The 144,179-nt window shown below is 37.8% G+C and overlaps 1 long non-coding RNA gene across 1 annotated transcript; it reads right to left on the bottom strand.

The window, feature by feature from the left end:
• Positions 1-98,409: 98,409 nt before the first annotated feature.
• Positions 98,410-143,537, bottom strand: LOC116439841. The gene is made up of 3 exons (XR_004238320.1): positions 143,444-143,537; positions 140,799-140,927; positions 98,410-99,066 (listed from the first exon to the last, which is right to left on the bottom strand). It is a non-coding gene; the product is annotated as an uncharacterized LOC116439841 (long non-coding RNA).
• Between the last annotated feature and the right edge of the window lie 642 nt (positions 143,538-144,179).

The raw sequence follows: 144,179 nt of genomic DNA, 5'->3' as shown, positions 1-144,179 counted from the left end.
AATACTGAATTTCTAAGATGACATTGGCTCAATTCAAAAAGGCAAAAAAAACCAGAAGGAAACAAGCTGGAATCCATCCATCAGAGCAGATTTTTGCTGGGGGAAAAAAAAAAGCAAGCTCTCAATTGCTGTCTTCCATGCCATCTAGCTTTTTGTTTGTTTGTTTGTTTGTTTGTTTTTTTGGTTTTTGGGGTTTTTTGGGGGGGCAGGAGTTGTTGTTTTGTTTCAGTTTTTTTATTTGGAGCATGAGAATCTATTAATTGTTGTAGTGTCTCATGGTCCATAACCATTTCCAATAACAGAAACCACATAACTGAAATCTCTGCTGTTGCTTGTGAAAGATTAATGTCAGTAAGCAAATGCTATACTTTTAAGTAGCTCAGCATCTTAACTGTTCACTAAGTGGAAAGCAGCATGACTGCTATAAATTAAGGATGAATAAACTTGTAAACACTGGCTTGGCAAATATACTAGGACATACTCATCTAGCAATTGTTCAGATTGGGGAATCTCTAAAATCCTTTGAAACTGGGGCATGGATTGGGAGAAGTCAGCAAAATCCCACCTCTTTTTGTGATTGAAGGTAAAAAATAGACAGTGCAACTGTGATGTCACCAGTTCAGTGGGAGGGGGTTTATGCCTTTAAACTAGAGACTGTTCATTTTTCAAGAAGGTTAGAAACTCCTCTGGGTGAGGTCATGAAGGAACTGCCTTCCATGCTCACAATGACAATTATAATCACTAAATTGTTGAGCAAAGAGTGTTTCAAATTTTTAGTCAAATTTGACGGAAGAAGAATCTCTGTTAGCATTTTGAAAGAAAAGTTGACAAAAGAGCTTAAAGAATATTGATGTTCAGAGGATAGAGGAACACGTTTGAAGTCCTTTACTTTCACATTCTGTGTCATTTTATAGTGATCATGCTGATTCCACCAACATGATTAATGTGAATAAATTTTAGAAGACTACTTTCATAATAGTAAAGTTTTATAGCCATTACACTACAGTTAATATTTTGAGTGACTGGTTCTTCTTAGAGATGCCTGAAACCTATCAAATTAGTTGTGACACACAACTGCCTACTCTGTAAACTTAGAGGTCACACTTCAAGTGCACAAACATAGCATCATAGAGTAATTTGGATTGGAAGGGGCCTGGGTGGGTTATCTGGCTCAAAACAGTTCAGATTGCTCAATTTGAGTGGAATTTGGAATATCTCCACATGTGGAGATTCCAGAACTGCTCTGGACAACTATTTCCAGAGTTTGATTGCCCTCATGCTGAACACTGTTTTCCTAATACAGAATCAAAACTTCCCTCGGTAAATTGTACTTGGGTCTTTCATCTATCACTGTGCACATCCCAAAAGAATCTGGCTACATATTGTACACCTCTTCCCATAAAGTGTTGAAGGCAGCAGTAAGATACCTTCTGTCTTCTGGAATAAACCCTGTCCTCACAGTCACTACCTCTACTCAATGAGTTTTGAGTCCCAATCATCTTGGTGGCCCTTCCACTGGACTTACTCCATCACATCAATGCTTTTGCTCTAGGATGCTGAAGGCATATGCAGAACAGACATATGGGAGAAGGTACCTATAGGGGCAGGCCTGTGCCTAAGTGTGAAATCCTAAGTAGCAAAAGATGACACATGACCTGATTAAGCACCACAAAAGCTAAATGTAATTAATTTCTGTGCTGGAAACTCATTTCTCCCCCAGCTGGTTCTTTTGATCATTTCCTGGGCTTTTAATGAGATTTTTTTTCCAGATTACATTCTGCACACCTTTTCACCAAGTCAGGCAAGTTCAACATCTCAAAAGTACAAGTTTCTCTTTTAACAATGTAGTCAATGCTGTGGTCCATAAATCTTCTGTATGAAAGTCAAGCACAAAATATTCAAATGAACTACATTTCATTTGTACACAGCACAAAGCATCCTTCATTCAACATAGTCTAATTACCTCTCATCCAGATATTCAAATTCTCTAATATAAAAAGTATGTCACTAGGAGAAAGGCCAAAGCCCTTTTCCTGTACAGGAGGTTATTGACTTTTTCTTAAAGATAAGATATCAACTGGGTGGTAAATTCCACTATCTAATAACCTGAATTGTTTCAGTGATGATACAGATTGCTTTCAGCTAAAGTAATAAAGACTATCAAAATAAACAAGTAAGAAACAGAACAAAACGGAAGTGCACAAGTGAAATATATCTCCAAGTAAAAATTCTGCTATTTCACTTATATTTTAGTTATCTTAAGGCCAATACCAAGGTTTTTCACTCAGATAATACTGCCATGGATTCAAATTCAAATTATTACTTAGATCTCTCTTCAATTCCTTTCAATACTCTCCGTTTGCCCATTCCTAGCGTTGGCACAAGTACTTCCACCAAATAAATCCTTTGGATAGAAAACCTTGTAGTAATGCAGCATACTCTTTAATATATGGGGTTCTACAGAAGTTAAGTGGATTATGGAGAAAATATTTTATAATTGATATAATCAGAAATCAGAAATGTGCTTTACCAATTACTCTTGCATTTTGTAATCATGCTTGTTGCAAGGCTTTTTTCCAAACCTGGAGGTCTGGCTACATGGTTTTCTCTCTGGCAGTTTAGAGAAATTCAGTAACTGTAATTATTTTCCTCAATAAACGTGTTTTAATACATTATTGCAGATTCTAGAAGCGTCTCACAAGATGCCTTGAAAAACAGTGCTGAAACAGCTATTATAGTATTAAACACTTATGAGTCAATAGTGATTGAGTCCAAATTAGTTTAACATAATAAAACTGCATCTGAAAAGAATCTTATCTGGTTCCTAAGGTATCTACAAATGTATCCAATTGTAAGATATGGTTATTACAGTAATGTACATGTCTCTGTGCAAAAATGTGCTGGGAATTGATGATGAGATAGTCTATCACCATTTCTTTCTTCTTATTTAATTTTAAAAGTGTCAACAATTTTTAAATTTCCCTTCTCTGTTGATTTGATCTTCAGCAAAAACTGAGATAGGGCTGAAGGTAAAAGGTACTTAAATGAGGAAAGCAAATGAATCTGCTGTGTCTGTTAAATTTCTTTCCTTGTTCTCAATTATTTAATCAAAATGTACAGTAAGCAAAGTCATGTATCTGGAGATAGGATTATCTGGCATAAAGTAAAAGAATGACAGGATTTGCAGACTTTGTAAATTAAATTGTGTGATTCATGGCTTTTCTAAGGGTCTGAATTACTTTCAGATGATGCAGCCACTTTATGCTTTCTAATCCTTCTTATGAAATAAATAATAAAAATATGCCGATGTAACTTTTTCTAACCATATATTCACACAAGTGCCTTTCAAAAACATGCACCAATCACTTTATTTCTTAATATTTTTATTGCAGGATTTTTAACAGATTTGGGGGTTGCTGGTTTTGGGTTTCATTTGTGGGTTTTTTCACTCAATCAGAAACTTCTGAATGGATTTTAAATTACTTCTCTTCTTCTGTGTGGTACTAGACCTTAAAGACTTGGAACAATCCTCAGCTATTCACACTAAGAGGTTTTCAGACACCAAAATAAATGTTATTAATGGAGTATTTATATGGTAAGTATGGTTTTACAGGAGCTGGAAGGAGGCACTGAAGTTAATATTTGTGATTTAATTAATTGAAATGTTATTTATTTATAGTAGATTAATGTATTTGCATTTGTTAGCTTTTGTTCTAATATATGAGAAATTAACCTTAACTGAGAGACAGTGAACAAATGGGCTTGGAGTATTTAACTGGAAGTATGTACTCATGGACATTTGTCAAGTATAAAGGAGTCAGGGAGGTTGTATGTGAGCAAAATACTGTCCTTTACCTTCAGTCTACATCTGTGAGTGCTATGAGACCAACAGCCAGGCTCTAAAAGACTGGTGCTCAAGTCACACAGTCACATCAGTCAGATCAGCTCAGAACAAGGATACTTTGCTATGTTTTCTTTTACCTATCATCAAAATGTCCTTCCAGCAGAGTAAAGCACTGTCAGGATGATCTGAGGTGAAGAAAAACAGAAATAGAGTGTTTGCATTCTAACTCTGAGAAAAGTAAATTGTTAGTAGCTGCAGGGAATGAAGTATTTTCTTTCCAAACAGCATATATTTTCTATTATACAAACACACAGTGGGAGTAGGGGGAGAAAAACACTAAAAGGGAAGACAGTGTCTATTACAAGGAAAGTAAGAAAAAGATAGCATATAAGTGCACGTGTTACATAGGATCAGAGTCACACTGTAAGAACTCAGAACTTCTTTTTTTCCTGTTCCTTTCATTCCCAGTTTTTCCATCCCAAGCCATCTGTACAGATCAGGGTCAGGTTCTGCAAACTCAGGATCAGATTCTTTCAAAATTTTTCATCAAACTCTATACAACTTGATCAGAGAGAGGGTTTTATGTAGGATTTATATGGACAGAAAGACAGTGAATGAACATATGACAATAATCCATTGATTCCTATTAAGAAGAATATTTTTTGTGCCTGGAAAAATGTTATGATTAATGTTTTTCTTGTAGTATGTTTCTGAGTTCAAATTCCAAACTCACTCAAGAACAAACTCCAGACTGCTTTATTGTATTGACTATATAAAGTAGGGTATAATTGCTGAAATCCCAGAAATAAATGAAGCATTATGAAAAATATAAAACCAATTATTGAAAAGAAGGGTTAACCTTCACCGAATGTAAAGCAAATATTATTCCCCTTTAAAGAAACAAACACAAGATCTTTTACATAAATAAATGTCTGCAATATATTTCAGGCCTGTTTGTGTATGGTGTGCTTCAATATACTTCAATATGCTACCTCAGTTACAGACATGCTGGTTTTATTTTTCTTTCTTTGACATTGCAATGAGATACTGACAAGAAGAAAATCATTTTTCCTATTTACTCAGTTCTAGCTGAGAAATAGACCCACTTAAGAAGGCAACTTGCTGTGACTGTGATGCATCATCAACTTACTGTAACCTTAGGCATGTTTCTAGTGTCCTCAAGCTCACCTTCCTTAAACTGAGTGTATGGGGATAGAATAAAAGGTCTTTAGGAGACCAGAGCTGCAGAAAATAGCTTCAAAGGATTAACACTTTTCATTTCTTTAGACAATGCCATAGATATGAAAATCCCACTGCTCTTTGTTCTGCATCTTTGAACAGAAGATAAAAGTATGAATTATTTTGCCTGACTTCTTATTTCAGTTTTAAACCACACTGTTAACATGTTTTTATTGTTTCTAAGTCATAAGATGTCAAGGATTCCTGTTTTCCTGAGGATCAGCAGACAAAGGTTAGTTTACTCTAAAATTTGGAATACTATTTCACTAAGGGTTTAAAACTAAATTAAGTGTATATATAGACTGTATAATGAGCAAAGAAAGCAAATAGCTTTGATGATAAAATTATTTGTTTACTCTAGGAAAGCCCTTTGTTTAGTCTTAGAAAAAAGCCAATTCTTTGGTTTTTTCAAACAGGTTTATCAAGTTTCACAAAAGGGTTTTCCTATGTTTATTTTAAAAATTTATTTTAAAGAAAGGTTTTCCTCTCTTCTATTCCTGTACAAATAAACCTAAAAGAAATAGAAAAACATTTAACTACCATGAGGTCATTTTGAGAGTTAACCTTAAAGAAAGAGACTAGGTATCCTATACGCCTTCTTTGTTACAGAGGATGGAGAAAAACATAAGAGACAGCAGTTAAGACCACTTCAGCTTCCATTCAAACCAACACTGTTTACAGGACCTTCTATCTCTATAATTTTAGCTTTCATATTTTTTTCTGTTTGTTGGCAATTAATAGGAGGCATTTACTAAAGAGGTTTCATTTCCCCGGAAATGGTAATAAAAGAGACTCCAACAGACCTTGAAAGAAGAAGATTTAAATGTTCTTTTTCAATCAAAATTTCATATGCAGCAAAAGTGGAATCAAGTACAGCTATGTAGAAAAGTAAGAAAATTGACATTTAGTCCCATGGATGTCCAGAAAAGAATTCATGGAACACTTATTACAACTTTCTCATTCTGGTAACTGTGGAAGGTTAGCAACAGAGCTTTAGAGAGTAAATGTGCGCCCATGACTTCAATATAAAATGCTACAATTAGACCTTAGCATCACAGTAAAATTACAGTGTTTCAGGAAGCAGGGGAGAACAGGCAATCTAGAGAGTTTTTGTGGATATACTCATTAGATTTATTTAATCTGACTCATCTAGGACTTCTGTTCATGTATGAGGGTGATCAGCATAAGGGGCCTTTACAGCAAAGGAAGGGAACTAAGGATCTTAAGATGATAAAAAATAGCTCCTACTTCCCCGATACCAATTCTTCTCCTAGGCACCAAACTAGACCTGAAAACTTTGCATTCCTTTCCCAATTTTGAAAAGCATAGCTTTTCAGCTTTCAGTCACAGTCTAACTATGTTTTCTTCTTGAACTAATAACTTAAACAACCATGATTAGTTTCTAAGATAGAAGACTGAAAATTTTATTTGAGGTCCATCCTCAGCCATTGCAGTGGTAACCTACACTAACCCTCTCTCAAGGTCTCCTCAGCTGGCACAGTCTGAAGAAAAAACACCTAAGATATCTGTAACAGTTAGCTCTCTACATAGCTGAGAACATACTGTACATATTTGTGTTTTATTCACCCTTTCATGCAAAAACACAACTAACATGGCATTTACTTAAATTGTATCACCTGAGAAAAACAAAAATAGAGTAACATGAAGAGATACACACAGCCTGTGTGTGAGGATCTCCTCAGTGTCAAAGCCCTTCCTGAAGACTAGTTAGACAAAATCCACTGCTCTTTATAGATGTCCAGCTTGTTTATGTATTTCCTTACCTGGACAAAGGAGTGTCCCCCTGGTCTCTGGGACTTCAGATCCCCGAAGGCCGGTCTGGTTAGTATTTTGGTAAAGACAGCATTCATAAACTCAGCCTTTTCCATGCCCTGGACCTGTGAAACCATATCCCCCGTCTCCTTGAGCAATGGACCCACATTTTCCACAGATTTTTTATTTTTCTTTTATGTCATCCATGTACTTACAGAAGTCCTCCTTGTTGCCTTTGGCATTCCTAGACAGAAGCTGTTCCATTTGGGCTGCAGCTTTCCTAACTTCAACACTGGATGCTCATTCAATGTTTTTGTACTTCTCCCAGGTTACACATCCTTTCTTCCACCCTCTATATGTTTCCATTTTGTGTTTGAATTTGGCCAGAAGTCATTTTTGCCTGATGTCTTATTCATTTTGAATGAACTCTCTTTACCTTGTAGGAGGTGATGTTTGAATATCAACCAGCTTTCTTGAGTCCCCACTTCATTCCAGGGCCTTATCACATGGCCCTGTATTCCAATGTATGAAAGGCATGCTTTCAGAAAGATTAAGCCTTTTCATTGCTTCAGAAAGCAGCTTCTATTCTTGTTCTATTTCTGTGCTTTACTCATGTATTAGTAAATATTTGACCAAGGGAAAATTATCACAGAAATGTTCTTCTATCTTCTGTGAAATAAAAGATTCTCTCTCTTTGCTGTGTTCTTCTGAGACATCATCTTTGACAGAGTTCAAATGCCACAGAATCTAGAATCTATTAGACTCAAGAGCATTGCCAAAACTGTATGTTGGACTACTGTAGCAGTCACCTGTGAAATAGAGTTGGGGAGCTGTCAAAAAGGAGAGCCGCTCGTAAAAGGCAATCTTATGTCTGTGAGATAAATCTAGAAGTCTGAAAAAAAATTGGGAATTACCAAAACCAAAATTCTCCTACAAATGTGTTGTAAAACACTTTATCAAGCTCAGGTGAGAAACAGTGAAAATACATTTAATCAGTGTAATTGACTACAAATTAAAGGAAAGGCTGCCAATGCGGAGCAAGCAGCTGCAGTGACACCATGAAAAGAAAGTGAAAAGATGCAGGTTAGTGCATGATTCATAAAAGTAATTTATAACTCCCATTTTTCATTAAAGAAAAACAACAGCATAAAAAAAATAGCCTGAACAAACCTTATAATAAATTCAGGTAAAAATGGCTGTGCCAAAAAATCCCCACCAGGTTTATTAAGCCCATTTTTAGAGGGTGTGGGGACGTAGGATTTTAATCATTGTGCTCTATGCTTTAATAAAATTAACAAATAAGACACATATTTACAGTATATCAGTAATTTTGAAAGTTAAAGGCTGTAAGCCATATCTGAATATTGTTAACATATCATAAATAGTCATAATAATACTAGGTTTTATCTTTCAAAATTAGATGGCAGAGGCAAATAATTTAGTAACATTTGTCAACACTGATTATCTAAATTTTAGTCACTTAAAATTTCCTCCTACCCAGAAGAGTTAGTATACCCTGCATCACAAATTGTAATCCAAATTCCCTGAAACTATCCAGAAGCTGTTATCTAAGATACCTTGTTGAACCCTAGGATTAGTTTTATATTACAGTTACATATTATTCTTCAGTATATAAACATAAAAGGTAAATACAAAACAGAAAAGAAAATACAAAAAGGAAAAGACAAGAGAAAAATTCTTCCTTCAACATAACAATTATGTTCTTTTCATTTTAAATTAAAATCACTGAGAAAACTAGCCATTCCCTGTGTCACATACATTACTAGAACCTACCTGATATAATACAATGTGAATCTTATTGTTTGGTCTCATTGTTGTTTGCTTCCACGTACACTTGAGATGGAAGATTAAATTTTAAAGAGGATTTCTTTATGTAAAATTGTATGCAATTCCTTAAATGCCTTTTGAGACACTGTCCTCTTAAGACACATGTGGGAGCCTAAGCTAACCACATACTAACCAGTATCTGGAAAGAGTTAAGGTCTCACCAGAGGCCAAAATATACATTGTGAGAAGGCTAACCCAAACTCAGTGTGAATTTAACTGAGAGCTTCCCTAAATGAAGCACTGAGGAGAAAGCCTCGCCTGAAATCTTGGCTCTTGTTTACCACAGCCAAAGAGTCTGTGTGACCTCTATTTGATCAGGGCTGAGAAAACACTGTCCCTTTTTCCACAGGATATTTTTTCACTTTGCCTTTTCCAGGTCTTCCCACACCATAGGACTGAGGTGATGGATCCTTGTGACTGTATGCTCTTACAAATAAGGAATACAAGCTTAGTCCTTTCTGCTGCCTTTAAGGAATCATAGAATGCTTTAGGTTGGAAGAGATGTTAAAGACAATCCAGTTTCAACCCCAAGCTCAAATCTTGTTTTCTGCTTTCCAGCAGAGAACCTAAATTACCAAACTGAAGCACAGTGTGTGCAAGGAGGTTCTCAAACTGCTATACCACAGCCTTGGCCATGAGCAGAAAGCAACTCAAGGCACAGTGGGCCATGAAGAAAACAGAAGGAAGAATTATCCCACCACTACCTTCTGAGTGAGGAGACTTCCCTACCTGGAAAATAAATTTTGAAGTGCATTCTGTTAAGAAATCTCAGTAGCACATATCATAGCATTCTGATACACAGAGATTATAGACACCACAGCTCAGTTAGGAGGTGTTTCTGCCACACTTCCAGCATGTCCTGAACAAAGAGGGCAGGGGACTTGCTGTAGAGTTTGGGCCGACAGCTTTGATTGGTATGTTGGGGTGGAAACTTGCAACATCCCTGCATGGAGACTGTCTGTCAAGCAAGCATTTTTTTCCTCCCTGGGGTTGCACTTTCCTGTGCAAAGGGCTACACAGACCTCTACTGTGAGGATAGCAAGAGCAGTGGTATCAGTCTGTCCAGCAACAGCTTCTTACCATAGTCTAGGAGAGCCTTTATCTTTCTGTATACTTGTTCCTTGAGAGGAAAACAGATGTTTCCCTGAAACTCTGAGTGACAGCACTGATTTTCTGGAAGACCTTTACGCATGATACTTCTTGGTTGTTTCTTCATTTTCAACTAGACAAGCAAAAATGTTTTGCTTCCTCTCATAGTAAAAATAAGTCAGAACTCTCCCTGATTATTTTTCATAGTAAAATATATTCCAGTTAATGTGAATACACTCAGATAGGGAGGGATAACATACTTGGACTTCTCACAAGATACCAATTTAATCTAATAGTAATGATTATTGCTTAATTGAGATAAGATTAGTGTAAATTCCACCCAATAGTGTTACAGTCAGCTGGTGGCAAAGGATTGCATGGTGCTCAATTAAGTGTTTAATCAAAACAGATTTCCTATATTATGTCAATTAATAAAAATTAAGTACAGCCTATTAATAATAAATGAAAAACCAGAAAAGTATAGCATTTATGGCACAAAGTATTCCAAAATACTGAATGAAGACTGTATCATTTGTAAGGCACAAGTTACCATCACAAATTATAGGAACACAGGTAAAATAAAAACAAGAATCTGCAAATATACACTGCAGTGATGAGAGTGTGAAGATGGCAATGCGCGAGAGTTTTGTTTATCAGATACGAGTGTCCTTCACACAACATGGGCTCTGCGAAGGAGCAAGCTTGACATAGAACTGAAGAATGATTTGGGTTACAAGGGACCCTTAAAGGCCATCTACTTCAACCCCTGTCTAGTGTAGAGGGACACCTTCCACTATATCAGACTGCTCAGAGCCCAATCCAACATGACCTTGAATCTTTCCAGGGATGCGGAAACTACTGCCTTTCTGGGAAACCCATTCCAGTGTTTCTCCACCTCCAACATAAAAAATTTCTTCTTTATATCTAGCCTGAATATACCCTTTTAGTTTCTGCCTCTTGTGCTATCAGACATACCCTGTTAGAAAGGTTCCTCTCCATCTTTCTTATAAGCCCCCTTTAAGTACTGAAAGGTCATAGTAAGGTCTCCCTGAAGTCTTCTGTTCTTCAGGCTGAAGAACTCCCACTGTCTCACCCTTTCCCAGAGGAGAGGAACAGACAGAAACTCCACAGCCTCACTGTGCATTCATAAGAGGTCAGAAGGAAGAGGAGGGTATAAGGTAACTCTTCTTGTAGATTTCACTGCTTTTAAAAATTGTCTCATGCATGAGCTACCCAGATGCAGGTGTACCCATATTTAGGGGAATGAAGACAAACCTATGTCCATTAATGCCTCTTTTTCTTGGGCACAGACCCTGACCGGAGTGCCATAGAACACATAAGAAGCAGTTTAGTACTTCAGAAAAAACAGTTCAGTTCCCTCCTGCCTTCAAAAGTGGAGATGCAGAGGGGAGGACAGAGATGAATGAATATATCGATGTATTCAGGAGAATGTGACTTGCTGCTTCTGCTACTTCAGTCATGACCAGCCTGACCTTACAGGATTTCAGTATAAGAAAATCACTGTCAACACAAACACAGCTCTTAGATTGCTCCGCTATTCAGCTTTTCTACAGAGCAATTTTATTTTTGCTGTGCCTAAAGACAATTTAGTCTAAGCAGTTGGCAAAACTGGAGAAGTTAAAAAACGGGATTTATTCCTCTTACACATCAGTGCAGGCTGGACTGAGGCTGTCTTCAAAGGTATTATGCACTTTTCCTTTGTGTGGTAATCTTGTTAGCTTTCAGAAAATGAGAATCGCACTGTACACTGCACCTTTCTGCAGCATAACACAGTTATATGACAGGACATAATCAGTAATTTCTGTGACGAGGACCTCTGATGCGAAACAATTGGCCCAAGTATCAAGTAGTTTTAACATTATGTTGTAACAAGTGTCTGCAAGGTATTCAAAACCAACATTTCAGCTAAAGCTGAAATCTTCATTTTTATCTCAGACCACTATCAATGCTGCTGCAGGTGTAAATTCATCCTGCTCTGTAGACATTTATACTAATTTCTTCATTGCAGTGAGTTTGCTCCATCAAAAGCTTTAATAACATACTTCTAGACTTTTCCCTCCTTTCTTTGTCTCTTTTTCCTTGAAGAGATCTCTTGTTATCAAATTGATGTAAAAACACTTGCCATCAAATTTTTCAAGGACCTACATATTACTTAAAATTCATCCTGACACAGAATCAGCTTATACTTCTGGATTTGGGACGGGTGGTGGGAGGGAAGAAAAGGAAAACAGAACTAAACAACCAAACAAAAAAATCCAAATGGGCCACCAATTAGTGAAATATAATGAGAAAAATTCAGGTTTCTGAAGATTCACCAAAAATGACTACGCCTAATATTCTGAATGCATTGATTTTCTGGATTTTGTTTTAGTTTTAGATTTAAACAGTGAACTCCACTGCAGCTAATACATAATAAATCAATGTCATCTACAATGACATATGTAGGCTGGCAAACAGGAATACAGCCTAGCCAGCTCTTTTACTCCTACCCTTTCTAGTAAAGCACTCTATGTAATTCTTTTGCAGCAGCGAGATGCATTTTTTATTTTCAGAGATTGTTAGCTCTTCAATTTGTGATTATTCTAACAAGATTGATTGATTGTAAGAAAATGTAAGCATTACTTTCTGAAGGAATCTTGTAAAACCCTTCCAGTGATGCAAAAAGCAGCTCTTGTTAATGGTTTTATTAGTCATCTCTGTCAAATCAAATACTTTCTGCTATGGAACAACAATGCCCTTTAAAGATGTAGAAATAATTTAATGCTTTCAGTTTTCATTACCGCAGGGAATTTTCCAATAGAATTAATTCAAAACTGATCTAAATGCATTTTACTAACTTGTTAGATTATGACCTCATTGATTTGCATAACAATGTTAAAGCTTGTTCTTCAGCCTTTTTCCAGGAAAAAAATCCCCAAACAAAACCAATCTCAACAACCTTTTATCCTTGACAAAAGTCATACCTGGAACTATGGAGAGATTATGATCCTATAGCAAGGGTTACATGTCAGAGTAAAATTCTATTAAAAACCCCTTCAGTGTAGACTGCTGAGGAGTGCTCATCATCATAGTTTCTGAGAAACGTGTTGTTAAATGATAAACATCTCCAGTGTATTTGTTCTCATACTCTTCTTGTGCTGAAGGATTGTATGCAGAGAAACACTTGTTTTAGGGCTCTTAAATCCTGTAAACCATACCTTGCTAATTGGTTGTTACAGACAGTGAAGCTAGAAAGGTGTTTTAAGTAGGAGGTGTGCAACATTGGCCCTCCTCACCATCATAAAATGGTTTGGATTGGAAGGGACCCTAAGAATCATCTAGTTCCAAGTCCCCTGCCACAGACAGGAACACCTTCCACTAGACCAGGTTTCACAAAGCCCCATCTAATCTGGCCTTGACCATGTACACAGACAAGGTGTCAAACATTTCTGCTGAACCCCAGGAATGAAACAGGGACATTTTGGTCTTCAGTCTAACACTCTCCCAGCTGATCTTGTTCAAGTCTTAAAATGCTTCTCATAATCCTGAGGTGGATGCTGAGTACAGTCCCCAGACATACAAGGAAAACTGCTTTGTATTAGAAAATTACAACTGCAATTAATCTTTTGAATAGAGCATTTCTTAATCCTTTAGTTACTTTTGTGCACTGCTTTGAGTTTCCAGCAAGTCTCCTGTTAAGGAAGGAGAACTGGATTTAGTCTGATGCGTAAGAGAGACAGGGAAGATAGGAAGATAGGAAGACTTTTCTGATATAATAGCCATTGCTGTTAAGGACGTGTACTGCAGTCCTTCCCAAATGCTAAGAGTTTCATGGCGAGATGTACTATATAGCTTGAAAGGTGACAAACCATGAATAACTGAGACTAGCTATGATAGGACAGAGACCTCTGGCTAACCAAAAATGACAGGAAGCATCACTCACAGATACTCACAGATCACTCACAGTTGCCATGTCAGTGGCAACTCTAGCTTTGCTTGCCTGTTAGAAAAGTTGACTGGTTGAGAATGTGCACCTTCCATGTAACAATGCTGCACCAGAAGTAAAAACTTCAGTTTTTTCTTAGCCCTACCAATAGAACTCTTGTGTTGCTCAGATGTGAGTTCTGAAAAACTGTTTTGTATCTTTGAGCTGCCTATTGCCTGTCTGCAGCGTAATAAATTAATGTAGCGCAGGGTAGGAAGAAATTGTCTGGTACTTGTGAGTCTAGATGCTAGTTACAGGCACTGGCAAACCAGGCAATTGAGTATGCTGGCTACTATGGGAGTAGTAGCTTTGTTTAGGATCTTTCCGGGCTCTCATGACTACTTTGGCTTTGAGAGAAATAATGGAAATCAGCTTAAGTACTGGTGCTGAACACATAAATCTATCATGCAACTTGACAGTCTGACTTTTGCTGCTTCTTCCTCTAGGGGAAGAGGCAACATGTACAACAGTGACTACTACCCTGGCCTGGAAAGGGTAATGTGGACGGTAAATATGACTGGAAAGAGAACTGACCTTGATGGGATATGAAGAAAAGGGTTCAAAAGTCTAAGACTAGGTTTCTTCTCACTTTAGGGAAGGTTTGAATGATTTTGGTTGTTATTTTTCTGGATCTCTGTCATCTCTCCCAAAGACAATAGTATTATATCATAAGCAGCAGTATTAGAGGACCCAGAAGGATAAGAGTCTTCAATTGACTCTACCTATTTGGTGGATGTTACTTAGCAGTCTCATTAATATGATCTTCATCCTCTACTGTGCTGCATGCAATACATTTACTTCAGAATTTGCAAATTGATTAAGTGCTCTTGTAGCTCATTTGGCATGGTCAGTGTCAGCTCATGTACAATGCATCCCAAGCAAGTTTTTTTATTGAATGGTTCTGACAAGAGCTTTGCTCCTGGTGGGCTGTTAAAATTTAAAGAGAAGTGCATAGTGGAATAAGCAAACCTAAGTGTCACCCATTGCAGCTGATGACCAAACTTCAAAATAAATTCACCTTTCTGTCTACATTTTTCATCTCTGCATCCACTATCACTCTCTCAATTTTCATCCTTATTTTTCTTGCAAAAAGAAACACAAGGCTTTTGCAACACAGTTTCTTGATATCACCTCCATTTGTACCCAACCAGCTGGATTTACAGAATACATTTGAACAAACTAAGACTGTATACTTAAGCAGCCTCCAATGAATTTCTAGTTTACAAATTGGGATGATAAATTAAGAGCTTATCTCTTGTCCTCCAATATCCAGGATAAGGTTAGTTAAATGTTTAAATTGCACTGTGATTACCTCAAAGCATTTTTTTTGTTTACTTTTGAAGCGTTTATGGAATGAAATAGCCTCAGTCGTTTTATGGTTTGGTTTAGTTCTAGCTTTTTTCCCAGACAAAAGAGAGAGACTTGGTTTTGTGGTTTCTTTCTTTTTTGTTTTTGTTCTTTTCTCTTAGTACCTTCAAGAGAAGGAAATGGCAGCTGTACCTGCTCCCAGGCTCCACTTCTGATTTGCAAGCACAGCTAGGTTTCTTGCTTATGTCATAGCCCTCAGCAGACCAACAAAGGCTCATCACCAAGGATCCTCTCCTAGGCTAGTTCTCTTTCTTTTGCCAGGAGAATACAAGTGGTAAGTAAGTCTGTTGTTAGGACTTGCCTTCCACAACACAGGTAATCCAAATTTTCTACAGAGACGTGATTTAGAGCAGTGTTCACAATATATGTTATGTAAGGCCCCTGATTGCCTTGGTAACTTACCCATAAATTTTCTCCAGTTTTTCCACATCCCTCTTCAAATGGAGACTGGGGCATCTAAAACCAGACACAATCTGCAGTCTCACTAGTGCCAATTACAGAGGCATGATACCTTTGCTAGCTGCTCTACACAGTGCAGTCCTTTTGAAACGAGCATGATGTTGGTTCACATTTGACAGACATCCACCATACTCCCCAGTAATTTTCAAGCTCCTATCTGGGAACCCTCTCCTAGCCTCCATTAGTGTGTAAGGTTCTTACACCTGAAAGGCAGATCTCTGCTCTTTTCCTCTTTTCCTTTTGGAATTTGTGAGGTTGGTTGAATCTTCAAGCTTATCAGTCTCACTCTGAACAGAAGCTCTACCAATCCTTGTGTCAGTCACTCTCCCTATCTTAGTCTGATCCACAAATTCACCACGGATGCATGTTGTGTCCTCATCCAGAAGTGTGGATGAAGATGCTGAAAAGTACAGGTCCCAGTAAGATAGTCTGTTATCGGACATCTGGATCTTATATCCTTAATAAATACCCTTTAATCCCAGGGGTCTATCCAAATTCTACTCCAACAGACTATACTTCCTTAGCTTCCAAAAGAGAAAACTGTGGGATGTAGTGTTGAAAAACATTATTAATATTTCACAGAATATTGTGTAGCAGCCTCTCCAGCCACAGACTATTCAAGTCTACATTTGGTTCAGCACAAATTCTTGGACTATGGAGAGACCAGTATATAGTGTTATAAACCAACAGCTGGACAAAAAATTAGGTATCACTCAATTCTTCCCAAGAATCTGGGAATCATCTTCTGAAACCAATCACTAAACAACAGTTTACTAAAAAAGTTTCCACTATGGTGAGAGCATCCATGCAGGCACTGCAGTTTCATAGAATTGCAGAATAGTTGAGCCTGGAGGGCACCTCTGGAGTTCAGAAATTCAGCCTTCCTGCTCAAAGAAAGGAGGGTTGTCAAGCATTAGAACAAACTGCTCACAGAAGTGGTAGAGTCACCATTCCTGGAAGTGTTCAAGAAATGACTGGACATGACACTTAAGTCTATGGTTTTATTTGGTCAAAGGTTGAACTTGATGATCTTGGAGGTCTTTTCCAACTTTAATGATTTTATGATTCTGTGAAATTGCTCATGGCTTTGTCTGGCTGGGTTTTGAGTACTTGAAAGGATGGAGACTGCACTTCGTCAGTATTCAAACACCTCCAGAGTTTTAAAAAATTGGGAGTTTTGGGGTATTTTTATGTTTAAATGTAATTTCCTGTATTTTAACTTGTGCCAGTTGCCTACTGTGTTTTCACTGGGCACTGGTGAGAAGAGCCTACCTCCATTTACTTTAGACCCCACTTCAGCAGACATTTATACACATTGATATGACCCTCCTCAGCCTTCTCTTCTCTGAGATGAACAGTCCAGTCTCCCTGTCAGCATCTCCTCTTAGGACAGATGCTCCAAAACTTGGTTTTCCAACGAAGCTTTACTCCAGTAATTCCAAGTCTCTCCTGTACTGGTGATCCCAGAACTGGACCCAGCACTCCAGATTTGTCTCATCAGTACTGAACAGAGAGGAAGGATCCAATCCCTCGACATGTTGTAACACTCTTCTTAATGCAGCCAGGAAGCTGTTGGACTTACCACGAGATCATATTGCTGTGTCATGGTCAATTTTCTGTCCATCAAGGCCTTCAGCTCCTTTTCTGCCAGGAGAAGAAAAGGGAGTTAAAGCCTCTAATTTGTCAAGATAAAAAGACAGCAATGTTTTCAGAAAGTGCTTTCTTTCGAATCTTTTCTTTTTGAGCGATAACATGTCATATCAAACGCTTGATTACCTTCAATTACATAGGCCACACTGACAGTGTGTATTTCCTCTGTTTACTCCTAAACTCTTTCCAAGTCATCTGAAAACCTCTTTTCAACAGCAGACTTCTTCCCCTGCCACTCTTACAAGGAAAAGCACTGGTTTTCTTTTGCTGTGTCTGCAAAATACATCTGCCTGTTCCCATCTGCAGTGTCCTACAGTGGCAGTGCTACATAAAGGAGCATCAATATTGCTTCCTTCCCTCACTCACTTTTAGGAAAAAAACCTCCTTTCCCCTAGGAAACTGTGTCCACTTCCCTCTGGCCTCAGCAAGGCACTAAGCTGTGAAGTAGCTGCAGTCCAACAGAAGCACTATGAAGCCTTTACACTGATGCAGGCCTGCTTTGCTGAGCCTCCAAAGTACAGTTCCTTTCAAGATAATACATGCTGTTGGGGAACTCATTTCAAGGAGCTTGACATCTCCTCAGAGGATACGGACCTCGTGCCTACATATGTTCATAGCTGCAGCCTCAGGGCAAATAAAGTACCAAGAGATCCCAGCATCTATGGAAAATATGTCATTTCAGATCATGCCCTGAAACCTGTAGAAGAGACCACAATGTCCATCTATAGAACTCCAAGCCTCTTCATGGACAGCCTCAGTGTGCAGGCAAAATGAAATCTGCATCTGCTTGGAGACAGAGTGCTATGCACAGTTGGCTAAAATTGATTTACTCTCCACAGCCCAAAGATAAATTTTTAGTTTTCATGGGGATGCTTGCATTGGATTATTTTTCTTGCAAGCTCAAATCTTGTCCCAGGATGACTTCATGGAAAATAGCTCTGGCCAGAAAACTATGTACTGGCACAGAAGTTTCTCCAAGTCTAGAAAAAAAACAGGACTCTAAGGCCATCTTAAGTACTGGCAGTAAGCTTGTGTTTGTTTAACACAGCCTGGTTTTTAGTGGGTGGGAGGAGGTGCTCGAAGCTTCTACTATGTCCAGCACAGAGCCAATCACTGAAGGCTCTGACAATGGATGGGCAGGCTACCAGCCCAGTTAGAGAGCTGGTAATGCCTTTGTGGTGACATATTGAAGAAAGGAAAAACCGTGGGAAGCTTTCTTTCTTCCTGTGCTCCGAGGGGTGGCGAGGGGGCTGCTGAGCCCTTCCCAGTGCAGTGTCTGGGGCCCTGCCGCTGTGGGGGGCCATCCCGGCACCACGAGCAGCCACGTGGCCAAGACCATGCAGCCAGGACCAGTGCCGGGAGTGCCCATGCGGCTGGGGCAACGCGGTCACTGCCATCTCAGCAGGGCTCACAACGAACTTTATTTGCTTAGCCACTTTTAACCAGCCATGCTGCCGACAGAAGGGCAGGGGCAGCAGCAACTTTTCCTTTTTGGCGCCCCACATGAGGAGAGGTGCTGAATGGAGCTGGCAGCTGGTGCAGTCCATGTGGTGCCAGCAGGGACCGCGTGGCCAGCAGCGAGGGGCATGACAAGCAATTCCCCGAAGCAGAGCTCCAATGGGATCAAACTTTCAGCGCTGTAGGACTCTATAGAAACTTTTCAATTGATAGAACTTCAGACCAAACAAAACCAAAGGACACCGATTTTCTCCCAAGTCAGAGACAAGGGAAAATGAGGACACATGAGAAGAACCAACATGGCAACACCGAGTGAAAAGGAGAGAGAGGAAGTGCTCTGGGCATTGGAGCTGAGATTCTTCTGCAAGCCATGGTGAGGACTACAATACAACAAATTGTTTCCCTGTAATTCATAAAGTGCATGGGGGGATGCAGAGATCCACAAGCAGCCTGAGAAGAAGAGCGCTCACGCTGGAGTGAGTGGATGCTGAAAAGCTGTAATCTAGTGGGGAACTCAAACAACGACAGATGACCCTTGCTTCCAGATATAGAGAAAGAGAACCCTTGCTTCCAAACTAGGACAGCCTATCCTTAAAAGACTAAACCCCATGAATGAAAATGACCCACATTGCACAGTTTTGGGAAGACACACCATTGGTGGGAGGGACTCATGTTGCAACAGGTTGGGCAGGACTGCTGTTCGTGAAAGTTAAAACCACACTGGAAAAGTTTGCAGAGAACTATCTCCTGTGGGAAGGATCCCCTGGCACAGCAGAAGAAAGGAACTCTTAAGAAAGATTTTTAAGAACTTAAAGACTGAACAAAACCCCATGTTTTGTCTCTTTGTGCCATTGGTGGGAAAGAGGGAGGGACTGGAAAAGAAAGGTGTTCTAAAGGTTTCTTTTAGTTCTCATTACCCTTTCTTACTTTTAATTCTGTTAATAATAAATTTTCTTTATACTGTTTAAGTTTTGAGCCTGCTTTGCCCTTAAAATATTTTTCCCCTAATCCTTATCTCAACACAGGAAGTTTTCATTTTAATTTCCTCTTCTCTGCTTAGCTGTAGCAGAGGAAAATTAGTGAATAGTTTTTTTATGGGTGCCTGGCACTCAGCCAGCATTAAAACCATGACTATATAAAACTATAGGCTATAATCAGCAGAAAAAAAGAAGAAAGGGAGAAGGGCAGGCTAGTAAGTTCAGTAAAAAAATTTAAGTAATCTTGCTGAAGATTGACTACCTGTAACTGCATAGTCCCATGTCTAATCTTTAACTCCTTAGTGTACAGTTAAGAAACACATGTTGAAATCTAGGTGTAGTATTTAAATTTTTTTCTACTGGTTTCTTATTCTGATTAAAAATTCATCCAGAATTTGCAGCTGCCTTCTTCACCAGTGCCAACCCAGGACCCATGTGCTGGACCTCAGCCTAGTGCCTGGAGACCTTGGGTCAGGCTGAAGGATTCAGATGCTGCTTTCCCATTTTTAGGTTCAGGAGTGAAGCTGAGCACATATCCCAAACACACACATAGAGCAGGGGACACACACAGGATGCTGACACAGCTGTAGACAAGGTGCTGCCCCATATTCAGGACTCACATGAGACACAGGCACAGAGAGACACATCCCCTCCTCCTCTTGGGCTGGCAGAGACAGAAGGTCACAAGTGCAGCATACACACCACTCTCCCCAGGTTCACAAGCACATGGACATTCACAGGTTCCTCAAGCACCAGCACAGTCTCTCTGCCAACCTGACACCCCTGACGGGATTACAACCCATTTAACTCACCCCATGCATCCCTGACTCACCAGTTGGGCCATCTGGGTGCTCACCGCACACACACTGCAATCACACACTCATCCCATGGACACCCATGAATTCCAGGTCTCCCCAAATACCAGCACAGACCCTTCACCTGCCTGATAGCCCTGCCTGAACCTGGGGCTGATCCAGCCTGGAGTTTTCCAACAGGCCCACATGCACAGCCTGTGCACAACTAGCTGAGAAGATACAGATGCTTGCTCCCATCAGCTGATGCTCGTGCCCTCTGCTCACCCTCCAGTAGCTGTCACGGAGCTCTTGCAGCACTGGCACACACAGAGTAGAGGGAAAGATCACGCAGAGAGATTGTTAAGAAATTGTCTATTAAGACATGACAAACTGGAGTGAACAGGAGCAGGGCTCAGCCAGACAAACTTAGCATCTGGTCCCATTTTATGTGTCAGCCCCTTTTCTATCCCTTTCCGCCTATCTCTTTTTTGTTCCTCCTTGCTCTCCTTTCTTCTGCACATGGCTTCATCAGTTGGCATAGTCCCACTGAACCCCTTCCAATGTTCTGGACACTCAGATTTGCATCACTATCCATTGCAAAGTCCTGGTTTGCCTCGCAGTTTTTTGATACCCCGTCAATTAGTGTGACAGACAAGGTTTGTTTCTGGTTGTGTTCTTTGTTAGTGCTAATTGATCACGTTTTAAAAATTTGTTTCTTTCCCTCCTTTTCCTTATCTTCCCAACTGAGAAAATAAACGTCCTCACACTCTACATATCCTTATTAAGCAGTATATCTGACCAGGGTTTTTCTTATCAAGACCTCCCTTATCACATATTTGTCTCTGTGTGATCTTATTCATGCCTTCTCTGAACAGATACCATTAGAGGAGCAGACATTCTCCTTCACCTTAACAGGCTTCTTTCCATCATTGATGGATGAAGAAGGCACCTGTAGAAGATGATTCTTCTGTTCCTCAAGTAGAAGTCTCAGGGACTGATTCCTTGTCTTTGGGGGTGTGTGTTTCTTTCCATTACCTTTTAAAGGATGAGGATGACTGGATCACATACAACATCTAAAGGGAATCCCTCTCCCAGGAAAGGAAGGTTAATTGGGAAAGGCTACTGAAAATGGCAAATAATAAGAAAAGTGAATAATTTGAGAATAATTACAGTCTTGTATGTATTAGAGGTTTCTTTATATTTTATCATTGGATATAAAGACAAGTGAAGAGCAAGGTATTTGTAAAATACTGAAATCCCTATCATATGGAACCTTAGTTACTTCTCATGGTGTACTGGGAAAAAGGTTCCCTTTTCAATTTTTTGTGAAATATATTGCAAAATGTTGTTGTATTTTTTATTGACTGAATTATTATGTTTGAGGATTTTATTAGTATGCTGTTTGGCTCATTACAGCAAGACATATTTTTGTTTTCATAATTTTAGACCATGACTATTTCTTTGATTGCTTAGCTGGAAGAATTAAAATCATAAAATTGATTACTTGACTGATTTCTGTTTATGGAGATTCATCTACTGTAGAAACTAAAGGTGTTTGGGGATTTTCATTCTTGTGTTTATTCTACTGGTCTGTGTGCTTAGGGATGACTAATAAACTACAAACATACAATGTCCTTTAAAGGTAGTATTTTGAAAACAATATTAAAGCAATTTAAAAAAAAAACCACAACACCAAAAAACTCCCATAGAATCAAGCTGTAATTAAATATTATAGCAAATAAAACTGTCAGTTCCTCATAAAAGCACTTTCAGTACACGTACTTGGAACGTGCAAAGTCGTCCTATTAATGGTGGGTGAGACATTATGGTTCAAATAAAATATACACCCAGAAACTGATATAGAACCACTCAGAGAAGTTCTATACCTGCTTTATATTCAGAAAGTTCATGCAAATTATAAAAGTACCTTTTGGACTTAAAGATGAAATGGAGATGCCCAACATGTAGTGAGGTTGAAATCTCCTAACAGTTACTCTCCAAACTTTTCATATATTTCCTTATTTATATCACCTTATTTCTAGTCAGAAAATTTTAGAGGTGTGCTCCAAGTCTCCAATCTGCAGCTAAGTTTTACTGTATTTGTATTGCCAGGCAAGAGACTTGATATTGGCACAGAACTTCACTACAGGTAAAGTGATGCATCTCTATTGACTTCATTGAGTTTAATATCTACAGCTGTAGCATGATTAAATAAATTTCCACCAAACTTTACTGGTTTTATTTTTAACTCTCTTCTGTTAGTTAGCTGTTAGGGACCAAGTCCAGGGAGCTGGCCAGATAAACGACACAGACACCAATACGATTAAGCATTGTTCTCCCCTTTATTGTTCCACTATACAAGCTTAGATCTACTTTTGCAAACATTCACCCCCAGTCCCTCTAGACGGCCTCTAATCAGCAGGGGAGCCGACCAGTGCACAACTTTGCCAAGGACTCTCAGGGCTGCCTGCAGCCAGCTGCTTTCAAGGCCTCCCTGCAGCCAGGGGCCTGTTCAGGGGCTTTTCCTCAGCAACCCTGGGTTGTCCAATCTTTCCAGGGGTATCATATGCCCCTGTTTCATAAGGAATCCCTCTACAGTTAGCCTGCCTTTATCTTCCTTTTCCTTATCCAATCTTCGGTATAGGTACAATTGTGTCACAAACAATAACGTAATCAGATTTCTTGCTTGTTGGGATGCCATCAGATAGATTCTGTAGCCAGTGTAGCGGCAGACTAAATATAACTAAAATTTAGATTGTCTAAAATGGTAAACTGGGGATATTAGACGTCTAGCTATGCAATGAGAAACTCCTAAAAGATAAAATTTTACTCTGTCCTTTCCCTGCTTCATTTTATAGATATTGCAGGGATGATGTAAAATTTCAGGCTGTGTGACTGTTCAGCTCAGGGTGTTTCAGTGCTTTATCTCACTTGCTTTTCACATTTTTTTGGTCTCTGCTTGAGAAAAGAAAAGTGGCCAAAGGACTACCACATGACTATCTATAAACAATTACATCATTTTTACCATGAGCTTGGGTAATTTTTTTAAATAATATCGGCAAAGATTCTACATGATACAAGTATGAAAAACCTGGGCTTGAATGTGGGCCCCTCAATATTCCAGCAGAGTTGAAGCAGGAAAACTCACCTTCTTCAGTGAATCTGATGAGAAAGAAACAGTGCTTAAGATCACAGTCTTGATGCTTTACTGCTGCAAGCATCTGCACTAAGGAAGTTTGTTGATAAATCCTCATGTATTTTGTGTAATGGACAACTGTAGTGCACTAAAATTTAGAAGAAAAGTACATAAAAAGAAAGGAAAGAAAGGATTAAATCCACTCCTTTTTTCTTAATATTTTTACTTTCAGTGATGTATGCTACTGATTAGGCTAACAAAATAATCAACCATATTCTTAAGACTTTAAATGAAGTATTTAAGATACCTCTAGCAGCTATGAGGAGCATATTCTGATGTCAAATGGCTTAACACACAATCAGTTGGATGTATTATAGATTTCTTCATGCCTCTCCAAAATATTTTAAAGATATTCTGTTCTATCAGAGCTATTATTTTGATCTGATGATCTCATTATTGCAGCCAACAGACAAGGTTTAGAAGTTTAATCCACACTGAAGTTTAAATTATGATAGGTTGATTACCTGGCAACAAATGGAGTCCATTTGTGCTCAAAATCAATTTGCATCAGTACAGAAAAATAAATTAATTTCTAGATAAAATGAAGACCTGCATCAGTTATTTATATTTAGATCAAGACTAGCAAACTTCGAAAATGGCAAGGTATTTTTTTATTAATTCCTGGACAAAAAATTAATAATTTCATTTATCAACAAATGTCTTTTTATATATGTGTACATAAAGATAGATACATTAAAGTACACACAAATACAAATGGCACAAGATGTCATGATATATATGTGGGCATTTACATAAGTGTATTTTTATTTCTATGGATTATATACATAGGTATATTATTTGATATATTACCAAAACACATGGACTTTCAGCCACAGACAAAAGGGAAGTTTTTTTCAAAGTACTAACATCAAGATGGAATATTTTAAACCAGGAGCTATAACCTTCTAAATTAACAATGAAGGTACCTGCCATCTGCCTGACTATATGCAAATAGTGTCCAGAATTTTGAATTTCTGGCAAGGTACCAGTGTTTGAAGTTTGGAATCTCTGCTGAAAAAAGCAGTGAACATCTGGGGAAAAGAACTATTCATGTATGTCCTCCAGCATGCATGGATGCAACTGAGAATTAGTAGGTTGACAGTCTCATAAGATAGCGAAGTTACATCCAAATGAAAGCCAAAACATCAACCAGCCCGCCTTGTAAGATACCATGGAACAATTAGTATTCAGCTAGCCTTCTACCCAACACATCAACTTTTCAGACAGCAAAGGTTAAACACAAAAACTTATCTCAGTCTTCCAGGCTTGTGTATCTTCTATAAACTGATTTACCTAGTGATAGCTGTAATTAAATAACTGAAATTCCCACATCCCAGATGTGCTCTACATAACATGCTTAAATTATTGCTGAGCCTCTTCATTCTCAACTCCTTAGAATATCTCAATTTCCAGTGTTCTGGTCATCACAGTCTGCCCTTTTTGAACACTGTAAAATGAGGAATTATCCAGACTGGACATGTGATTATTTTTGCAGGTGAATCCCTAAAGTTTAATGCATCCATAGCTTCTACATTTGCAAAATCTAATTTAGGATACTGGAAAAGTTATGAACCTAAAACCATAACTGAAAAAAATTAAAAACAAACAAACAACTACTTCCAAATCATAGCATAACTTATCAGAAAACACATCAAAATAGCCTGATATACGTCTCAAAGTTGTATTTTTGTTTGATAAATATAGCTTAAAGTTCAGGTCTGCTAAGATTCTGTGTGATTCTGCTTCTTTCTAGTCACTGGCCTAGGGATGTAAGGTTTTGTTCAATATTCTTATTAAATGAACAGCTGTCAAGGAAGAAGGAAATAAAAATTAGTCTTCAGCCTACTGGTTTTCTTTCCACCAGACTGCATTACTTTTGAAGAGAAGGCACATTATAGACACTCAAGAAATTGTCCTCTTCATTTATTTGATGGGAGGGATCACAGTCAGGAAAAGCGGCGGTGTAAACGCTTCCTTAAATTCATTTAAAGTAATGGACGTATTTCCATCAATGTGTTCTGGCTTGGGTTGGCTTTGTAGCTGCCTGTAAACAATCCAGACCTTTCAAGAGCCAGAACAAGTGCAGGCATTTGAGAAGACCTTGTCAGTCCTTCTTCACCTTTAAAGTGAAAATCTGGTCCTGTTGCCTGTTGTCTTTTAAGGGAAATTAATAAGACAGAACAGATACTTTTCCAACAATGTGATGAATCCAAAACCAAAAAGCCATGACTTTTCTCCTTAGTAGGCTAAAAATAAAGATAGCCACAGGAGTTTCCAAAAATACTTCTCAAAACATCTTGCCAACTGGACAAGGAGAGAATACAGACAAAGCGGCAGCACTGGCTTCTCTTTAAAAATACAGGCTACTTATCTTTAATTTTGCCTGTACAGACTCCTTATATATAATGGGTGCTTTTAGGGAAAATGAAATGCTATATTTTATGCTTAAAAGCTTTGTGTAGTCTCTAAATGGTTATTTAATTTGCCTCTTAAGCACCATTAAAAGCACACTTCAAAATATCCTCCTTTTGATTTGATAGAGTGAAATCATCAAATAGCACTGCATAATTGACATCTGCAGTTATTTGCCTCCATTACTTATTTATTTAAATGGTATTAGTGAATTTTAGCACATGTAGCTTTCAAATCTATTTTAATTAACTAAATTAAGGTCATTTTCCCTGGATCAAGTCTGTTTTGCCCCTGAATGTAGTCAGTGTGAATGATGTCCATGTCTTTAGATTGACCCATGAGCTTTTCGTCTTATTTTCTCCCCCTGCCTTGTTGAGGAGGTGGAGAGAGACAACAGCTGGGCTCTGGCAGCCAGCTAGGGTCACTACACCACAGAATACAAAAGCATTAAACATTTCAAGTTTGATAACTACAAAATATACAAAATTCCACAGATGTCAAAGGAAAAGAAGCAAGTATCTTTCAAGCTAAACTGAGGAAACGATCACAGTCTCAATCTTCACGGTATTTTATTATTTCCTTGTAGAGTGAAAGCAATAGGGAAAATGAGAACTGGTAGTCAAATTTTTTGGGAAAAAAAACACTAAAACCCTGTTCAGCCAATAAAAAAATCAGAAAATCACTGCGAATTGCTTAAAATTATGTTTTTTCCATGCTTCAGAAGAGAAAAGCTGAATTGTAGAAGTGTTAATTAGAATTTATATATATATATATTCATATTTATGTGATTTAGGGAACTATCAAATGAAAACTAGCATATTCCTCAAGAAAGTTTTATACTTAATTTGTTCTCTGTTCACTGGGATCTATCTTCTCTGCAGTATTTTTTTCCATACATCCCTTTTACTTGTATCCCTTCACTCAGAACTAACATTTGTAGGAATCAAAACTCAGAGATGCTGTCTTCAGAAAACAATTTATTCCTTAGTAGAGAAGAATGCATGAGTGTTTATAACAAAGCTAACTGCACACACAAGCAAAAAGGCAATATTAGGTGTGTAGGTGGATCTGAAAGTAGATGAGCTGTTAGATTATTTACTGCTATATAGGCTATGTACATTCAAGACTTGAATGCCCTCAGAATGTTTTAGCAAATAATCCCCAGCTAAGTGAAAATAAATCCCCTGCTTAAAATTAAGCCATTGTATGTTAATGAAATCCAACAGGGAAAAAAAAACCTACTCTCTGCTCAACCGGGTGTCTTCTCAGAAGAATACTTCAAGAAATACTATTCAGTCTTTTCCCATCAGGTACTGATCTATAACTATGAATAATATTCATAAAAATTATGTTATTAATTAAATAAAATTTCAGATTTAAAACAAGTGTATGTGGTGATGGATGTATTTTTAATTCCAGTCTTCTTACTTAGATTTGAGCCTGCTGCTCACTGAACAGAAGTTTGGCATTTTTTGGGGAAGGTGTAAAAATTAAACTCTCAAAAATCTCTAATGTGGCTGTATAAACACATAAAATTAATAAGATTTTCATCCATACAAGAAACATTTATATTGATTATTGATATCTTTATGTGCCTAGTGTTTGTCTCATTTTAATCAATTCAAAATATTTAGAATATTTATTTCAAACCTAACCAAGTTCACTTGCATCAGTAGCTTGAGCCTTATTACATAGATATATATGATACACTATTACCGCAGGCCTGGTTCCTACGGTATATCACCGTGTCCCGCAGCCATAGGGAGGAGGAGGAGAGAAGATCCATTAGGCAGGAATTGTGCAGCAAGATTGATTTATTTAATTATTTTACAAACTCTTTTATAGACTTTTTTCCTTCATAGTCTAATTGGACAAAGGACCAACCATCCCTTGGGGGTGATTGGCCAAAATTCCTAAAACATCCATTGTCAAAATATTTTTCTACTATACCATAAACAAGACTTTCCAAGGTTGCAGGTGGCTTGGTTGTTTACATTCCCTGCTACCTCTTCTGTGAGAGAGAAAAATCTCTCAAGGACTTAGAAAATAACAAGAAAATCCTCACTAACAGCATTTTTGTACCTACAATACACACTTTTAATAAGAGTAATAAACAGTATCATGAGAATATCTTAAATGTGATGACTGAAATAAAAAAAAAATACAGCATCAAAAGTTTCATGTCTGAACTCATCTCTTTTTCCTAAGACAATCATCAGCGTTACTTCAAGAATATAAGTAAGTACTAGAAATAACATCTCATACAAGATCTGTGTCCACCTTTAAAATTAACTCACTAAGGAAGACAAATCTTTTTACATACCCACCAAATGAGAAAAAAAACCCACCAGGCTACACAGCATCGATATTTTCTTTTACCAGCCATACTCAAAGGGCCTACCCAAAGCATGATTGAAAGCTACAAGCTGGTTTCTTGGACTTTGCAAAGTTTGATTGAAGTGTGAAAGCAAGTGAGAATAGAAAATTCACTCACCCACCTCCCTTCCTACTTCAGAAGACAGCAACAAAATAGGCCAGAAATAAATCAAACATCCCAGCAGACAATGAGCTTCAAGAATTACTGATACACCTTAATTCATCCCTGAAAAACACACTGAGAAAGGACAGTTGGATTGTAACAACCTCACGTGCATGTTTCTGATCACAAATATTCCTTCCCAAAAGCAGAGGTGAGAAAATAGGCACCTGCTCTCAGCATCTAGTAAATGTTTGGTTGTTTACCAAAATGTTTGTCTTAAATATACAAATCCTGTTTAGTCACTTTTAGCAGTAATGATCCACAAATAGTGGGAAAACTCCAAGATAGAAGGTTGGGATGCTGATGATTCAACACCTCTCTTAAACATTTAATATTGGGTAAGTTTATACTGCCTGCATTTCTCCTGGGATTAAAGGTCTTATTTTTGCACTTCAGTAAAGCTCAGAATGTCCATGAGCCTTACTGGAAGCAGCACATCACCACAGGATGTATCTGCACACTTAACTGGGCTTGTGCCATAGGTGTCCATTATACCTGCACTTTACGTAATAATATCTTGACAGGTAGTTATAAATTCCAGCTGTCTAAAATAGTACACTGAATCCAGCCCTCTGGATTCGTGTTAGCTGCCTAAACATGTGTGCCCAGTGCCATTGGGTCAGCTCTGATGTACCAAGCCATCTGAAATATTTTCATAGCAATGGCACAGAAGATGCAGGAAGTACTGGTAACCCGCACTCTCCTGGAATGGCAGTGGCAGATGGGTGGGAATGCCTTAGATCTAAGGGAGCACTGCACATTCACATTTAAGGAACTGAGGCTCTACTGTTTCTCTATATCAGATGCAGTGTCCCAGGTCTCAGTTACTCCCTGACTTAACCTGATTAATCACTTTCTAAAGGACAGTGTAGCACCTCTCTTTTTTTCAAGGCTTTCTACTTTAGTTCTTCTTTTCAGAGCAGTATAAAAGTAATTTTGGGGAAGCAAGTACAAGAAATATATGCCTTCTGTGGTCCTGAGCTGCATTTACTCAGATGGAACTGTTCTTTCCCCTTCCTTTCCCAGCCCCAACCCCATTGTTGACAACAGTTCCAGCAGCCTGTGTAATGAAAAGTAGGTTCTCCGTCTTTCTGCTACCCATGTGGGAAGATCAGCTTGTAGACTGTGCAAGGTTAAATGTTTTTATCAGGCTTACATAGTCAGTCTATTAATGTTCTCCCTTTTGTGCTAAGTTGAAGCACACTCAGCTGAAACCCTCCTGGCAGCTTGGGTAAAATCTGCACAAAATCTCCACTGCAAGTGCATGATCCACAGTAGGGGTGAGCATGAGGAAAACCATAAGGCCCACTAGCACCCTGTCTGCTCCAAATGTTCTGCCTTCCCTGCAAACAGAACCTGCCAAAGGCAAATGTCCAAAGACCTGTGAGAGTTAATCATAGTGTCCATAATCCTCCCATAGCGACATGTCTTGAATGCATTAAATAATTACAAAGACACAAGGGTATTAAATTGGCAACTCCCACTTGAGCATGTGGAGGATTTTTTTATGAAAACATCATCTTAATGTTTTACATTGACAAAAGGGTTAATAGAACACAAAATGGAGAACAAAACAGTGTTACGTCTGTATATTAATCTGGTTTGCTCCTGTTTCTTGAATAAGATGTGCATTCCTGATGCTGCCCCATCTCAAGCAAGGTAGATTAGATTTAAAAAGTGTCAAAAAGTGCAACAAGTAAAATCAAAGGACTTGAACCACTTGTGTACAAAGAAATGTTAGTGAGGTTTAAATACCTTGAAGATAAACACTTTCATCAATGGTGCAGCAAAAGTGATGAAGAAGCTATTATTTACTGATTTTCATAGTATGAAGATCAGGGGGCACGCTGCTGAAATTTCAGACAGAAGCTTTAAATCCAAAAATGTCATGCTTCTTACATGAATGATGTAATATAAAGTTAAACTGTAGAAGTTTTGCTACAAAATCTGTGGATTCTGATAGTTAATGTGACATTTCAATGTGACTAGAATATTTCTGAAGGAAGATGATGGGCATTATCTCTAGTTAAGGAATTCTCTGAACAAAAGACTGCCAGAATCTATAAAATTGCCTTATTCTTGTGCTCCCTCCTAAATATCAAGCAGTCATTGTCAGATGCAGGATTTAAGGCTAGAGGAACCCAACACAACCATTGCTATATACTTGTATATATATCGTAAAAATTGGTGAAAGGAAAATGTGGCAAAACACTGATTAACAAAGAAAATACTCTTTTTATGTATTTTCATCACTTTTTTATTTTTCTCAAAAGAAGGAAAATCAAAAGCTATCTTCAATAAGCTCTCAGGTGTGTCTCTTAGATACAAAAAATTAAAATTTCTAAGCCTTAGTGAGAAAATAATAAAGATTTGTGCTATTGAAAGAGAAGGTCTTTCATAGCAGCGCTTAAGGATACCTCACTAAAAATTAAATCACAAATTTTAGGCAAGATTATCTGCTAGCACACTTACCTCCATAAAAGAAAACACTGGTTTACTTTACTTATTATCTGCAGAAGGTTTGGAAGGAATGGTGAGAGTAATTTCATCCCTGTAGTTTTAGCCCTCTCATGAACCAAGTGGCTTGGTTGGTTGATTGGTCTTTTTCTTGCTGTTTTTGTCTGTGCTTTGAATTTATCACCAAGTTCAGGCTATTATTCCATTAGGTGGATAAACCTCCACCAAAGCAAATGATATGAAGTAGTTTACACTTTGTATATAGGACAACTTATTGAGATTTTTTATACATAAATATAAAAACCATCCGACTCCAGGTAATCACACAGGTCCAAGATTCTGTACAGAATTCTGTATGTATTGAGATATTTTCCCTAAACATTAACCATCAACACAGCTAGTGATAAAAATTCAGTACTTTTACGAGAATATAAAGCATTCTTTAAAAGCATGCATTTAAAAAAAAAATGCCAGATAAGTTTTAGATAAATTAGTATGTGATTTGTTTAAAAATACTTGATTTCCAGGGAACTGCTTTTTGTATGTCCTTTCAAAAAGCCTTGAAAACCTTGCTACATTTTGACACAATTAAAAAAAATTAAGTGCTTTTCTTGAAAATTGAAAAAAAAAGATTCTTACATTTTTCCTGAAATGCGACAAAAATTTATGTTGGCGATATATCATAGAAAAGCATCCTTTCTATTTATAGCAAACCTCCTGTTTGCTTCTTTACATGTCTTAATGTAAGACTAAATTTAAAAACTATTTAAGATTAGAAGGAAATATTTTTCTTTTGATTTCACATGCTATAAGCTCACAAATGAAACTCTGGCAGTTTGGCTCAAATTTTAGGCTTTTCTCCAATGTATTTGTGAAACTGCAATTCTTAAGGAAAGATACATTTGCAGTCTGCATGTTCTTGTGGTAATTACAATAGATATGTCACTGGATATGCACAGACATCATGGTCTAGGACTCATACTCTTGGTTTCAGAGTCAATGTACTTCCTCTGACATAGATACATGACATGGAATGTGCCTAGATTGTGGAACATAGGTACAACAGTTTACAAAGAAAAGACAGAAGTGCATACATGTCATCACTCTTTATTTGTGTACTGAACAACACAGACTCCTTCTGGCAACGTGCATAGTGACTATCCTGTGAAGACCTTTGGATTCCTCTTACTGACTTCATCAAGAAGTCTGTGAACCTAAGTATATCACAGAATCGTTCAGGTTGGAAAAGGCTCTTGTGACCATCAAATCCAACCTATGACCCAACATTACCTCATCAAATACACCATGGCACTAAGTGCCCCATGCAGTCTTTTCTTAAACACCTCCAGAGCTGAGTCCACCTTATATATACTTATACACATATTGCACGCATATCTTAGACACACTCCATGTATTACATGTCATTACAAACTAAAGTAGTAAAGTGGCTGTGTTCAGCACTGCCTAAAATTGGCAACCCTTTCAGCCAAAGAGTACATCTCTATGGTCTGAAAGAAAAAAAGTAATAACTGCAGAATGACAAGGAGATTTCCAACAGCCAGGTTGCCTATAGGAATAAAATATGCATCAGCATCCAAGCTCTTTGAGTGATTTATTTAATCAACTAATTGAAGAGGCACAAGGCAGACAAAGACAGATATTTGATCCTATAGTTTACGGTTCATAATTCTTTGCTCTTCCCCTGGTGTCCTTTGCACAATACCTCATGCTTAGTGCCATGGTTCTTGAAGATATTTCTCAGGGCATTACAAAATTTGAATATCAAGTCTAGACTTCTGACATGAGTTAAAATTTACTTCTGTAGTTGTTATGAATGAAAGCAAATAACTGCAGTTAAATGCACCAATGCAGGCAATATGCTACTTAATTTGGTTTTGAAAAATCATATCTATTTATTGAGATGAATGTATCTCTCTATAATTGAAAGGACAACATTGAGAATACCAAATAGGATTTTAAGGTTTGTGTGTCATTTGTATTTGTGGGTTTATGTATTTCTGTATTAAAAGGAAACTTGTATTTCTAAGGTATTCTAAGGCATTTCTAATTAGAAAAAAGAGAATTATCAAGGAAAAAAAAGCCAAACAAAAAACTAAACTGTAGATTCATACAGAAATAAAAACATGGGGAAAAAAGTAAAGGGCAAAAGTGAATAAAGTGTGACAATCTGCAAAATCATAATATAAATTGAGTGTACCACAGTGCTTTATCTGTGACCCATGTAGTTCTACTATCTCTTGAAGGTACAGACTCCTACCTCAGACTGTAATAACTCAAGTGTTGGTTGTTGTGCTTCATATAAATAGTGTAGATGTCATGGCTGTATACAAAGAGCAGTGTGCCCTAGGCTCCTCTTAAAGTAAAGACGCATATGAACTTTGTATCTTCAAATTGTGATGTCTAAAATAAGTCATATGATTCAAACCAGAAAAAATGTGGGATATTTATCTTGTGTTTTTTAAGAAGTTCCAGTATTGTGTTGCAGAAATTTTTACAACTTGTCTGGGCAACCTGTTCCAGGGCCTCACCACCCTCACAATAAAAAATTTCTTCCATTTTATGGCTTGATTGTTTTTGGGTTTTTTTTTAATTTAAAACAGCTGAAGACATGCACACATACCCAGTCCAAAAAGCATCAGAAATGTAGAGTTCTGGCTCTCCCTTACCCCAGAAAGGATTTTAAGGAATTAGCTGGGGAAATCAGTATCAGCATGGATGAAAATCAGTTGCTGTTGACTCAGTTATTAACATATCATATTGCTGAGTCATGTTTCAACAAAGGGAAATTGGCTTGGATTTGCATAAAACATTGTGGAAAACAGCAGAAGGAAAGGAGAAGAAGCTTTTGTAATCATTCAAGGTTTGGAAACACTTGATTCAAATGACACAAGGCTTTTGCATTATCATCTAATTCTTATTAAAGGCAGATGAATGAGCCCATGATTTTAGAAAGAGGAAGAAAAATTACAGCTTTGCTTCTTTAGAGAAAATTGAGATGCCTCCACAGCAAAAAAAGCTATACTTGGTGCAGTTATTTATATTCTCTGGAGAGAAAAATACAAAATCAGCGCAATACAGGTGGAACCCAAGGTGAAGAAAAAGATTCTTTGTTTGGAGCATAGAAAGAAAATTGTAAATAATGATTTACATTCTGTCTCTTTCTCCTTGGCCTCTTCTTCGGTCACATCCAGGATGCACTTAAAAAACATTGGGTTGTTTTTTATTTTAAAGATGTTTTCCAAAGTCCAAATGTATTTTTGTTCTGGTGTGCCACCATGCCTTTTTATTTTTCATATCTGCCCCAGAAGTGAATACCTTTAATAGTACTTTGGAAGTCAGTTCTGCAGAATGCTTGAGGTGGAAGTAACTTGCTAAATAAGATAGACATTATATATATATATATTAAATGAGCAGCTGTCAAGGAAAAAGGAAATAAAAATTAGCTTCAGCCTACTGGTTTTTCTTTCCACCAGACTGCATTACTTTTGAAGAGAAGGCACATTATAGACACTCAAGAAATTGTCCTCTTCATTTATTTGATGGGAGGATCACAGTCAGGAAAAGCGGCGGTGTAAACGCTTCCTTAAATTCATTTAAAGTAATGGACGTATTTCCATCAATGTGTTCTGGCTTGGGTTGGCTTTGTAGCTGCCTGTAAACAATCCAGACCTTTCAAGAGCCAGGACAAGTGCAGGCATTTGAGAAGACCTTGTCAGTCCTTCTTCACCTTTAAAGTGAAAATCTGGTCCTGTTGCCTGTTGTCTTTTAAGGGAAATTAATAAGACAGAACAGATACTTTTCCAACAATGTGATGAATCCAAAACCAAAAAGCCATGACTTTTCTTCTTAGTAGGCTAAAAATAAAGATAGCCACAGGAGTTTCCAAAAATACTTCTCAAAACATCTTGCCAACTGGACAAGAGGAGAATACAGATAAAAAATTTTTAAACATACTATTGCTTTTATTCAAAGAATAAAGCAAAATGAATTATAAAGAAACTAAAGAAAAATACACAGTTTTGGACATTCTTGCAAAAACATTAGGTATTTTATTATTTAATCTTCAGTACATTAGTATTTTATTGGACATTCTTTCAAAACATTAGGTATTTTATTCTGGCTCAGCCCTTCTCTGCTTTATTACGCCCCTGGGACAAATAGCTTTCCTTCATCCTTAGCTGCTGAAGAAGACTAAACCAGATCAAAGAACTTACTTGCTTTCTTTTTTTATAACTTTTTAGCTGCTCTGCCTGGTCAATCCCTGATCAGCCTTACAAGCTATTCTCTGATCCTTTCCAAATGACTTTATTGCCAAGGTGACAAAACAATTCTCCTCCATGGGATTTAACTTATTGTCAGAGCAATTACGTTTAAGTGATACATTTTAAGCCAGTAATAATTCTGTTAGCCCTAGATCAGAACCCTTTATGAATTTTAGTTAAGGTTCAAGCTAAAATAGTGTGGGAAAGCAATGATTGTCTTTGCAGTAAAAATAAAGTTTGCAATTTGTCAGCAGAAGCAGAATAGTCAGTCTCGAAATCCGCACACTCTGCAGATAATGCCCTCAAATTGTCACACTAAATGAGTAAAAGCATATTATTAAGGTGAGAGGTTTATTTTCAGTCATTGTTTCAGCACAAGGTCTTGGGCAAATACTATGCTGGAGAAGAAAATCAAGGGAAGATTGAGGCCACCAGCTGAGAAGGGAGCAATACAATAAATATGGGATGGATACTTTCTGATGGAAACAGTTCCTGCTGTAGGCTTTTGCTAAAGCAGGAATGATTCTATAGCAAACTACAGAACGAAGAAACAGGGAAAAGCTTATAAAGTGCTGCCTAATAAGCTCAGAAACATGATGTGATATAATTATCACTAATATTCACTATTCATTTTGGTCTAGTAACAGGGGATAATGAATGAGATCCCAGGGCTTGGGGCCTCTTCTTCTCCCACCTAGCAGAGTGCACAAGGGAGTACTTTGGAAAGAAGCCCAGGGAACTTCAGGGGGAGGAAGTTTTCCAAAACATCTTTTGATTAAGGAAGCATGGGCTGCATTCTCAGCCATATTTCAGTTTCAGTATAAAATATCCTGGAGGGCACTCATTGAATTTGGGCCCCATTTCTTGTGCAAAAAGTTATATCTTCAAATTTTCTTTTTTTCTTTTTTCTTTTCTTTTTATTTTTTTCAATAAACCTCCCACTTGTCTCCTAGAAAAAAATAACAGCAGCTCCAGCTTCATACTTGAGTAATAACACAACTTTAGCTTCAGTTCTACCCTTTTGGTGTGATTTTAATCCCAGCTGGCAGCTAAGCCACACAGAACCACTTGCTCACTTAACCCATCTTGGGATGGGTTAGAGAATTGGAAGGGTAGAAAGTGGAAAAACTCATGGGCTGAGATAAAGACAGTTTAAAGCAAAATCTGTGCACATAAGCAGAGCCAAAATAAAGAATTCATTCCCCACTTCCCATTGGCAGGAAGGTGCTTAGCCATCTCCAGGAGAACAGGGCTCAGTCATGTAGAATGGTGATTTGGAAAAGACAAATGCTGTCACTCTGACGTTCCCCCATTTCCTCCTTCATCCCACAGCTCTATAAGCTGAGCATGAAGCTATATGGAATATCTCTGTGGTCAGTTGGGGTCAACAGTCCCAGCTGTGTTCCCTCCAGCTTCCTTGCAATGCAGCAGGAGGCAGAAAAGACCTTGACTCTTCTTAAGAACAGCTCAGCACTAGGAAAAACGTCCCCATATTATCAACACTGTTTTCAGCATAAATCCAGGTCATAGCCCCATACCAGCTACCATGAAGAAAATTAACAATATCCTATCCAAAAACAGCACACTTTTGAACACTCAGTAGTTTTTTGTCACTCCCAAAAAAATCATTTTTGTCTTTTTCTGTGAGGCGGTCATTTCACATTTTAGTGAAAATATGCCTTCAATCTCTGATTTTTATTTGTATATAGACAATGCTTCATTTTACCCTGTTTGGTTTTTTTCCCACTATCTGGCTGTAGCATACATCAGTCTTCTTACCACTCAGGTTTTTGGAGGTAAGTGTCTCTTATGTATTTATTTGGCATCTAAAAAAGGTCTTATTCGTGGCTGAGTCCATTGGCACTTCAGTAATTCAAATAATCATTATAGAGCATGTAAAGGTGTAAGAGAAATTTGGATATCTTTTTTGAACTCAAAAAGCAAGTAAAACCATAAGTGCTGCTATCATTCTTCCCCATGTGTGCATGGGGAAGTTTCATTAGGTCATGTCCTAAAGGTATAAATTGGTATTAAAGAGAAATGTTACATCTCCAGGTTTATGTTACATTATCTGGCCAAATAAACCTTTCATTGTTTCTGAGAGTGCTAAAACAAATGTAAAACTGTGTTAGTTATCATGCTGTTAATGAGAGCTCTCTTATGGCTGCTTTTCTATTCTATTTCCATTCATTGTCTTAACAAAAACACTATTTTAACATGTGGGGAAAAGGAAGTAAAAAAACCATGTAAGATTAAAGTTGTGTCTTTGTAGGAACTAGAAATCTCTTGTTCATTTAATTGAAGATTTCACGGATCATCTAATGAATACAACGTCAATTCATTTTTCTGTGATGAGTGATATGTATTCATTTTCGAAATGCAACCTAGGCCCTTTTCCCTTTCCATTTCAAGGACATTTTAGACTTCTGCAGGACTCAACCTTTTATCATAATTTCATGCTGGGAAGGTACAAAGGATTGTCTGAGTCAATAAAAGACTATTCAGGATAACAGACAAAACTTTAACAACTCAGTGATGAAAAATGTTATCTTAAAAGAGAGAGATTATTTGACCTGAGCATGCTAACTCTTTAGCATGATGTGTGATTTAGTTAACATGCTCTGTAGGAGCTAGTGATCTCCTCCCCATGCAACAATCTTCTTCTATAAACCTTCAGTAAGATATACTCTAGAGGACTGCAAATTTATCAGCACTCTGTAAAGACTTCTGGAAAAGAATTTCACTGTCTCACTGTCCAGCTCCTTCCCAAATGGAAGGTATCTAAAATGGATGAGCAGTACCTTATAAATTAAACATGATATGATTGTAGTAGAAGCAGAACCCACAAAAGCTTACCAGCCTGATTTCCATCTCAAAACTACATAGTGATATATTAAATCCCACAGATTAGATACTAATAGTTCAAAGCACCTTTCATTGCAGAAGAAATATTCTGCAGTTGTCAGAATGTATGATTTTACATCTTCATCTGAATCAGCTCAGTGATAGTACACTCAGAGCCATTACAGCTTTTTAGAAGAATCACTGGTCACCTCAAAAAAAGAGCCTGTTCTTGTGTTAAGGTGTTAAATAGTCACATGTATTTTCTAAATAGTCAAGAATCTATTAGTAATGAGTAAGAGTCTATTAATCTACAGAAGTAGAAAATCACTCAGACACATAGAGCAGCACAAGATGAGAGGACACAATAAATGCATGCCATTGCCATGTATGTGCTAAGCTAATGATTTACAGCACTGCAGAAAGGAGAGTAAATTTACTTCCATTCTGTATATTGACTGCTTTTGGCGTCTGCACAGAGCTGCAATAGCTGGCATCAGTCTGAAAAGCAGTTGTAAACTTAATTCTGTGTCTATCCATAGGCCCAGGGGAAGGGCTGATTGTCTGTCTTAAATTCAAGACACTACCAGTAAAATACCTATCTGCTCTGATTGCATAAACTCCACTTTGCTCCTAAAAGCCGGAGACAGTTGAGTTTAAGTTTTGTCAGAGCTTTCAAATTATGTATTTAGTGGGGCTGTGGGGTTTTATTTCCTCCAGAAGCAAGGAGTAATTTATTTGCAATCACAACAAAATATCCTTTATAATTGAGAGTGATTACAAACCCCCAAGATTTGGCTGTGTTCTATTAGATGATACAGAGAAGAAGACAAGATTTTAAAAAGTTGTGACAGCAATATGTTTGTGATCTATTATTTTATCTAATGTAATCTAAGATTTGCATAGTATTCAGGAAGTAATCAAAAGAGATGAATGCGAATGCAATGGATAAGAAAATGACAAAGCCAACAGAGCTCTGCAGAAAAATGCAAGGCACTAGCCAATGCCTAGAAAAGCAGTGAGCAGCAGCAGAAGTTTTGTCAATGACTAATGAAGGTCAATCACCCAAGTCACTTTGTAATGCTTTCTCTCTGTGATTTTAAAGTTTAAGTAGCAAATCCAATGCTTTTGAGGGATACTACTGTCACATTGAGAAAAACTAATGGACTGTAAATACTGACTGAGCACATATCCAACTTTTCCACTTCAAATATAATTGCATTTCCTTTACACTTTATGCATTATCGTGATGATTTATATGTCAAATACCTAAGCACATTTAGTGTAGTCAGTTTCTCTAGTACCAAAATTCTGCTTTAGTTACATTTCTACGCATCTTTTACACATTCACCTTCAGCTGGTCTATGTATATTTTTAATGTGTGATGATAGTAACTTCTAAAAGACGTAGAGAGTTAAAAGTTCACTGGCAGGAGTAATCTTCGTAACCAGGACCGCACTCATTTACTGCAGAACTCTGCAGAACTTCCACAGAGTAGTGATAACATCTTCAGAGGGTCTTCATAGGCTTCACAGGAACCCTTGGTGTTTCTTACAATGAAGAGTTTTGTAGGGCACCTGAGCTTTCAGTACATAGAAATGCCTTCATTTGCCCTTCAAACATCCTACAGGGGACAATGCAATCAAATAAATTTCAGTTGTGAAGCACACTGGACTGAACAACCCGAAACCCCAGGAAAAACATGACCTCACGGGGTCACTGCACATCAGTTTAACAATATTTCAAATAATATGTTTAGGACAAGTTTTAGTGTCCTTTAGTGTGACTAGGCACTCCTCTAACATAGTCAAGCAAATAGATGCATGTATCTTCTTTATTACTTTCTCTCCATTCTGAAAGGGTGTTTCATCTTCAGCCAGTTTTGAGGAAGACTTCATATTATTAACTATAAAAACAAAAACTTTTAAAAAAATTTTGTTAAACTACAGAAAGTTATTCAATGTTCAACTTTTTTTGTAGTTTTGTTCAACAATGAAAAGTTTTTATTTTAAATAACTGAACATTTTCATTACAGTTTGATTGTAGACATGATCAAAACCAGTATTTTCTTGAATTTTATCTTCCATCCAATAGTATTTCCTTGAAAATAGATTTAAAGAGAAAAGAAGTGTGATCTGAATGCTGTATGAAAAATAATTATTAACCAACTACTAAATTATAAATCATATTCCTTAATATCCCCATACTGAATTTCTATACTTTTGTCATTTTGCCACAGGTTGTACTATACTTAATTATCTGCAAAGAAGACAGATGGCCGGTGTTTTATGAGCTCTCAGCTTTCTTCCCCCTTGATTGACCATGCATGCCAATATTCACAAATTACAAAACTTACACTCTCATTTTCCTTAATTAGCCTCAAGCAAAAATAAATCATGGCTTTGGATCCTTTCTTTTTTTTTTTTTTTCTTTTTTTTTTCATCTCACACAACATCAAATTGCTTTAAAAAAAATTTAGAAATCTCAAGCAGACTTCATTTTTTTTAAGAAGTCCCTGGAAAGTCTGATACTATTTCTATATTATCAAGTAATATGAGAGGTAATACTTTTGTTGCCAATGCACTTTATATACTGCTCTTTTACTGCATTAACTAGTGATATTTACTGTACTCATGGGAAACAATCAGTGCTCAAGGAACTTCTGCTAGTTCCCTTTAAAAAATACTCTTTTATACCTACCCTTTATTCTACTTCCATGACTATAAAAATAGATTTTCCATTGGACATGCTCCATCACACTGCACCGAATGTAGGGTCTTGCATCATGAAAACACAGATGAATGCAAACATCTCCAACTTCAATATGATTTAAGTATCTGCTTGCAGTAACACACAGATTAAAAGATTTCAGTGTAACATATTTTAAGATAAATCACTGCTGTCTAATCAAGTCCTGTATAAGTTGTCCCCTTTAATCTTAAAATTCTGCATCTTAACTTTTAATACTATATGGCTTTTGTTTTCTACTTTTCTGTGAGAAGTGCAACTGTTTGCTATATGGGCCCACAGGAGGAATGGTAAACAGGGAGCAAAGATCCAAGAGATGAATGTTGGGGAGTTTTTCACTATACCATGTATAGAAAAATAGTGACTGTCATGTTCATTCTTTTGCTATACTTATGACTAAATAACAAGCAAAAATGTTATGATTGTTATGGATAAGTGTAGGATGTACATGTGATTGTAAATGAAGGACCTTTAGGTTTTCAAATCTGTCAATATAACTTTCACATAAAATAAATAATTTGCTAAAATAAACCCTCTGCATTTTGACATAGTTTAAACAAGCTACTCTGTATTGCCAGTACACCACTCATGATTATCCCATTTGCCTTTGTATAATATTGTTCATTCTTTTAATTAATTTAACATGTAAATTGCTTTTCCTTCTTCGCTGAGTGTGATCTACCCTCTTGACTACATGTCCATTCTTCCTCATGTTCACTGGAGGCTATGGCTACCCATGACTCTTTCTCAGGCTTCTGCTACTATTGGCCTCTGTTTCTGCTCTGTCTTCATGCTGTGGTGGTGCTTGGGAAATTTGTGTTGTAAAAATGAGAACCAAAGTCTTTCATAGGTAGAGGAGATTCTTTCTCCTCATGCTAACTAAATGGCCTCTGAAAGTAATTTTTTCTCCGACTGGTCTGAATCAATCACTGTTTGTTAATGTAAGACAGGGGAATCCCAACACACCTGAGATGCTTTCTCATTCTCTCCAGTCTTTTTATACATGTAGTAACCACATTGAATGGGGTTTTGACCTGACTCAAATCTTCAATGTTGCCTCAATACCTTCATCCAAGCTGAGAAAGCCTTTACACTCACCTTCAATCTATTCTGCTATTTTTTGGATAAACAGAAAATAAAATCTGTAATTGAGAATATTTTGGCAATAGGAAACCCATTATGTTTGCTCCACTGCAATCCTAACTATTCCAAGTGATCTTTAATCTGCAATTCTTTGCCATGATAGCCTAGTCTGATTCCATAGGAGTCATGTGCTTATCTTACGAATACGTACCTGGGGAGTCTTTAATTCACAGATCATTGACACAGTAAACTCTAACTCATTTTGTACTTTGAGCTATTGCTATCTATTTGGTCAATAGCTGATGTATTTGAAAAAAATACAAGATATAATCCCTTTAATCTATTTATAAGTGTATGCATAGCAGGTATGTATATTCAAAATTGCTTTAAAAAACAGCTAGCATATCTCTGTAATTTGTTTTCTTTAAGCCAAATGGACTATTTCATTTTATTCAAACAATTCAGGACTAATCCAAATTACAGACTATTTCTATCTGCAGACTGCTTTAGAGATTTATTAATCAAAAAAAGTGCATAAAACAACCAAAGTAATATTTTAACTGGAGTAATTATAATTAGCACTGGTACATGCAAATGACTGAAATCATAAGGATATGTTTTGTGACATGTAAAGTGAAAGTAGCCTCTGCTCAAGTCTAACTTAATTGCAAAAATACCTAGTGACACACATTTTTAGTATTAAAAAAGAAATATAATGTTTCACCGTAGCTGACTCTTCACGGTTTTTCTCCAGTTTTTGGACAAAAATATGTGTTCTGTGGCTACCTGACTCTTGTGTGTTCTCTTCAAAAAGCACATGATTTTATTACACCCAGAATCAATGTATTTAAAAAGTAAAAATAATCACAATTTTTTTCCAAATATCTTTGTTTCTAATAGATCTATTAGTTACATAGTTCTTTAGCTCAACTTTTCCCCAGCCCTTTCAAGGTTACCCTACAGAAAGGTAGTCCCAAATTTCCCAAGCACCTGATGTCTTATTTTCCATGAATTAAACATAGGTTAAGACTATTAATTTCAGATACTGCCTTAATGATTATATCATCTCCTTAATAAAGAATTACAGTCCCTTTCCCTGACACAGTGAAACATAGACAAAATGGTTACTGCAAAGCATTGTTAGACCCACTCCTGTAGTTGGGAAGCTGCATTTAAGAGAATCTGTGATTGGCCATGTCACAAGCAACCAAGAGAGCTCCAGGAAACCACACTTTGAAGAGGATTTCTTAATGCCTCACTCCTCTGATTAGTGCAGGAGGAAATGAGGATCTTTACACTTTTGAAAGGGAGAAGACACAAAATGCTTGTAATATTAGTTAGCATGTTTGGATAAGGGGAAGACATTACACCCACTGGTTTTGGTAGTGTAAGTCATACTGAACAGGGCAGAGGAGCTTAAAGTAGTGCAAAGTCAGCGTATCTGCAAGAAACGGGTATGGATCCTCTGAGCAGAGGTTAAAAAGTCCCCTGCCCTTCTGTCTTGAAGAAAGGACAAACCAATGGCAGCACTCTTGCAATGAAGCAGACATAAAGATGTAACTGGAGAAAAAGGTTATCATCTTTAAAATTCATTCAATGTAGTAATTGTTTAACTACGCTGGGCACGAACAGCATGGGTCTTTGGATGGCTTCAGCTTCATTAGACTGCCAGGAGCTGTAGATAATCACTGAAATGGCAGGAACTCCTCACCCTCTACACATTCACTCCTTCTAGCTGAGTGTCAACAGTCATTGCCTGCTGACATGTTCCTCCATCAGGTAGGAACCAACCAAATTAGAAACCACTGATGATGTGCATACCTGCTCCACAACCCAACACTTTATAATGCCAGTTTCCTGTTCCTATGTACACCTTTCCTACAAGCCCTGGTTTTCACACAGAGAAACCTGAATTCATAGGCTACAAGAATGTCAGGTCCAACACAGAAGAATGATTTCCTCTAAGGAGATCACAACACATCAGGTTCTTTTGTCTGCAGGTCACCTTAGACAGTTTGAGGGACAGGAAGGAAAACACTGGGGCGGGGGGGGGAGGGGGGGAGGGTGGGTCCCAACAAGAAAAGAAAATTAGAGTATGAAAGCCAAAACTATTCTGCCTTCATGTTATGGACCCTTCCTTTCCAGATATTTACTATCTGTATAATAGTTCTGCAGTACTACTGTACCTTTCTCCTTCTAGGGTAAGAGATTCAAAGATATCAGGCAGATCATGCGCACATTACATAAGAAAGCAAAAGCTTCTTTCCAATGTACCTATTATATTTTTAGTTTTATTCTGTCCCTGCTGTCTAAGAGTTTCAATTCTTGTGTTAGAGGTCCAATGCTGCTAGGTGTTTCAGAATTAGTAGTGAACCTCCTTTAAAGGGAAAAAAAATTATTTTAATGTTTTCCTTGCATTTTAACTGTAAAGTATTTGTGATGAAATAGATTAGTGTTCTTTTGTGTCTGCTTTTCCAGCTGAAATCTCTCAAGGTGTTTCCATGTCAAGTGTAATCATCTGTAATGCATGACCTTTCCCAGCTTAACCTCATATCACTTTCCTTGTAGCTACTAAAAATGCAATTTGGGGGCTTTTTTGAGGCAAATTTAAACTTAAATTTTCACCCTAGAAGACAGGAGTGAAATCTGTTTTCTAAGGACAGTGCTTAATTTCTCATTAGACAAAGACTGATTAAGTTCCAGCATCTGCTGATTTAAAGCTTGAAAATGAAAACCTGGGTGGCTTTTTTCTTCTCAGACTAAATAGAATTATTGTTGACTGGATAATTAACTATGGCTATTGTGTCTGAAACTAAAATATCTGCCTGCAGCTGCAGCTGAAAACATTATCTCTAAAATAGATTGATTCCAGGGTTAATTACCTTGGATTTCAAACAAAACTAAATTAAATCTGTGCCTGCGGTATTTTTAAATATACAAAATACCATTTTTAAAAATTTCCATAGTACGCAGGCTCTGCATCAAATAATTCAAGAGAGACAGGTGTAATCCTTCTTCGATCAAGTATCAGGGTGGCCATTTAAAGTGACACAATGACAAAATTTTATGGTTCCTATTCAGCATCTTAGACATAATAACAATTATAAGAACTTCTTAAACAGTTACTCAAACAGAAGGCAGGCTTCATATCACTGCCTTGTGACTTTCCAGTCCTCGTCAGAGCTGTGAACCCCATTCTGCTTCATGATGAGGTGGACTGTAGCTGATGTACCAGTCTCAATCTCATAAAAACATGTTGCTGTTATGAACTGCAGCTTAGAAAGACTGTCCTGGGGAAAACAGAATATTTAATAAAGGGTTAGAGTCACTGTTTTTATATGCTGCACTGCTAAATGAAAGAGAGACACGAAGTCCAACACTAACTGGCACACATCTACACTGCTTATGGCTAGTTTCCTTTAAGGCAAATTTCATCTGGAGATGGCTAGTGGAAGCAGACCAAAATCAATATGTGAAGCGGGCTAACACATAGGCAGACAGACCAAATCAGAGTCCTGTGTCAGACCCTGCCCTTGGACATCAGTTTCGCAATATAGAGGTATGTCTGCTACTACCTGTGGACCTAAATTCAAAGACCAAAAAACCATAAAGTCTGATGAAATGTAAGCAAAAGATAGTTGTGGAATTACCAAAATGATTATATTTGTGGACATGCAGTAAGAAACAATGCATACTATTTTATGCTTCCTCCAGCTTTTCTCCTTACATAGAGCATCACAAGGAGAGCCATGGTTCCCCTACGTTGAACTAGACTAATTGTACCTAAAGGATCTTGGGAAACATAATGACTAAGCTGAAAGAAGCCAGAGAGACTTAATTTGTATTAGAGTTAGCATTCAGATATAGCCAAATACATTTCCACGGAAGAGAGATCTTGGCTTTATTCTGCAGACGAAGAAATTACAAGTCACGTTGTAGTAGAAAAGAGTTAAATAAACACAAATCCAGAGAAACACTGTGTATTGGATGGAAATCATGTTAAAAGAGGCTAGCACAGTATTTTATTAGCTAATTTAAAAAATAACACTAGTGACTACTCTCTTGGTTCTGGCAACCATTTTTATTATTAGACATTTTTAGACTTCCTTTTTGGTAGAATTCAGATCACAAAGACACATATGTTTAGGAATCTACATATAGGGTTTTACCTGAGAGTTAAGTGTAAAAATACTCATTATAAGCAGTGTACATCTGGAATTTTTATCAAGGATATAAAACAACACTTCCATTACCAGTGAAAAGCCATCCCATCTGGTCTCTGGCTGCTATTCCCTAAGGGTAAGAGTCTCCTCTGCTTGTCTTTTCAACATTCACCTGTTTAATACAAATGCTTAGGATGTCTCTCAAATGAAATTAAGGTTTCCATTAAATTATGTCAATGTAGCATCAAGTGTCACTTGATATGCCTTTGTGTGACTTAAATCATCCTGATGACAACTGAAGCCATACCTTGTAGAGAAGTATTGAGAAGTCTGGAGATGCATCTTAGGACATCTCGTAACACAGGTCACCTGTGTCCAGGCAAATAAGTCCCACCCCTAAATCCTCTAGGTGTAGGAAACTAAATCAAGCTGATGGAGCCTGCATGGAACAGCCCACACACAGGCATCTAGTGCTGTTTAACATGTCTTGAGGTATCCCCACTGTCCACACACTCTCTTGTATGCCCCAAGGTATGTCTGCAGCTGTTAAGATGATGCCTCAGAATCTCTGTGATGTACCAGGTGACACCAGATCCCTATGTTTAGTCAAGTGAATAGGGCCCCAAAGAGCTATTACTCTCACCCTAAAACAGATGTCTGATGAGTGGACAGCTGAGCCATTACCTAGGATGCATTAATTGAACTGGATGTGGTTGAGCTTCAATTGCCAAGAAAAGAGTCACCTTGTGCTACCTGCGATACCCAGCAGTACCCATGACATATGCATGGGACTGGCCTGTTTGACCCAGCTAAACACACAGATATTTGCATGTGGACAGCTATATCTAGGTGTCTCAAGCTGCAAGCTCTATCCTGCTCTGTATAATACTTAATATTGAACATTTTTTTAGTAAATAAAATATAAAATTGAATATTTTGAATCATAATATTAATGAATTTGAATTATGAGCAAATGTTTATCTTGTCTTCCAATACACAAACAGGTGGAGAAACCTTAATATTTAGAACTGCTCCAGATCTCAATTAAATCACTTTCTTTCATAAGAGAGTATTTTTTTTGCTTTTTTTCCCTCTGTACACAGCTGCACTTTATGACTGCAATAAATTACAGTCTTTCTAAAGTCATTTCTAAATCACTATTGGATGAACTTCAAAAATCAGCCTTGCAATGGCACACAGCATGAATGAGCAGTTATTCAAGTGAAACTGTGCTTAAAAGACTAAGACTTTTAAAATAGGTGTGCAAAATAACAAAGTGAAAGTATTCATTCAGCTCTGGATTGTTGTATTGCAATATGCTGATATCATGCATGCAGTACTGTGAAACAAATACACTAGATAGTAAAATGAATCTTTATTTAAGTTTCTCTCATTACAAAAATTATTTGTCTGTACAATTTACCCCTTGGTGATTCAAAGTTTTTTCACTTTTTTTCATTCAGTGGGTAGGATTGAAGTCACATTATAAAGCTGGAATTTGCTGTCTGAGAAAAAGATAAATTTTTTTTAAACTCCACATATTTTACACTCCAGTAGTTGCATAATACGTGAACCATAAATTTTAAAAAAAGGAATTAACTTCAACAAGGAATTTTTTCCCATGGCTTTATAGCTACCAACATAAATAAATCACTTTGCATGAGCTTCTCACATTTCAAAAAACACCTTAACAATGTTAGCATATCTTTGCTGCATTAAATCTCCAGAGACAACAGTGAGGGTGAGCATTCAGTACAAAACTCTATGTGTTTGAAATAATACTAAAGATCCTTAATAGGCATTAGATAATTTTACAGAAAAACAGTGTGGTTTTTGTAACAAACTTCATTAATATGAAGGTGGATGCCTACACTTGATTTCCCTGAGTGCATTCCTACCACTCTCTTGTCTTTGAAGTCTAGATAAACATAAAAAACTAATTTTTTTTTTTCTCTGACATTTTGAAAACTGTGACAAAAAATTTCTTCACCTCTTCTTGTTATCAAACCTGCCAAAGAAATAAAACCCATGAATTTTCACCAACATACACACAATTAAATATTCTTCAAAATATTTCAATACATGTTGCGAGGAAATGTCAGTTTTCTTTGCCAGGCATAGCAATCTTCCTTCAGAACCAGAGTTACAGTGTAGATTTACTTCTTGCAAGACTGTGTAAGCAGTACTTTCACTGTGTTTTGACATGATTTACCCTTGCTGCTCTGAACAGAACACTTATGTAATTCCAAAACATGATTATTAATAGGTTTGATCCAAACATGCTATAGTATGATTCAGGTGATGCATATGATACAACATGATTCTCCTGACAAGGTGAATTGACTGAAGATTCAGATTACAAGTCTCAGTGCTGACCCTAGTTCTGGTATTTAAGTATTTTTCCTAATACTTTAACTATCTTCATTTCTTCAAGGAGAATATCAAAGTGTTCCTGTCAAATTCAGGAGCTTCATTTTTATTAACCCACATTTCTCAGATTTCTGTCAGATCCAGTAAGAATCTGATTATCATTTTCCTAAAACTTCTTTCTCTGGCATCATTAATTATATTACCAATATGTTCAACAGTAAGATACAGAGTACATTCCATTTTTTCATTTATAAGAAGGCTACCTTATGCCCTTACTTTAATGTAAAGCAATGTAAAGAAGAATGTAAATTCACCAAAGTGTTAGAATGCAAATGAGAAGCCAAAATAAGGTGCTTAACACTTTCTAAGTTTTTGTCTGACCTTTTACTAATCATTCTCTATCATTTGTTAGATTTCATTGGATTTAGCATCAGATACAAAATGTTTTATTAATGACATATCTAGGTGCTAGTCTCGATTCGAGATATTGAAGCAATTTTTATATGTTGTCTGAATATTCAACAAAGTATGCAGTGCACAAGAGCTTTGAATTCACAAGGAAGTTACTGAAATTCATATGCAGAGAACCACACACCTTGTTTCTACAGCAGCGGGAAAACGATTTCTTTTTCCATTATACTTCCAGATAATTCTCAGTATTTGATATTGTGTTTGTCCTTTTCTCTACCACTGAATTTCCAAGGAAAGGTTCCCTCACCATCTGGCATTCTTTCCCCATATCTGAGAGCAGAAAGGCTATGTTTGCAGTCTCTCATCTTCTGATTTTCCCTCCCTAATCAGCAACCATTTCTTGGTATGAAATAATAGTGTTTCTGGGGCAGATGAAATGGAACAGGAACAGCAGATGAGGAATCGCTAATGAATATGGCTCAGGAAAAGTCTTAGAAACAAAATAAATTATCTGGGAGGCAGAAAAATGAGGCTCCTTTTCGCCTTTTTTTTTCTTGGTTTCTTTGATTTTTTCTTTTAAATCTTCTTCTAGGAAAGATCATTCTCTGCTTCTGATTTATAACTCCGTGCTTTCATTGGAACATCTCTGTGGCAGAATTAGAATAATGTGAAAGATCCTTGTAAATTAAAAATCTTGAGTTCAACATACTGATAAATGCTGCAATGAAGTTAATGTTTGTTCCATTCCTGGTTCTACTGTAGAAAAGTATAATTATCTCTATTGGCCTTAACATTTCTGGTGTTCATCATCCAACTTATTTTGTTTACATCAAAAAACAGAACTAGCATTGTTACCAGAAAAGCAGCTTGAAAGTATTTGCATTTGCATAAATAACAGCCGGGTCCTTCAGTATCAAAAATTGAGGATTATAGAACAACCTATCACCCAGCAATTTAGCTTCTGCTAAGTTACTAACCCTTACAATCATTAATCACCTTGATATTAAAACAGGAAACCCTCAATAAAGAAATACATTTCACACCTCTCAGGGTGATTGTTTCAAGATTACATTACTCTAATGCACCTCATACTTTTATGAGCATGAAAAATATGATAAAAAAGATGGACATTTCATTTCCAAATGAACCTTCCTAATGTACCACATTCCTCAAAAAGAAGAGAGCTCAAAGTGGTGTATGAAAGGCAAAAGAGTGTGACTGGAAAAATCACTCAGGTAGGATTTAATGACCCGAGCAGAAAAGGATAGAATGAAAGGCACAATATGCAGGAAACATCTAGAATAAAATCTGATAAGAGCAAAAATGGCAGTCAGTAAGAAATCTTCAGCTTAACATCTAATTGGAGTAAATCTAAACAGTACAATGAATGCTGTGCCATGAAGACATACCTGAGCTGACAAATTGGTTTGTTTAGTGGAAGCAATACAGTTGAATTACCTTCACTCAAGCTAATAAACCTCATTACTCCATAGAAGTTATTTGTCCCAGTGGAAAACTACAAAAATGCAGTTAGATATAAGGCAGTGCAAACGCTTCTGTCAAAACAGGTAGGGCAACAGGACAAGAGAAAAGGCATGAATGAGGCAACCTAGAGGCCAAGGCACTGTTGAGTTATTTCTTTTGAAAGAATTAACATTTTAAGATGGTTTTGGACAATACACTCCCAGTATTAACCAGTGCAGAGGATAAGAGGCGTTTTAGTACTACAGGTGCACTAGAGTGCCTCATTTTACTGGGTAGTAGCAGTCATGCTCAAAACTTTATTTCCTTAACTGTTCTCTCACGCTGAATTCACAGTTTAGTGGGGGTTTTCCAGCACTCCTAATTGACCTAATGTTATTTCTCTTATTAAAGGCAGCTTTGGCATGGAATTTCTTTATGTCAGCCATTTCGAAGTCATTAGTAATTTAATTCTCCATCTCATTTATTAATGGACCTACTTTAGAGTGGTACTGATTTTTCCTGATACATTTACACAAGCATATCTCATTCTCCTGCCACAACCTCATTAAGGATGAGATAGTGCAGTTTGATTACAGAAAGTAATAAGGGGTATTTTTAAGATTACAGCCACTTTGTAAGTTAACTTTATACTGCCAGTCAAGCACAGATCTGTTCAAATTCAGACATGTCATTGTTTGTGATTGAGAGCTAACTCGGTCTCAGGCTTAGTCTATGTTCAAGAACACCCCAAAGGGAAATTTTCAGACATCTCATGGTGTACTAGACCACCATGCTTTTCCTTCAATTTTTTGGACAAGGTGAAAATGGAGGAGCCCAGTTCAGCAACTGGTATTGCAAAGAATGGTGTTACATAGTACTTTAATCTAGTTAGCATCTGTAATACTCCTGTACAGGTAGCTTGTTTTTCACAGGCCAGTGACAGCTGGCATTTGCAAGGGGGCAAGCAGATAACCCTCATTTCCTTGAGATACAAGGGCTGGAATCTTGCCAGAGTCTACAAAAGTCCCCTTCTCTCTGCTGCTGTTTAAATACATGAACCTCTATCTAAACACCTTTTCCTTTATGAACATATTTATTACTAGAGGAATGATCTGACCTCCACAGCTTTTAACAGTTCCTCTACTGGTTGTCCTGAAATTCAAGAACCCATTTAGGACAGAATCCAAACTACTGCCATTCCAGTTAGGCCCTTCACAGGCAGTCCTTCCTGTTCTTCCTTAAATAAGTCTGTCTTTGAGATTCTCCTTTTTTTTTCCTCACAGGTCTGGAGGAAAAAATATAATACTGAATATAATATAATATAATATAATATAATATAATATATATTTATTAAGTCTTTGATACTCTTCTAGAAATGAATGGAGTTTTTTGTAATCTTAATAGTGCTTCAGAAAAAAAAATATAGAAAAACCCTATAGAAGCCCTGTAAAAATTATCGAACGGGAAAAATGTTGAGTTGGAATATACTTCTGGGTGTCTTCTTGCCTAATCTCCCACTCACAGCAGGACAGTTGCCAGCACAAGTCAGCCATGGTTTTGTCTTGTCTTAAAATCTTTTGTCTTTTCTATGGTCCCTCTGGTATTTTTTCCCAGGTCAGAAATTCTTTTCTGTCTTACCAGTAAAGATCAGATAGGAATAGGAGCCATCAACCATTTAAACCCTGATCTTCTGCTGGCATATAAATTATGATGCACCTTTTATTGCAGTAATAATGCAGTAACAATGCAGTAATAATGCAGTAATTTGACAGCACTTCCAGGCTTACAATACAAAACTTTTGGGAAAAACTCCTAACAAGGTCAATATGAAAAGTAGGCCAATTCCCATAAAGGTTTAGTTATCCAAAAGTTATGTATCAAGGTACCGTAAGTTATATATCTGTAACTTATAGGCAATTCACCCTTCCAGTGCAATTTGCTTAGGCTCTCTATACAAAAGAGGTAGACACCACAGAGAAAGATCTAAAGGAGTCAGTACCCTCTGAAGTGAGAAAACGACAATCAGCATGCTCAGCATGCAGTACCCTGAAGTCAGAAATGACTCAAGGCTTAATCAGAGTAGAAAGGTGCCTAAGGCACCTGTCTGCTTGAGGGGCAAGGGAAAAGGATATGCAGGCACACCCTAGCTGCCTGTATACTTGGTCCCACTGTGTCTGCATACTTCCTTTACTCCTGTCTTCCACTGGAGAAAGGGGATGGTGACTCTGGTCATCTCCTATCACATGACAGTCACCTAAAAACAGTAAGCCAGATCCTGACTTTCAAACACCTTGGCTGTTGTTGGGGTTTTTTGTTTCTTAGTGGCTAGTCTATATGACTTTCTGGCTGTCAGTTCTAAAGACTTATGAGATTTTAATCCCTCCTTATATCTTAAGAAATATTTTTCCAAAAATCAATTTATATAACATCACATCAGCAGTTCTCCTGTGGTTACAGATAAGTATGCTTCTATTATATCATTACTTACTGTTCAGCCTGCAGTTCTTCTAATTGTGTCTTTGGCTTGATACGAGCACATACTATGTGTATATTTACATATGAGAAAATATGATGTGTATGGCATTTCAGTCTGAAATGTAAAAATCTTCACAGTGTTTTTATTTTTAAAGGAAAGCATTCAGCTTGCACAAGGTGGGAAAATGTAATGTTTTTAGAGAAAAGTGCAGAACCAAATACACTCAGTGCTCAACAACAGGGCCATGTAAAGTTCTAGTCAATCAGTATCGAGCCCTAGCTTCTTTCATGTGGAGATGATTACAGTGAAAGAATATAAGCTTCTTATCCTAATGAACAAAATTATGTCACACCACATGAATCCCTGCTAAGTCCCTTTCAATGAACACAAAATCTCACCTTACATGTGGATTCCTAATTACAAACAACTATTTCTGGCTCCAAAATAGCAACAACAGCAAAACCCACACCTACAAGCCTCTCATAAAGGTAAAGTCTTCCATAGATCACTCAGCTTACAACAATTAAACCTGATTAAAAACACTGTAAAAAACCTGTCAGCTTCCACTGCAAACCCTGATTTTCAAGTCTCTGTGACTCATTCAATCTATTTTTTTACACAAACGTAATTTAAATAATGTCAAAAGCTGGAGTTTGTATTTTGTACAATTCTTATTTTTATTTAAGTGATGTGCTGTGTTTGTTATAAAAAACCCTTGGATTTTTGTCTTTCTTTAATTTCATAGTAATAGTCAAAAATCAGGGAATGAAAATGTGGTTTGTATCAAGGAAATTCACCAACTGTCCCCCAAATTGCTTTGATTTTAATGAGTCTGAAAGAAGTCATTATACATTGTAAGTCAAGTGCTAAAGATTCAAACCTGGAAAAGACATATAGATATTTTATGGTTAGCTTTAAAAAATTACTATTGTCACAGCTCGTATGAAGGAAGGGTCTGGCTCTCAGATTCATTGGGCAAGCCACTTATCCTCTGTCTTTATGACTGAGGAAGAAACAGTCCTGCAAAAGAGCAATCTGGAAAAAGACTGCTGAGAGTCAGCAGGAGTTTCTGAACAAAGATATGTTTTTAGTCACTTCTTGGTCAAAGCTGAGACACAGCTTAGGTCATTAGGAGACCAGCAGGACCCTATGTCAGCCAAGAATTCAGAAGCACGGGAGTGGCACTTTCCATGGAGAATGCCCTAGTATCTTTGTAGAAAACTCAGCAAAATAAACTCTCTTCCTTTAAAATGTGCCCAAAAGAGGTAAGACCACATGCCTACAATATAGTACACCAGTAGCAAGATCTCCTGCTCAGTGAACAGAAGACCAGACTTGTTTGGAGAGTTCAAACCACACAAACTGTTTTTCTTTCATATCTGCTGGACTCAGGCTGAAAACAGAGAGTTGGCAGGAACATCAGTTCCTCCCCTTATATTTATTACATGTGCCTTCACACAGGGTTGTCTGGGATTGCTGAATGTGGGCCTGTACAAGTGGGTGGGAAGAAAAGTCCCACTGGAGGACTGTTCTCAAAAACATTCCCAGCTCAACAGGATCAACAGCCCTGAGGGTCAACATAGGGATTGAAGCACCAAATTGAGGATCCAGATGTAATATCATCACTGGACGTAATCAGTCTGAGCCTCTCCCCATGCAGAAAATGTACAGAACTCCAACCCATTGCAACACCAAGCCACCAAGCAAGAAATTATGCTACATGCTCAAGTTCTGTGAAAGCAACAGACTCTTTGAAGCACCACCCAGGTGTTTCAGAGAAAGAATCTGAGGCACAGCCACACCATAAAATCAGCCTTACAGGCTAGGAAGTAATACACAGTTTAGATGTATCTATATATTTCTTGAGGACTACTTAACTAGGTGTATAAAATTCCAGTTTGAGCCAGTTGTATAAATTACATTGACAGGACTACAATCAGAGTGTAAAACCACAGTATTTTTTAATACAAAGCAGCTTCAAAGATGAAAATCAAAGAATAGTTGATTTCATTTGGTACAAAAAAGAGAATGTTTATAAAATGAAGAGTTTATATTTTCCCAAACAAAATTTCACACCCTAACACTGGTGGAAGAAGAGAAACAAAATGCAGTTCAAACTGTGGACTTCAGAGCTGCTGTTGATTCTACAGTACTATGCATTCAGACCATGTCATACAGAGATCAGTATGCACAAACTGGTACTTGGGGACAAACCAGAAAACATAAAAAAGTGCAAACATGTTTTGCAAGCAGGTCTTCCACTGTACAGCCCAAATTGAATCTAGCTCTACAAAAGTGGAAATCTTACAGTTGTTTAAAGGTAAATTATCTTTTGAGATGAGTTATTTTTTCACAGAGGACAGATAATTTACTGAGATTTGACCTCCTGCCCCTTTACTGACATGTACTGAATGTGAGTCTAGCCCAAGGGTAATGAATGGTGTTTGAATGAGAGATGTTTTACACTAAATTGTGACAAGGGTAATAACATGTCACTGAGACTACAACAAATGTCAAGAAAAGGCTGAAATCATAATGGCTTTAGAGTAATCACTATTTGCTGGTAGAAAAACTGCAACAGATTAATTCACCACATATCTAGTATGAATGTGGTACAGCTTGATGTAATGTAAGCACAAGTAGTGTGTCATTGTTCCCTAGTCTTAATGCATAAAATCCAAATTGATGTAGCAAGTTACATGTCAACTAGCAGCATATTACTTGCTTTGAAGAACCACATTAAATTCATTTTGCCAGGTCTTTTCATCTTGTTATGAATAAAAAGAACATGACACTGATTATGTATAGAATTCTTTACAAATTCCTGGCATATAGTATGATCGCTGAATCAATCCAAGGAATCCAGATGATTTGAGTAGAAAGTGAACTTGTTTTACTTCTCTTTTTTCTAAAGGAAGTGAGTGATGCAGGAAAGAAAATGATTTCTAATTAAGTGTGATTTTTACTTCAATAAAACTGAATTAGATTACATTCCTGATGGTTGCCCTGTTCTTTCCTCAAGTCATCATGGATCAATAATGTAAGAAACAGGAATAAATACATTTAATGCCTTTTAATATTTTTTTTGTTTAATACCTAAATATTGAGTCCAGCAAGAGAGTGAGAAAGCTGATTTAAGACAGTAAATAAAATAGGTTACCAAACTGTAGGAAGAAACCTAAATTGATACCTCCTAGAGCTGCAGTCCCAAAATATTTTGCAATACTCTCCACATCGTATTTATGCATCTAATTAAAGCAGTTGTATGCATAAATTTCTATGATTTTTGTTTTCTATTAAAAATGTAATAGTAATTACTATTTTTATGAGGCTTTAAGCGACCCAAAATGCTTCTGGCAGACATTTTCACTAAAGCTGATATATCTCTGACAGCCGGCATGTCACTTTTCTGCCCTGGCACCCACATTTTAGTCCTAACTGGATTGGATCTTACCCTGGCATTTTTCCTTGCTGCACAATATGGAATAATAAAGATAAACGTCAGAACACAGGAAACCCATATTTATATGCTAATCCTGTATCAACCTGCTTACCCCTGAAGGCCTTAAAACCCTGGAGTAGCTCATTTGGGAGAGTTTGTAGGATCAAAGACTAACAGCCTGCATTTTTTTCAAAAGACATGCATGTCCATGACATCAAAACCCAAGACATTAAATGCTACACTTCCATTTTGTGCAACTATTCCACAGGTTATTCCATACTAGCCCAAGCAGTAGTTACAGAAAAGAAAGGCTACAACCCCATTACAACCTCACCTCTAGCAAGAGACAGAAAGATATGGTAAACTATGAAAAAAAAATCCTTTACTGAACTGGAGAAAATCTGCAATCAAGATTTCTTGGTTTAAAGATCATTATCAGCATCAGCCAGGCAGAAGGTGAATTAAAATTTGTCATGGTTTAACACCAGCTGGCAACTCAGCACCATGCAGCCACTCACTCAAACACCCGTCAGTGGGATGAGAGAGAGAATCGAAGCAGTAAAACCAGCACAAAACTGTATCTGCACTGTTGCTGCTAGATGGATGGCGAGTGCTGCACACAACTACACAAAACAAGAACAAGCCATGGTTAGCTGGCATTTAATTGTTCAGCCATATCAAAACTTTCATAAACTCACTTTTGAAACAAAAAGAAGCCCCAAGTCATAATTAGCCCTGGGTTTTTCAGTTAGATTGCAGAGTTGTTTAAAATAATTGTAAGAATTACAGTCAGAATTAGTACTGAGATGTGAAACAATGAGAAAAAAATTGCTATAGAGACTAAAAAACAGTGGGTCAACACAAGCATTATGTCCAGTAACCAGGTTCTTGGTTTAAATTAGCCAGCTCATCATGAGATGGCCTTGTGTATAGTGAGCATGAAGGTAAGAATTACATAGTGCTGAGGTAATGGAATAAAATGGCATTAGAATATTGGACAACTCAAAAATGTGTAAGAAGTGACTTCATCTTAGCACAATCAGTGCTTACCAGAAAATATCTTATTTTCTGTTCTGTTCTACATCTTATAATCCCTGTAAAAAGTAGCTTTTAAAGCCACCATTTTGACTTACTGGACTCAAAGATGCCAATAGTTATTGCAAGCATCTATAGTAATAAAACCGAAAAGCAGGAAATGAACGTGAAAACAAGAGAAATAGGGTCTAGAATAACACGGTCAGAGTTAAAGCAAATAAGCTTTTTTTTTTGCTTGCTTTAAATCCCTCACCCAAAATCACAGCTTAATATCAGAATATGATTTCTGGTTAAACATTATTATCTCATTTCATATAACTCAGAGCTTTCATCATCTAATTGCAAACTTCAGCCAGTTAGCCTAGAATAGAATTGGATAAATAAGCTCAAAATGAGCCTTGAATATCCAGGATGAGAAAGAGAACCTCTTCTCTCAATCATGAATCTGAATACTTGCTGTAAAATATGGACCTAAGCACCTTTGATACTGATATGCACTTTGTTTACACTGCTTACAACACAAAACCAGAGAAACCTGATTTGTGATGAATTGCATCATTTAATCCGTTTATAACCATTGTACCTGGAACAAAATATGAAGAAATCAGACTCAAATCTGACTTTTTATCTGTCTTAAAATAGTAATGTAATCATAGAATAAAATACAGACAACAGATTTTGTTGTTTTTACAATCACACACATACTCCATAGGAAAGACAAAGAAAACAAAAGGTTGAAGCTGCTAATTCTGAAGGCTGTCAATTAACAGCCAGAGCTCCTCAGACCTCTCTTGGTATTCTCTTGGAATCTATGCTGACTTACACAAAGCCAAGATTAATCTTTTATTAAAACATAATATGTGGAATGAATATTCTTTAATTTTCTTTCAAACAGATATCTTCAGCTCTGTTAACTCTATTGAATTCCACTCTGTATCATGCAGGTCATATCTCATTTCCCAGTTCCAAACATCCATCAAAGACTAAAAGGTTCTGGCCTATTTTACACATTTTTAATAATGTTATAAAGACTGACAAGACACAAAATTCAGTTTGTGAAAATCTAAACAGAAAAGGTTTTAATGTCAATGTCAGGCACAGTAACATAAATGACATCACAAAATCATTAAATCAGATTAGCAGCGATTTTTAAAGAACTGAATGGCATTACATCCCAGCCACAAAGAAAATGCAGGAAAAAAAACATACACAAGGAATAACCTGTACTCCACTTTAGTAGGAACCTTTTTGGAGCAGCTGTGCAAGTTTCCTTGTTGCTTGTGCCTTTTCCTTAACATTTTAGCTTTTATTTTTACGATTTTACAACTTTGTTATGCCAGTGGATGATACAATTTAGATGAGATTTAGATTTTCCCATTCTCAAAAATAGATTAATATGATTTTACAGTGCCCTGAAATCATACACAAAAGTTGCAAGTTCCTTTGAACTAAGGCAAAGGAAACTTAAAATTGAAAAGAAAATGGCAAAGGACAAGTAAGCATATTGCCTAGGAACAAAATTTACACCAAGATCTGGAGTATATTAATCAAATAAATAGCCTCAGTGTAAAAAAAGCTTTATTAAAAGACTGATGACAATAAGCAAGCAATGTATTCTGAATTTATCAGCTTTCTCTGATATTGAGTGGTTCTTAATAACTCTCAGCAAAAACTTAACAAAACAAATTCTAGGGCTAATAAAATTAATTTTCTCCATGCTATAATTATAAAATGATGCAGCCTAACATTCAACTTAAAGAGAAGTTTTTATTATCACATAAATCCTAATATAAATTTCACATATATATATAAATTTTAACACCTGAAAATGTTATATAAATAATAGAGTATTGGTTAAACTTCTAATGTTTCAATAGTAGTCAAGGAATCTTTTTCTCCCTATCATGTCTGTATATCACAAATCTTTAATACACCTTGACTCACAAAAATAAGAAACTTTAAGAATTTCCATTTCCTTTGCTACTTAGCAGTATCCAAACAACATAAAGTTTGCACAGGAGTCAGTGTTCTTGCATCATCTTGTAATTGTCTAGGGAAGGACAACAAGGTCAATGAAGGGTCTGGAACAAGAATCCTATGAAGAATGGCTGAGGGAGCTGGGGTTTTCAGCCTGGAGAAAAGGAGGGTGGGGGGGACCTTATTGCTCTCTATAACTACCTGAAAGGAATATTTTATTTTAGCAGAGAAATTTTTTTGAAGTACTCTAATTTCCTACTTTCTATGTCCAGTGTATCGTTGCCTCAGCCTTCCTCCAGTAACTTCTACTGGTTCCCTGGGTTCACAAACTCTACACAGTCATCTCAAAGTAACAGAATGTTTTTGCTTCCTGGTCCACTGAGGTCTGGGCCTCTGTTCAATGCCTCCTTGTCTCTGCTTATACTGCAAACCCCAACTCACCCTGTCACTTCTTCTTCTGCTCTTGGCTCTTCTCTCCAGTAGACCTCTCTTAGCTGACTTCTGGGAAGGTAAAGAGAGGAAGTTTCTATTGAATCAAAGTACCAACAGCTGAACAAGGAAAACACACAACAGTTACAGGTTTTTAACCATGCATGTTGTAGAACAAAGATAAATAAAAAGAACATCCAGCACAAATCCTTCTACCACCTTATTTTAGCCTCCAAAATAACTTCCTGGAAATAGGATAGAAGGTATCAACAAAATGGTAGATGAAGGTCTATCTCCAGGTCTACCTCTATGGGAGAAAGGAATCTCAAATATTTGCGGTAGGAGCATGACATTACCACAAAGCTACAGTGGCAGAGAGCAATGTTCGTTCCTCCTGTTGAAGTTGGGGCGCTCCACACTGAGCGTCTGGACAAAACGAAATGGAAAGGCAGCAAGAGGGATCTTGTCTGAGTAACCTGGTGATAAGGTGTCAACACTGGATTGGAAAGTACTGAATTCAAACTTGTTTAGGATTTCCTTACTAATCCTGGTAGGGTGTATTACCCTCTTCAGCTTCATCTGAGCATGCTTCAGCATCTTCAGGTATACACTGAGCACAGATGAAACATAAGTAAATATGCCTTTAAATTTGAGGCCTAAAATTAAGTGGGATGAATTTGGACCTAAGTACCTGTGCTAGATAGGCTTATTGTTATGAATGGATGATGTAGGTTTAAATCAGTCCCTGCCTTTTGCCCAGGCCTCTGGCAGCAGGCAGTCATGTTCCTGAGGTGACCAGCACCCCAAGACCCACTCTCATTCACAAGTTCTTTAATAAAGGCTGATTCAGTCTATTATAGAATGAATTATTTGTTAATAGACACAAAACTAACAGACATAAGACTTAAACCAGACTATTACTACACAGGGATAAGACAAAAAGGGGATACTAGTATACACGTGGAGTTAAAGGTACCATTAAATTTACAGCTAGCTAAGAAACAGTATAACTTAGGATTCAATGATTCTTACCATCCAATCTTGATGGAGTAAGATTGAAAAATCCTCTCTCTCAGTTCCCGGGAAAGTGACCTCAAAAGCCCACATCCGGACTTAAGGGAAGAAATCTCCTCGCACGTTCCAGAGGAGTGTGTAAGAGACTTCTTCTTCTGTGATAATTGTGTAGGTTTTTATAGATGTAAGAACCGTGTCTTTTGGTCAAGAATATTTCTTTCATCTCTTCCCACATTTGCTTTCCAGACTAAGATGTTGACTCTCAGCTGGGGGCCTGAGCCCTTTTGGAGCCAGAGATACCCCATGCTGGGCCTGTGACCCTCCTGAGTTCTCTCTTGCATATGCACCAACCATTTGTGGTAGAGAGGGGCTAGACATGTCCAGCCACACTCATCCAAGGTAGAGGAACTCCTCTGCTTAATGACAGAGCTCCAGGGGGAGGTGAGTAGGTTGAGGACATATCAAGGACAGTGGGAGACTGACTACTGGAATTGTACCCTGCCTTCCCTAAGACAGGCCCAACAGGCAGATAGGACACATGGTAGAGAGGATTCCTTATCCTTTCTTCATTCAGCTGAACACAGTGATTTAAGGGGTCAGGGACAATGGGGAAAAGCTCCTGCTGGAGGTCGGTCTCCACTCTGACTGCCCCACCTTCCCAGTGCCCTGGTACAGCAGGTACGAGGCTATACAAGTGGAACTGAACAATGACAATAGCGATGCTGATCTAGGCTGGAGGCATCACTGAGGTTTAGTCAGTCTGTGCCCTGTGTCAAAACTGTTTTCAAAAAGGAAAAAAGAAGACTCCCTACTGAAGGCCAGATATGCAGAGGGACCCACTTCTTAGGGAGATCAGCTGCTTCCCTAGAGACCAGGATAAAGATGCCAAGAGAAAGTTTACTACAAGGTACAGCACACCATTTTGAGTCGATGGTGGCCCTTGGCTCTGTTATCTCAGTGGAGATAGGGTGTGGAGAACCATGAAACAACAAAGATGCAAGAGCTACTGGTTTGTTAGAAACCATGGAAGTGCCTAAGGCTGATCACACAGAAATTCGGGCTTCTCCCCCAGAAATGTGCTGGCATCAGTAGCCCAACTGAAGTGCATCTACACCAATGCACATAGCATGAGAAAAAACCTAGAGAAGCTGGAAGCTGCTGTGCAGCTGGAAAACCATGTTGTCCCCACAGAAACATGGTGGTTGACTCAGAACTGGAGTGCTGCAGTGGCTAGAAAGTGTTCAGGAGGGAAAAGCAAAGACAAAGAGGCAATGGGGTAACCTGTATGTTTGGGAGCATTCTGTTTAGAGTTTAATGATGGTGATGATAGCAGTGTTTATGTATAGAACTAGGGTAAAGGTTAACAAGACATATGATGGTGCATCCCATGCTGGATATAGCTGGGACAACTATAATGATAATATAATGATCACAATCCCAAAGAGCTTGTGGCAAATGGAGTTAAATCTAGTTGGCAACTTGACATTCAATTACACTTAATCTCCAATATTTCTACTACTTATAACAGTGGTCTGTTGCAGTGCTAGGTTTAGTTTAGCAAGCTGCAGCTTTTCCTGAGAGCTCAGTGGAGCTGCTTAGGGCAGAGCAGCCATTCTGTCCTCCCGCAGTCCTTTCCAGACGGCTCTGCACTCTTGCTCCGGCAGCTATCAGCTCTACAGCACAGTGACGGCAAAGGAGGCGAGAAGGGTCTCTCCAGGAGGGTTTCAGAGGGGCTTTAATGGTTACATCTTGTCCCAGCAATCCCCAGAGGCAGAGAGACCTCGTGATCTGGGCGCAGGGGGGTTTTCTCAGGGGCTCAGGGGCGGTACATGGGCGGAGTTGGGGTACCGGAAGCAATGGGAGAGCCGGGGGAGTGACCAGGGCTAGGAGCAAGGAACAGGGGGGAAACAATGTGGGTTAGGAAAAGCAATGGGTAAGCAGATCACCACAGTGGTCATATTCTCACTTTATTTTCCTTGGGTCAGCAGTTTGTTTACCAGCAAAGAATAAGGATAACTTTGGGAAAGGGCTGTTATTAGATCAGTCTTTTTCCCCTTCTCAGAGAAAATAAACAGCTGTATTTATTTCTAGAATGTACAGCAAAGGACAGGGGGTAAAGGATATTAAAAATATCTGTTATTAAGGTTTGCTTTGAAACAACTCTGTTTTTATTTTCTGCATCACTTCATCTTTGTGATTATCAGTGGATCTGAAAACAAGAAAAGCCATTAGACAGAAATTAGGAGATGAAAGTACACAGAAAACTTCTTGATCTGCCTATAAAATTGAAAAGATTTAGGGGGGAGGAGGGGAAAGGAGACATGATTTCTTCACTGTTTTATGTGCAGTACTATGAGCACATATGGAAAGTATCCTATTTCTCACATCTAATATCAACCTGAGTTGTTGAGAGAGAGAGAATGTTCTTAATTAAAAAAAAAAAAACAAAAAAACAAACAACAAAAAAAAATCCGAAGTGAGAGTGGAAAGGAATAAAGGTCTTAACATAAAATTTAAGTTGGAAATTTTAGTGTCTATAGAGAATATTTAAGACGTATGGCAAATCAATTCACTATGCCCATACCCTTAATCCACGAGGCTGCACTGAGTAGCCTCACAAAAGGAGTCTTCATGTTATAAGGAAACACCTCATGTTAAAGAATGCTCTCAGTTTTTGCATTTTGAAGATGATTGCTGTCTTAGAGCTTTCTGAAGTTAAATAACCCAAGGAATGGTCTTGAAATTAAAAATGCGGTTGACACATTGGGGATGAAAACACCTTGTAGAGTGAAGTAGAGTTTGGTTGTTTCAATTCAGATTATTTTCTTTGAAAACAAAATTTCCATTTCTCACATTTTGGCTTAAGCTTCAAGCCTGAATGTCTCAAAAGACAGCTGTGTTAGAAAGCGATGAGTCTGTACACACTTAAAAATGTGTCCATTTTCAGTTAAAATATTTACTTGATTTCTTTCAAGGAATTAATGTTTATCATTTTATGTTCCTCTTCTTCTAACATTCTCTGTCACTACTGAGGGGAAAAAAAAAGTGGGATAGATCACTATTGACTAGTAAGTCAAGGGCAATTTATGCTCTCTGAGATTCTAAGACAAGTTTCCACATATCTATCTGAGATTCTAGGACAATTTTCCACCTTCCAATTTTCCATATTCCTCTTTGTGAAAAATTTCTCATGAAGAGAGAAAATTCACTGGGGGAAGAGGAAAATCATGCATTTTGGCCAAATATATAAAGGGAAAATAAAAATCAACCTGCAGAATTACTGTTTTTAACTTTCTGTACCTGTATCTACCAGTGATGGGTCTTTATCTGTTGCAGTTTGTTTAAAGGAAGTAATGAATTTGGTTCAGAATCACAAACCGTTCTTTATGGTGGCAGCAACAAATGTACTAATGTAATTTCGCGTCTCTGAGATTAAAAACTAAAAAATATAGTACACCCTCACTTTGTAAACATGTCATTTGATTCAGACTCCAGTACTTACAGTAATCCATGGCAACAGCAAATGTAACATCAGATATCACTGAAACTCTGTTCAGCAGGAAGACTTCAACTACACACATTTCTGCATAAGAAGCACTCTGAGAAAGTCCTAATCCTGTTATGTCATTGTCCTGATGTGCTGCAGGATTCTGGCTCTTGAGTAAGAGCCAAGTAAATGCATTTTCCATACAATTATCTAGATAGCACCTGCATTCTTCAAAGCACATATAAGTGTTATAGCTCCACTAACAGTTATTCCGAAGTGTTACAAAAGTTGATTGCAGAGGTTTAAATATATTTTTGTATCTACTTAAAAATTCCATTGCTCCATGAAATCCAGATTAGACCTTCAGCCTTTCAAGTGCTCCATTCCCCTAAGTGTCCTTCCATTGAACTCTCACTAGTTTGTCACTATCTCCCTTGATCTGTGAATCCTAAGCTGGACACAGGACTCCAGCAGGTCTCCTCCTATATGCTGAGAAGAGATGAACAATCACTTTCCTGGAGCTTTCGCCTTTCTTGGATGCATCCCAGTATGCAGCCAGAATTCTTCCCCCTAAGGACTGAACATATTAGATTTTTTCAAGGTATTGGAGTATTGCCCTGGACATCACAATTTCTGAAAGATGATAGTGGCCTTGCAGTAACAGCAGCCAGTTCGCTTTGAATGCATCATCCGTATATGTGCAGTTTACTGAATTAATCTCCAACTCAACCTTCCTTGATGAAAAATCTGTGTATAATGGATTAATTATATTAGCAGGACTTTGTGATCTTACGGCATCTATTCATTGACTGGAGTGGTACACAAGATGCATTAGCAGAGTTTGTCAGCTTTTCCAAAAGAGATACTCAGATGGCCACAGAAAAGTGCTGGGCAGGGCTTTTCCTAAGGAACTCTTTTGACCATCATCACAAAAAGTAACGATGTTTTATTCTACAAAAATACTGGAAAATCTTTTTTATCTTGTTTGGGCCAGCAAGAAATAAATTTAACATTGCTTCTTACTGTTTTTCTTCGAAAAGTAAATAATTGTTTTGCTTACATGAGCTGGTAGTGCTGTTGCTCTTTTATTTGACAGCCCTGCCTGTAGTGCCTTCCCACAGATTCCAAGACGGTTTGTTTTCTTCTCCTGTTTGAGAGAGATGAAAATTTTTTGTCTTACATATAAACAAGATCTCTCAACAACATACTATTAAGAGCAAAGAAACCAAACTTTTAAAGACAAAAATAGGCATTCCAGAAGTCCCTAGGTAATTTCAAGTTTGAGTCTGAAGATGAGAGCCTCAAACCCGAAATTAAAAAGATAAACCCAGACAGGATTTTTTCAGTCCTTCCTGTTTATATTGCTCTTTCTTAATTAGCTAAGTATATATTGACAAATGTGGAAGTGAACTACTGACCTGCTAGCTGGACCTTCACACCTTCTGTGGCAGATGGAGTTTGGGGGTCATGGTTCCAGTGAATGTTTCATATTTTTGTAAAGATAAATAAAGGAATAGGAAAGAAGGAGTGCATCACTACTATATCTTGTTTGAACCAGTTCCTTGCAAAGATGGAAACAAAATTCAGTCCTGAGTCAGGACAGGCAAATAAAGACAGTATAAGTCCTGGTGTTAAGTCATTAAGGTGACAGTAGAGCATCATTTTCCTATGAGGATTCTAAAATCTTCTTCCTCCAATCTTTCCTCCTCCAAAATTCAGGGGTGCTTGTATAGTGAATTTTGTTTTAGTCTAATTTTGAATCATTATTATTATTATTACTTTGTAGAGAAAATAGATAGTAATAATCAATACTGCATCAATTATCTTTGAATATTTTAGAACTGCTGGGAAAAAAATTATTTAACCTCCGCAGCTGTCGTTCCCTATTCTAACTATCTACAGATTTTCGAAGTTGCAGCCAATGAAGCATTCTCTTTGTTCACAGAGAGAAGATAAAAAGGCTGATTACTAAGCAGGGAAGTGTCATCCAGGTCTGCACAGTTCCCCTTTCATAGCTCTTGAAAATGTAGAAGCAAGTGTTGAAAAGGTCAACCTTGTTTCTTAACTTCTGTGTAAGAAAGAGCATTTCAACCTCAGGCTGACCTCAGTATTTTCTATTTAAGCTGCTGGAACAAATGAAAATATTAAAACTGTAACAGTAAGAAATGCACAGGGAGGAGACAGCAAAGAAGGAAGAGTAAGAAGAAGAGGGAAAGGCCTCATGGAAAGAAAAGATAAAGGAGGAGGCAAATGGCCCCAAAGAGAGAACTGTAGAGAAGGCACTCTATGGGTGTTTGACCTCTGCTGCAAAAAGATCTTTTGAGACAATAAAGATACCTATTGCTTGGGATTTTACACAATTGTCCCTGAATATTTTACATGACCTCTCTATTCCTTTTACAGTTGTTGGAAATTTTATTTCTAAGTCTAAATAATATTAAAATGATGTCATGAAATTCAAGGAGCCTGGCAGGTGAAAGGACAGTAAAAGAGTAGAAGCAGCTCTGCCAGTAACATATCAGATATTTTATTGCAGAATTTGGAACTAATGGTGATGCCTTAGGATTTAGCTTTTATATTTTCAGACCCTGCACTGGTTTAGTGTGTTACTCTAAAACTTCACATAACCTGTTAGCTACTGTTAGACATAACAAACCCTCTCTGGGCCTGTACTCAAGGACACCTTGTTGTTCCTGGCCTCAAAATATGTAAACTGAGCCTCTGGAAAGGTGGAACAAACTTGCGGTAATTACATCATTACCTGAAATTGTTATTGGGGTATTAACCCTGATATGCAAATTGACCAAACTTATAAAAGTATGAAAAACCCGTGACCTGGGGTCCATCTTGGGTGAAGCCCCTCTGGAATTTTTTGCCTGCCCAAGTGGTACCTATTGAAGACCCTTCAATAAATACCTGCTTTTAATCTTGTCTAGCCTCTGTTTTCAGGTAGCCACTCCTAGGCATCCATGGGATGCAGAAAATCTGGAAAGATTTTATAATGAATGTTTTACAGTATAGGGTCACATAAAAGCAAATATTTTGCCAGAGAAACTATTAATTTACCTGATTATTACAATGCATTCTATCTTAAAGCATTTATAGATGCTAAGACTGTGCTTGCCTAAAAATGTTGCATTACAAATTTACTGTCACTCCAAGCTCTCAAGTATAGTCAGACAAAAATTTTAGACAGTTGTAGAGCTTCACAGTTCTTCTATTCTATAACTTGAGAAAGATAACCAAATAAGCAAGTTAACTCAGAAAATATACACCACTTTGTGGCACCTTTGAAAGCACTTACACAAGTATTAAATAATTAAAATTTCCAAGATAATTTAAGCTGTGATTACCATTTTTATGATGGCAAATGTAATGCAAATAAAGCACAGGAACAGTAAGACAATGTCATACTCAAGATTAAGATATTGATGTTCGTTCTAGTTTATCACATGATGTTGCCAATTTGTTCTTTTTCTCTAATTCTTTGCCTTGACTAGCAAAGGTCACAGTGTCTCAGAAAGTCTTGGAGGGTAAAGAGGATGTTCTGATAAATGCCGTTTTCACTTAGTGGTGAAAGGGAAAATATATTACCTGCACAGTACATGCACCACAAGGAAGCCTCTGAGCTTCTCACATGAACATGGCTCAGACATGCACAGTAAATCTACCATGACAGGCTACACAATTTTTCATTTGTACAAGCATTGCTCATGCAGTGCACAGCACAAGTACACTTTTTTTTTCCCTCAGAAAATCCTGGATAGAAATAAGAGACCCCTATGAAAATGAAAATCCCAGCAAGCTGGGTGCACCTACTGAGAAACAACGAATGCTCCATCAGTTTTTAAGAGCTGCCTCTGTTAAGAAATGAGCTCACTGATGCAACAAAATCTAGCTTAAAGAGTGGAACTAAATCTGATAATAAAGTTACCTAAAAGAGTCTCATTTGTTTAAGAAACAAAGTTATATCAGTTTTGGTTTTGTTATGGACATACTACCTCAGCCATGGATCCATTCTTCCCTTCTCTTCCACACTTTGAAAATAAATGGTTCATTAATAATGGAGAAATCCCAGAATAGTTGTACTATTAGTACAACTATTATAATAGTTGTACTAAGCAACTCAGTTGCTTCGAGGGAAGCTCTGAATGTTGGACTATTTGAGGGAGGCTAAGCCTGAATATTGGACTAAGCTTGTAAATCTCGACACTGCTGAAGATCAATGACCAAACTCATCAATTCCCATCTACTCTGATGATGCAAGGACCTTATAGCCTGCACAGGTAAATAAGATTTAAAGTAGATTTCTGTTCCAATGCTAGTATAAAGAAGCTGAGATATAGATATAGAGATAGAGATAGAGATAGAGATAGAGATAGGTATAGATATATAGGAATCTGTTGATTCACTGTGTCAAAAGTCTATGACTATTTGCACACATACACTGTAGATATTGTTTATATAGGAGCTGTTTCTTAATGATTTTTCTCTCTGGTTCCACAGGATACCACTCATAAGAGGTCCTAACTAAAGGGAAAAAAAACCCAAAACCATAAACTGCCCCAAACAAACAAAACAAAATCATTACTTCCTGTCTAGTTTGGCTAGATACTCATGATAATCTCAGTTGCCTAGCAGAAAGCACATTAAGGAAAAAAAAAAAAATAGCTGTTCTACATAAAACAGCAGGCTATTTAAAAAATAGAGATAGAAAACAGTATTAAATAGTGCCATAAATCTTTTGCAGAGCTTTAAAGGTATTCTCTGTTACAGTTACATTCAGTTATAGCAATGGACACTCATAAGCAGGTGTCTGCTAACAATTGGCACCCACCAGCATCTCAACTGTCACATATGTTTACATCTCTTAGCCATAAATCCCTTTTTCATACATTTGGAAAATTACTAAAATAAGCTACCAGCTATTAACAGTCTCATGCTATGAAAATAACTTTTCTAAAATATTTCTACTTTCTAGTCTCAACACTTTCTGCTCAGTAATATCTCTAATGACATATTAGCTTATGTTACTGATCTCTATATAAAGACTATCTTCACAACCCTGTAGAATAAACACAGAAGTAAAGCGATCCATTAGAAGAAAGAAATTATCAAACTGTAGAGGCATTAATCTTTTTCTGTGGAGACAGGCTGAGAGAGCTGGGATTGCTCAGCTTGGAGAATAGAAGGTTCTGGGGAGACTTTAGAGAAGCCTTCCAGTACTTAAAGGGGACTACAAGGGGGCTGAAGAGGAAATTCTACAAGAGCATGTAGTGATAGGAAAAGGGAAAATGGCTTTAAACTAAAAGAGGGCAGATTTATGTTAGATATTAGGAAGAAATTCTTTACTGTGAGGGTGAAGGGGCACAGGAACAGATTGTTCAGACAAGTTGCAGGTGCCCCATCCCTGGAAGTGTTCAAAGCAAGGTTGCATAGGTCTTTGAATAAACTGGTCTAGTGGAAGATGCCCCTGCCAGTGTCAGGGGAGTGGAACTAGATGATCTTTAAAGTCCCCTTGAATCCAGGCCATTCTATGATTACATGATTCTGTGATTCATCTGCTAAGAACAAGTCCAAGAATGGACTAAATTCTTGTAAGTGTCAGTAACCAATGCTGAGATTTGTTGCTATTTAAGATTTAAATGCTGTTTAAGATTTAAAGATCTGTGTCCATGTGCTAGTGAAATAAGAGCTTAAATACCTATCATTTTATTATTATCTCATATGCAAATTTAATTCAACAAAATTTTGTACACGCTCCCTTACCTAACTGGATATTGGACTTCCCTCTATCACCTCTTTTTAATTTCACATAGGTGTAGAGGAACTCACTGAAATTCTTCATTTTCAGTGCACATCAAGCCCTTTAAAGGATAAGAATTGATGTTGTTGTCATGTCAATCAAAGCTAAAACCTCTTTTTGAATGCGTACTCAAATCAAGCTGATACTAAATGTCACTTCTTTCCTACCTCATGGCTGAAAGTGCCATAAAATTTAGGTACAGTTAGCAGGAAAAAAGGCTGTGTGCATTTTGGAGGAACCACCTAAGCTTAAGTACTGCAAATTGAAAAAGAATGGAAAACAAAAGCAGAACTATTCAATCAGTTTAATTTTATTAAGAAAAATAAAATTGTTTGAGTCCAAAATGCACTACTTACAATACACAGAGATAAGAAATTAATGTATCACAGAAAGCATAACATGCACTAACTTGTTCCAGAGAATAAAAATATTCTGTGACAAAATTCTGATTCATCTAAGGGTGTCTCAGAAAAAATTTAAATAAAAAAGAAAACAGAAACAAAACCAAGAGTTAAGGAATAGGTCATCATCTGACAGGTATGTTAATTGATAGTAGTAAGTTTGGCTTTAAAACTTTAAAGTTATTTCTCTGGGTAAAATGGAATAAAGATAGACTGTTATGTTTTACAGATATACTCATTTACCAATATTGCAAAAGCATATTATACAGAGTAAAAATGTATTTAAAAATTCCTTAAAGATGCTTGCCAACAGTAGAAGATCTGTGACCAGAACCAGAGTTCAACAGCTCTGCAGATATCTTAATGGTCTGGATACAAATTTGAGCTAGGAATAAGGACATAAACATTTTGGGTAAACAGTTTTTAAAAAAAGAAGATAGGGAGGTGTTGTGTCAATTCATTTTTCAATCAATCTTATCTTGTATGTCTGCCTGCAAATACCATCCCACCTGAGGCAGAAGGCAGATTTGTCTAGTAAAGAGGCAGAAACTGAGTTCTACTGGGTCAAAGCCACCCTGAGACTTAGTTCTATGACCCAGTTATATGGGAAGCAATTCATTTATTCACACCAGAATCTTTGAAATTTAATAAAAATTCTCACATCCAAAAGCCAGTTAATTTAATGTATTTCTTCTTTATTGGCTGTAAAGGAGTAGACTGTAATTTGCACATGGACTTGTAACATTTAAAAGTCTAACTTAGGCAAAGAGATCTCATCAAGCATTTCTATGACACACAGTCACAGAAAGGATAGAAAATTACTTTAAACTTAACCAGATAAAGAAGTGTGTGGCATTTACCAAGCTAGGATTCAACTGGATTTGATTTAAGGAACAACTAACTGTTACACCTATTTTTATATTTATATATATATATCTCATAAATAGTTCATGTTATAAAAAAGAGTATGTGCACCATATAATGCATCTATAAACGACTAAACATGTACATACATGCACAATGTGGAAGTGCATACAAAAACTAAGCAATTTTCTAGGAAGGCCAAGCTAAAGGAAAAGATTTTCTTCTTTTTAAATATTTTCTTCTAAATTTTCTGTTACCATTTATAGCTGTTAGACAAGAAACAAGAGATACAAAATACAGAAATCCAAAATCTCCTCTGATTTATGTGTCATGCTAGTAAAGTAGTCATCCAGTGCACTGTTACATACACACTTGGAAATAAAGCAGAGTTACTTGAGCCAAACAGACAGATGTTGAAACCCCAGAACATAAATCTGAGTTTTAAAGACAGTCAAGTCAAACCTTTTAAGTCAACATTGGACAAAGAAGTAAATATCTCATTTTCCAAAGAAACTTTGCATATATAAACACAAGAAAACAAATTTAAATTAGCATAGAAAATTTCCTTGTTTCATGCTTAACTTCTCTTTGCTATTACTATTACTTAATTTAAATTTTGTGCAATATGTGGCACTTGCATAACAGCTCAAGGGATTTGTATTTAAAGTCTCATTGCTTTGAACTCTTTTTAGTAATAAAGGATTTTAGCATGGTTTTTAATGTACATAGATAATGAAATTCTAAATACCTCTGCTAAGTTGGAGATACAAATTCAAGCAATGAAGCCAGTCCTGCAATTAAACCACGCTGAAAAGTGTAAGGGAATCTGACATGCAAATGAGCTTAGTCACCACTTCTAGGTCCAAGTAGAGACTTGAATAAATCAATATGTTTTATGTTTAACATGTCCAGGTTTTCAGCTTAAACCAGGGATAACTGAGTCATTGAAGGAGATATGAGCCAGAAGGCAATTTCTCTTATGGGTATTCCCCAAAAAAGAATTTTCAGCTTTATATTGCATGTGACATTATAGCCAAGCATATTGTATGAGAGTGGTTAGGAAAGCTGAACATAAAAGAAGCAAGAAAATCAAAAATTTTATGTGAAAACTAAGACTATCAATTCAAATTATGACTGCAATAATAATGCAAAGGTAAATCACTCTTTCTGATTCAACTGGTTATAACTACTATATGAGATTTCCAAGAATCTCTGTCAGAAGAATGGGAATAACAAAGTGAATCTGTGTTCTCATATGGGCCCTCAAGTACTTCTGAGAAGTGTTGAAAACAACCCCTTGGTCTTGATGCTTCGGTAGCTTATCTTAATTGCTCTTTATTTGGTCAGGCTGAGCAACTGGCATAGCGAATTCATGTCACAAAGGACTGCGTTCAGTGCACAGCAGTCTAATATCTGATTAGGAACTTCATCTTATCTAACTGTAACTGCTTAAAAAATCTGTCTAGGGTAAATCAGATACTGAGGCCTCTTTGGAGAAAATGCAGAGCAACAAACACTACTGGAACCTGATAGAGCCCAAAGCAAGATAAGTTTGAGATTCTTACCTCTCCTCATTGGTTACAAATAGAGCATAAAGAACTAACTTAGACACCTACCTTATGCATGGCTAAAGTTGGATGAGATTAATCACCCTCTTAAGGAGAAATATCTTTCAGAGAATATCTGGCAGTACAGCCTCCTTCTCTTTTTTAATTATGTGGAGTATTTCTGCCACAGCCAGATAGCATGCCTGTGGCCAACTGAGTAAGCTGATATTATGAAAGGGCTGAATATATATAGCCATCTTTGGGTGAAGTTTAGTAGTATTTAGAAATAAGGAGAGACAGCAGAAAATAAGAATTGATGGATAGGAAAAGTGAATGTCCTTAAGATCAATAGTGATTCAAGAACAACAATATGAGAAGCTCTGTTTTGGGCAGTTTCAGAGAAACGTGGTTTTCCCAATGCTAAAAGAGACATTTCCCTTTGCGAGTTATACCAGTGTGTTTCATCACCTCAGCTCTTAAACTCTGCTGCAAAGAACTCCATTTTGTCCATTTACATTTACACAATGCAAACTTCACAAAACATATTGTAGAAGCTATAGGGTACACTAACACTAGTCCTCAGAATCATCAGAAGAACACTGATGCAGAAGAAAAGCATGCTGCATTAGCAATAATTCATGCCTGTGTAATGTATATAAAATGCTACACTGGAGATGATTGCACTCTGCTGGACTACATAATAGTTATGCAACATCCAAGTCAAAAGGGAGTATAAGGACTTCTGATGCAATGACTCTCACATCAGACCTGTCTTACTGGAGCTGCCGTTTACCCATAGCCAAACCATGGAGTCATGGTTTGGCTATGGGTAAATTTTCATTATGGAGATACAGATGGTATTCCACAGACTTACCAATTTTTAGCCTTTTACTGTGAGTCTGATGACTCCAGAGCTGAAAAGTCCAATAAAATATTATAATACATAAAATAATAAATAAATAATAAATAATAAAAATAAATAAATAATAAAAATAAATAAATAATTAAAAAATCCAATAAAATATTATAATACATAAAATAATAAAATACATAAAAATGTATTTTGAAAAAAGAAAAATGAAAAAAATAATTCTTTCTGCTGACTGCATTTGCAGTTTCTGTATACTTCAGCCATCTTCATGACTTTGAAGGACCTTAGTATTTTTTCTGAATATTTCAAATTTATAGTTTGGATGTCGGTACATGTTTCAGTTTTATTTGTTTTTTAAAAGGATCCTGACTGGCAAATCCTAAACTTCAGAATCCCAGCTACAGGACCATACAGCAAATATTAAAGTAATGCATTATTTCAAACTCAAATAAATAAGCTGGCCACCAAAGAGCAGCTTTCTTTGTTTAAAACAAAAACATCCTACCGGGCAAAAAAAAGATATCAAGGTAAAACAACATTTGTTCACACTGGTTATTGCCTTTTTGAGACCAATAGCATACTGTGGGTAGAACGAAATAAAAGACATGGTCATTTGTTGCTTAGTTCAAAGTGTTTCCCGAAGGGGAACTGTAGCTTCTCTACACAGCGGGAAATGTCATCTGAGGAGAGCACACTGTTCAAATGGTTAAGAATGGTACTGGATTTGCATATTCATACCCCTACATGTCCAAACAGAAAGATCACCACTGCAAGCCCTATGCGTGCAACCACAGAACTGCTGCCCCTCCTTAAACTATAAGGAGTTGATTTTCAGGTTACCAGAAAGACAAAGTGAGTGTCTCACGTCTCTAAATCATTGCATGAGTAAAGTGAACAAGCTGATGCAAACTAGACATGTACTATTTTTTCCTGCTGTTTCAGACTCAGACTGATTATCCAGGCAAAGAGATAATTTTTTTGAAAGGATGTCTGCTCCACAAGGATATGGTTCACATAAATATCATCTCACTGCTCTCTGTGCTTCCCTGTCTTCTCCTCGCCCCATCCCAGCCTCCCATTTCAGGCATCTGAGAATGCTTCAGGGAGTTTTGATGATGACTTGGGGACACACAAACAAGGAACTAGTGCAGCTCAGATATTTTTTTTATTTCATAACCTGCAAAAATCATTTTAGCTCATGATCTGCAAGTGACAAAAAGTATCAGAATCTCAGCTTCTTAAGAGGAATTAAAGAAGAAAAAAAAAAAAAAGAAAATCCTGTTTTCCCTATTAGAAATGGTGGTAAATAAGAAAAAATAGCCATTACACTTTAAATGTCTACCTTTTTCAATATATGATAATAAGAAGGCAAAAATTTTTCAACTCTTACTGAAACATGTAGACATGGTAATGCCCATATCATAGTTCAAGTCATCATGCTCTCTTTTTTTTTCTCCTTAATCTGCACTCACACCTTGGAAATAATATTGATCAATTAGACATTGCAGTATACCTTGAAGATTGTGGTAAGTGTCCCTCTGAATTAAGTTCCTGTGGTACTTTAGAAATAAACATTATTCCAAAATAGTACCAAAAATCCAGTGGATAAATCTGAAAGCATATTTTCTGGCTTTAGATGACAGAGCTCCCTTTTTATTTCAAGCAGTAAGTGCAAACCCAGTGAGCAGAGATTTGAATCCTTGTTTTGCCACCTACTTCTCTGTAAAGGAAGTTGTTAACTGGGATGTATACCTGCTTACTTCAGAGATATTAGTTGAGCATGTTTCTATTAAAAATATTGTAATCAGGGAAGGTATTATTGGAACAGACAATAGAGGAGAGCCAGCTGAACACTGAACGGTACGGATAGGTTGGTGTTAAGAAAGTTCCCTTTATCCACACTTTTACAAGATTTTGCTTTCTACTACTATTTCTAAAAGCTGTTATGCAAATATCATATCTCTGATGCCTGTCCTCAGTGATCATTACATTAGTCCAAAAAATCCTTTAAAATTCAACAGTAGCTCTTCCAGGCTACAGCAGCAGGGTATCTTTCAAATGAATGCAGCAGAGTAGCAAAGTGGCAGTGCTTGTGTTCGAGGCAGGTATCAAGTCTAAAAGCAATTTCACAGATAGACAAGTTATCAACAGCATTACAGCCAGACTGGCATATTTTCTTTGGAAATTATCTACCATATTTTACAGAATAAGGATAAACTGGGAATCTACAAGGCCCTCTGCCTCTGCAACTAACTTCACGTGTGGCTACTACAAGTTATCAAATTACGCCCTGTGCCTGTGTCAAGAAACTGAATGACAATCACTGTGCTTTGTTGTGCTGAGCTGATTGACAAAGTGACTAATTCATGCTTCAAATGGCATGGGAGATAAGTGTTACTCTCCAGAGCATCTGAAAGAAAGTTACTAAGTGTATCTTCAAAATACATGACCGGCTTACTGAGTTTGTGTGCAACTCAGGCAAACATTTTCATTATCTTTTCAGACCTTCTTCCAAGCCCTAGAGGAAACATGCCTCAGCTTTCATGGTTCAAGATGTGTATTTCAAGCAGCAACAGGAGACAAGCAATACAATGTCTGACTCCAGTAGCCACTGTCATCACCCAGATCTCACTTGACTGGATTTCTCATCCTTCTTTCTACTCAAGCTAAAATGCAGATAAAGAGTGGCATGAAGAACTGGCATTATTTTCTGTGTTGACTTCATTTTATCTAAGTCAAAGCTTCATGCAAAATCTGTGGAAAATACTGCTCTTTGTTCATACAAAGCAGCAGTTATTACACTTAAACCACGTTTAGACCAGTACGACACAGGGTGTCATGTACCAAATTTCAGATAGAAGAAATATTTGCAAATTGAAGAACTTTTCCTTGATATTTATTCATCAATGCTACTGGTGCTACAGTAGGGAAAAAAATAAATACTGTGCACTTACATGCAAAGGACCAAACTCTTTGATTTGCAAACAGAGTAATGAGCTTTTTGTGGGAACAGCATTGATATCTATTATTCTGCGACTATGTTTGTAAGGTAGGAAAAACTGAATAAGCAAAATAAGACATTAAACAAATGATTGATACAGAAACCTTCACTGAATTTGGAAAAACAAACAATAGCTGCTGAAGAGTACAGTCCAGCTTATGTATGCAACTGAAGACCTCTGAACGAACACTGAGGGACTCAAGGAACTCATTAAAAATATCTGATAATTTCCTACTAAAGTTAGTAATGTTCTCAGATTCCTGCCTCAGAGACCAGGAGAAAAGGCTATCTAAGTGCAATAAAAAGTATTGAAAAAATTATTTCTATGCCATACAGTCCCTTTTCCAGGAGAAAAAAAAACCCTTCCAAGTTCTTCCACAAGTATAAATATAAAAAATTTTAAAGTAAATACAAAATCAATCTGCTTGCTAAGTGAGGAAACCATACTCTTCTCTGCATGTCTATTTTATCAACTCACGTTGACCTACACAAAATGGTAAAAGGTTAATAAAGGTCATTAGGTCAGCAGGTACTCATGAAACTGCCCACCGTCTCATTCTGCTTTGAATATTTTCTCCCCACAAATAAAGGCTTACAAAATGCATCACTGGACTTGCAAAAATGGACTTCTGCTAGAAACTCTTTATGATGTTGGCACTAAATATGTCTCCTATTTCTTCTACCATGTCCATTTTCCTCTGCTGTTTCTCATTTAGTTCTTCCCTGACTCTTTGCCTTCCTTGAGTTTTCTTCATATTTTTTCACCAAAAGATTCCATCAAAGTGGTTCAGTCACCTCCCTTTTAAGGCATTTTCTGCACTTTAACTTATTATTGAAATTATATTAACTCATGTCACACAGCATCAACATCATCTATTAAGAGAAAAGCTCCATGCAGAGATTGTTAATTTTGTGTTGAGAATTAGTAATGTTTGCAATGGAAATGAAAAAAGAAAAACAAAAGAAAATCTTACACAAGCACATGTAATCAAGTAGGGAACAAAATGGAGCTAAAAGGCCCTGAAAGCACAAAGCTTCATGAATAAGTAAGTATTTACACTCTAACCTTGGATCGTTTGTGTTAAGTGTAAACACTTTTTTCTAAACTTTTTATGAAATTCACAAACTTCATAAAACAAAGCTGTTTAATTAGTAATAGCTTCACACAGTGAAGTGTCAAGCAACATACCTAAGAACCAGCATTTTCAGCTTACACAGCAACATAAACCACTCTGCTTTGTCTTTGAAAGGCAGGGCTCTAATAAGTATTCAGGGGCACTCTGCCCAGGAGGAATTTTTACAGTCAGGCAGCCATTATACAGGAATACACAGCACTAATTTGAAAGGGTAAACTTGTTTTCCAAATGCTAGACTAGATTTTTCTAGTTGCTATGAAAAAGCCATAGTTTGTTAGATGTCTGGTGTTGGGGTTTGTTGTTATTCTGAGAATTCTAAAATAAGGAAGGCCTTAATCATTAATGCTGGAATAAAAAGAAGAGTGTTCTTCACAACCCTTCTTTTGTTAACTAATGAGAAAAGTCTGGATTATTGTGTTCAAGTATTCTAAATAAATTGTTTAAGTTGCACCAATTAAGTCTGCTTGAAACCCAACTGACTCTTAAATAGCATAGAATGAAGAAAGATAGTTATTACCTGCCTTTTATATTGTTCAGAAATTTGGGTATGTGAGGTTTGGGTTCAAATCCCACGTGATTTTAACGTCAGGCTTGCTTTGCAAACCAAAATACTTAACTCAATACTTTCTTCTTTATACACAAGGGAGGTGGGTTGCTTTTTCCCGCCAAACGGAAACATTTCTGAGCAGTGCCCTAATAGATCTGTAATAAACACCATAACAAAAAGCTGAACTTCATATTTCTTTGACAAAAATCATAATGTTACCTGTGAGAGCCATACATCAGTCTCACTCTGCAGATGATGAAATGGTGCCATGAGGACAGAAGACACCCATGTGAATAACTGGAAACCCTTACGTGACCTGCAGTAGCTCTACTCATGTCAATAATTAAATCAATATGTGATTTCATATCAAGGAAGAACTTAATATGCAGTCTCCTGACTATTTGCTCCTGATCCTAACTGTGGTTAATTGCTTGTGGAACTGCTGTTTCTGAGGTAATTCTACAACACTGTTTGCTATTTAAGCTGCCAAAATCAAATTGGGAACTTCTATTTCACAATGAGCCTTTTTTTATTCACAATTCAACAATTACTTTTTTCTGCTATTTGGTCTCCTAAAATAATCTCATTTACTACTTTTTCTTTCTTCTCTGTTCCCCATTAATTCTGTTCTTATCATTTTAATCTATTTTTTTTTCTCTACCAAGGAGTTGCCACTGCAGCTTATGTGGTGATCAAATGGACTGGATGATCTAATTCATCTTTATCAGCTTTCCTTACTTTAAAACATAAATCACATCTTCATTCCTAAATATGTTCAGATCTACAGCCAGCGGTTATAGAATTAACCTAGGTGATACAAACTTCCTTCCTTCAAACTTGCTTGCTTCTCAGCAATTTTTTTTTCCCCTTCTGAAAGGTTTCTCTCTGCTACCAGCAATTTAATCAGAAGCTGAGACATGAAAATAACCTCCTATCTTGTTTATTCAGGAAGAACACGGAGCAAAAAGTCTAAGTAGACTGTCCATGGCAATAAGACTTTTTAGATGGGCTATCTCTGCAAGGCAGAAACTCTTAATGAAAGGCATGATTGCATGTATTTTCTCACATTGAATACTAGAGTCTCAGATATATGGGTTTTTTCACCATAAAACCCAAGCTAGACTATCTAATTGGTCTAAAATGACAAGCTCCTGTCTAGAGATAAGAAGGATTGGTTCTGTTCTCAGTTCTGCCTCTGACTGTATCTTACTTTCTTCCCTGTATGAATTGATCAGAGTGTTCAAACCTTTTCATAGTTGTCTTTGAGATCTAAGAAAGAAAAGAGGCATGTAAATGTCAAATGTTATATTTAACTGCCTATATATCCTCTTGGTAACATATCTGTGTTGTCAAAATAGTGTTCTGGAGGCAGCTACAGACAAAGGAAAAGAGTACAAGTGAGGAGAAAGATTCACTTTATTCCATGAGTCTTTGTAATATGGTTAGAGCAGAGCTGGGTACAGAGAATTAAATAGGGACTGCTATTTGCGTGAGGGATAAAACCATAAATATTTTCCCAACATATACTATGTTTGAAAAAGGGAATTCATGTGGAACAAATTTATTGATACCTAAAACATATCAAGAGGTGTCTCCTAAGACGCAACTTAAAACACATTTCTGATGCCCACAGTTCTCGCTGATCTGAAGAATTTTCTTTTCTTTGTAAGCAAAAATACCTTGAAACAGAAAGATGTTTTTTCTTTCAAATGTAACTCCCCAGTGCATATACTTACTTTAGAAGATCTTGTATGCCTGTGAATTTGATTTCCCTTTCTGGTTTTTCACGTGGCTGAATAAAACCACTTCCATTCACCTGCAACCTTTTTCTTTCCTCTGTTACCAGACTATCACAGCTGTAACAGACACAACTTTCTTTCTGTGCCATTATCAGAGTGCAAGAAGCTTCTTAAAGGCACTGAACTTTCCCTGCCCTTCATGGATATTAATTTGCCACCCAACCTGGGAGTTAATACAAGGTAGGATTTTTTTTGGCTTGCTAGATTAGGGCTGCCCTATTTGAACAACAGATCTTAAGACATTATGCAGCAAGGCTAGATTCATCTTGCTGCCTTCTCCTTACAGCTCACCTCAGAGAAGCAAATGAAATAGTAGCATAAATAGAGAGTTCTGCAGACGGTCAGGCAACAGGCCAGGTAAATAACAGGAGAGAAGAAACAGAGTCAGGGCTTCAACTTAGCCCTGGGGAGTCCTTGAAGACTGCAGAAGCATATTGTCCATCTCTTGCTGTAGGAAATACTTCAGTATGTGAGGCTTTATAGACACAGCATCAGTTCCAGCACGTCAATATTAATGACGTTTTGAGTCAGGAGTGAAACCCAGCTGACACAGACCAACCCTCCTTGTTGACTAGGGAATATTTTCTACAACTAACTCTCATTTAGAATTCTTCAGCACTGGCTTTCCTACTTTATAGTTGTGAGCTGACAAAGCTACAAATGAGACCTCCAGTAAAAACAAGCAAACAAACAAAAACAAGCAAACCCAAACAAGCAAAAAAAAACCAAAAAAAACCCCAAAAAACCCAAGGAAAGAAAACCCCCCAAAAAACCCCCAAACAAACAAAAAACCCCAAACCTTAAAAATCATCAACTGGAATTCCTTATATTTTTAAAAAAACAAAAACAAGAAGGTGAAAATTGAAAGCATCAGTAAAGAACATCGCTTTTGCTGCACTTCAGCTGAAATTTAGCTTTGTTTCTTATCTGTTCTTCATATTTGTTTGTGGCCTTTGCTGGTGGGTAGTAATTTGTTAGCTGCAGAATTAAATAGTTCTTGCAGTTTCTTTTGCACAACAGTAATAGTATTGATTCCCTGGCTTAGCTATGCACAGGGCTTAAGCAATTTCTTCAAGGAGCTTAACACCATTAGGCCTAATTTGTTATATGCTCCATTTTTTTCTTCTGAGAGTTCTGTATTTCTGTGTTCCCTTTATCATCCTATTTATCTTGTGTTGAATCTATCCATTTCTATATGGAATCATTTGCCAAGATCATTTTTATGTCAGGACAAGAAAAACAGATCACTTTTGAAAAGCTAGAAATGGTTACATGAAATGCAGTACAGTAAAATGCAATGATTAAAGAAATTATGGCAGAAATTATCTGCCCTAATCCAAACTGGATGTCTAATTATGGATTAGAAAAAGGTAAAATTCTTTCTCCTCTAACAAACAATAATAGGCACTGGTAGATGAAAATTCATCTCCCTCAGAGATAGTTATCAGAAGTACTAAGCTTAGAATGACTCACCTTTTGAAGATTATTTTTTGACTGCCCCAGGCACAGATACATTCTTGATATCTAAAGACAGATAAATCCCTTCCTACACAGAAAGCTATGAAACTGTGACTTGGGAGCTGGACTGCCTGGCATACAATGACAGGTGTGTGTGAATTTGCAGCTCATCAACCACAGGTATTATCTGCTTTTTACATTTTATGAGTTCATGTAACCCACAAAATTACTCAGGCTCACTGTTCTGTGAAAGTAGGAAGGTAAAATTAGCCACATGGTCTCTAATTATGAAAAACATTATGAAATAACATTCTGCCAGTGCTAATGGCACTATTCAGCGTGACTACTCCTGGCACTGACATACAACAACATGTACATTTCTGCGTCATTTAATGCAGCCATATCCATGAAACAGATCCTCTTACCCCTCTTATCACTCTGAATCCCATTTCACATCATGATTTTGTTTGCCTTTAGGATCAGCATCATGTCTTTCAGCTTCATCTTAAGCAGAGCAATTCCTCTGAGGATAAAGCTTGTCATAGCATCATGCAGTCCTGAGATCTACCTCAGCATGAGCTGAAAAACTAATTCTACTACTTTTCCCTGAATCTCAATTATTCTTCTTTTTTCCCTTCAGAGAGCTAAGATTTGCATGTTGAGTTAATGAAATTTAATTCAGATTATTTTTATGGGCCTAATATTAAGGTCCTGCTGCCTACCTAAAATGTCTATGCAACAGCTCCACTGACATGACTGGAATTCTTCATAAGAGCAAGAATTTACTGCAGTGGGTTCAGAGCCTTGTGAACTCCCTGTGAAAGCAGTGATTTGCATCATTCATAGAAATCTCTCTGCTGCTTTATATAATCATCTGTTTCTGAATGAAGCCATATGTCTTCTAATCAGAAAAATCTGAAACTTGCTTTCACAAAACTCAACAAGTAATACCTATCTATCTTGCCTAGGAATAACCTTCTCAATTTGCCAGATTTTGCCTGATGAGGGTCTGTGATCTCCCTCCTTGAGCACTTTGAAGGCTAGGTCAGCCATGAGCAATCTAGTCCAACCGTGTTACTCACCATGCTTTCAGCAAGGAGATGGATATTATCCTGAGGTTCCTTCCAGCCTGAATTTTCTTGTGATCCCACAAGCATCTAGTCACAGCTCACAAACAAAAGTGCCTAGTATTTGTTTTTCTGATATGATGAAACACCATTCTGGCTAGCTCTGGGCTCCACTAGAAGGATATCCTCTGTTGCAAACACTTCTTTGAAGCCTGCTTTAGAGCCCATTTTTTGCAACCATGAAGGGATTTTCTTGGACTAAGGATGTCCATCTGTTCCATTTCCCTTTGTGCTATGAGGTCATGTCATCAACAGCAACTCAACAATATAGAGAATTGTAATAGAAATACCAAAATTATCATGTGTGAAGGATGGAATTTAGCAACTGTTGTGGAAAAAATGGAAGGAACAAATACCAGGAGAGGGTGTATCAGAGTGCCATATACTGATGTCCTCTAGATTTGCAAGTCACTGGGACCCCAGACACCCAAATGGAGAAACCAAGTACAGTGACTAAATCCTGACAAGGCACACATCTGGTACAGAATAGAGAAGCCAGCTGCCAGATGAAGTCAGAACAGCCAGTAAGACTCCCAAGGCACCAGCCAAGATCATGGAGTTTATTCTCAGTACATGGAGAGTAGTCCACACCGCACTTTGAACACCGTGATTCTGTACAGGAAAAAAATAATTAAAATGTTTGTTTGTTCTTTCTAGTCATTGTTGTCAGACAAGTCTCAGAATTCTGTTGTGTTTAGTCATTTAAATTATCATATTTTCTTGGTTTTAGTATGAAATTTTCTCCAGCTACAGGAAAATTTCTCAATAATTAACTGTATTTTTGAGTCCAGGCAATCAGTCTATCAGAGTAATTTTCTATTATACTTTTTCTGTCAATGGCTACTCTGGTTTTTAGTATCAGGAAATTTTATCTCTACTGCACATCTCTTCGTCTGGGTCATTGCTTTATACATTGAATAGTATTGCTTTAGCAGTCATTCCCGCCTCTGCCCATTTATTTAAAACATTTTCTCTCTCTTGGAGCTCCAAACCAGTAGGTCAGTACTGTAATGCATTCACCAAATTTGTAGGTGTATTTCAAAAAGCATTTTTACACCTGCAGTTTGAAAGCAGGAAATAAGGTTTCATTTGCCTTCTCTAATAGAAATTGCTTAGCTAACAGCCTGCGTAGTACTTAAAAATGCAGTTGTAAGTTAAGGCATGGACATATTACACCTATGACTTTCTCTTATCAGCCTTTTGTTCCCTCTTTTTAGAAAAAAAGTCAGATATTGGCTATAATCTCATTTTTTAAACATAAAAAATAAATATACTAATATACTTAATTAAATTACTGCTTACTAGATAGCACCCAGGGACTGTCACTGATTAGTGTCTGATGTATTGACACTGTAGAATTCTAGCTTAAATGTCCACTGTTACTTGATATTTCTTTAATTCACTTTCAAAATACAGATGAAATATAAGACTCTTTATTCCATCAGTTTCACAATTTTCTTCCAAATGTACATATACAAAAATGTACCTTTTTTGAGCCAATGCCAACCTATACACTTGAAGCATCCCTTTTTGGTGATAAAGGAAAAATAAATATAAAAGAAAGGACAACTTAGACAAAACTTTCCATCCTAAAGCACCTGGTGAAGTTGACTTGAGTTTATAATGTCAAAGTTCCATTTAAGTACAGATGTCCTCTAGGAAGACCTGCATGACTGCAAAGAGGTTTTCTGTATATGTACATATGTACAGACCAAATGGCGAAAGTTTCTTTTAGCCCCTTACTAAATGAGCCCCTTCATGATTTATTCTTTTGCATTTTTCATCAACTGAACTAGTGTATATTTTGGTTGTGGAATGGATTTGGTAGGAGATTAACGTGACAGGTATCACCCACAGGCTTGCTTAAGGAGCTATCATCTCTACAGGAGTACCAAACAGTATGAAGTAGCCCCTAGACATTAAACTTCCTTGCTGGTTTACCCACTCAGGCGTTGAATATATCAATAAAGCAAGTGGCTCAAAGGGAATAAATGCCACTTGTATCCCCACCATGCAAAGTGTGTTAATCGACTGCAAATGTAGCTATTGCTTCTATTTTACATCAGACTTAATATAAATCTATTAATTTAAATAAATATATATTTTGTTCATGTTTTCAAAGAAAACTGTACCACAGTACAAGTAAAGAGTTATAATTTTACGATAGATCCTATAGGTTTGTACTTCATTTTACAGCTTCTGGTGGCCATGAACTTTCCCGTATTCATCTTATCAAAAAGATTGAAAAAATGTGCTTGAGAGCTTTGGCTTCAACTGACCATGACACCTGATTTTGAAAGCTAATTTGTATCCTTTGAAAGCTAAAAACACCTCTTACTTTTCTGGCATGAATGTTGTTTTTTGTTGTAATTGAGCCACAATGCCACGTATAAAAACAGCAGTTTCTTAAATAATAAACACATTAAGGGGAAAACAAGAAGTATGTTTTTACTTGCCTGGAAAATGATAAATAGTGTTGCTTTAAACTGTAAGACAAGCCATGAGACAAGTTGCAAGGAAAGTAGAACATAAAACAAAACACAACCAGGAAAAACAAGTACATTTTTACTTGCCTGAAAAATGATAAATAGTGTTGCTTTAAACTGTAAGACAAACCATAAGACAAGTTGCAAGGAAAATAAAACAAACATAAAACAAAGCACAACCAGAAAAAACAAGCCCAAAAGAGATCTGAATATACATGGTTCCTGTTGCCGTGACTTTCTTATTCTTTTTTTTTCTGCATGTCATTCTGAATATACTGTGATTGGTTTTAAGCTGAAAATGGATAGATTTAAATGGTACATTAAGAAGAAATTCTTTAATGGGAGGTGAAGCCCTGGAACAGGTTGCCCTGAGAACTTTTTGACACCCCATTTGACACAGTGTTCAAGGCCAAGTTGGATGGAGGTCTGAGAAACCTGGTCTAGTGGAAGGTGTTCCTGTCAAAAGCAGGGGAGTTGAAGCTAGATGATCCTTTAAATCCCTTATGAACAAAATCATTTTATGATACAGTGATTCTATATGTTCTGTAAGGCTGAGTATAAAGCAACAGTACTCACTTTTTCTCCAACTCAAGTTCCAAGAGATAAGTTACTGATAAACCCCCAAAAATTTAATTTCTGTGAAGAATTTCTCAATAATTGTATGTAAAAGTCACCTTTTAGTAGAAGAAAAGAAGTTACATTATCTATTTACTTTGCAAAAAAATTTTGCAGACTGTGGAAAGCAGGGGACAAGAAAAATACAAAAAGCACTTACTACCCTTGTGAACCCAATCCTTTAGCTTTCCAGAGCCATAACCTGCTTTAGCATAGACCTATTCCAAAACAAGTGAAGGGTACATCTTCGCTGTGAAATACATTTGCAATCAAATTTACCCTTGAACCTTGGTCTCTTTTTTTTGTGTTAATTGGTGTGGATAGAATACTGCAGAAGACAAGTTTTGCTCTCCTCTGACATGGTATTGCAACAACATGCTAGCAAAGTTTTATGCTCTCCAATGCCATCACATACCTTCATTTTCATGCTTAAAAATGCGCGATTCTGGTGAGCCGTGTTCAGTTCGAATTAAAAAAAACAAACCAAAACAAGTAGCACATGCACAAAAAGTGCTTTTTTTAAGTCCTAAATTTTATACTCAGGGCCCAGGGGAGATGCAAAAGCAAATTTATATAACGTGGATGTGTCCAGCCTTTCTGTGAGGGAACACCCTTGGGTATATAGACAACAAGGACTCATCTCCTCCAGCTTCGGCTCCAGAACTCACAGTCCAAGGTAGAGGTTCTTCATAGTGTAGACCTTCTAAAAACAGGGCAGGAGTCCACTGATCAACCTTCCCAGCAGGGTTGGACACTCACCCAGCAGAAAGGGTACTGGTAGTATGTGTAGCAGAGTGGTAAGGGTTTTTTTAATGTATTTTGTTATTATTTCTAATAAACACTTTGTAGATCCCTTCCTACTTTCTCAGAGATTAGTAACAGTCTGGAAAAGTGCAGAATCACTTTATATTGGCAGAGATAAGAGGCAAAACAGCAGAACAGCCCTTGGCAGACATGAGGGCAAAGTGATGGACTTCACCTCATAACCCCACCTTATGAGAGCCCACATTTTGTCTCCCCGTACAAGAAGCACTCCATTAATCACTGACTGGGGTGACCAGCTGGGACCATCACAGAGAGTTCCAAGCTTGGAAAATACATGCAGCAGAGCAAGGCAAGTGGGACATGAGTGGGTTTATGTCAGTATGCTAAGATTCACCTCTGTAATTCTCAATATTACAGAGTAACTTTGTGGCATGTCTAGAGATTATAGATTTAGAAATATTTAAGACACATAAGATTAAAACTAACCAAGAAGGTGCTTTAAGAGACTGTGTTTTGACATAATGTATAAAGGGATCATAGACTGACCTTGTTTTCTGTGGATTTGAGATTTAATGTTACTTACTCCTAAGGGAGTATATTTAATGCATTGACACTATTCTGCAGCCACCTGTGAGTTACTGATTAGACAGAATACGTAAGAAACAAAAGGTATCTTTGGGAAAATAGAGGAACAAAAAATGTCACTGAAACCCTATTGTGTATTCCCTTTGGAAACTTTAATTTAAGGTAATAACACTTCAGGAGTGAGCAATGCTTTTCTAATTGCTTGTATTATCTCCTTACCAGTGTTTCACAAAAGGTAGTAGATAGATTGTAACTGGCAAATCTCTAAAGACTCTAGACAGAAGCATAAACACACAAGAAAAAAGTATAATTTCAGTGATTACCTTCCAAGCCTTTAAAAAAAGTAGTTAAGGCTTGATTTAAAAGCCTCCCCTCTGATGGTAATAGCCTATTTGTCAGATGTTATTATACAGTGATGATAGTCATTGTGCAGTAAAATGCTTAGCATTTAGCACTAAATGCTGACTTTTTTCAATTTATTTTCTCTCTAGATGTTTGTATTGTGGCAAGTAGTGAAGAGATTGGCCTGAAGACTGGCTCTCTAACCCCAAATGCATCAAGGTTTAAAATGAATTTTGGAACTGTATCCTTATTTGTATATTGAAAGGAAAGCTATTGCACACTAACAAATAAGAAATATGTCTAACTGCCAACACAATATAATTCTTAAAATGAAAAGGACTTATATTCACTCTAAATAAAGGTTTAACCCTTGTACTAGTTTGAAAACAAACCAGTGGGAAGCACCAAGTCAGAATAACAATTTAATGGGGAAGTTAAAGAAAAGGAAAAAAAAACTAAAAGAAAACACTGGTTCAAACTGACAGAGTCAAGATATAACCTAAGTCCCTGTTAGGCAGGGTGGTGGTAGCAGTCTGGTAGAATGGTGGCTGCAGTCGTCTGAAAATGGTGATCCTGTAGAAAAATAAAAGGGTCTGCTCTTCCTTGGAAGGTCCAGTGGTGGCTGTGTAGCTCCTGTCCTCTGGAAATCCAGTGGAAAGGGTTGTCCCTGGTGTTCAGAATCTCAGATTATATCCAGGATGGAATGCTTGCTTCCTCCCTCTGGGTGGAGCATCTCACAATGGGGTAATGAGTCATGAGGCCAAGTGTTGATTAGGCTCATTAACAGAAGATAGTCCGGAGGGAGTTATCTCTGAGTCATGCGGCAGGACAATGATGGGCCGTGAACAGAAAGATAGTCTGGGGGGAGGAGGCAAGGAAACACTGCCCCACCTGATTTCAACAGCTCCTGAGGATGGTAATGGAATACACTGCAACCCAGGACACCCTTTACAGATGTCACTTTTGAGTTGAAACAATCTCTTCTTTTTGACTGAAACGGGACCTTCATTAATGGACATATTTCTCTGTAAATTTTAGCCCTCAGGTTCTGTCTTTTAGAATATTATATTCTGTCTTTCACAGAGTTTTATTACATGACTTTATGAATGAGTCGGATCTTGGGCTCTATTTGTTTCACTTCTTTCATATAATATATGGTGTGGAAATCCAGTCACTAGTGAATATGTGTTAGAGGAAAATTACTATTAGCCCTCTCTGAGGTGGCAATAAAATGGTCTTTAAAATCGCTGTGATTTTTTTTCCCATAAATTTACATTAAATTAGACCGATAAAGAACTAATAGTGATGAAAGAAGCAAGACTAAAAATTTAGTTATAATACACAGAAACTGAAATGCTTCTTTATTTACTTTTATTTTATTTACAGTGAATTCTTGTATATGGTCTTTATCTAAACCAGCAAAGTTAACAAATAAGTGTGATAAAAATAAGTGTTCTGGAAAAAACCTTCAAATTATGTTTTCCATAATCAGCTGTTACTGTATAAATAACGTTGTATAAATATGATACTTGATATTCAGTTCATGCAATGCAGTAGACACTTCACATCATTTACTTAGTGCAAGACAAAGACTTATTTTTCTTCCAAAAATAATCTGTCTGAAGTATATCGAATTTCCTGTGAAAAGTACTAACATTTTCTGTACGAATGATGAGATATGCACCTAATTGACAACAGATTCAGGCAAAGAAAATGGGAATGTGCTCATTGCATAGAAATAATAAACTGGGGAAAAAAATCAAAGGAAAACACTGAACCATGGTTAAAATTCAGTAGAGATCCCCTGTTATACTGTTCAGTGGTTAGAATCGTCTGGGAAAAAAATTTACATTTTTTTCAAAAAATACTTTAGAAGTATATTATATTTATTTAACTACCTCTCCCAAATTTTTCAAGAACCTCTCATCTTATATTTATTCAATATGGAAAGCACTATTAATATGAGATAAAATTTTTAATTCTTTTATTACTATAGAAGGTACTGGTTCATTGTTTTTAACATGTTATCCTTAATGAGTTTTCTTCCATCGTTATTTGTAATTTAGACTTCAGTAATTTGCAGTAACAGATCAGTGTGCTACCAAGGAAGAGAAGTTCACACAAAAGCCATGTTAGGATTGGCTGCTGAACATAGGGAGTCAGTGTTTTTTTGGCTTTTCTAGATAAGGACCTTCTGCTGTTGCACTGATAGCAGAGAATTGTATCAGACTTTTGTTCCTATATGGACAACTTCCCAATAAACTAAGTGCTCCCTAAAAATAGATGTAGATAAATGCATAACAAAGAAAAAGATTATTATTGTCAAAATAGTTTATCATATCAAGCAGAAAATTCCTCCAAATTTCACAATAAATTTCTTTAATTCCACAACAAATTCAGCATTACATGCAATACTCAAATGTAATAGATACCAGTTTTTGTCCTGAACCAGCAAAAAACTGTATTGTATCACCTTCAACACAAACATTTACTAAAGCTGCAGATATGCTGGTGAATATATCCCACATGGGATCCCTGGTCAAGAGGGGTTACACACGCTTGTGTCCACTCTCCTCATGGCTTGCCCCATCTCTAGCAGATTGGCTGCATCAAGACCTCATAGGTTTCAGCTTTGGGTCTCCTGGCTCCCTGCTGCACTTTGGTTGCCACAGTACAAAACTGAAGGCAGAGGGAGACTGAATGTTGGTCTCAGTTCAAGTGTTTTAAACAGTTTGAGAACTGTGCTGATGCCAACTAGACTTTTTTTCTAAAAACAGGAAGATCTGACTGTATTGCATAAATAGCACATTGCCAGTAGGACAGGAATGGCATCTGAAGGTTCAAAGCGCTCTAGGATAGTACTGAAGGGCACAGGATGCAAAAACCTGGGGCAATCTCATCCACACTGCTTACCTGGAATGGGTCACTTACACTTCCTATACTATCCAGGAGAAAAAGGTCTTAGTTTCTTCTAAACTATCTTTTGGAGGCAATGCTCCTCACTGAATATGCTATAAATTAACTTCCTTTTAACACCAGAGTCTGATGATTTGGGACCACTTCTTCATGTTGCCCTTTACTCTCACTGTATGAACAAGTGATCTCAAAAAAAAAAGAGATGTTTTGAAAAGCTAATCATTTATGTTAAGCACTTAATAGAAATCGTGCAATTCAAAAATCTGGCTTTAACTCACATGAAGTCTGTTTCATTAACATGCACTTACTGCATCAAAATATCACAAGGATTGTCTAGATAGTGATTGCAAAATAGCTTTGCCTCAACTGAGGAAATAATCACTTTTCAGGAAACCCTTTAGGCAGTCACTTGAAACCTTTCCTGGCTGAGGGTCACTAAAGTCTGGGACACTGTCCTCAGGACATAACTCTGGTGCTTCAATGGACTATAAGATGAAAGATAGCATCTATTAATTGTGCTCTACAACAGCAGACTCTGGATTTCTTTTTTAAACAAGATGAAAATACAAATTCAAATCTGTATATAATCTCTGTCAGTAAATCAAATACTGTTATGCTCCAAGCAAAAGACCCAGGTTCTTCCTAAATTCCTAACACCCAAACATTTGATTCCATTTTTATCAAAGATGTTAAATACGAACATTATTAGCTATGAAAACATAAACAAGCATACTGTTAATTACTTTTGATTATATAATATCTTTTGGGAATATTCCCCTTTTATTTTTTCACTCTTGACACACTCTATATGATGTGTAAGTTGTTTATTGAAACGATAAAAGATACAACCTTTAATTTATTTTCTTCTGGACAGAACCAGTTAATGCACTACACCTCCTGAAGAAAAGAAAATTGCAATATTGTGTTGAATTTTCTGTCTCAAGAAACTTGATAACATGGCAAATATGTTACCCAACAGAGTTTTGGAAATTTTGCACAAGTGATGTTTAAAGGAAAAAAACCAACTAATGACTTTAAAAGGCAGACTCATTCTGGTTTTGCTTATGCATTCTTTATTGCAAACATTACAGCCACAATACACTGCTCCATTGTTTTTTAATGTTTGATTTAATGTTAGTATATAAACCCCACCATCATCACTGTAACATTACTTACTAAATTTGACAATGCTGCAGATCTCAATGGAAAGCTTGAAAAATACAATGCAGACTGCACCGAGATTCACTTACACTCATCAGGAACTGCACTTGAATTCATCAGGAACCATTTTTTTAATGTCTGAGAATGAAAGTTATACCACAGTCTACAGCTATTACTGAACTTCTCATGTTAGAGACTTTAACAGCACCCTCTCAAGATTCTGAAATTGCAGCCTGAGATGTACACAGTTTTTCTCAACTTCCTTTCATCCTTCAATAACTTTTAATTACTTTTCTATGAAGGCAAAAGCTACCACAGAGACTTTATAATTAAAGACACTCTACTCTCATGTTTTTCCAGGCAATCTCAGGCCATTTGCAGTTTATTCCCGTGAATTACACAGAAGTTTCTTCAGTGAATCCACACATAAAAGCAGTAAAAGGTATTGATGAAGGAATAGTTCTTGCCAGTATTACACTACATTACACATTTTCCTGAATCCCTGGATGAGAGCAACCCTCATTAAAGTTCTCAGCTATCCAAGACTGACTCCCAAATACTCTTTTTAAAATCTTTGTGCAATTCTCTGAAATGCTCTTGAACCATGTTGTCTGTTGGGACACAGACTTACTCACATGGATCAGTTAACTATTACACACGTTGGGAAAAAGTTGGTTTTACAACACTGACTAAGAAAACAGCTGAAAAGACTGAAGCTGCACTTCCTGTCATGAGATATATCCTCTCTTAAAATGAAAACCTCGAATTTAGCAGCCCTTGTGATTGAACAGGTATCCATGTTAAGCAACATGCAGCATGAAGAAAGCTGCAAACATACTTCCTCACCAGTGTGATAGATATTCTCTGGTACTGGGTAGAAGTACAATTTCCAAATTCTTTTAGGTCCTTTGGATTCCTTATCAAACATATAAGTATTGTGGCCCCTTCAATTCAGAGAAACAGTATGATTTCAGCAGACAATGGATTTTAGTCCCTACTCATAAGGCTTTAGATTAACACTCATAAGTGTTAATCTAAAAACACATCATTGATTTACTAAGACCTGTCTGCATTCTGCAACTGTTAGACAACATGAGCATATTTTAGAAATATGACCTCAGTTCAACTGTTTTATTAATTCTTAAATATAGATATAGAAGTAGATAGATTTCTATATAGATATATAAATATCTTTCCACTCTTTTTCAGCCTACAGACAGATAATTATGGTTGCCCCCATACTGCAGGATTCCCCACATTGCAAATTTGCATCCTGGCTATATCTCTTGCCATGTTATGGTTTCTATTAGATAGAATCCTGTGCGTGGGTAGGCAGAAAGTCTCAGTGCTCTCTAGCACTGAGAACAAGCATTTTGTGGAATATAAGTGCAGCACAGTCCAATTTCAACCACTGATACAAAGTAAAGTACCAATTATATGCAGAAGACACACAGTGAAACCTAATCTTCACTACATCTGATTATTATAATTGCAATATTAGAGTGCTGGGAGAGAGTTGCCTCCAGAATGGAACAGTTGGATGAGATTCAGCCATGCCTCAAGCTGAACCCAATCAGCTCAGCTATATTTCTACAATCTATATTCGGGTTGGCAGTATCTCTGCTGTTACCTGATATAAGGCTTTGACCTATCTGGATGGAAAATTATCTGGACTCATTTATTTATCACGGCTCAGACAGACAGTGCCAAGGACATTTCTGAAAGAATGACACCCTCAGTGCTTTGGGATTCTCAGCTGAGATAGGTGCTTCAGTCCATCAGATCTGCCCTGAAGTAACCAGTGCATTCTCATAGCATTAATAATCAAGTTCAGTGCTTCTAAATGCTTTGTGTACGCAGGCTAGGAATTTCAGCATGTAAAAAATTGCAATGAAGGAATGATGGAGTTTTAATAGGAGTCAATAAAGTCATGAGAGGTGCAAACAGCTAAGCAGGGATTGACTATTCATTCTTCTTTGAATGAAAGCACCACAGGCTATCAAAAAAACTAGGTGTGACCTTCAAAAGAAGAAAGTCTGTACCTTTACACAATGTGTAAGTAATCTGTGGAACTTCCTTCCACAAGACATTGTAAATGCTAAATGGATTTTTAAGTTCAAGTGGAAGCTGTGCAAGTTCATGGAAGAAATTTTCATCAGTAGTTATTAACTTCAAACACATCAGCTTTTCTTGTTCAGAAATTCCTTCTGCTGCAAGTTTCTAAAGACTGTAAGACTCCTATACTCTTTCCTATCTATCCATGTTTGGTTAATATCAGATAGACAATGCAGGACCTTTTGACATGGCTTCCTACTCTATTTCCATGACATCTTCTTTATCACGTGAAAGCACTCCATAACTGTGAGCACAAATATTTTTGAGTTTTGTCTTAATTAAAGAAGGCTAGTGGATGAATTCGAGCAGTAGATATACCCATTATCTATCCTTTTCCAAAGTCACTCCCTGGCTTGGGCTCATTTCCTATGTATTAAATTTCTGGGCAAGGGCAACCCAAAGAAGTCAGAGTTAGGGAATGAAACCTTCTAATTGTCTACAAGGCAAATACACTGCAGTGCTGGGCAGTGTAAATATAACCCAGCTGATGCCCCCTGACCTTATGATTGTGGATTTGTTTCTGGCCCTAAGTATATCCTAGCATAATTAGAAGCACTTCTAAATAATGATCCCAAGATCAGGTTTGCATCTACAGATTGAAATACTGTATTAAACACATTTCTTCCTTATTGGGATAGGCAAGAATAAAGACAGTCTAGACAGGACTAACATTAGTCATGTAGTTTAACCTGGCACTGAGAGGCACTTGGACCTCCCTTGTGGACCAGAATTTCAGGAAAAAAAAAAGGGGAAGAGGTGCAGACAGAATAAGTGACCTCCAAAGGTCATAATGGAAGTTTATGTGAAAACAAAAAATAAATCTTTGACTTTTCAGTCCAATGATTTTATCATAAAAGGATCATCACAAGAGGGAAGACCTCTCTGGTTAACACTGCATGCTCTATTCCCAGCTGTGCTGTATTCTCGTGATAGCAGCTATCAACCATTACAAAGCAACTTAAGACCCTTTTATTACAGCATTAAGCCAACCTTTCATAGACATAAAGCTGAACCAAGATCTTGATTGCCAGTCTGCCTCTGTTTAATAGCTCCACAGAGCAAATTTATGAACACTGCTATCTTGACATCCACTTTGTTTGTATCATTTTGTTATAGCCCTGTCCCTAAGATTTAAAATGTTCTGTACCACTGAGGAGAACTGATGCTCCAAGTTTAGTGGATATACATAACTATAACCTTGCAGATTAAGAGATTTTTTTCCAGTGTATTTTCCCAAGTATCAGAAGTACAACTGAATCTAGTCATTTAAAACAAAATTTTAAATAGAGTTCTGAATTCTAGCTCTGTCCTTAATCTCCATTTTTTCAGGTAGGAATAATTCTTCTCCATCTCTCACAAGAGTTACAAGTACAAATATTATTCTTAAAGTAGATGCAGGAAAATCATGTATGGGTTGAAAATCTTATTAGAGCCTATCCCTTTGATTCTCTCTACAGCTTGACAATGCACAGAGAATATTTTGTGCTGAGTTGTGGTACCCTAGTATGACTGGAACAAGTGCTCCACAATCACGACTACAGCTAGATTGCTCCGTGCTGGTTTCGCACTGTACAGACCTCTCCACAATATTCTATACAGATGTTTTGGGGGCTTTATACTGAGGTTCAGATATCAGCTATCTGGATGTCTACACCTTCAATGGTCAATAAAATGGAATGGGCTCTTTTAGGTCACAATCTTATGACATTTTTAATCAGGTCTAAGTTAGAATGAGATGAGTCAGAGATCCTGAGTGTTTTCCTGTGAAAGGAACAAAGATAAACTATTTTGATATTGACATTTGCACTGGCAATGTCCGCATTTCTCAGAGGAATTCTACCTTTCACTGTGTGTATTTAATGGGCCCCAGTCCTCCAGTGGCAAGTTGAATGCTTAAGTTTTCACTGTTCTTTGCTTTCTGCTCCACTGTACATACTTTTCTGTACTTTCTGATATAGATCCTCATTTTTATCTTCCAATAGGGAAATTGAGACTAGTGACAGAATATTTCCTCTCTTAAGGTGGGTTAATGTTTGTCAGTTTGGACAAGGAGTTGCCGGGTAGCAGCACACAAGAAAACGTGAAGTGACATATAGATCAACAACTTGTGAAGTTGCATCTATGCATAAGGCTGTGATTTAACCACAGAAGTAAATGAAGCTCTAATACTCCTGGAGCTGGATAAAATATTCCATCCCAAAAAGCACTGATGTGATATCAACTCTTTTTCTAATAATTTGAACACAGAACTATGTCCTCAGTTCAAAACTTTTTATGGGCTCATTTCTACGAGGAAAAGATTGATCTGTGGCTATGTATGAGAATATAAAGAAAAAAAATATCATTTTTCTGGAGCTCTGTACAGATGTCACTTCAGAACTGCAGGTCAGCATAAAATCTCATCTATCTATTTATAAAGTTGTGGCCATCACTCACTGTTATGAACATCACTGTAAACTTCAGATATAAATGGCCAAAACTCCCTGTCAGTAACTAATGCCTTCTGCAGTTCTGATTGTCTGTATAGACTTTAAAGTTTAAAATTTCTCAGAGACTGTGATGTTTAAGTCCCACGTTGAACAGGACAAGAGGCAGAACCCATGCTCCTACTTCTCCTGCCCCTCTTCATTCAAAGGTTAGTTGTCTGCACTGGCAATGTCACCACTGTTATTTAAAGTTTATTGTGAAAGAATTCAAGATGTCAATTGACACCACTTCTATCTAATTTTGAAAGCATATTTGTTTGCAGACAGTATGGATGTTAGTGCTGTTGAAATGCCCTTGTAATTTTGTATAATCCATATCTTCTTACTTGACCTGTAAAGTCTTTAATTAGACATTAGATAGTCATTGGTTATGATTAATTTACTCTGTCTTTAGCTCTGTAGACCACTCATCACCTATCCTCCCACTATAAGGAATAACATCCCAGACTAAAATAGATACCAAATGGGATGAACTGCCCTCTGCAGTACTAATTCTAGTTAAACTTCATGGATTTCCTCTTAGATTACAGAAACTATTTATCTCTTGCCTTAACTGACATCACATGACTGTAAAGGGTGCATTTGGGAGACTAAGGGGAAGCTGCCACTGCCTCTTGCAGAATGTTGTTTGCTTTGTGCCATGACTGTACACCATGTGATCTAAAATACCCAAGGGGAAAAGAGAGCTTCCCTACGAACCCTGCTGGGAGGCACAGCAGAGAAGGTTCTTAAACTGAACTAAGGAATCAAAAAAACTTCCTCCAAATGACAGATGCCAAAGGCACTGACTCAGAGGTGCCTAGTGTTCCTATTCTGAGTACTAGGGTTATTTGAACAATTTTAAACTTACACTTTATTCACTGACTATGACTTTTCCTTGAATTATATTTTATAATATATTTCATATAAATTGCATGTGATAGTTTATGAAAAATTTCCTAGATATTTGTAAGAAATGTCACAAACAGTTGCCAACAAACTGCTTTCATCCTTAAGAACTGTGATGGATTGCATGACCAGAGTGCTGTAATGGAAGGATACTAGATTGTTAGGAAGGATGGGACAGGAAGATGAGGTAGAGTAACCTGGAGTTACTGGTGGACAGTAATTTGGACACAGCCAGAAATGTACCCTTGCAGCACAGGCTCTCTTGGGCTGCTGTAGGCAGGATAATGACAGCACGTGGAAGGAGGTGATTCCTCCCCTTTATTCCTCACTGATGAGGCCACACCTGAAGTAGTGTGTCCTCTTATGGTCTTCCCAGTACAAGAGGCACATGAACATACTGGGGACAGTCCAATGAAGGGCAACAAAAAAAGATCAAGGGTCTGGAGCATTTCTCCCATGAGGAAAGACTGAGAGAGTTAGAAATGTTTAGCCTAGAGGAGGGAAGGCTCATTGGGAAGATCTCAGTTCACATAAATAACCACAAGAGAATGTGAGGTGGATGGAGCAGACTCTTCTCGGTGGTGTCCTGTGACAGGACCAGAGGCAATGGTCACAGGAAGCTCCCTCTGAACATCAAGAAACACTTTTTCACTGTGAGGGTGACTGACCTATGGCACAGATTGCCTGGGAAGGTTGCTGAGTCTCCAACCTTGGTAAGATTCCAAAATTTTACGGACTTGGTTCTGGCCAACCTGATATAGGTGACACTGCTTGAGCAGAAGTGTTGATCTAGATGACCTCCAGAGGTCCTTCCAATCTCAACTAATCTGTGAGCTCATGAATGAATCTTCTGGAACTTTCCATGAATGGATGTTTTATTTCATGTGGTACTTCACACTAGTTGTAGCTCAGTGTACTTTTTTCTTTATACGTTGTTAAATATTTCATGAAAATATCATAAATATTACATGACCATTTCAGAGAGATTTCTCATGAGTGTTTCAGGAAATATCTTATGAACATCGCTATGACATTTCATGAACATACTTATGCCTGAGAAAAAAAGATATAATCAAATATTTCATGAGTCTTTCCAGAATACTATCCAAGTTTCTTATGAAAACTGCAATATTTCAGAGACAGTTATGTTAAATACTTATTGATTACTTTCTAAGCAAGCTTTTTTTTTTTTTTTTTTTTTTTTGAATATGCTATCTACTTCTAAAAACAAATAAAGCACCAAAGGACAAACATTTGAATCTCCTCAGGTATTTTTAGATGGTAGTTTAAATACAAAAAAGTGACGGTGTAAATTCATCACTGTCATAACCATACACACTGTCAGAAGTTGTAAATACACGTCTGGAAATGCAACTTGCATCCAGGCATGGAGTTTCCTAGGGAAAGAATATCTCCTTTGCATATCTTCTTTTCCTTACAGTACTAGTTTTTGTTATAATGACATGCCACATAAATTACTGCTATGTGTACTTCAGGCTTTCTATATGGACACTTTGTAATAATTTGTGGTGTGATGCACCTTAGGAAAAAGTACCTCTTGGTTGTGAAGTAATTTTCACACTGTCTGATTTGAGGTGAATATGAGATACAATATGTAATATTTACCAAGAGTGATAGGCTGCCTGAGTTACCTTTCAGTGACAGACAGAAAGGAGACAGCTACAACTGTTTTCAGGTAAAGTAATCTTCAATACCTGCCATTTGTCCTTGGCAGTTTTATGACATCTTGATCTCTGCTGAATCAGCTCTTTATTCTTGCTCTTCTGAGCCCACAGGAACTCCATGCCAGAGATACCTTACTCATGTCCTTTGAAATTCCTAGGGGAAAAAAAAACCAAACAATTGTTTTTGCTTCCTCTATCTACCTAGTCATAGCAGTTGGAAAACAAATAACACACTTTTCTGTGAGTACAAGACCACTTACAGTTTCAGACCTGTGGTGATGAACAAGTAACAAGCCCTACACATTTTATTTTTCATCAAAAAATAGTATATATCACCCTAAGTTTTGGTATAACATGTTCAGATCTTCTTCCTTCCCAGTATTACAATAGCTTAGAAACAGTAAGATATTTTCCACCTTACTTATGTCACATTCCGGAACTCTGTTGCCATGAGCTTTTTATGTAGTATTTGAAAAATGCATTCAAGTTCTGTGCACTTCTTTTAGGAAGTGCCTGGAAGTATACACTTGGCTGGTTCATGAGAAATGGTTCGTTGATTGGCAGGAGTCACTCCCTGCCAGTCAACCTGAGCCATTGTAGGAACTCCCAAGCTAACAAAGAAACTTGACTGACATGATTCTTTTGGAAACAGTGGTGGGGTTGTGGAGACCAGGTAAGAAGTCATATGGGCATCTCTGCAGAAACTGCTTGTGTTAGAAGAGGTCACTGATACAAGCTGCCACAAAAAAACAAACAAACAAACAAAAAAAACACCAAAAAAACCAAAAACCAAAACAAAAAACCACATTGTAGAATCATGGAATATCCTCAGTTGGAAGGGACCCAACAGGATCAGTCCTGACCCTGAGCAGGGCACACTAAGAGTCACACCACATGCCTCAGAGCATTGTCCAAATGCTTCTTGTACTCTGGCAGGCTTGGTGCTGTGACCACTTCCCTGGGGAGTCTGTTCCAGCGTCCAACCACCCTATGGGTGAAAAACTTTTCCTATTATCTAACTTAAGCCTCCTCTGGCACAGTTTCCTGCCATTTCCTTGAGTCCCATTGATGGTCACAAGAGTGAGAGAAGAAAGCAGTGCCTGCACCTCCTCCTCCTGTTGTGAAGAAGCTGTAGTCTTCTATGAGGTCTTCCCTCAGTCTTCTGTTCTCCAGGATGAACAAGTCAAGTGACCTCAACAACTCCTTGTATGGTTTTCACTCAAGGCCTTTCACCATCTTCATTGCTCTCCTTTGGATGCTTTCTAATGATTTAATATCTTATACTGTTGTGCCCAAAACTGCACAAAGTACTGGAGGTGAGGCTGCACCAGCTCAGAGTAGAGCAGGACAATTTCCTCCATTGACCACCTATCAATTCTGTGCTTGATGCACATTTCTCCTTACAGTCTGTGTGAACCTTCGTCCTTGCAGTTTATGCTCACTGTCTCTCATCCTTACACCATTCAGCACTGTGAAGAGCCTGGATCCATTTTCTTGGAACCTTTCTCACAGGTTTTAGGGGAAAGTTACTAGGTCATCCTGAAACTTTTTATTTTCCAGACTCAACAAGATCATTTTTTCAGTCTCCCCTTACAGGGAACATACTCCAGAATATTAGAAACTATAGCTGAATATTTAAGCTCAAGTTAAAAATATCTAGAAAAAATTTACAACCAAAACTGAGATCTAGCTGTGTTTAGGGAACATTTTAAATCCTGTGCAATCCTCAAAGTAAAATTAATATTTTTTTCATTAGTGCTCAGAGCCATAGGGATTTAAAACATTCTCTACCAGTTGCTCCCCTGTATCTTAGTATATCTGTAAATCTTCATATATGCCTTGGTATCTCTTCATCTATTTGCAGTTATAAGTTGTGAAATGTTCCCCCAAAAGAGTTGATCTATTGCTGCAATACTAGTCCTTGTACCAGATAAAAATTCAAGATACAATGCTGCACATTAAATGCCATGGTAGGATATGTGAAATGTGTCTCAGAAATTCTGTAATTTTCTATAATTTTATCCATAGCGTCAATCATACACTGAAGAAAATTTGTGAGGATTGTGTTTTCTTTTTTACAGTAACAAATTCAATTATGTTAATAGTAAGTTGTTACTTACATATGGTAAAAGCGAAGGTTTAAAACAATAGGAAGAAGGGCACAGTATACAAAATTATAAAGACAAATAAATGTGTTGGAAGAAGTTAAATCTGGCTCCAGGCAGAGTACATAAAATTCCCAAAGCAAATGTGTTTTGGAAACAATGCCTTTGGTCCCATCCATGTTTCGAGTATACAGTCTGAAAGAAAAAAACTTGAGCCTGCTCCTGCTTCTGCATAAAATGATGGCACCCAACCATCTTACAGTACTTCAAAAATTTTCTGAGTAATATTTCTGTATGTCTTTGAAATTCATCATAATATTTCACAAAAAGATACCTGTTACCCATATCACCACCTTCTGAGTTGCTTCAAACTTTTGTCAGATAGTGCAGATCACTAAAACAATTTCTTCCTTGTCAAAACTTGTCTTGGGGTAGGAGAATGACCTAAACTGCTGAGCCTCTATCAGCAAATAAAAAGAATCAGAAACTGCTGTTAATGTCAGCTATCCCAGCATGTCATGTGTTCATACAGGTAAAACATTTTGCCTCACCAAACTACACATTTGCATCTCAAACCAATATGTTGGGAATGTTCCTTGGTCACTGCTCCCTCTCAGAACCTTTCTGTCATCTTCTGCCAGGGCACTGCTTTGCCTGCATTGAAATTTTCCCTCAGAACTTGTGTAGTCACTGCACAGACCACAAACATCTGTGTCCAACATAACTTTTCTTGCAGAGACAAAGCTCCTTGAGAACTCCTTGAGGTCCCCTACAACTATTTTCTCTTACTTTTAGGAGAGCCCTAGGCAGGGCTAAGGTGTTTGTTCACCTCATTGTTCTCCACAATAAAAAAAAATCTTTTGATCCACAGCACAAGACTTCTCCCAAGGAAAGAAATCAATGTCAGTTTTCCTTAACACTGGCAGACACCAGAAATAGGAGAAGTTTGTATATCATACTAGATTTTTTTTTTTTGCCAATTTCTAGATCTTCCAGGTATGTCTCCTTTTCCTGAATTGCCATGATCCTCATTCCATTGATAATAAACATTTTTTACTCTGCTGAGCAAAGAAATCCAGTGTACTAAAAAACCCTCCCCCAGAAGGTTAGACAGAGGCACAAGAAACAGCAGTATATTTTAACATTCTAAGGGTGTGGATCAATGCCATTGATGAAAGGAACATGCAAATATATGCTCCAAATCTGGCTGTCATATAGTATTTAAATATGAAACTTGTACACAGTCCATATGACCCTGAAAAATAAAGAAGTCACATGGAAATCTGCCATTGATTCATGCAAGACACAAGCAAGTGATGGCTGGAGGACTGCCAAGCCTGGGCAGGGTATCAGAGCATCTGTGCAAACATTAGGCAATCCTAATACTGCAAAGTAAATTTGATATTGAAGAGTTCAGGTTACACATTATCTTGCTCTAACAATTGCATGATATGTACACTGATTTTTTAAAAAGGAATTAATTAGGCTCAGCAAAAAGTAAACCACACCCAATCAAGATTATACAAGCATTTGGAAAAGAGGGTGGAAATAGAAATCAGTCAGATGCCCCTTCTTATTATTGCCTTTCAGAACAAATTGTTAAGCAACATGCAGGAGAGCAAACTGCAGTTTGGAGTCACTTCCACTAAAATCATCAAATGTTTTCTGGAGGAAGATGATGATAGTGTGGAATTATTATAGCTGTGACCTGACTGAAGAAACTTAGTGGGCTACTGCTGTCATGTGTTAAGAATTTACATTCAAGGCTAATATTTGTTACCTTCTTTCATTACATCTGGTTTTTTATTTATGTGAATACAGTGATAAAAATAGCAGCATTCAGACTCTTTATTTTCCAAATTGGCATGAAGCTGTGTCAGGGGAGATTTAGATCGGATATAAGAAAAAGGTTCTTCACCCAGATGTTGGCTGGGCACTGAAACAGGCTCCCCAAGGAAGTGGTCATGGCACCCAGTCTGCCAGAGTTTCAAAATTGTTTGGACAATGCCCTCAGGCACATGGTATGATTCTTAAGGTGGTCCTGTGCAGGGCCAGGATTTGGACTTCAATTACCCTAATGGGTGCCTTCCAGCTCAGGATATTCTGTGATTCCAAGATTTAAATTAATAATTTTTCACTCCCAACCTTTCTGGTTGTTACCTTCTTCGCATTTTTTTAAAATCCTCACCTTGTCAAGTTCATTTTTCTTATCTCTATGCCCAATTTGCGACATACACACTATAAAAAATGCTGATAAATATATTTTATGGAGAGTTAAACTTTTAATGAGTGCATTTCATGATTTATGTTTTAATTGCCTTTTATACTGATATTTTCAGGCAAATACAGGTCCTACATATCATAACTGCACTATCTTGGCCAACAATCTACTTTCTGAAATTGTGCCTTGTATTAATTGTTCAAACATCACGAATGTTCAAGATAAAAATTCTAGGCAGTATGCAGGGGAGAGAAGGGAGGCAATCACCCAACTTTTCCTTACAGAGAATATCCTACTGCCAGAATAACTCCAGCTTTCCAGTACTGACAATTCCTGTGAAGGTGAGCGCTGCATTAAATTCACTGGTGGTACATGCTGCATGTTAGCATGGAAGGGGGTTTCATGCACAGAGAGACAAGTGCTGAGACATGATAGATAACTCTAAATTTAGAAACTGGGAAGGCATTTAATTAAGATTTACAAGGACAGATATTGTAAGTTAAATATCAAATGATGGATAGAGGCACTGTAAAACATATCTGTAACAACCCTAATTGCCATATAACTAAGCCTTGCCATCATGTAAAGCACAAAGAATATTGCAGCTTTGATCACAAAAGAAAAAGAAGAAATAGCTCTTGCTGCCCTTAACTAGGGATATTTACAAATTTCAGGTATCTGGATCTGAAAACCTATAGGAGACTTTACACAACCTTAGCTAGACTTTTGACCCAGGATATTGAGAACAAAGTATTAATGCCCTGAGAAACAAATAACATTAGTGCACTGTGATTTATGTGCCAAAAGAATGTAAACGCCTCGTGTTCATGAATGACAAAAGCTGTAATCTGAAGCAAGGCTCGACAAAGCTCTTTGCTTCCTGTTCATGATATTAGCCTAAGAAACGAAAGTTTTACACTGAAAATCACTAGCTTATCACCTGTTATACCTATTATGGTATTAATCACAATTAAAAATCACTTTGATTTTTGCAAAATTTTTGTGAGAATATATTTGGCTTTCTAAAACATACGTACTTACATAGTAGCTGAAGTACTGAAAATCGAAAGGTGTGTAGTTCGACACCTTTTAACTCCATGAAAGCTCAGCTCAAGTGATAGTGAAGGGTCTGGAAGGGAAGCCATATGAAGAGCAGCTGAAAAAGCCTGGAGAAAAGGAAACTGAGGGGAGACCTCATTGCAGTCTGCAACTTCCTCATGAGGGGAAGAGGAGAGGCAGGCACTGATCTCTTCACCCTGGTTACCTGTTGCAGTGGGGATACTGCAACACGCATATATCAAACCAGGAGTCCCGTGGAAAGGAAATATATATGGACAGACAGATTCTTGCTAGATGTTTCAGAGATGTTTATTTCTCCAGCCGCATGGCCGGAGCTCTGCTCAGGAACTGTCCCAGTCACGGGACCAAGGGTCCTTCTGCCCGCGCAGGGAACACAAACCAACCAATGGGAACGAGGCTGAGCAGGGACAGGGAAGCCCCGTGTCTGTGCCCTCAGGGCCCATCTCCCAGGACTACATGGCAGGGGAGGGACCCCAACACCTCACCCGTTTTATTTTAATAAAAGGAGAATGAAAACAACTGGATAAACATAACAAGAACAGTTTCAAAACAAAACAAGCCACCCTCCTGAGTCTTTAAATGTCCAAACAGATTCTCTGGAACATCTTAGGGCTGACAGAAGGGAGACAGGACTCTCTGAGCATGCTTTGTGGGGAAACTGAGGCAGGAGAGGGTTTAACTTCTTCCCTCCCCCTTTTCATCCCCCACTCGGCATTGGAAAGGGATTTTTGGGGAAACAATTGGCAAAAGCATGGTTTTGTGAGGGAAACCATGGATGAAAAAACGGATTGGGAATACACTGGGGGTAATAGGACATAGGGTAAAAGGGAAAGGTGGGATTAGGAAAGGGAAACTGTAGGGGGGGCTTACAATGGAGATGTTGTCTAACATGACTACGATTTTTTGCATATATACTGCCTTTTACAGAAACACCATCAGGCCCAGTGACCTGCGATGCTTGTAACCCTTTTCTCCCTAGTACAATATTAAATTCCACCACCTCTCCATCTCCCAAGCTTGGGATGCATTTTTCAGGGTTATTCTTTTTAATAGCAGTTCTATGCACGAATATGTCTTGCTGGTTGTCACACCTTGTTATAAAACCATAATTTTGCTTAACATTATACCATTTTACTATCCCTAAGGTCTTAGTTACTATGATCTTTTTCCGAGTGGCTGCTGTTTTTTGTCTCGCTGCGTCTTTGCTCTCTCCTTCGGTCGCTCCCGTGTTGGAATTGTCGGGGCTGCTCGTGCCTGCGCGCTCTTCCCGGGGTCGCGTTCGGGGCTGCGCGGGCCGGGCCGGGCCGCGCCGCTCAGTTCTCCGTGCGTCGCCTCCTCTGGTCGCAGCTTCGCTGCCAATGCCGGGCGCTGCACCCACGTCTCGGCCGGGCCCCCGAGCGACGACCCCCCCGAGCCCTGTTCCAGCGCACGTCTCGGCTGGGCGCGGCTCCGTTCCACCGCCGCTGCCGCCCGCCGCCGCCCGCGTGCCACCCCTCTCGGCCGGGCGTTCCCGGGGCTCGCTCCACCACACGCTGCACGCGGCCGGGCAGGCACCGCCGGGTCCCGCCGCGCCTCGCTCCGCCACCGACACTGCGGCTCGCGTGGCTCCGCCCGCGCGCGGGAACTGCCTCGCTGCTGCTCGCAGAGCGCTCGGTGCACGTGGCCTGGGCCGCACGGTCCCTGCGCCAGGACACAGCTGACATCGCTCAACAGTCTCGGTAACTAAATAATATTCACGAAAATATTCTTCCATCGGCATATATTTTGACTCCAGTATTAACTGTGTCCAAACGGTTTTCCAAAAGCCCTTGGTAAGAATTAAATCCCAAGAAACATAGAAAAAGTTCTTAAACAACCATGCCAGGAAGTGTTTCAGTTCTTTCTGAGCTTGAATCAAGCTAAAATTTACAAATCGTTGTTCAAGAATCATTTTAAGTTTAAGATAAATGTCCATATGCGGCTCGGAGAGCCAAGAGTCTTCCCACTGTTCCTCCATAGTTTAGATACGGAATAGCAAAGCAAAACCAAGAAGAGGAATCCAAAGTTTCCAGGGTTTACTCACACAAATCAGTCGCTTAGGGATCGGGGATCGTTCTGCTCACAAATCTCCACCATTTGTTGCAGTGGGGATCCTGCAACACGCATATATCAAACCAGGAGTCCCGTGGAAAGGAAATATATATGGACAGACAGATTCTTGCTAGATGTTTCAGAGATGTTTATTTCTCCAGCCGCATGGCCGGAGCTCTGCCGAGGAACTGTCCCAGTCACGGGACCAAGGGTCCTTCTGCCCGCGCAGGGAACACAAACCAACCAATGGGAACGAGGCTGAGCAGGGACAGGGAAGCCCCGTGTCTGTGCCCTCAGGGCCCATCTCCCAGGACTACATGGCAGGGGAGGGACCCCAACAGTTACCAGTGACAGGACCTGAGGAAATGGCCTGAAGCTGTGTCAGGGGAGGTTTAGGTTGGATATTAGGATAAGTTTGAACCCAGAGGATGGTTGAGTACTGGAACAGGCTCCTCAGGAAAGTGGTCACAGCACCAAGCCTGACAGAGTTCAAGAGGAGTTTGGACAATACTCTCAGGCACATGGTGTGAATCTTGGGATGGTTCTCTGCAGGGCCAGGAGCTGGACTCAATGATCCTTGCGGATCACGTCCAACTCAGCATATTTTGTGATTCTGTAATTCTATGACTGACATACATTCACAAGGATGAGCAAAGCTGGCTGTCTTGATGTACCTCCTATTATCTCGGTGAAAATTTTATGAGCTTATAAATAAATTCATTTGACTTGTAAGGAATAAAAAAGCAACATAGAAACTCCAATAATTGTTGTACACATATTTTGTGTGATTTTTTGATGGTGATTCATAATAACTAGATGAAAAATTAGAAGCATATTGATGCACTAAATTTTCTTTATTTACTTTTTTTCTAATTGGACTGAGTCTGCATCCATTTTAGCCCAGTTTCTCCTACCTCACAGTCATTAATCATTTCCAACATGTCAACATAATACCATGCTAGCCCACAGACTCCTTGGGAAGAGGCAATTATGTTTATCCAGTCTGGAAAAAATGCAGTAGATAAATTGGAGTAAGGCAGATAAGTTACACAGTATCATATATTTCTTGCCTAATACAATGTCATAAATTCACTCAAGAGGTAGCTTTCATGCACACGGACACAAAAAAACCCCCACATTTCTAGCCATATTGTTTATATTACTATAGCCGTGAGTTAATAGATGTGATTTCCTCTAGCAAAGTATCCATAGTGGAAAGTTTCTTGTTCTGCCTGAGTTCTACTGCCCTGAAGAGTCATTTCAACAAACAGCAGAGCTTGATCACTACATGGTGCAGCACCACAGCTCCCTTCTAGAATTATATTTAATTTCTTGTCATCATATGGACTTTGTGACATATTAGCCAGAGATCATGTTGTTGTTATATTGGGGTTATGCCTCGTTGACCTGTACTTTGGACTAGTGCCAAGACCTGTGACATATTCTCTCCTCTGTAACTGAGTTTGCAGAAGTGAGAAGATGAAGTGTTCTTGGTCTGTTGTTACAGACTTATATGTAACTGACAAGACACAAAAGACCTGCTGGCAGAATTTCCTTGTTGCATAGCCTTTGCCATAAATAATATGGCAAAAAATTAACTATTTAACTTGAAATAGTAATTGCGGTGCCTGCTTTTCAACACTAAAATGTACATTGAAGATTAAAGGTTGGGTCTAATTTACTTATAAATATCAATATTTTTTAAATGAAACGAAACATATACTACTACTTTTTTACTCTTGGTGTTTTCCAAAGAAAGATAAAGTGGGCTTGCTGGTTTGAATTTTTTTAATCTGTATATTTCCTTTCCTGTTCTAAGTGTTTATTACAGAACTAGAATTAAAAATATTTCTAGTTTGTTTCCTAATTAATTCTGGTGCCTAATGATGTGCATCAATTGAATGACTTTGTACTTCTGAAAGCCAGATATCTGCCTACCTCTAAGTAATGTACAATGAATAATGTAAGTGAAATTCCTGTAATGCTAAAAAGTAAGACGAACATTGTGGAATGTGTCTTCAAAATCTGACGTTTGGTTTTCCTACTGTTATTCTCAAATTCATTTAACTTCCTCGAAAAATGTTTGTCGGATTTTACAATTAAAAAAAAAAAAAAGGAGGTTTAGCTTGTTTTATCTCCACATCATGCATAATTGGTTTGGCGAAAAAATACTGGGTATTCTCAAGTCTGTTAGTATTCTCCAGTGTTTAGGTAGTTCAGAGCACGCTGGTGTACCTTTCATAAAGGGTGATACAGAGTTTCCAGCAATGATACCAGCTGATCCAATAGTCCTTAGCACCATTTTCTGACAAGATCATTCATGGTACCTCAGAGCATTGTGTGCCTAATACTAAAGCAAGATTAATTTAAAAAAAACTTGAAAATCTATCAGTCATTAAACCAAGAGACCATACCATGTTTTCTATTTAATCAAAGCTTTCTAAAAATGCCTCTCAGAGTGTGTAAGTATTTTGAAGTATTTTTCACCTCATGACTTTGTGACTTCCCACAGTGAGCAAATTTGGCACAAACAGCAAGACACCATGAATCCAGATGATTATGTTTTCTGTTGCTATATAAATTTTATTGGATATTATACAGTTTAGTAATTTTCAAGGAATAGTTATTTTGAAAAGTTGGAAAGAATAAGCACAAGCTCATGAACTGTAAAGCTGATGCATTGAAATAAATCATCTCAATTCAGCACTGCATTTTAAAACTGTCAAATAAATCCTCAGAACATGATAATAACAAAATAGCAGAAACATGACAACTTACACTATGAATGAGCCTTTTAAACAGCAATAAATGAGTCAATCAAAACTAGTTGAAATTTGACATGCTTTCTAAACTGTCATGAAAGTAATTCTTTCATAGAAGGGAAAGAATTGAGTTAATATCAGTTTGGTCCAAGCACACACCTACTTAATGCAATTAGTGAAGCGACAGTTAAGCCAGTCAGTACCATCCACAGTCAGAAGCTAGGGTTTTGCTGCAGAAAAAGAAGAGGCCAAGGCTAACAGGCACTGATTTCCTTTACATCACTTAGGACTTCACCCTTTCCAAAGCACTTTGCTCTTGGAGAATGCTTTTTAGAGCAATCCAGAGACTGCAATAAGAATAGGCAGCACTGAATGATGCACAATCTGTGAGTATGACTTCAAGCTCTCTGAAGAACAGAGTAATAATGAACATTTAATTTAAAGAGAAACAGGAACATGCCACAGATCAGCAAACAGAAGCTTACAGCTGTCAGCCAGTGGTATACTCATGTGGTATACTCATGTCCCTGGATTCATTTAAAGAAAAGTAGGTATCACTGAAACTAAAGGTTTCATTTTTATGCAAGACTCATTTTAAATTAAACCAATTTATTGCACTCACATTTTAGGTTATTTAAACTAGCCTTTGACACCTCTCTCATTCATACAAAAGCTACATTACGCTCTTACACCTTTTTTGGTTCCAGATGTTGAGCTGTTTGGCATGCTTTGTCCATGCATTGAGCAAATTAATTCTTTCCATTTTGCCCAGCAGCTCCGTGAGGATGAGGAATGTCTCATCAAATCCAACAAATGTCATTTGGACACCATGACTGTAGTACCTAGTTCCAAATTTCTGCCTCCAGTTGGCACTTATCACAATTTAAATACCTTTCAGCATCTGGACTGTTAATTTACATAATCAGGAGCGAGATCCAGAAAGACTCCTTCTGCATACCTGGAGTGGGACGTATCCTACTTATCAAAAAGACATCTCTGTCTAAAGCTTTTCATTTGCTTTCCAGGCAGTGAAGAGAAACAGTCACTCTTAGGGTATGGTTCATCTAATTTAAGGCATCTGTATTAGGATAAGATTTTATATCACCTAGGATTTTTGCTTCTATAATCACTTACATATGGAAAGCTTTATGCATGTACTAGGTGCTCTCATCTTGAATAAGCTCTTACAAATATGCAAATTTGAGGTTCTGGCATCTCCTGAAGAGACTAATCTGCTGTGTGCATTCACATCTAGCAAAACACAAGTCACCGAATTCAGCAAAAAGCATGTCCATTTGGTCCATTTTCAATCCAAAGTGTGAGGGAAGCAATGCCAGTTCCTAACTTTTGTGAGAGACATGTGGTTGCAGCTCAGAACTAGATTCTGTTAGCTTTACCTAAAAAGGCTACAATACAATTACTTACCCAGGTCACCAAAGAGTTTAAACTAAAGATCAAGGCCCAATTCTGTCAATGCCTTCCACTGAGATGAAGCCATTGAGACCAGACAACCACAAAAAAGTTTATAATACCAGATATAGACTCAAGAAAGGCCATGTTTACACACTTTCATCATGCTCCATGACAGCAAACGTTTGATCTCCACTTCTAAAGGTCATTGGTCCATTTTAAACCAGCATAAAACATGCAAAGCCTGAGGCAATGAAGAACATCTTACATTCTGTTACCTCCTAGAAAAATGTATTAATTCCTTGTTTACTGTTTTAGTGTTGAGTATTTTAAGATTAAAATTTCAGAGAAGGAGATTTAACTAATTTGTTATGGTCAAAAGGATGACAAATACTTATAGAAAAATAGATATAAGGTTAACCCTAATATCAGATGGGCATTTATATCAGCATTGCAGAAAAAACTTTAACTTTCAAAGAACATGGGGATTGCAGACACATACATGTCTGCCACCTTTCAGGTTGTCCAGTCAAAGCTATGTCATCTCTTCACTTGTGTTCAGAGCTTGGCAAAAATTACTCCTTTTCAATGTCAGATTTATAGAACCCACTTCCAGAGCACCAGGGCTGAGAGACCTGTGGAGGCAGTCTACATTTTCTTCCAAAGTTCTCAAATTGTCTTCAGCCACTGCCAGTTGAACGTGAAGCAGTTTCTCTGTGGGTTTGCAGAATGAAAAAAACGGCTGCTATGTGGCAGGATTTGGGCAAGGAAAGCAGCTATCTAAGGCAGTTATTAGTTCCACACGTGTTGGAGCCCTGAGTTCAGAGAATTTCAGCCTTTCAGTGCTAACAGGCAATGATCCTCAAAAGCACACTGCACTTGACTTGAGGCCTTGGGAAAAGCTTTCCAAATTATGTGGTAGCACTGAGATTGTTGCTGTGTAATTAAAAAAGAAGTTTGTTATGTCACTGCATGGAATATGTAGAGATGTAGAAAATTTAGGTTTCTGGGATATAATAATATATATCTAACAAGATGGAGGATTTGGGGTGTAGGTTAGTTCTTCTATCTTCTTCCTTCTTCTTCACAAGCCTGAGTGATCTGGTATTGGTTCAAAAAAACCTGCAGTTGAGAAGATGAATGATTAGTTATTGGATTATAAGTAAAAATAAATTAGTTGGCATTCCATAATTGGGTCATTTGGGCTTCAAAAGACCTTGGAAGGTAGCACTCCAGGGCCATTTTCACCTTGTTACCTTGGAGGCACATTCTGTGCAGCTGTGCCATAGATAAGAAAAATAAACATCTGAGTCTGAAGAACAACTCTGCATCTCCTGCGTTTCAATCTGAACTCTGAGTAAAAGAACCAAGGAACAGAGGCAGGGAAAGAAAAGAACAAACCAGAGTATTTTAATACATACCTTTCCCTCTTACATGGCAATTGCACAGGCTGGGATTTAATGCACTGACTGGAGGAGGGCTAAATTTACTCCTTAACCAATGCTCTTTGAACCCTCTGTCTGGAGATGCATGCCAGACTATGAATTGTTAATGTAAAATGCACTGGGGTAAAAAAAGAATAATATCTCTTAGCAGCTCGCTCTAGTTGATGACCAGGACAAAGAGATGGGAAGGGCTGGAAAAAAATATAGCAAAATTTGTCTTTCTCTGTAGTGCTCTGCATTCTTCTTGTATCAGTGTTCCTGAAACACAAAGGCTCTTTGATTTCAGAAATATGAATGTTCCTGAATTAGGCTTTGCATAGAGCATGTAAAATCCAAGCCGGTTTGTTTTGCTCATTGCTTTTGTTAAAACAGACTCTTACAGGATTCCAGAGGTTAGTAAATGCATTAATATGCAAGGATTGGAAACTAATGTTAAATAAAACCTTGGCAAAATGAGCTTAGGAAGTAAGAGCATTAAAAATCAATGGTTCCTTCAAAAGAGACTAATAGAACCACTTAAATTACTCTGCCATTACAAGGTTTCTTATCTTAACCAATAAGGGACTGAATAAGCAAATTTGATTATTAACACAAAAACCAACACATCTCTGTAACTATAAGATTTTTTTTCTATAGGTATAGTGGGAGAGAATATAATCGCTTAGACATAGAACAATACAGTTGAACAACTTCTTTAAAGCTTCGTCCTGAAGCCTAAAATCACCATTTGTGTTCACATAAGGACAGAGGGAACTAAATATTAGATCTTGTTGCTGTGAAAATTATGCAGATTTTGGACTTTCTGAGCACCATATTTAGTTTTAAAAAGATACAATTATTTCATAAAGCAGAATTACAAAAACATTGCTGTGTTTCTATCCTTGCCAGCATCCTTGTCTCAGTCTCTTTTCTTTATAATGTGTTAGAGCATAAATACTAACTCTTCACTAAAAAAAAATCAACATGATTCTAAGTCTTTTGGTATGTAATTAATTGTAGATCTTGGGCAGGAAAGACAGGATCTCAAAGGTGTTTTAATATGGTCCACTTATATAACTCACCCAACCATGCTCTGCAATTACCAACAGATCCTTCTTTTCTGTGCATGTCTAGAGATGCATTGAAGCCATATGTTGTTCACCAATAATAATGATTTCCATATTTAAGCCATATTTATTAAAGACAGGGATATTTCTCAAAGTTAATCAAACTAAACAATCTCTCAAATCCTTACAGTGTTTCTATTGTATTCCTCATTGTCTATGCTGAACTTTTGTTTTGATTTTCCAAGATAATCTCCTCTTCTGCAAAACAGAAGCAACATTGCTAAAGTGAATGACTTGCCTTAATTTATGCAATGCCTTCCTTTCTTTCTTTCTTTCTTTACATGTGCATTTTTAAGCATGAGTGACAAAGGACAAACTGTCTGAAAATTAGAAAAACTCTCATTTCCTGAGGGAAAAAAAAAAAAAAAAAGCAGTACAGTGCAAAGTACATGCACTATTTCTTTTCTCCCTGCGTCTGTCCTATATTTTTACTAATAAGCAGTATATAATTCTAGCACCTGTGAAAGTCACAAGGCTACTGTTGCTTTAGCAAGTGGCTGAGAAGTAGGTACCAAATAATTAACTGCCACACTGATAAATGTGGAGGGTGGTGGGAGGCTCAGAACTGCCTTGCGGGTCAACAAGCGAAGTATTGTAAATAGCTTGCAATCAGTCAAGCAGTTAAGTACTCTGTGAAAGGGATGGTTTGCTGCCTAGGAAAGGTCTTGGAGGTGAAGGAGGTTGGAGCAGCCTAGAAGATAAGGAGGCTGCTGTGTATGCCTCCAATACCTATAGCTGCAGAACCAACCAAGGACGGTTGATAACAGCAGCCAAGGATAGTTGGTAATAACATGCTGTGAGAAACTACAGGATGTGACTGGAGAAGGGGGCCATATGGATGGCAGCACTTTCCCAGGACAGACAACCTTGTTCTGGCTCCTGGAGATAAGCACAACACAGTACAGTGCAAGCACAGGAATGAGGTCAAGAAGTGGGCATGGACTGTAGGGGAGGATCAAGACCACCAAACATCCACAAAGCCCATTTTCATAAAGGTCTAAAAGAACAGACTGTGCACGATCACTAATTTGCATAGAAAGTGAGAAACATATCTCCAGGGCAGGGAAAATTTATCTATAAAAAGGTACCCTGACAGAGCCCAGGTGGCACCCCCAAGACCCTTAACATCTCAGCTGGATTGATACTGTAGCCAGGACTGGTGATCTCTTTTTCACTCTTCCTTTCTTTCTCTGTCTCCCTCTTTAATCTATCTCCCTCTCTCTCTTCCCTTTCACCATACCTCTTTGTTCAAAATCAACTTCCTCTTGCTTATACGAGGAGATCAGGGATAAACATACCAATTTCCATGTCAAGTGTGTAATTTACTAATAAAACTAAGCTCTTGTGGGCCCTATGACTTTTATCATTCCTTTCAGTCATGAGCATTTATGAATCTTGTGTGCTCCCTTCCACTTAGGGGTGGGATGCCACACAAGTGTAAAAAAATGAAACATTGAGAGATACTGAAAACAAACACAGAAATGTCTTTGGCCAGCATTTGGTCAAGCATATCAAACTAAAGCCCTGAAGAGAATCCCTTCAAAATCTGTTGTGTAGTAATATGCAGGCTGGTTTCTATTCTTGTCTCAGATCACTAGTTTGCTCATCCTAGGATTAACACGATGTGAGAGTCAAAATGTTCTACCACCTAGTAGCAATTCAGGGTCCCACACACATTCCTTTTCTATGTTAGATACAGAGACTTGGGATGCAATAGAAGACTGTCCAGACTGCTGGGGATACTAACTTGGGCATCTGTCTCCACCTTATGAAAACCAGAGCATTTTATAGATCTGATGTGACAACAATAAACTGTAAAAGCTAGAGAAGCCAGCTCTGTAGATTGTTCTTTGTTGTATAACTACTGACAACCCAGGCAAAATACATTTGCAATTGTATGTACTCAGTATCATGATGTTCAGAACAAAAGAGAAGTAGAAAAGGAAAATATCTCATCTCATTAACATTGACTTACGAATACTTTTTGTATAGAAAAACAGTCTGAAAAAACACCCTTCTCAGCTTTCATTAAATGCAAAATCTACAACTGTAAACTATCAAGTAAGTGCAAAACTTTGCTCTACGTGAACCAATTGTAATAGCCACAAATAATAAACATTATGGCCTCTCAAAAGCATTATTATGCACAATTTTCAAATCATATTTATGCACAACAAAGTATATATGAGAGATCTACACCCAAAAGACAGAGTTTAAAAATACCATTTTTAGTAAAATGGAAACATATTATAATCCCTGAGTCTGGATTTTGTAAATATATTTTAAGGAACGCAATTTTTATATATTGTGCTTAAAGAAAGAAATCTGCATTTAGGCATGATGATTTAGGTACTTAAATACACACTTAGGCCCATTAGTTTGATAGCTGAGGGCTAGCTTATAGTAAACACAAACAAATCATGATACTTGGATCAGAACCACCAGAGGGTGATTCCTACTTTAAAAGTGACAGTGATAAAGTGAAGTGGAAGAATATAAAGGAATGTAATGTAGCTTTCTTTAAAAATGCATACCATTTCATCATATTTCATAATATAACATACATCCAGCTATTCTTACTGTAAATCATTTTTCCATTTGCCTTGTCTGTTTTGATTTGAGAGTGTTCTTCTGCAATTTTGTAGGTTATCCTAGTGGAAAATTTATTTAGGAAGAGAATTAAAAAAGATTCAAGAGAATTCAGGTAAAGCCTTAGTTATACTTGTAGCATATGCACTATTCTTTTCTCATCTGCCTCAGACAAGAATGCTTGGAATCACAATTTCTTTTTCCAAACAAGCAAACAAAAAATAAATGGAAAGGATACATTATAGAAAAAAATATATTCATTAAGAATGGATACAAGAATGTCAGATGTATAAATCCACATAGTGAAAAGCAATTTAAATACATATATTTGAAACCAAAAACATCTATTAGATAAATAACTGCCTGGGTACCTACAATTATTTGAAGAAAGACAGCTGAAAATAGATGTTAAGGATTTTTCAAAAAGGAAAATAATAGCTTCAACTTTCTATAGGAAAGTTATGAGACAGATAAGTTTTAAGTTCTAGATTAATCTTAATAAAATCACTGGTAACACCCTTTGCCAGGATTCAATGGATTTATGTCCCAAAGGAGACTGTGGAACACCTGGTGTGAAATCTTATAAATGCAAATTTTAAGATAGTTTTAGATTTCATTATCTGATAACAGATCATATCTCACCTTTCTACCAGCAAACCTAGTCCTTTATTTTACATGCAGATTCCAGTAATGGAAGCTGAGCCTCACATACTGAACTTGGGATATAGCTCCTGAGGCACACATTGTCCTTGAAACAAGAACTCAGGATCTATCCATAACAGTGTCATGGGGTCATTCACAGGCTTTATCATCCCTTCCCAGCCACCTCCAGTGCTGTGGCCACCCTGCCCATGGCCCAGGACAGCATTTTGGTTCATCCCAGAGCTGTCAGTCGGTGCTCCAGAAGCCCCACAGCAGCCCAGCTCTCCAGCGCTGCCTCTGGCCCTGCCTACAGGATCAGCCCTTGATCTATACCATAGCTTTGTCTCTTGACCATCCTCCTTTAACTTCAGACTGGAGCCCCTGGATGCATTCTAGACCTGGTGCACTACCGGTCATCGCAGTGGCTGTCAGAGCACCCTTTTGTCTCCACCTGTGCTCTGCCCACCACACTCAATCCCTGCAGGATGGCACCCCTTCAGTGGAGCATCACTCTTATGAGGAAAGGCTGAGACAGCTGGGCCTGCTCAGCCTCAAGAAGAGATGACTGAGAGGGCACCTCAATGCCTACAAGTATCTGAAGGGAGAGTGTCAAAAGGATGGACCAGGCTCTTCTCAGTGACACCCAGAATTAGGACAAGAGACAATGGGGAGAAACTGATGCACAGGAAGTTCCGCCTGAATATGAGGAAGAACTTCTTTACTGTGCAGTGACTGAGCACTGGAACAGATTTTCCAGAGAGGTGGTGGAGTCTCCCTCACTGCAGAGATCCAAGAACCTTCTGGACACAATCCTGTGCCATGTGCTCTAGGATAACCCAGCCTGAGCAGAGAGGTTGGACCAGATGACCCACTGTGGTCCCTTCCAACCTGACCCACTCTGGGATTTTGTGATTCTACAAACAAAACATGGGAAGCTTGTCCTGGCTAAAAGACACAAACATTTAGTGCTTTGTGAGAGGAATATTAGAGAAAAAGTGCAAATACAATTTTGCGAGCAAAAGCATTCAGCGGTAAGAAACAAAAATTTTGTCTTTAATTTTGATACTATCCCTATAACGTCACAGCCATATCCAGGAAGAGTGCAAATACTGCACTTTGTATCTTTCTTGGTTTAACCCCAGCCAGCAACTAAGCACCACAAAGCCACTCCCCTGTGAGATGGGGGGGAGAACTGGGAAAAGCAAAGGAAAAACTCTTGGTTGAGATAAGAACAGTTTAATAATTGAAATAGAGTAAAATATTGTAGTAATAATAATAATCATTTAAATGAAAAGGAGGTGGGAGGGGTGGAGAGAGAGGAATAAAACCCAAGAGAAACAACTGATGCACAGTGTAATTGCTCACCACCCAGTGACTGATGCCCTGTCTATTCCAAGTAGTGAGCAGCATCCTCAAGCTAACTGCCCCCTGTTTGTATAATGGGCATGGCATTCTATAGTATGGAATATCCCCTTGATGAGTTTGGATCAGCTATCCTGGCTGTGCTCACTCCAAGCTTCTTGTGCATCTGCTCACTGGTAGAGCACGGAGAACAGAAAATTCCTTGATTTAGAGTAAGCGCTACTTAGCAATAAACAAAACATCAGCATGTCATCAACAATATTCTTATACTTAATCCAAAACACAGCACTGCATCAGCTACTAGGAATAAAATTAACTCCATCCCAGCTGAAATCAGGACAGTATCTCACAACTATGAATACATGTCCTAGATAAAAGAAAATATGTTTTCCAGAAATGCAAAAACATTTCAAAAGAAGATACTGAACCACTGATCTTGTTATCAAATTATTATCTGATTTTTATCAAATTTATGTCTGATCTTCTTTTTACACTAAACTCTTACCTTAACAAAACAAAACAAAAAATAATTTTCATAATACCATAATGGAAGCCTTGTTGTTCAATCCTTGATAGAAACAGAATAACATAAAGAAGAAGCCAATATATATCTAATTTAACTGAAGACCAGATCATGGCCTACAGGTGTTTGGCTGCATGAAACAAACTGTGAAAAGGAACACACAAAACACACACATACATATAAGCCTATCAGAGGTCCAGCGTAGTGAGCATGCATAGACATATATATATATACATATGCTAGTAGGCTGCCTTTATTACAGCTGTCTAGTGGGGGGAAAAAAAGACAGTTACCCAGGTACACTGACCATAAATAGCAAACAAGACAAGACTCCAAGGTACAAGTATTATAAAAGAGATTCGTCTTCATTAGTATGGTATACAGCATGGTAGCTCAGGCACAAAACTCTGTGAGCTGAGAATTTCTTTAAATTATCAGAAGGAAAAAATTCTAAAATATTAAAGAAGAGAAATTATTTGTAAATTGTAGTGAAATTAAGAAACAAAGGAGTCTAAGTAAAAAGGTCTAGAAAAGCTCTTTGAAAGCTTCCATTTTTAGTGTCAAAAACAGGTATGAAAAAAGATATAGCATGTGATACACTAACCAAAATGAAATAAATGAAAAATATAGAATCCAAAACAAAACACTCAGTGTTAGCAAAATAAGAACTAAAAGATAAAATTTGTTCGGCCTCTTCCCTTCTTGAAATGAACATGTTCCAAATGAAAAATCCAGTTCCAAGAAAGGTTTGGTTTCCAGTAAAAAGAGTGTTTCATCAAATATTTTCAATCATTTTTCGTTATACAATTGCAGTACTGCCTGGCACCTACTTAAAGGTGGAAGAATTGCTTTTGTCTGCAGGAATAGCATATGGTCATCTGATCTGTCCTGAAAGACCTCTTTGGGAGGGACCTGGGAATGCTGATGGACAGCGACTGAACATGAGCCAGCAGTGTGCCCAGGTGGCCAAGAAGTGCAGTGACATCCTGGTCTGTATCAGAAATAGTGTGGCCAGCAGGAGCAGGACACTGATGGTCATGAGACGCAGGAACAAGTTGCTCAGAGAAGTTGTGGATGCCCCATCACTGGAAGCGTTCAGGGTCAGGCTGGATGGGGATCTGAGCAACCTGGTCTAGTTGAAGAAGTTCCTACTCATGGTAGGAGGGGATTAAACTAGGTAACTTTTAATGGTTAACCATCATGTCACAAGCTATAAACTATTAGTTTTAAAAGTCGTTATAAAAAAAAAAGTGTAGGACTTGATTTGCCTACATTAGGACAGGGCAATCAATGCATCTGTTATGACTTTGCTACAATAAAAACGTTAAAGCTACGGGGGCAATGGTGATCCTATTTATATGTTGTTCTTAGTCATCTAGGGATACAATGCAATACTTCTGAAAATTATATAGTGACGGTTCAAAAGGGGAATTGAAAATCACATAAATATAGTCCCATCAGCTGTCGCTACAGAATTAGATGCAGCCCCTCTGATTAAGAAAAAAAAAAAGATAAAAAAGTATTACTTCTTATTAATTGTACCAAAAAGAATCTTCATACATTCAGCCTAAGTGGCTGCATATTGTGAAGTTATACATAATAGGTAAACTTAAGAGGAATCAGTCATGCATATCTATTTATAAATTAAACTTCTGTGAGAACTTGCTAGTTTTTACCTTCTATCTTTATCCCCAGTGATCTGAATGCTTTCCAAACTCTGCCATTGAACTTCATTAAAATAAAGCCCACAGTGCACAGTCTAGCCCTCATCTTAGCACAATAAAGATGTAAAATTTATTATGTATGCATAGGGCAATCTAAATAAATCATCACTTAAATGTCTGCAATCTCCAAGTTAAATAACCTAATTTACTTGGAAACAATGTGTACAACTGAAACATAAATTATATAAATCCAGAATCAGGAATATAAAAAATAATTTTAGTTTATACGAGCAAATTTTCTTGCCCTTGAATCAAAGGAAATTAGATAAAACTTCACCCTCCGGCCTTTTTGTATCCAAAATTACTTCATATTTCTCTGATTCCTTTTCTAAGTAAAACTTATTTTCTCATTTATTTTCCATGGTTGAAACTCATCACAAAACAAATGCACTTCCTAAAAACCTTCATATTTTCTTCTCATATCTCAAGTCTTACCAGCAATTCTATCAAATTTTAGTATACATGGCTTCTTATTTTCCATCCATCTAGAACCAAGTGTAAAAGGTTCAATGAAAATGCTTATTTGTATTGGGTATTTTGTCATTACAGACCCAGTTAAATCATATTCATTAACTTCAAAATGTCTTGCAGCAGATTCTCAGTGATACGTGAGGTATACAATTTCCCATTTTGACACCTAATTTCTTGTTCTTAGTCTTTTCGTTCAGCTAGCTTTCCATGTTACCTTCTCACGCTTCCCAACTGTCCTTGTTTTCAGCATGACAGAGCTAATTTTTTCACAGTAGGCATGAAGGGGTGGACTTTGCAGCCGTGTGGGCATGTCTAGGTTGTTATTCTACACCACCTCACGTCATTGCTGGGGTGGGGAGGTAAGGGATTTCTCCTTCTAAGAAGGAGGTGAGTGTGGCTTGCAGTCAGGGGGGAAAAGCATAGGCACATAGGGTCCATCCGCCACTGTCCATTGTGTCAGCTTAGTGAGCGTTCGGCACGTAAAACATCCTCTCCTTTGTATACTGCTGTTTTCAGTATTGTTGCTGCTACTGTTCAGCTTCTTATCTCATTGCTTTTTCCATTAAATCATAATCTCTGCCTTTTGTGTCTCCCACCAGAGTGAGGAGGGGAGAGGTTTGTGGTTTTCTTTTTAGTGGAATTACTAAATTGGGGAATACCATTCCTAAACCATGACATCAACCTCTTCCACAAATAATACAATAGATGTTTTCTCCCACTCATTGTCATCTCCATAATTTTCTTCACAGCACTTTCCTCCTGCTTGTGTTTCAAACTGTTTAGACATGTCATACCTTGCAGCTAATCATCCTGATGCTATCTATCACTGTCCTCATCTCCCCTCTGAAATCTGCTGCCCTTCCTGGAACACAATGAACAGGAGATGCAGCATCCTGAAAGGACTGCAGACACAGCAGCCATGCACAAAAAATAGGACCTGACAGCATCTGAGTATAGTCATAACAAAATTATGGAGCGAGTTACACCCATATTTGACGAGACATTGAGATTTCTACCCAGGAAATACATGATCTGGGCTATGGCACTGGGCATGAAAAAACAGAGATGCTGGGTCTGAAAATCAAAACTGGTACTTCATATTTGCAAGTAATGCAAACCATGTTAACGCCTGATCTGAATGCCAAGAGGTACTGCAAAGTTTTTTATAGTTCACATAATAAATAAGAATACTGAGAATCTTCCACAAATCAGGGACAGATAGCATAAATTATGGGGGGGCTGCATGAAATCTAAGTTTCATACTAACACTACTAAGTGCTTTTCTTTCTCAGTAGAAAAATAAAAATATTATGCATATTAAATTCAGCATGTGCTTCAGTAAGATTTCATGGAAATTTTACACATTTAAATTATACACAAGGCATGAAAACCCCGTTGTGAAAATAAAAAGTTAAAAACATTATGCAAGCACTGACACTGCATATTTAAGCAATAAAATAAAAATGAAATCTGAGCAAAGTATTGTGTTTCTGGATACAGATATGAAAAGAAAGGTTTATTATTGCATTGCATCACTTTTCATTTGTGCCCTAAAAGCTTTCTCTCCTTTACTGTTTCCAGTTAATGGCACTGTTATATCTCAAGCCCACTAAAAGGGAGAGAAAAAAGATTAGGTGGCTTATAGTTAAATCATGCTACACTGATCCTATCATGAGCTTTGTCCAGTGCTATGAAAGCAAAAAACACCCCTATGGCTGCTGCGGAAATGGCGAACATCGGATTGAATGCTGATCCTGGTTTTGATCAGCAACATTGCACTTCCTTGCCAACAGACCCTGACGACAAAACTGACATAGAGGGATCACATTACACCATTACAGTACAACCATTCCTTGGATGCAGAGCACTTTGGTTGCATGGCAGAGGAGACATTGCTGGATCATCTCTGAGGTATTCACTGTATCCATTGACAGCGCAGTTATTTCAGTTTTGCCAAATGGTTGGGTTTTTTTCCTTAAAAATACTCAGTATAAACTGTTCCCAGAGCACATGATATTAGTATGAGCACCAGTTTGCACTGCCTTGTTGTCCCTTAATACATTTGGATAGCTCTGCAAGGGTCACATCCAGTACACAGACTCATGTAAATAATTGACTGGTAACAGAGAGAAGAAAAAGAAAATCATGAAATTAACATGTAATAGTTTGAAGATACCCTAACTTCTGTGACACAGAAGATCTTTAACAAGTTCTGTAGCTGCCACTTCTGAGATTAGCATTCTAAGGTTCCCAAATAGTCAATGGAAAGTAGTGGCATTAACTGTACATAAGGAAACAGGAGAGTGCAATTATCAGGACATAATGGAGATAACCACTGCTCCTGCTTTCTCTATGTGCCTGATTTTTTTCAATGAGTTGACTAAAAGGGAATATCACCAAGTCTTGTCCCACAATATAGTCAGGGTGTGCCTGTGTTACACACCTTGACATGACAGTTGGGAAGAACTCTTCTGTCACATCATTTAGACACAGCCTTTGAAACCTGGGAAGGACAAGTCAGACCAAATAAGTAGGTTATTGTGCAGGAGACTGAGCCCTTCTACAGGTAAATCAGACCTCTCTAGGTGACTCCCTCTGTTCTGTGAGTAAAAAATGTTGGGTATGAATAGGAACAAAAATAAAATAAAAAAGGGACAAAAATGATGGGCACATCTGTGCAGTCATATGAAAATGCTATTCTGAGTATAGACATTGTTTGAAAAGATGGTAAAATCAGCATACTCTACATTTTGCACATTAGCTTAGATTACTGGCACAAGTACTGTAAGTTCAGGCTCCCAACTTCCTTGTGGAAGAGGATAGCCATGACCACAGACTCAAGGGGAGAGATGGCACTGTGCCTTTAAAACTGGGCTGCTCTGTAGCTAATGAAGCAAGGAAGGAGTCAAGAGGGAGGTGCAGGTGGCTCTGACCTTGATGGATTAGACCTAATACCACCTTCTGGTTCTTAATATACAATTTATACACAAGCTGTGACTTGTCACATGGTATTTACAGTTCAGAACTGCAATTTGTCATGTTTCGTTCATTCCTGAGAAAAGCCTTGGGTATGTAATTATAGTTCAATTTCATAGTTGCAAACATGCTCCCTTTTTACTGTTAAACTGTTGAAAAAGTTTACATTTAACACACAAATGACAAATTCATCTTCTTAACCATTTTTGGAGAAGTAGTATTTATTTTTTTCAGCTAAACTGTTTCATGTTGCTGTACAATTAGTTATACCACAATTTAAATAAACAGTCTTGACTGAGATTTCTTATTTTAGAAACCATAAATACTATCAGGTGACTTTATTTATAAATCAACCATCCAACTATTTATAGAAGTGGCCTGTTAAACTACCAATATTACAAATAAACATACCCTAGAAGCTCTTCTATTGCTAAATATTTATGTAACATCTAAAATATTTTAAACTATTTTCCAGCAAAACTTATCCCCATGGATTCTCCAAAACCACCCTAAATGATCTGTAAAAAACTGCTTTTTCAATAGGAATGTTCCTGTAACTTTCCATATCAGGTCAAAAGAGAAGGTTTCTTTGTGAAGAAAGAAGAGCACGCAAAAAGGGACAAGAGGGAAATTTCTCTTCATAATGTTCTGTAGTTTTAGAAAACTCTGTGATGTAAGTTACTCATTTCTGAGATTCTGTTGAAATAATGTCATTGCCTGGCTGTTTAGTAATCCATTGCTCATGAAGATTTGCTTTCTAAATAAATAGTCTGAAAGGCAACAATTAACAAATGCTTTACCGTAACTCGCACAGAAAAGTTCTCATCAAGTACGGCACACCAAATATTTTCAAATATTCAGTTCTACTCTGTAAAATAAATTGCATTAACTTCTCCAACTAACCAGATGTTTCCAAACTGTGTTCTAGACACTGCAATTGGGCCTATGAGTCAATAGTGTAGATTTATGGGCCAGGAGGATATATTCTTCTTAAAGCTCCACATGTCTTTATCTAAGATTGCATGGGAGTTTAGTTTCACTTAGGCAAAACACCCCTTCACTAAAATTAAAAAGCTGTAAATAAATATGCTGTTATTCATGTGCGTCCTGTATAAAAGTATTTTTTTCACTTTTAATAAAGGTTGCAAGCAACTTAGGTGTAACAGGTTGTGTATCAAGATAATATTTTTGTTGTTCAAGTCTGTCCACGCATGGGAGAATACTGCCTGCATTTCATTTAAATACATATTTGATGGCAATTCTGTAGTTTACGGCATGTAACCAAGGCACAGACAACACACATCTGATACCATCACTGAGGAGAAAGGATCCTAACAGTCACAAAACTTGCTGATAATCTCTGTATGAGTGTATCAAGTAGCAGCTAGGGCACAGACAGGCTGAGCATGCACTGTAGCCATCCATATTGCTTAGCTTCTTGCTCTTCACTCTCAAGGGGGTGGGTCCTGGGCCACAGCACTTACCTCTTTCCCAGCGTCAGGCACAGTTCAAGGACAGCCAAAGACAAGCACAGCTCCATTTTAGTTTGGTTTAGGTGTAGGTGCCTTGCTTTGGTGTGACCTTTGCTGTGTGGTTACGACACTGTGCCATGCCATTTAAACGCATTTGGCCTCAGAACTAGATGCAGAGGCCCTGAACCCATTTATTTGCTGGTACAGACATAGCATTCCTCTCCCCGTTTAGCCTCTCAGCAAATACAGGAATCAGAATTTGCTCATCTGTTGCAGACTGCTTTGATTGTCAAAGAAGTCTTGCCTGTTCTGTTTCTGTACCACATCTTCCATGGATGAGGGGTTTTCAATCACTACTAGGCAGAAATTGTATCTCTAAACACAGCTGTGCTATGTGCAGCCACCTGGCAACAAGTTTCAGCAACATTAAAGCATTACTAGCTTGGGATCCACAGAAAACGTCTGTCTCCTGTGGCTGAGATGGAGTAATTGGCCCATCAGGGATTGTCTGCCTCCCCCTTCAGGGAGATTCAGCTGATACAGCTTGATTGTTTCCATTCTCTCCTCTGCCTGCCTACTTACTCCTAGCACTTTATCCAAATTCTCCCTCTTTCTCATCTCTGTTTCCCATCCCAGCATCTCACCCTGAAGTTGTTTCTACTTCAGAGTTGTTTCAGGCAAGTTCTCACCAGAAGAAATGGAACAGTTAGATTTCTCTCATCTCTGCACCAGGAGGAACAGAGGCCGAAGGACCACATCTGGACATTTTTAAATTTCCAAACATGTGTTTTGAACCTAGCAGAAGACTTCAAAAGGGAACAGAAAAGTTTTCTTTTTTTCCATATCAGTTTGTTCATCCCCAAAATATTTTTAAAAAAAAAGGCATGGTTATATATTAATTATGAACTCTTATTTTTTTAAAGAACAATACCTCAGCTGGTGTTAGCTCTTGGAAGCTCCCCAAAGCTTACTGAATTACTTATTTACAAAACTTAGACTAATTTGTATCTGCAAGGAGAAATATATTGAAGCAGAAATCAGCATTAAGTCTTTTTACCAGCTGCCTGCAGAACAAATATATGAGGTGCAGAGAATGAGTTATTTAAAAATGCCTACAAACCATAAATAAAATGCTTGATGAATCATGTTCAGAATTCTTCAGATTTCATTACTTGCAAGTGTTAATCTTGACCATCTGTCTTATTTTTGTATGCAAGGCATTGTAGAAAAAAAAAAAAAAACAGAATTCATATATACAAACATAAAAATTTTAGCATTGAGAATTCTTTTCCTCTCCAAACTTGGTAAAAAATATAGTGAGAATCTTATTGTGCTTCCATTACTATAACAGGCACTAATTTCATACTCATGTGGGCTGCATTCTCACTCTGCTGTGGCAGCTTTGTAGGTACATGCAGAAGAAAAATCCCTGGACAGTTCTCACAAATTCAGGAACAGGTGCAAATCTTAAGAAAAACTCTGACAGACAGCACTGGATGACCCAGTAGATGTATATGTTGACAGCACGTGGCTTTCCTTATATTTGAACTACATACAGCCATCACAGGGCTGGGAACAGCAGTGTATCTCTGAACAGATTTTAAAAGTGTGCTTCATGTTACTGAGACTTTATGACCATCATGATCTTATAGGTAGCACTAACAGCTCTTGAATCACCAGAAAATACATTTAAAACTTGTAAGAAAGAATGGCTGAGCTTCATATCAATATTCTGATCATCCAGACAATTGGGATTGTTAGCTGAAAGGACGGTACAGGTATCCTACTCAATGAATGTTAGCACTGTTTGCTGTGAACCCTGCATAATTTTGCCCTGGAGACAGAGGCTGAAGTTCCAAAATATTTAGTCATCACGTAACGCTGGTGTTCACAATTACTGCATAAATCAGCCGCAGTCATCAGTGAGGTTTCGAAGCATGATACAATAAATCAGAGTAAACCATGGACCTCTTTTAATGAGGATGGCTAAGAATATTTGTCTTGCAACAGCCCTGAGGAAAACAGATACAGTGGGACCGTTCCTAAAAGGCTTTTTGCTGCAAGATGTTACAAGTTTCATGGCCCATGTCCTGTGTCCAAGATTGCTCCATGCCTGTGGGCAATACTGGGACAGGCAGTATTGCAGGTGTGGTGGCTTGACTCTGGCTGGATGCCAGGTGCCCAGCAAAGCCCCTCTATGACTGCTCTACCACTCCCCTCCACAAGTAGTTATGAGTTAAGGACAGGGAGAGATCACAAACCAATTATCACCAAAATAGACTCAATTTGGGGATATTAATGGAACTTATTACCAATCAAAATGATAGCAGGATAATGAGAAGTAAAGCAAATATTAAAAACACCTTCCCCCCACCCCTCCCTCCTTCCCAGGGTCCACCTCCACCTCCTCCCTCCTCTTGGGCAATAGAAGTTATGGTCAGTTCATTACACCCTGGTTTGCCACTGCTCAGGGAGAGGGGTCCTTCCCCCAATTCAACATGGGGTCCCTTCCATGGGAGACAGTTCTCCATGAACTCTTCCAGTGTGAGTCATTCCCACAGGGTACACTCCTTCACAAACTGCTCCAGCATGGGTGCCTTTCCACAGGGTGCAGTCCATCAAGAACTACCTGCTCCAGCACAGGTCCCCCATGGGGTCACAAGTCCTACCAGGAAACCTTCTCTAGCATGGGCTCCTCCCTCCATGGATTTGCAGGTCCCTGAACCCTCATTGACTTCCACGAGCTTTAGGGGCATGGCCTTATCCACAGGCTACAGGGGAATCTCAGGTGGAGATGGAGGAGGTGCCTGGAGCACCTCCTCCCCCTGCTTCTCCACTGACCTGGGTCTCTTGCAGAGTTGTTCCTTTCACATATTCTCACTCCACTCTTCTCTGAGAGCAGTTACCTCTGCGCAACACATTTTTTCCTTAAATATGTTATCACAGAGGCATCACTCTCATCTCTGATTGGCTCAGCCTTGGCAAGTGGTGAGTTCATCTTGGATCCGGCTGGCGCTGGCTCTGCCAGACTTGGGAGAAGCAACTGGCAGCTTCTCACAGAATTCACCTCTGTAGCATCCTGGCCCTTGCTACCAAAACCTGTCCACACAAACCCAGTACATCAAGGAAGACATGAAGGAAGCAGGTGAGTGTACTCACCCTCATTGGACTGGCCTACAAGAGTGGCTGGACACAGCTGCACAGCCATGAGAAATGGCTGCTTTCTTTTTTAGTAGACTCATTGTCATCTCAGTTTTAAATTTTTCGGAGAGTTGCTATTGATTTCAATGGAATAGAGTCAATTTCTCATACATGAATGCCAGTCAGAGAACTACATTTTAGCAATGCATAGAAAGAAAACAGGAAGGCAGTGGTGTGGAATAAGCAAAAACATTGTGCCGAATTTTGACCAAGTTAAAACCATGCAAGTGCATAGACAGTAAATGGAGTCTTAGTGGATTTGGATTTCTGTTTAGTTGTCTCCAAGAGCACATGAGAAAGAAAAATACTGGCCCATGTCTCCACCAATTTCCATTGAACTAGACAAACCTTGCATTCAGCAGTATTGTACTCAACATGAAAAGAAACAGGAGGTAAAGGGTGGCTAAATAAAAGTCTTCCTTGAGGGAGCATAAAACACTAGTCTGAACAGTTTATTATCACATACTTTGGCTATATAAAAAGCCCTCTACTTGACAAAACTCAATATAAATTCAAGGACTCAATTTCTAAATTCTTCAGAATGGGTTTCCACTGTCATTATGATTGTATGATGACACAAAGCTGAAAATACAAGCAGTACTCCTCATAAAAAAAATTATAGTGTTTTTATATTCAGGATAGTACAGATCAGTATAACTGAAAAGACTGCTAAGACATTCAGCAGAAGTTATTTGAGTTCATCTCAAAGAGACACTGTCAGGGCTAAGCTAAATATGGACCAGGTTCCTTCCAATACACCACTCTCCCCTAATCCTATCCAGTACCAAGCTATTTCTTATGCTTCCCTTTTACCATTTTATTTTTTTAATAAGCCCTCTCAGATTCTCTGGTGATGAAAACAAAACAAAATCTCTATTTAACCGTGTTCTTCTTGTTTGGATATTGCAAAATTCTTGTAATAAAATCGTGCTTACATGATATCAATATTTTGCTAATATATATGCTTTTTGAAATCTTTAACTACTTTTCCAAGAGGCCAGATGACACTTCAAAAAATATTTTCTTCTGAAAAAATAGCCTATATGTCACAGGCTCTCTGCAATTTTCTTTTTCTGACTTATCTTGATATTAGAGGCATTTGTATGGAAAAAAAATAAAGGAACCTTGTTTCTTTGAGTTTATGTGTTTGTTCTTAATTTTAAACCATCATCTTCTATGTACAACATCATAATCCTGTCTACTGAAATGAGAAGTGATATCATAAAGATTATGTTTCCCTATTTTATGAAAGAATAAATTTGAAACATAGATAAATTCTGAAAAGTGGCAGACAAGGCAGGGAGGGGGCTGCTACAGGTGTGGCTTCTCTGGGAAGCTGTCAGAAGCATTCCCTATGTCCAACAGAGTCAATGCCACCCAGCTGCAAGATGGACCCAAGCCCATTAGCCACAGCAGTAGCACCACTGGGATAACAGAGTTAATAAAGAGGGGGAATCCTGAGCAAGAGCAAATACCAGCCAGAGAAAGGATGAGAATATGTGATGGAAACAGCCCTGCAGACACCCAGTTCAGTGGAGAAGGAGGGGGAGGAGGTGCTCCAGATGCCTGAGTAGAGATTCCCCTGCAGCCTGTGGTGCAGACTATGGTGAGCCAGGCTGTGCCCCTGCGGCCCATGGAGGTCAACAGGAGCTCAGACATCATCTACCTGCAGCCTGTGGAGGAGTCCTCACCAGAGCAGGTGAGTGTGCCCTGAAAGAAGCTGCACACTATGGAGAGCCCACACTGGAGCAGGCTCCTGGCAGGAGCTATGGATCTGTGGAGAGAGGATCCCATGCTGGAGCAGGTATGCTGGCAGGACCTGAGACCCTATGGGAGACCATGCTGGAGCAGCCTGTTCCTGAAGGTATGCACCTATGGAAGGGATCCACACTGGGGTACTTCATGTAGAACTGTAGCTCATGGGATGGATCCATATTGGAGAAGTATAATTTCCCCTAGATGAGTCAGTCTTGCTTGTAAGACTAATTACTGAACAAACTCCTTTATTTCAATCCACAATCTTTTGTTGTATTTCCTCCTCCATTGTCTTGATGGAGGGGGTGTGGTAGAGTGGCTTGGTGGGCACCTGGTGGCCAGCCATGGTCAGCTCACCACAGCTATTTTGATATCAATAGAAATTGTAAACTCAAAAATTACAAACATCACTATTAAAAATCCATTAGGAGTTTTTCTTCTTTTTTAAAAAATACATTAAATCTAAACAATGCAGTGTGTATTTTTGGTACAGAATTATAGGCTATAGTTTCTACTTCTTCAAGATAATATTTTTAGCTAATCTTTATCATACATACCTTATTGATAATAACCATCTCCTACAACAAAAATACAAACACCTCTACATTTTACCATCATTTCAAACCTGATTTATGATAAATCCTTGAACCTTGTTATGAAATATGTAGCTCAGACTATTTTCTTGTTTGTTATACTCACTGTAGCAGAATATACTTGTTGAGCTTAAATTGGTAGCTTGAGTTAATAGAAGTTTAGATATTCCCTAGTTCAAAATGTTTCAAGAATAAAATTGTAGAGGATAGCATCATCCTTATAAATTAAAAAGAATACAGTAATTCCACACTCTGAACCATTTTAAAATTTGCCCAGATAAAGGATGATTGGCAGCAGAGGCACATGAGGGAGAAGCAAGAGAGCCTTAAAAAATTTCCTTCCTTTCTCTGCAAGTAGTTTTGCAAAAGTTTTGATCACCACGTCTTTACAGGCAGATGGCAAAATGTTCAACAGCTGCTTAGAGAAATCAGTAATGTTAAATGCATGATCAATCATTGGCTCCATTTAGAGAACTCAGGACCTTAGGATTTTGCTTGGGAAGCTATTGTGTGGAATTTGTGCTAACATTTCTCTGAGGTATTAAAACCTACAGGGTATGGTTAATAGCTACTGATCTTCTCATCATCTCCTAGGACACACATAGCACTTCAGTATTACCGCAGGCCTGGTTCCTACAGTATATCACCGTGTCCCGCAGCTATAGGGAGGAGGAGGAGGAGAAGATCCAGCAGGCAGGAATTGTGCAGCAAGATTGATTTATTTAATTATTTTACAAACTCTTTTATAGACTTTTTTCTTCATAGTCTAATTGGACAAAGGACCAGCCACCCCTTGGGGGTGATTGGCCAAAATCCTAAAACATCCATTATCAAAATATTTTCTACTATACCATAAACAAGACTTTCCAAGGTTGCAGGTGGCTTGGTTGTTTACATTCCCTGCTACCTCTTCTGTGAGAGAGAAAAGTCTCTCACGGACTTAGAAAAATAACAAGAAGATCCTCATTAACAGCATTTTTGTACCTACACTTCAGTATCTCAACTAAATTCTTGCAAAGTCTCTGAAGGCTAATAAATATTTTCCAATTCCTTGGATTTATTTGTTTACACTATTTAAAATAGCTAGAGATCATAAAAGATAACCCTTCATTCTCCATACTATCATGACCTTTCTGAATGAGAACTGTCATAAAAGAAGATGCTGCAGCATTTCAAATCTTTATGACAGTGTCTGGCTGACTGTTCTTTTAACAGCTAGCTGGTTTCCTAATGATCCCCCTTTCCATTTTATTTCTTCAAACCCATTTATTCCCAGGTTAGTATTATTTGCCAAGAACATACACTCTCTCTTTGTACAATATGTCTCCATTCAAAAACTGAATGAAATTATAAGATTTATTAAATTTACTTCTTACAATAAATATATTTATATGTGTATAAGGACTTCTCTTGGTAACAGTCAGGGAAAAACACAATGTTATTGTGAAATATTACTGCCCAAAAATTTTGGATGTTCAGCCACTTAAGTACGGGATGTGATCTTTATAGCAGAGAAATTAAAGATGGATTATAATCCATATTCTTATCCAATAGTTGTAGGCAATAGTGGGACACTTCAAGCTTACTAAACTGAATCTACAGTTCGAAGACACAATGTCTCTCTTACTTGGAAAATCAGTAAAACATCTAGCAAAACCTGGAATGTTTGAAGGGATTTATTATCATGATTCAGAAAAAATCTAGCAATGTTATAGTAGCCGTCTTTAAGGATGTAAGTAAAGCCTTAAAGACATAGGAATGTATATAAAGTATAGGAAGGAAGAACATCTTTAATTAGACCAATTGACACAGTTAGAGAAAATGGATTCATAAGGTCTCTTTCAAATCCTGAAAATTTGCATGCTTGAAAGCCTGTTAGCCATTCAAGCTACGTCAGCCAGTTTTTTAAAGATTACCTTTGCCAAGACAAAATGAAGCATAGGTCAAAGGCTGCTACCATCCCAAAAGATGGTATTATACAGTCATGGAAGCATTACCAGCATTTATTATTTTTCTCTGCTTATACTTATTTTTCAACCAGCTTTCTGAATTATACTGCAACCGCTCATGCCTCTGTTCAACACAGAAGTAATATCAACAATGGCAAGGGCAGGGAAAATAAATGGGTTTGCATTAGAAATGCAACAATTGCCTTAATGAAAGGATCTTCTTTCTCATTCTTTTCCTCTAATATCTCTGTGAAGAGAAAATACCGTTCTGTGACTGCATTATTATTATTTTCTAGTGCATATGAAAATGACACCTTGGTTTCCTTCAGATTTTCTAACGTTAATGAAAAGTAAACCCTAAATATATCAATATATATAGAGAAAATATATTTTCAAATTAAAAAAAAATAAATAAAGTGTTTAATTCCTCCACTAAGGAGGACATAAAATTGTACTGGGTGAAAGAAATAGGTATGCAAATGCATAACTGGATGCCATTTACTTTTAATGTCTGACCTCTAATTTTCAGAAACAGTCCTTTTAATTAAGGGCTGTTATTGTTGTACTCATATATATACTCCTCATTAGATCCACACTCTTAAAATAATGACTGTTCAGAACCTGATTTGTTAGACTGAGCTTCCCATTTGACTTCCTGCTTTCCAGAACTATTTGGTGTATTAGCTGTTCACAAAAATCCTGATGCATTTTAGCGTACTGTCCTAAGGAAAGGTGAGCCTCTCTTACAGGCAAACAGGAAATAAAAGCAACTAAATTCCTCTTTTTTTAAAATTCTTTTTCCTGGTGAAATCCTCCAATAAATAGTATTAGCAACAGTAACAAGAGGATGTTTTAAAATATGAAATGAAGTCTGCATTTCAGAGTAAAGTGACACACACATCACATTTATTTGGTCTCATCACACTTACTTGGTCTCAGCGTGTCTTACATAAGATAATGAATCAGGGAGATCCTAGGACTGTAAAGCATTCATAATGAAAGCATTTCATTTCAACCAAGTTATTCATTATGTGACAAGCAGTAGAGCCCAAAATAGTACTTCAGTGATGTCTTTTTTTGTTGGTTTTTTTTTCATTCTGTGTGACAAGCCAGATAATACAAGTCATCACTACTTATTCAGTAAGGAAAGCAAGAAAGGACACCTGGAAATTTAATAAACCAAAAGATAAAACATTGCATGGAACGGGGGAATCAATACCAAAATTATTCATTTATGCATTGGTTTTCATATTACTTTCTTCATTTTGAATGTAGATTTATCTGTACTGCAAATTTACCTTTCCATGATCATAATTTCCAATTGTAGCTAAACTGAAACACTTAAAATTCATGTCTTTGTAGTCATTTCTGTCTGAGTGTCTGGTGCTAAATTTTAGAAGCTCATCTTGAATTCCCGCACTAACACTAGCTAAGATAGAAGAAAAGGTCATTAATAGTAGTCAGCATGGATTCACCAAGGAGAAATCCTTCTTGAGCCATCTGATAGTCTTCTATGATGACATGGCAAGATGGGACAATGAGGGGAGAGCAGTGGACATTGTCTATCTCAACTTCCGCAAGGCTTTTGACAACGTGTCCCATAATATCCTTGTAGGTAAGCTCAGGAAATGTAGGGTAAGTGAATGGACACTGAGTTGGATCCAGAAGTGGCTGAATGGCAGAGCTCAGAGGGTCGTGACCAGCAGAGCAGAATCCACTTGGAGGCCTGTAGTCAGTGGCATTCCCAGGCATCAGTACTGAGTCCAGCCTTATTCAACTTCTTTACCAATGACCTGGATAAAGGGATAGGATGTGCCCTCAGCAAGTTTGCTGATGACATGAAACTGGGGGGAGTGGCTGGCACACCAGAAGGCTGTGCTGCCATTCAGTGGGACCTTGATAGGCTGGAGAGTTGGGAGGAGAGAAACCTAATGAGGTTCAGCAAGGGCAAGTGTAGGGTCCTGCACCTGGGGAGGAATAACCAGCACAGGCTGGGGGCTGACCTACTGCAGAGCAGCTCTGCTGGGAAGGACCTGGCAGTACTGGTGGATGACAAACTCACTGTGAGCTGGCAGTGCCCTTGTGGCCAGAAGGGCCAGTGGTATCCTGAGGTGCATTGGGAGGGCAGTGACCAGCAGGCCGAGGGAGGTGATAGCCCCGCCTCCGCTTGGCCCTAGTGAGGCCACATCTGGAGAGCTGTGTCCAGGTCTGGACTACTCAATACAAGAAAGGCAAGGAGCAGAGGGTCCAGCAGAGACCAAAAAGATGTTGAGAAGTCTCGAGGATCTTTTATGAGAAGAGAATGTGAGAGTTGGGCCCGTTTAATCTAGAGAAGACTGAGAAATTATCTCATCAATACATGTATATCTCAAAGGCTGTCTCAAAGGAGGGTCCCAGACTCTTTTCAGTGGTGCCAAGCAACAGAATGAGGAGAAATGGCCGTAAGCTAAACTACAAGAAGTTCTACCTCAACATGAGGAAGAAATTATTTACACTGAGGTTGGCAGACCACTGGAACAGGCTGCCCAAGGAGGTCATGGAGTCTCCCTCTCTGGAGACGTTCAAAACCCACCTGGATGTGCTCCTGTGTAGCCTGCTCTAGGTGACCCTGCCTTGGCAGGGGGGTTAGACTAGATGATCTCCAGAAGTCACTTCCAACCCTAACAATTGTGTGATTCCATGATTCTGGGATGATATAAATAAAACAATTACTTCAAGATAAGTAATCCACTTTATTTTAGAGACTAAAATTTTTTTTCTATTTTTTAATTTTCTGTGGAAGAATTATTGTTCTGAGTTGGAAGGGATCTACAAGGACCATTGAAGTCCAACCCCAGACCCTTTACAGGACAACCCTAAGAGCCACACCACATGCCTAAGAGCATTTTCCAAACACTTCTTGAACTCTGTCAGGTGGCGTGCTGTGACCACTTCACTGGAGAGGCTGTTCCAGTGCCCAACCACCCTCTGGGTGAAGAACTTTTTCCTGATATCCAAACTAAACCTCCCCTGTCACAGTTTCATGCCATTACTTTATTCTCTAAACTACCAAGGCAAGTCTCTACTCCACAAACCATAAAACCCCAATAGTGTCAGAGCCTGTAAATCCACCAGACAAGTCTGCTCTTTGCTAGAAAATCTGTAGAGTGATTGATCTGTAGGTATAAGACAGGTAGATCTTGAGTTCCAACTTCTATGAAGAAATAGCAAACAGAGACTACACCACAAAAATACCCTGAAGAAGACAAGAGCAAGTTAGTTCAGCAAGGAAAGCATAGTGAGACACACATACAGAGAATTCAACAGCCTGGTGAGCAGGCGAAGAGCTTACCCATACCAAAAATGAATAGCAAATATTCAGCCATCAAAAGTGGTTTTGAAGTATGACATACCATCTGAAGAATGCTATCCCATTCTCTTCAAAATTTATTATATTTTCATGAGTCTAATCAAAATTTGTAAATCATGTTGGATTATTTTAGGGTATATAACTTTTATTCTCTGGTTTCCAGTAGAGAAAATTAGCAGAAATAATTCATCACATACAGTGGAAAGCTGAGCTGTAAGACCACAAGGGTCTCCTACTTCTCTGTATGCACCTATCTAAATATTTTGACATTTCATCCAACCATGGACATCACTGCAAGTATTCTACACCTTGACAGCCTCCTTAGTAACAGTTCACCCTCCTTCTGTACTCACAAGAGTATCTAATTAGAGTCTTTTCATGTTCATGTAATATGTTAAAGTATGGATTGGCCTAAGAAAAAATACCATTTTCCTTCTTCTGAATGGAGACATTTATAGTCTCAGTTTGCTAACACTTGCCATTTTGTCTCCGTATAAACTCTAGTTTCTGGTTTTGCAACTTCATCAAAAGAAAAAAAACAATTGAGAGAGATACATTCAAAGTAAAATCATGTATACTAAGATATAGCCTAGAGTGAGGCATTATAAAATTTCTCAGGAAAAATTTCTCACATTCTTCAGGAGATGAAGTGAATAGTGGTGTTCAGGAAAATTCCCCAAATCAAAGTTGTCTGTGCACTACAGCTCAGATCTGTTTTTCCTTTTGGTTACAAAGGCCAGTGCCCCCCTGATCCTCAATAACAGACTGCACCACTTTCTAACACAATTCACCAGTTGTATGTGTAATTCGGCCTAGTTAACATCTTGTTCTTACAGTTGCAGCAGATGCCTTGCATCTTCCTTTCCTTATAAGGAGAGAACAATGGACTTTTACCTCATTTTCCAGCCAAGTTTTGCATAACCTATCTCAGAATATCACTAAAACAGAACCTTTTTTCCTTTCAAGGGCAGAAGAATAATATATTTTTTTATGTTTCCTCCATTTGAATGATAATTTGTACTCTGCATCCACCTCTAAATGAATTATGAATTGCTGGAAGTCCTGAAAAATAACTAAGAGTGCATTTTTAAAGTTACGTTATACCAGTGACCATGTAACTTACTGGAGGCACTAAAAGATCCAGTCATGCATAAGCATCTGAAGAAAGCCTGAGAAGTCTACAAGAGATCCTATTCTAAAAAATACAAGGGAAGGCAGAGGCAATCTATCATGCCCCATAGCTTTGAAAAATTGATAATACTTGACACTGAGATTATGACACTGCAAGGGCATATTATCAAGCATTTTGAAAAGTGTGCTTTACCACAGCCCTGACAGCATCCCTACCCAGCTCTCCTTTGCACTGCCTAGCTGCATCCCATGACATCTCTGATCATGTCATCAGCGAGTAACAGTAAAACTCTGGAGACATTAAACATGCTGAGATTGGAGAGACTAGAAGCAGATGTGATGCACCAAATATTGAGTAATATTACATATTTGACTGACTGTTGAACTTTGTTCATTTACAGACAAGTTTCTGTTGCATTTCCTTCTCCTCAAGATTTATGTCCTTATTTGCATGTTAATGTGCTTTGAATCAGAGCAGATACTCAGTAAGCAGATATGGGATAAAAGCCCCTTTAAAATTAGACTGTGAAATGCACTCTATGCCTGCTTGTACAATCTGTAAAGATAATGCTGCAGACTGCACTCATAATATGATTGGTATTAAATATACTTTGAATATGACAATGTGATAATATGAAAAGCAGTTCAAGTTCTTTCTAATCTCATTCTCCCCTTCTCAGTAAGAATCATGAAACTCAGACTTGGCCTTTTAATGGGTTAGATATACCTTATCAGAATATTTAAAGTGCTCTGCCAAGTCAAATTTAAGAGGCCAGGCAATACATCATGAAGAGAAACGACATAAAACGCAGCTCAACAAAAAAGGTCTTGACAAGGATATGTTTCTTATGGAAGAATATTAGGTACAAGACTAGGACAAGAAAGTGGGATGTTAGGAAGGCTTTTATTTTTGTTGTTCTGTAGGATAAATGCTGAAGGTGTATCAAGAGCATTTGGTTTCTGCTTTTGTAAGGAAGAAGCATGGTGGGGGGGAATGGTGGATTATCTCTTGGCTAACTGTAAAAACGGCTTCCAAAACAAACGAAGTTTGAGCAATTCCTCAAATGCCAGTCTAATAAATGCATTGAAATTACTTTTAGTTTAAACTTTTCATTGTTAATTTATTCCCCTTTCTCCTCTTGCAGATCAATTGCATGTCTAGTTTTTGTCTGTTGTTTAATTAGATTTAGGCTTCTCAGAGTGCACAGAAGAAAAAGCGAGATAGCTAAACTGGTCTGGCAGAACAGAAGAGGCATTCAGTACAGCTGTGCCAGAGTCTGGAGTTTCATTCCTTGTCAGATTTTCTTTCTGTGTACTTGTACAGACTGAGAGGTTGCCCTCTAAATGCTAAATTAACTCTAGTGGAAGACAAAGCTGACTGTAACCATAGCAGAACCAGAGTTCTCAAGTTTTTTTTTAAATGGAAGTTTCTATTTGCAGAGGAGAGAATGTTTTATTAGAATTCTCTTGGTATTCTTATAATACTGGAAATAACAATAAAATGTAATATAGCCTTTTGGGGGTAGGAAAATTTTTTAACAGAAAAATACTTCAAAACATAGTAAGAATGTGGCAGTGGTTAAATCTTTCCAGACAGTAAAACATATTCTACACAGAGATAAATCTGCAGGATTACTTAAACTATACTTAGTTTGACCAAAAAATATTAACAAGCTAGTTTCTTTGGCTCTCTGATGGAAAAGAAGCCTCATTCAGAAAATGGAGATATTAGAAGAATTGCCAATGTTTTTATAAATAAACTTGGGCTCTTATTCAGAGATAGGGAACATTTCTGAGCTTCTGGGAAATAAAAAGTCACCCAGGAACCACAGTCCTGGAGACATTTGAAATGACCCGTGAATTTATTGCAGCCAACATCAGCTCAGGTAAATCAACAGATAATAAATTCTTCCTATTCCATCAGGAAAAAACTTCTGCTACTGAATATCAGATCCATAACATTCTTAGACACTGTTTTTGGGGTTTTTTCAGTAAGATCTTATACAAGATAATTATTTTTTCTATACACCTAGGAAATAACCCCCTTTAAGTTTTCTGATGAATGCTTTTATCAGGTTACGCGTAAACAAAGGTTCCATTTCAGCCTCAGGAGAGAAAAGTTCTGCTCGTTTAGGTGCTTGGAGCTGTCAAGAAGGTAGATTAGGTGCAGCACACAAAATGAATTTTTGAAAGGATCACTAGCTAAGAACAAATGGTAGTCATTAGAGAAGCCTACAGCCTGGTTCAAAGAATCTCGTTAGGCCTCCTCTGCTGACAGGCTCATCAGCTGATTGCAAAGAAAAGTTGCTCACAAAAGAAGAAATCATAGCCTAACCATGAAGAAATGCCAGTAAGTCAAAAATTCTCTGATGGCCTTGTGGAAACCCATACCTTTCATCCATCCTTAATACTGGTTTCCAAGTGTGAACTTAGTGGCAAGAATTTTGTGGACTACAAGGGAGTGAAGCCATGACTTGTTACGTTTAATTTCCTTTACCTGTGCAGCCAAAGGGTCTTTATCTTGCTCTAGCACTGTTGAAGCATGTAAATCTTAAAGGCATATGAATCTTGGATTGCTTCTGGAGATGTTTCTAGTAAGATTTCCAGTGAGTGTGCTGGAAGAGATGCACAAAGGACCACTATATATATACTATAAGTATGCCGGCATACTTAGCTGAGTAATTCATTCACTGCAGAAAATTGTTATTTGATAAAGTCCCTGATGAGATAGCTACTTCAGGCTGTATAACTTTCAAAACAACAGCTTTTGTACATTTTCTGCAACTGTATGTACATTTTGCTGTTCATGATTCATACATATATCAAATACAACGCCTAAAAGTCTTTTCTGTTGACATTGCCAACTTGATTAATCAAGTCTTGTTGATTTTTCAGTCCTTCAAGTTCTGCCTTGAAAGAGAAGAAATCAAGTTTAAGCTTTCAACTATGGATGCTTGCTCACCAAATGTCACAGCAACAAATTCGTCACACTCTCAGTAAGCTAGCACTTCAGAACACACTGTAAACTTTGATTCGAAATGAGAGAAAAATCACGTCCTTATGTTCCTTTCCCCACTTTTCAGATTCTTTTTCACCCTTTATAACTTTCCCCCAGGATCCAGAAACACCTTCTGGGTCCTCTGAAGTGGAATTCATATTGTATGGGTACTGCTAGCAGGACTAAAACCACAGGCTTTGTAGTGGCTTTGTTGCTTCTCAGGACTGAGTTTTGCCAGGCTTGCCTTGCTTGAAATAATTTTGACCAGTCTGTTGCTTTTCTCTAGAGTTTGTTTAGATGTAGCATTTTTTTTTCCTAATGAACAGGTGGATAAGCCTAATTCATTTTCCTTTTATTAATCTCTGTATGGTGTAAGAATAATTTTTAAAGACAGTAATTTACAAGTAGTCCTTCCTGAAAGTGAAACATTCATGTTGCTGAGATAATGATGGAGTGCAGCAGAATATGGGCCTGGTATGGAGCAAGGGCCTTTAGCTGGGAAAAACACTGTAAAAGGATTACGGGACCAGGATTACAAGAAAATGGGCACAGGCTGGCACTGGAAATCTAGAAACTGGAAGGCTATAAAAAACTTGCAGACACAAAGCTTGGTAAAAGCAGTTTTAGGCGTAAAAAATAAAAAAAAAAATTAACATAGATAAAAACACCATCTAAAATAAGTTCAGATATAATGAGAACTTGCAGACCAGAGACAAAAGAGCAAGGTGTAGCGCTTGTTAGCAAGTAAATAAAGAAGATCCCAAATGGCTCCTAAAGTACAGAAGAAAAGCTATAATTATGATCATATTTCTCCCAGCAATAGGTTCAGAATGTTGACTGTACGCCCCCCACACATACAGAATTAAATCATTCATTTTATAATCCAGAAGTGTATTGGAAGAATGACCACATGACCAGCATAAAACCAAATAAGCAAATAACAAAAAACTACCTACTGGCACCATATTTGAACTGCTGGGTCCAGTTCTGGGCTCCTCAGTACAAGAGGCACATGGACCAGGAGACAGGGCTGATTTCATCAAGGGAGCATGAAGACAATGGAGCTCCTGGAACATCTCTCCTGTCAGGAAAGGCAGAGGGAGTTGGGACTGCTCAGCCTGGCAAAGACTCAGGAGGATCCTACCCATGTGTACAAATACTTCATAAGGGGAGTAAAGAAGACGGAGACAAAACCTCAGTGGTGCTCATGGACAGGACAAGAGACAACAGGCATGAATTGAAATACAGAAAATTGCAATTAAACATAGGAAAAAAATTCTTCACCATAAGGGAGACACAGGTTTCACAGGGAAGTTGTGGTCTCCATCCTTGGAGAAACCCAAAACCCAGTGGGACACGGCCCTGAGCAAACTACCTCGGTCTGTTTTGAGCTGGCCAGTTGGACTAGGTGCTCTTCATGAGTCCTTTACTACCTCAGCGTCCTGTGATACTGCAATCATGTGTGAATCTATGATTCTATGAAAAGGGGAAGAGTGTGTAAAATTTTTAACATTTTTCTGTAGATGCTAAGAGAGGCGGCAGAGAAATTTTCCTATTTTTACAGCCGCCTGTGAAAGTCTCCTTTCTAATGCTAACCAGCTGGGAAAATGGTTTGAGGTTTTGTAAACTATCTCACAGGTGCAAGCTGTTTGTGTCCTTGTTTTCCACACTGGGAAAAATATTTTGGAAATGGATGTTATGCTGCTCAGCCAATCCCTCTGGGAGGCGGATGGTCAAGCATCCAATGGTTTTACGCCACCCTTGCGAACAACGCTGTATAAGCTGAATTATATAATTAAATATAGCCATTTCTGGCCTTTGAACCCCATCCTGGATCGGTGTCGTTCTTGGTATAACAGCGACATTTTTCTTCCTGTATTACTGCTTTTTTTTATTTAATAGTTACATCTGGACTAATAATAATTCACTGATGAAACTGTTAAGATGCTAATGATAAATTAGTTTACATATAAGTTGTTTTTCTTTTTCTAAAACATGATTTTGAGCATAATAGTATTTCCAAAGTGCATATGTAGTGTACATGGAGTGTAGTCAGTGACTGGGCAATGTATTCACTAAGAGAGCTTATTTTGTCAGGGATCGTACTTATCACTGCTTCACTTCTCTAGAGTGATTAAATCTTCTTTTTTAAAGGGTTATGTTCTAGTTTGTTGAAGGTCAGTCCAGTCACATAGACTGTTCCAGCTCTAATACAATGTGACTAGCTGACAAAGAGTTTTTAAGAAGTTTGCTACCCTTATTCACAACTAAGAGCAATCATGGTAATTCTCAGGTTACAGCAATAACTGAAGCATACTTTATTAGGTTTATGTTGCATGTGCAGTAGCCACAGCTACTTGGTATTTTTTTGTGAAAAGGGGTTTTTTTTGTTTGGTTGAGGGTTTTTGTCTGTTTGGGCGTTTCTTGGCTTTTTTTACTAGACTTGAAATAGGTTTCCACATTATATTTTTCAGGGTTTGGGTTTTGCTGACTTTCTCTATTGGCAGTAATAGTCTCCTAGTTTGGAAAACACAACTGTCAATTACTATGAAGCAGCTCTGAGTTGCTGATTGTTGCCTTTGGCTAGAAGGGTGGATGACACTGGAAGATCTCATAGGATGCTCAATGAAAAAGTAAACACAGAAGAAAATGAGAACTTGTAAGTGCCACAGAAAGAACAGAGAACTCACTGATCAGGAAAAATAAAACAAACATTTCCAAAGCCTCAGAATGAGAGGCAATTTTAATTAAAACTATTATGTCCTATGGAATAGAAGTCAAAGCCCACCCGATTGCTTTTTGATATTTACAGAGAAACCAGATGGATTTTGTAGCACAGAAGATATCAGAAGACTACAATTAAAGATGGAAATATCATAACAGATCTTAGATATGAAAATCTCTCTATGAAAAGTTCTGGCCAGCAGGTATTTTTTTGTGAACTAACGTTAGCCTCAAAGTGAGCATCATATAGAATTTCTGTGTCATACTGGATGATATAACTCCCTTGGCAGAAAAAATAAGAGACAAGGTCAATAAGTATGAAAAAAGAGCTGCAAATATTTATACATCTTGGAAACAAATAGTCTGGAATTTTTCCACTACTAAACACAACAGAACTGATCATAATTGGCAATTTCTGATTCAAAAGGTAATGTCATCATTTTGTCAGTCTTTACTTCTGTTGATAATTCCAAATTATGCTTGCAAACAGGGAATTATTTTTCTGCCACAGAACTTTTTCTTTTTTAATGTTTAATGCATATATTTTAGATCACATATCATATTTTCTGGTTACCAGCAGAATGGATATGCTTCTATTGTATAATATATAAGTGTACAAGACACATCAAAAGGCTTATACATGAAATGTTGTACTGTGTAACAGCAATGATTCTAAACCCTGGTGCTTTAGTCAGCAACCAAATACTGAAAATCTGAAAAAGGAGGAATTGCAATGTTTGCCTGGGGTTAAGTGGGCCAACCATCTGGTTTTAAATATAGCAAGACAGTAAAATTTGCTTTTTGTGTTATCATGAAAGCAAAAGCAGCTGCAGTGGAACATACAGGTGGGATATTCGAGACAGAGAGACTAACCTTCTTGTACAGTGCTGGAATGCTGCTAATGAGTCTTCTGAGAATAAAACCAATGTTCATGTAGAAGCAATTTCTGACTCTGTCAGTCAGTTTCACCCTGGATAAAGACAAGCAACACTCAGAGTACTTGCTATTGCTTCTGTCAAAAACAAAAATAACATTGAAACTCATAATAAATTCTTGTGTTTAGTGAAATATTACATGAGCCCAGCCAGTCACAGCAGTAGGCAAAGATGCCAGCTTTGGCTTTGTTCACTATCGGCATTTCTGTCACATCTCATCAAAGGGACCCCCCAAGTCTTTGTTCCCCTGTCCTTCTCTTATAGCTCCCATGCTGGGTCTCCATGATGAGAGTCATACTCTAATCAATCAATATCTGCTACCACTGCTTCTAGCTGAAGAACAGTGTATCACATCACCAGTCCTTCTGTTAATTAAAGTGGATCCTGCTTGTGACATTTATACAACAGATTAAAAGATAATGTAAGAAAAAAAGGCTTTTGTTAAGCTGCAGCTTCATTCAGCTCTTCACCATGGGAATTTTCTCTAATTCAACTGTTTTACATACACTATAGCAAGAATAATTAAGCTGAAAGGGAACAAAGAGTCAACTGACATGACAACTGGTGGATATCTTACTGAACAGGGAGCCTCCCTAGAGCTGGCGAAATGGAAACAGATCCAGCACAGTATCTCTTCTCCTGGATTTCTCTGTTAAGCCCCTGAATTAAGCAAC

Source organism: Corvus moneduloides, chromosome 2 (assembly GCF_009650955.1).
Source record: "Corvus moneduloides isolate bCorMon1 chromosome 2, bCorMon1.pri, whole genome shotgun sequence".
Classification (NCBI taxonomy): domain Eukaryota; kingdom Metazoa; phylum Chordata; class Aves; order Passeriformes; family Corvidae; genus Corvus; species Corvus moneduloides.
This window is presented reverse-complemented; position numbering and strand designations above follow the sequence as displayed.